The sequence below is a fragment of the Mus caroli genome, unplaced genomic scaffold (assembly GCF_978045245.1).
Source record: "Mus caroli unplaced genomic scaffold, Mus_caroli_1 scaffold_8, whole genome shotgun sequence".
NCBI classification, from domain to species: domain Eukaryota; kingdom Metazoa; phylum Chordata; class Mammalia; order Rodentia; family Muridae; genus Mus; species Mus caroli.
Window position 1 is genome coordinate 66,960,280 of NW_028227263.1, and position 140,097 is coordinate 67,100,376.

General features: G+C 47.2%; 6 protein-coding genes across 9 annotated transcripts in view; 4 read left to right on the forward strand and 2 right to left on the reverse strand.

Moving 5' to 3' along the window:
• The first annotated feature begins 6,963 nt into the window (after positions 1 to 6,963).
• On the forward strand, positions 6,964 to 8,262 carry Mesp1 (mesoderm posterior bHLH transcription factor 1). Its single transcript, XM_021168528.2, has 2 exons — positions 6,964 to 7,647; positions 7,921 to 8,262. Exons 1-2 carry the CDS (start codon positions 6,979 to 6,981, stop codon positions 7,984 to 7,986), a joined length of 735 nt encoding a protein of 244 aa, XP_021024187.1. The 5' UTR covers positions 6,964 to 6,978; the 3' UTR covers positions 7,987 to 8,262.
• A 3,118-nt stretch (positions 8,263 to 11,380) lies between these two features.
• Positions 11,381 to 56,158, reverse strand: Wdr93 (WD repeat domain 93). 3 transcript variants are annotated; one of them, XM_085841620.1, is made up of 19 exons: positions 56,092 to 56,158; positions 50,374 to 50,711; positions 49,645 to 49,837; positions 47,479 to 47,543; positions 43,289 to 43,367; positions 40,706 to 40,821; positions 37,712 to 37,750; positions 32,980 to 33,015; positions 30,963 to 31,047; positions 29,960 to 30,131; positions 28,282 to 28,352; positions 27,724 to 27,810; positions 26,833 to 26,952; positions 25,761 to 25,974; positions 23,799 to 23,862; positions 22,619 to 22,775; positions 22,099 to 22,291; positions 13,909 to 14,001; positions 11,381 to 11,718 (listed from the first exon to the last, which is right to left on the reverse strand). In XM_085841620.1, exons 2-19 carry the CDS (start codon positions 50,671 to 50,673, stop codon positions 11,616 to 11,618), a joined length of 2,187 nt encoding a protein of 728 aa, XP_085697746.1. In that variant the 5' UTR covers positions 50,674 to 50,711; positions 56,092 to 56,158; the 3' UTR covers positions 11,381 to 11,615. The 3 variants fall into 3 exon arrangements, 2 of the variants coding, with proteins under 2 accessions (XP_085697746.1, XP_021023740.1); XR_015047860.1 differs by having other exon boundaries at positions 11,585 to 11,718; positions 13,841 to 14,001; XM_021168081.2 differs by lacking the exon at positions 11,381 to 11,718 and having other exon boundaries at positions 13,776 to 14,001.
• Positions 56,159 to 56,232: 74 nt separating this feature from the next.
• On the forward strand, positions 56,233 to 63,167 carry Pex11a (peroxisomal biogenesis factor 11 alpha). Of its 2 annotated transcripts, XM_021168083.3 has the most exons (3): positions 56,233 to 56,417; positions 58,720 to 58,835; positions 61,172 to 63,167. In XM_021168083.3, exons 1-3 carry the CDS (start codon positions 56,362 to 56,364, stop codon positions 61,738 to 61,740), a joined length of 741 nt encoding a protein of 246 aa, XP_021023742.1. In that variant the 5' UTR covers positions 56,233 to 56,361; the 3' UTR covers positions 61,741 to 63,167. The 2 variants fall into 2 exon arrangements, with proteins under 2 accessions (XP_021023742.1, XP_021023743.1); XM_021168084.3 differs by lacking the exon at positions 58,720 to 58,835.
• Positions 63,168 to 66,162: 2,995 nt separating this feature from the next.
• Positions 66,163 to 78,919, forward strand: Plin1 (perilipin 1). Its single transcript, XM_021168300.3, has 9 exons — positions 66,163 to 66,241; positions 66,835 to 66,893; positions 69,639 to 69,843; positions 71,662 to 71,744; positions 73,032 to 73,296; positions 73,959 to 74,131; positions 76,386 to 76,586; positions 76,987 to 77,232; positions 78,043 to 78,919. Exons 2-9 carry the CDS (start codon positions 66,849 to 66,851, stop codon positions 78,379 to 78,381), a joined length of 1,557 nt encoding a protein of 518 aa, XP_021023959.1. The 5' UTR covers positions 66,163 to 66,241; positions 66,835 to 66,848; the 3' UTR covers positions 78,382 to 78,919.
• Positions 78,920 to 84,324: 5,405 nt separating this feature from the next.
• Positions 84,325 to 101,852, forward strand: Kif7 (kinesin family member 7). Its single transcript, XM_021167113.3, has 19 exons — positions 84,325 to 84,365; positions 85,741 to 86,092; positions 88,358 to 88,558; positions 88,886 to 89,279; positions 89,418 to 89,937; positions 90,703 to 90,819; positions 91,341 to 91,559; positions 92,304 to 92,464; positions 92,879 to 92,994; positions 93,095 to 93,247; positions 95,138 to 95,340; positions 97,057 to 97,254; positions 97,455 to 97,580; positions 97,750 to 97,926; positions 98,869 to 99,084; positions 99,641 to 99,847; positions 100,440 to 100,638; positions 100,729 to 100,875; positions 101,098 to 101,852. The coding sequence occupies exons 2-19, from the start codon at positions 85,765 to 85,767 to the stop codon at positions 101,463 to 101,465; spliced, it is 4,050 nt and encodes a 1,349-aa protein (XP_021022772.1). The 5' UTR covers positions 84,325 to 84,365; positions 85,741 to 85,764; the 3' UTR covers positions 101,466 to 101,852.
• Positions 101,853 to 103,104: 1,252 nt separating this feature from the next.
• Positions 103,105 to 140,097, reverse strand: part of Ticrr (TOPBP1 interacting checkpoint and replication regulator) — a 40,167-nt gene continuing 3,174 nt past the window's right edge. Inside the window, exons 2-22 of the mRNA XM_085840894.1 lie at positions 137,198 to 137,474; positions 135,077 to 135,315; positions 133,279 to 133,513; positions 129,757 to 129,886; positions 124,836 to 124,972; positions 122,791 to 123,009; positions 121,105 to 121,256; positions 119,322 to 119,422; positions 118,409 to 118,502; positions 118,243 to 118,322; positions 117,843 to 118,070; positions 117,270 to 117,366; positions 116,083 to 116,140; positions 114,410 to 114,571; positions 111,572 to 111,662; positions 109,931 to 109,989; positions 108,897 to 109,028; positions 107,940 to 108,097; positions 104,156 to 106,280; positions 103,918 to 104,043; positions 103,105 to 103,321 (exon numbers count right to left, since the gene is read on the reverse strand). Coding sequence (XP_085697020.1) covers positions 103,212 to 103,321; positions 103,918 to 104,043; positions 104,156 to 106,280; positions 107,940 to 108,097; positions 108,897 to 109,028; positions 109,931 to 109,989; positions 111,572 to 111,662; positions 114,410 to 114,571; positions 116,083 to 116,140; positions 117,270 to 117,366; positions 117,843 to 118,070; positions 118,243 to 118,322; positions 118,409 to 118,502; positions 119,322 to 119,422; positions 121,105 to 121,256; positions 122,791 to 123,009; positions 124,836 to 124,972; positions 129,757 to 129,886; positions 133,279 to 133,513; positions 135,077 to 135,315; positions 137,198 to 137,474 — 5,010 coding nt within the window. The 3' untranslated portion in view covers positions 103,105 to 103,211. The remainder of the gene's footprint in view (positions 103,322 to 103,917; positions 104,044 to 104,155; positions 106,281 to 107,939; positions 108,098 to 108,896; positions 109,029 to 109,930; positions 109,990 to 111,571; positions 111,663 to 114,409; positions 114,572 to 116,082; positions 116,141 to 117,269; positions 117,367 to 117,842; positions 118,071 to 118,242; positions 118,323 to 118,408; positions 118,503 to 119,321; positions 119,423 to 121,104; positions 121,257 to 122,790; positions 123,010 to 124,835; positions 124,973 to 129,756; positions 129,887 to 133,278; positions 133,514 to 135,076; positions 135,316 to 137,197; positions 137,475 to 140,097) is intronic.

Genomic DNA, 140,097 nt, shown 5'->3' on the forward strand with positions numbered 1-140,097 from the left:
GCCAGCCCAGTCAAGCTCCAGAGATGGGTGGCTGAGGAGAGTGGCCCAGCCCCTGGCCACCCTGTGTCCTGGCAGGGACTGAGGTAGGACAGAATCTCAGGGCTGGAAGAAGCTCCTGGGTCAGGCCCAGGGCTGGCTCTGGGCTTGCCTTGGAGAAGAGCCTTGGGAGCAGAGGGTCAGCTACACCAGATCCTTCTTTCTAAACACAAAGTGCTGACCCCTTGAGGCCCTTCCCTTGATCATGTGACTAGTCTACGCTGCAGCCCCTTCCCCTCTTTGTTCTCTCTCTAGCTCTTTCCTGGGGTTGTCAGGTGCCCGTGGCATTGAGACAAAGCCTTGGACCTAGCCAAGGGCCTCGGCCACTCCTGGAACGTGGTGTGGAATCCCCACTCCTGCTCCTGTCTGTAGAATACTTGCCTGGTGCTTCCCTGCGGGAGGGTGAGGTGTGGAGGAGGAGCCAGAGCTCCCCAAACCTTCCTCTTGTCTGTGTAATGCCCTGTCCCAACTTCCTTCAAACAGCGGATGGTGGGGATCCTGCGAGCCCCACAGTCTCACGCCTCACGTTGGTAGTTGAACTGGGTCTACACATCCTCCCAGATTGGCTGGCACAAAGAATCTTAAACAGCCTGTGAGTAGAATTTCAGCTTTGGGGCTGACCTTTCACTCTGTCTGTCTGTCTGTCTGTCTGTCTGTCTGTCTTGTTTGTCTGGAGACAGGAGGCCCAGGCTACTCTCAAACCAGCACAGTCGAGCATGACCTTGATCTCCCTGCCTCTTCCTCTCAAGTGTGGTACTACAGGAGTGCACCACCAAGACCAACTGGTTCTTTGCTTTATCTGGACCTAGGGCCGTGTGTGCTCCTGAGTTCCCTTCTCATTTCTCGGGACCCTGTCTTGCTCTGCTGTCTGCGTATAGAGAACCATTTCCCTGCTGGGCTGATGAGCAGACAGGTTCACCCGAGCCAACCCATAGACACTGGCATCTCCTCGTGATCCCAGCACCTTAAAGCATAACCTCAGATACATTTCCCTCCCTAGAGGGGAAAGCCTAGAGATTGGAGGAAGGTTGGCCTAGCTCAGCCTTAAAGCTTCCATGATGTTCCATGCCTGGAATCCCAGCACCCAGGAGGCTGAAACGGGGGGGGATTTCACCAGAATTTCAGGCCAGTCTGGGTTGTATAGTTTGAGGTCATTCTGGCCTCCTAGGGAGATGGAGACCTCAAAACCGCAAAAAAAATAATAGTTTTCAAGTGACTGTACATCGCCCTCTGCTGGCAGCATCTGGGAATGCATGAACACCAGAAATCCCAGAAGCCGGCAGAGGTCTCTCCACAGGCAGAGTAGAGTACTGAGCCATCGTTTCCCCGCATTCATATGTGTTTACATCTTTGCTTTGGGCTAGCTATCTCAAGCTTCTTAATCCTTTTATATCTCAATTTCTCCTGCTTTCACTCTAAGGATCTGAGGTTTCACTCACAGCCACCTTCCCCCAATTACCTAAATGAAGCCATGAGTCATAAATATGACACCCCTAAAGAGAGAGGTGATACCTACCCCCTCAGTATTATCAACCAGCATCAGACCCACGGGGCTTCTGGCATTTCCTCTGGAGCCTTTCCGGGGGTGGGGAGGAGTGATCTGCCAAATCTCTCTCCTCTTTTCCCACCCCCTCCCTCCTCATCACTGCTCTGCTGCCTGTGGCTGCCACTGGCTGAGCATCCAACTGGCCCAGGACCAGATAATCAGATTATCCTGAGTCCAGAATAATCTATTCCATATGGTGTGCCAGCTCGGTGGCTCCAAGAGCGAGAGGTGTGAGGAGGGCCAGTGGGGGTCTGGGTGGGAGGCTCCCCTGGGAGCCCCGGGAACCTCAGAGAGCCTCACTGGACAGACTTGTAGGGCGGTTGATGGGGAAGAGGAACAGGAAGGGAGAAACTGGGTCCTCTGTTGCTGGGCCTTTTAAGGTGATGTGCCTTGAATCATCTGTGATTTAAAGGGGTGAAGGACCAAGGGGAGGGGAGGGGGTGGCCTCTCTTCCGTGCCCTTTCTATCTCTGAATTGTGGGGAGGTACTTCAATAATTTTGAAGAAGATTTTAAAACATTTATCCTTATTGTATGTATAGGGTGTACATGCACACCCGCACACCCGCACACCCGCACACACAGGCTCACGCTTGCAGATAGGTGAAGGGCTGTCAAGGACATCTTATGGGCCCTTGGATTAAGGATCAAACTCTAGCTGCCCGTCTTGGAAGCAACTGGCTTTATCCAGAGAGCTATCTCATGAGCCCAGAGTGTCATATATCGGAATTCTCTGGCTCCATCTTGCAGAACTTCTGGCCACTGTGGTCCTGGCTAGGGGCCAAGAAACTTCTTTCTTTCCCTGTCTTTTTCAAGGCTCTGATATGTGAAGTAAGGCCTGCCCAGGCTGTGCCCCAAGACAGAGACTAAGAGACACCTTCTCTGGACTCTTCTAGCTCAGATATGGGACAACCTCTCAAGGCTCCATGTTTTCACCTGTGTCCCCTCATCCCAGGGTGCTGTGAGCAGGAGCAGGAGCAGGAGCAGGAGCAGGAGCAGGAGACCTGCCAAGGCCTGCACAATGAGACTGAAAGAACATGTGTGCGACCAGATGAGCCCCTCTCCCCTCCATGGTGGAGGGGGGTGCCTATCTTCCTGGCACCCACAGTGTGGAGCAAGACGAGGACATTAACCCACATTGGCCACACTCTACCTGGGAGGCTTAGGCTTGCCCAGGAGTGATGGTGCTGAGATAGCCCACGAGTCTGACACTGTAATTAACTAGTGGGATCTGCTGATGCTAAGCAGGCTAGTGGTGGAGTCAGAGTAGCTTTCTTCTTCTGGGGCCTCTGGGGCTCAGGGATTAAGGACTGTGCGCATGCGTGTGGTACCTTTGCATAGCACCTTTGATTATCAAGGCTCTGTCAGAAGGGCTGGCGGGGTGGAAATGAAGGCACTGAGGCTGCAGAGTGGGTGGGAGTGTGGTGCCCAGCTCCAGCACGAAGGCTGAGGTTGGACCCTGAGCCTGAAAGGGGGCCTCCCTGTCCTGTCTGCCCCCTGCCCGGCTGAGGCTTGACCTCTCACCTCTGTTCTGATGGGGTGGCCGCAAGGCTTTACTTCCCAGCCTTACACATTGGCAACCAGGGGAGGCTCAGGCCAGGGGAGCAGAAGCCACCAGCTCTGGCACTTGTCAAAACACAGGCCCCAAAAGTGTGAAGGCCTTGGCCCAGCGGGGAGGCTGTGTGGGCCTCGCAGCCTGGAGAACTCATTAACTCCAAGCAGCTCCCAAACGAACCCACTGAAGACACTGGCCAGATAAGGAGATCAAAGGGGCAGAGGAAGCAGAGGCTCCCCCTGCCCTTGCACCAGCTGAGCCGCTGAGGTAGTTTCCCAGAGATCACGGGGCAACAGTGGTAACAGAGGAGGGAGGGACTCCACGTGGCACTCCAGTGTGTTAGTCTAAGCCCTCAAGACTTCTAGGAGGGAGTTGGTGGCAGGACGTGCCATCTGCCTGTCTCTCATGCAGTCCCTCACCAACTCACCAACTCTGTGCCTTTTCAACTTTCCCTCATGTCTGACACCACCATCTTCCCCTGCTTTGCTCACAGCATCCCTCTCCTGTTCCAGATCCTTCTGTGTTTCTGACACTCACTGCTAATCATTAGGCCTCAGATCTGAGGCTTCATAAGTGTGCCTTCAACGAAGTGTGGCGTCCCCCACCCCTCCCTAGTCCAAACATGTCTGCCTAACTTTGTAGTTAATAAAATACAACTTCAAAGTGCTATTAACAAAACGCAAACAATAAGCAATGCCAGTTCGGTCTGGAGTAAGTAGGTAGAAGCTGCAGAAGCAGGCTTGTCAGGGCATTTGCTGTGCCCTCTGAACCCAGACACTTTTTAATTTTAAACCATGTATATCCACTGTGTTTTCAATTTGTGAAAGATCACAAGATCTTTCAGTGAAATTTCTCAATTTTTTTGATATGATGTGAAATCCTGGCCACATGGGAGTGGAGGGTATTTGAGACACTCGGGTGTCCTCAGAGCTGCCTTGCCCCTCCTGCCTATGGGGGCTACCGTGTACACTCCCACTCTGTCTAAGCACACAACAGGTCTCCAGCTGTTTGTTCAAGCGTCAACTAAGAGGCACAATCCCTGAGCTTGAACTCCAGGTTCTTGTGCAGATAATGAGCCCCAAGAAGGCATCCATTTGCCTCCGTTCAGACCGGATAGACCCCATGGACAGCTGCAGCCTGAGAAGGGACCTCCTGGGCCGGGCACACAAGTTCACGGCATGGGCTCCATTTCTCCACTCCACCATGGAGGCGAGTACTGCCTCTCTGGGTGTCATTGTGGGCATGGTCCTTCTGACAGAGAGGCAAGGATGGAGAAGTGTTTGAGGAGGTCACAGGCAGTAGAGAACAAAGGACAAAGGGATGGTAGTGGGCAGAGATGCCCAGAGAATCAGGTACCAATCCATGGGGTCTCCACCACCAGAAACCATCACCCATCTGGAAGACATAAGGGGTGCAAACATTCAGGGCACTGGGAGATCTGAGTGTCAAGGGCATGAAGCAATGCCCAAGGAGTTCTCCCATCCTTTGTCTGCTGTGCGCCCAGCGAGTGCTCCATCAGCCCTATTATTATTTTGAGATGGGGAGTCACTAAGTTATCCATGCTGGCCTTGAACTTACTCGGTAGCTCAGAACTTTGTGGCTCTCCTGCCTCAGCTCCTCAAACAGCTGATCCCAGATCTGTTCTGTCAGGCTCAAGGGTTTGTTTCTGAGATGTGCCTGAAATTCACTCTGCAGCTGAGAATATTTTTCAATTTTCTGTGTGTACTAGGGCTTTGCCTCCATGTATGTTTGTGCTCTGTATGCTTGTGTAGTGCATAGAGGCCAGAGGAGTACAATCCCCAAAAATGTCGTTACAGACAGCTATGAGCCACCGTGTGGATGCTGGGAATCGGTCAAACCTGGGTCTCGAGGAAGAGCGGCCAGTACTTTCTTCCTTCGTTTGTTTGTTTGTTTTGTTATTGTTGTTTGTTTGTTTTCAAGACAGGGTTTCTCTGTGTAGCCCTGGCTGTCCTGAAACTCACCTGTAGACCAGGCTGGCCTCAAACTCATAGATCTGCCTGCCTCTGCCTCCCCAGTGCTGGGATCAAAGGTGTGCTCCAACATATCTAGCTGAGTAGCCAGTGTTCTTAACTACTGAGCCATAACTCTAGGCCAGAGGTGATCTGGAACTTGAACTTCTGGTCCTCCTATCTTCATCTCTCCAGTGCTGGGGTTACAAGCCAGTGCTACACGTGGTTAGGCAGTATTAGAATAAGACCTAGGGCTTCCGGCAGGCTAGGCAAGCACTCTACTGACTGAACCACACCACCAGCCCTCTAATAGGTGAGACAGTCCGGTAGCATAGGATGGCTTCAAATTCACTTTGCCTCCAAGGCTGGCCCAAACTCCTCTTGCCTTCATTTTCCAAGTGTTGGAATTACAGGCATGTGCGTGTATGCCCAACTTCTGGAGACTTTATTAATAAGCATGTCACATATAAGTGGGGACAGGTTTGCTTTACCTCTCAATTTGTATCTATTTCTCTTTATTTTTCCAACCTAGTCCCTTCATCCAGTACAGCACTGAACAGGTATGGTAAAAGCAGACATCCTCAACCGCCAGGCTCACAACTGCAGTAAGCCGAGGCAGGAGGATCAGGAGCTAAAGGCCAGCTGGGTTATAGTAAGTTTGAGGCTAGCCTGGGCTACATAAGACCATGTTTCAAGATGTGCGAGGAAGAACACTGGAGAGACAGCTCAGCAGTTAAGAAGAGCACATGTTGCTCTTAAAGAACCCAAGGTTCTGTTCCCAGAAGCCACCTCAGGCAGCTTACAATTGCCTGTAAGTCCAGATCCTAAGGAATGTGACACCTCTGGCCTGTGTGGGGGCACCAACACACACACACACACACACACACACACACACACACACACACACACACACACAGATCTTTAAAAAAAAAAAGGCATCCTATGAACCTAACAGGTAGCATCCTATGAAATAGATTATAAAACTGCCATTGGGACAGATGAAGATTTCTGCTTTTCAGGGTTTTTTGGGGGTTTTGTTTTGTTTTGTTTTGTTTTTCCAACACAGGATCTTATGTAGCCCATGTTAACCTGGGCCATATACAGCTAGGCCTGGCCTTGAACTCCTGACCCTCCTGCCTTCACCTCCCAAGTGTGCCACCAGCTCAAGGAGTTGAGTTTTGTCAAAGGACTTTCTACTCACTGTAGCTGACCAAAGCAGCAGAGCTCCAGTCATGGGAGGGTTGGGAAGGAGACCAAACTCCCCATCTTGCCAAGACTAGAAGTGACTTGTAGTGTGGGGAGGCAGGCTCACCTCTCCCCCTGCCCGGACACCCCAGCAACCTCACAGGTCGGTCTGGATGGTTTCTTCAATGTTCCTCCCATAGCCTGGACATCAGGGAGGACTACAGGCCACATCCAAGCCTCTGGGAAGGACTGAACTAGAGTTCTCTCCCTGTCTAGAGGTCCCTAGTCCACAGTTGGCGAATGCAATCCGGAAGTCTCTTGTTATACAATTTGTAAATTAAAGTGATGGAAAAAATGGCATAGGGTCCCTAATAAATGAAGGTGTACCCTAAGCCTAGGAGCTAGACTTCAGTTCTCTGAGCATGGTTCTTTCAACTTGCAGGGCTGGCTTACCATTCTGGCCATAGGTGCCTGTCTTACTGAGGCCCCAAATATGGTCCAGGTGGAGCAGACTGGACTAAGGGGTCCTGCACCTCAGAGCCCCTGCTATGGTTCAAAGGGTTCAGGCCCTGCCCCCCTCCTGGCTCGAGCCGGCTTTGATGTGCTGATGAATTCTGGAAGGGGCCCGCTTCACACCTAGGGCTCAGGATAAAGCTACAGCGGACCCAACGGTCAGGCCTCCGCTGCCATGGCCCAGCCCCTATGCGAGCCGCGCTCCGAGTCCTGGATCCTGAGTCCCGCTGGTCGGCAGCCACCGATGCCTTCCGATGGGAACAGCGTCTGCTCCCCAGTCTGGTCCTCGGACTCCTGGGACGGTGCCCAAGCCAGCAGCCCCGCACCACCCTGCGCCCGCCCGGCCCGGCGTGCTGGGACCCCGGGTAGGCGCGGGACGCACGGTAGCCGCCTGGGTAGCGGACAGCGGCAGAGCGCCAGCGAGCGGGAGAAGCTACGTATGCGCACACTCGCCCGCGCGCTGCACGAGCTGCGCCGCTTCTTGCCGCCATCTGTGGCACCAACCGGCCAGAACCTGACCAAGATCGAGACGCTGCGCTTGGCCATCCGATACATCGGCCACCTGTCGGCTGTGCTGGGACTCAGCGAGGACAACCTCCGGCGACAGCAGCACGCCGTGTCACCTCGAGGTTGCCCGCTGTGCCCCGACAGCGACCTGGCGCAGTCGCAGTCGCAGTCGCTCGGTCCCCGTTTAAGCCCGGCCGTCTGCAGCGGGGTGTCGTGGGGGTCCCCGCCTGCCTACCCTAGACCCCGAGTCGCCGCAGAATCGTGGGACCCATCGTTCCTGTACACAGAAACAGCATCCCAGGAAAGGCAGGAGATGGAGCCCAGTCCCTCGTCTCCGGTTAGTAACCCCTTCCCCCACGCTGTCGAGGTGGCGCCCCCTACTGTTGGTGCGCGACGCACAGCCCCACGTTGCGGACCAGCCTCTCTGCTGCACTCAGGATCTCCCTTGCGAGCATCCCCGCGTGCCCTGGGTGTCCGAACAGGGTGGGAGTTGGACAGGCAGGGATTAAGGGCGCTTTGCTTGCTCGCTTAACCTTGAGCGTGGAGCGGATGAGCGCGGACCTGACCCTGGGGCAGGTGTTGATTGTGGCGCTGTTCACTCTTCCTGCAGCTCTTTAGCAGCGACATGCTGGCTCTTCTAGAAACCTGGACACCGCAGGAGTGGCCGCCTGCCTGAAGAGTGGAGGGGACAATGCAACGGATGACTGTCACCCTGTCTGAGCACAGACACTTTTCCTTTGGTCTTGGCACCTTCGGAGGGAGTAGATCCTGGAAGAGGCAGCAGTGATACCAACATGGGTATCCCGGGCTGGGAGCTGGCCCTCATCCAGACTGTACCATTCCAACCCTCCTTGGAAGGAGGCACCCAATAGGGTACACGCTCTAAAGATGAAGCAGGCACAAGCTCTGCCTGGTGTGTATTTATTTATTTGTGAATAAACCGATTGTGCTAGTGTCATTTGGAGGGTTTATTTTTCTTTCTTCCTTATTTGGGGGTTGTGGGAGGGGGAACCTCACACTGTACGGCCCAGGCTGGCCCAAACTCATGGTGGCACGAGCCCCCATGGCCCCATGCTCCCATACCCTGCTGGAAGTTCTGGTATGTGGCAGGGAAAGCTGACATGGGATGGTCGAGAAGGAGTCTTGTAATCTCCAGCCTGGAAACACAAAGGCCTTCTACCCTCCTTCCTGGTCAACATCTATGCTGCATGGGTCAGTCTGAAAGGGTGGGGTGGGGTGAAATGGAGTGGGGAGCTTCCTGAGAGAAGGTGACAGGAATTAGTTCCTCTTTTTTAAATGTAGGGAGGGACTGGATAAAACCAGAAAACACAACTCCTTTAGTGGTTTTGTACCTTGGTTACCTTTGCATATATTTCACAGACACATAAAGGACAAGACTCTCAGCCATGTAAGGCTTGGGCATTGCCATGCTCAGCGGTGGGAGGGAGCAGAACAGCCTGTCTGCTCTTCTGGGCAGCTGAGCCACACCTGGGGCACCGCCCCCACACCAGGGCACCATCTCCCTGGCTAGAGCTTCCCATCTTCATGTGGCTTGGAGATATAAATAACGTCGGTGGCAGAGTTCGGTGGAGGACGGGCTCATAGTTCCTTGGAGGCCTGGCTAGGATTCGATGAGGGACCTGGTGATCGCTGACCTGTGCTGCTGTAGTTCAGGTCAGGAATGTGCAGCCGAGAAGAGAGGCTCCTGGAGCCCAGAAAGAGGCTGGCATCAGCCAAGCAGGAGGTGCAGAGACCGTCCAGTAAGGGCCCTGACTCATGGCAGTCTCTGCCAAGGGTGCAGGGGCAACTCTCTCTTCCCCTCAACTCTCAGAAGCTCAGGCCTTGGTATTCGTTTATTTCTTTTAATATGCATTTTATTGATGTTGTTTTGAGATAGAGTCTCATCCCACCAAGGGTCGTCTCAGGGGATGCCGGGGTGATACACGTGTGCCACCATGTTTTCATGCTTCTCTAGAAAGCACACCTCAATGACTTTGGCATATCCATAAAGCTTTACAATTATCACCACTAATTTTAGAGTAATTTTTATCACCTCCAAAAAGAAGCTACTGGCCAGATGTAGTGGCACACTTAGGATCTCAGCACTTGGAAGGAAGGCAGAAGCAGGCAAATCTCTTGAATTCAAGACTCTCCAGGGTTACATGGTGAGCCCTATCTCAAGACAAAAAGACTAAGGAAGAAGGGGCAGCTCCATTTACCCCACTTCTCATTAGCCTCGGTGCCCAGGTGCCCATGTGCCCACCAGCCAGCCCCTGCAGTGGCACTTTATCTTTAATGAAATTTACCTGTTGTAAACATTTCCTATAAAAAGGAATATTCAAGCTGGCATACACTGCTAGTCTCAGTACTTAGAAAGCAGGGGCAAGCAGATCTTTGAATTTATGGCAAGCCCGGTCTACATAGTGAGCTCCAGATCACCCAAGTCTACACAGGAGACCCTGTCTCCTGCACCCTTCACGGCTCCTTCACAATTATCTCTTCTTCTGTGGGATTTGTTTGAAATCCCCTGGGGGATCTTTTCCAGCCTTCTGGCTAGTGGGGGGGGGGTCATGTGGTATGGGGTCATGGTCCTGTTCTACAGCTCAGGGGTCCAGGCTTGAGCAGTCCATACAATAGCTGGTGTTTGGCTGCAGAGAGAGTGACCCGTAAGGGATCACCAGGGGTGGGGGACCTCACACCTTCACTGGTCACACCCTTTCCCACCACTTCTGTCTCCATCTGACACTCTCCTCCCAGTACCTTAACTGGCTCTGAACAGGAAATCTTCCTGGCCCGGGAGCCCAACCCAGTATAGAAAATCTATTTGCAAAGTAAAGGCCCAGTGTTTTCGGATGGGGAATTAAAGTGATTAGCAAGTCTTTTCACAGATAAGTGGAACTCCTTGGCCAGCCCCTTTCCCCGAGGAGGGCCTCTCCTCCCAGGGGCCTGGGAGCAGCCCACTGTTTATTAGCACCTGGGTGTGAATTTTCATTAACAGGCCCCTGCTAATAGTGGCTGCGACAGAGGATTGTCAAGAGTCACCTCCCACTGAGCCCAGGCCCCATCCCCCCTTCCTGACCCAATCAGCACCTGGAGGAAACCCCAAGTGCCCATCCCCAGGAGGAAGGACAACAGTAGTCCTGCACCCAGGAAGGCACTCCAAACCTCGGTGGGGGAGCCTATCACCCTAGTACTCGCCAATCTAAGAGGCATCCCAATGCCGGGACATTGTAACGATGGGAAGTTATAAGGAAAGATGAGGTTCGCAGGCTCCAGCAGATGCCCAGTGTCTGCATTAGGACTGACCGCAGAACCTGTGTGCTAGACAGCAGCACTTCAACTCCTTTGCGTCCTTTGCAGGATCTGAAGAGGTCAAGGCTCAGGCCAGGAAGTTGGGTCTTCCAACTAGCACAGTTCATGGGCACCTGGGCCCTGGGCAGCCCACTCTCAACCCTGCTGCCCTTCTTACAGGAAGGGAGCTGCTCTCTCCATCTGAGCTGGTCAGAACCTGGGTGAAGGGCCAGCAGCTACAGAGCAGCTGCCAATGGCCAGGCCGAGTGTCCACGGGTTGGAACTATGTGGTGTCGAGTCCCTGTAGCTGCAGAGCCCCTGTGAGGAGGGTGGTGCCTGCTGCTGCCTGACAGGTGCAGATCAGGAAGCAGAAACACAAAGAATCAAGAGATTCCTCCTGTGAGAATTCTGGGACTGGGGACAACCACAGTCAACAGTCCGAGTCATGCCAGCATGTGCACCAACGGGGCACGCAGCATAAGTTCTAGGGTATCCTGGCCAGCAGTGTGGGCAGCAGTGGGGCCAGTCCAGCAAGCACCAAGACAGCAGTACTCCGTGGATGCTGATAAGCCAGTGCTTTAAGGAGCAGCAGCCAAACTGGTGGTTTACCAGTCAAGCCAGAGAGATGGTTCCACCGTTAAGAGCACTTGCTGCTCTTCCAGAAAACCTTGGTTGATTCCCAGTATCCACATGGTGTTTCACATCTGTCTGTAACCTCAGTCACAGCCTGTAACAAGAGTCTAGCACCCTCTTCTGGCCTCTGCTGGTACCAGGCATGCTCATAAAATAAGAATGCAGGTAAAACGGGCTGGAGTGATGGCTCAGTGGTTAAGAGCACTGACTGCTCTTCCGGAGGTCCTGAGTTCAAATCCCAGCAACCACATGGTGACTCACAACCATCTGTAACAAGACCTGATTCCTTCTTCTGGTGTCTGAAGACAGCTACTTACATGTAATAATAAATCTTTTAAAAAAATGCAGGTAAAATACCCATACACCTAAGAATAAAAATATCTAAGCCGTTGTTGTGGAGGAAGGCGGGCCAGAGGAAGAGTGTCGGTCAACAGTGTCCCAGATGACAGGCAGTCCCTGAGCAGGCTGTAGAGTCAGGTTCAACCTCAGATAGAAGAGAAATGGGGTTGATGCGGTCCTCAGAGAGAATGACAAAGAGGCTGTGCTCAGACTAGATGCACATGGGTTTTCTGATCACATGTGGCAAACAAAGCCATCTGAGTGGGCAAGCGGGCAGCAAGCTTCTGCAACTGGAGAGTGGGAGAGCAGAGGAAAGGCTGCCTCCTCTAACGACAAAGCTGCAGTTTGTCCCAGGGCCAGGCCAGCCCAGATCACTCTAGTCACACCTTCCCTCTGGTGCCACCACAGTGAGAGTGAAGGCTGTGTTAGCTTTCCTACCTGGGCTCTGCGTGCATCACCCCAGCGCTGCTCTCTTGATTCAGGGAAATACCCTCTTAGAACCACCAGCCCCCTCCTCAGGGGATGGTGACACTGACATGGCCAGTGTGTCTTGAGCCCTCATAGCTAGGTCTGGCTCTTTCTCGCTGGACCTCATTATGGATGCCACCCCTAGGACACCTTGGAATTGCAGGCTCTTTCTCTTTGCTTCTACACACTCATAGGAAGCAGAGAGGGCCTGTGTCATTGGTGGACATGACAGAGTAGTCGTAGCTGGCAGGACATGTACTTGGGACCCCTTCAACTTACCTTTTCAAACATAGCTTTCCCCTGGGTAGCTTGAAGTTTGAAGGGACAGACATCTACTGTCCCTCTAGGGATAGACATGGGCCACAAGCCTGTGCGGCTGACATTGCCATATGACCACAGTCAGGCCAGGGAGAGGCAGGCTTGGGACTCTGCTAGAGCCACAGGAAAGGGACATGAGCTGTATGTGCGGTGTGAATCCTTCCCTGGTCATTTCTCTGTCCTAGGTGCCGAGAGTACATGGGTGTCATGCTGTCATGGATGCTATTTGTGCCTGAGTACTTTGTGTGTGATGGATGCTCACCCCAGCTGAGAGCCTAACTGAAAGGGAGTAGGGCTGAGGGAATCGTGGGAAACTCACAAGCTACCCCCACACTGTTCCTGGGGCACCACAAGTGTTATTCTTGGCTGGTGGCTATTCCAGCCAGCTGGGCTCCTTCAACTGTGGCAGTGGAGCTAGGTTTCTGGCTTGTAGGAAAGTTGACCAGACCGTTTGAAGTTGCTCCAAGCTGTATAACTTTGTAAGACAAAGATGAGGCCTGTCACTGAGCACTGGGGTCCTGTGTTAAGTCAAAACTGAAGTCCCAAGGCTTCTGGCTCATCCCAGGGAAGCACTGTCAGGAAGAAGAAGGGAGAGGGAAAGGAGAAAAGAAGGATGGAGGGAGGAGGAAGGGGAAGGGAGAGAGGGAAGGGAAGAAGGAAAGGAAGGAGGAAATGGGGCTTTGTGCTGAGTTCTTATTCCTATGAGGAAGGGGACAGAGCAGTGTTATCCGGGGATGTTAGGCCAGTCTGTACCAGTGCTAGCCAGGGCAAGGCATGTGGCCCAGAAGAAAAGTTGGCCAGAGTGGCAGGACTGACCTGCAAGGGCGGTTACAACCCAGGAGGTTCCCTGGGCCACCAAGGGCCAGATGGGAGGTAGTTTCCTGCAATTCTCAACATGGCCACATGATGTCCTCAGAGAAACAGACATTCCCCTGAGCGTCTAGGAGTGTGGCGCATTTTCATGGAAGGAGCAGTTTCTAGAATAGAACCAAGTGCCTCTCTATTCTCTCAGTTCCCCAGGATCCCAAGCCTCTTCTAGTGGTCCATCTCCCGCCAGGCCCTACCTCTCTGACCCATCTCTCAAAGCTGGGTGGCCCAAGGCTCCATCACTCACCTCCACTCTTCTGGTCCTTTTCTCTGGGGCCTCTAACCTAGGACCTTGGTCATACATACTTTCCCACCAGGCTACATTCCAGCCATTCAGAGATTCTGTGAGGAAATGCTTGGAGTCGGAGAAGTGTGTGGAAAGAGAAGGGGCCACACAGCAGCTGGGAGGCAGCCGCCTGTCTTCAGGGAAGCAGCTCCCCTGGGCCCATGTAGCGAATGGTCCTCACTGGACCTGGGAGAGCCAAGAGCTGGGCCCTGCTGGAGTCAGGGCTGGAAAGCAAGGATGAGCCGCACCCACAGCAGCTGCCAGTCTGTTTATTTAAATGACACATCTAAGCTTCAAGAGACACTCAGTATTTGAAGGTCCTCAATACCTCGGCCCTGCTGGCTCCATGGAGTCTTGGTGTCCTGGGTAGGAGCTGTGGTGTCCCAGGGCGCTCACCTCTTTAAGAGTTCTTTCTGGAGCATGATGGAATACCTCCGCAGCCTGGACCACTGCTCCGGCCCTTTCATCTGGGTCTTTGACATCTGGATGCTGAGAGCCACACAACCAGACATAATCAGTGTCACCATAGCCTCCCGGCCCAGTGATCCCCTGGATGTCCCTGAGCATTCAGGTGGGAAACTCTGGAAGATGACACACTGGCTTCATCTCTGTCCCCTGGCTTCAACCTGACATGTGACAGGTATCCAGAGGAAGGCTTAAGCAATAAGGGCAGGCCTGGTGTTGTATGGCACAGGCACCGTGAAGATGGGATGGGGACTGAGGACCTAAAAGCCCATGTACAAGCAAACTACCCAAGGCAATCATGTGACAGCAGGAGTAAACACTGGAGACCCTCATCCAAGGGACTAAAGCACAGAGACTGTGACTCACATCTGTGGAGATCAGAGGTCAGCCTTTTAAAAATGAGAACTCAGGGGCTGGAGTGAGGGCTCAGTGGTTATGAGTGCTTACTGCTCTCACTGAGGACCCAGGGTTCGTTCCCAGCACCCATGTGAGACAGCTCCCAGTAACTCACAGTGCCAGCTCCAGAGACCCGATGCCCTCTTCTGGCCCTGACAGACACTTGAATGAATGTGCTACTCGGACAGACAAGGACACACACACACACACACACACACACACACATAATTTTTAAACACTTCTTTTTAGGCCTGGTGAGATGGCTCAGCAGGAAGAACAGCACTGACTGTTCTTCCGAAGGTCCTGAGTTCAAATCCCAGCAACCACATGGTGGCTCATAACCACCTGTAATGAGATCTGATGCCGTGTTCTGGTGCGTCTGAAGACAGCTACAGTGTACTTAGATTTAACAATAAATAAATCTTTTTAAAAATCAAAAACATTTAGGCCGGGCATGGTGGTGCACGCCTTTAATCCCAGCACTTGGGAGGCAGAGGCAGGCAGATTCCTGAGTTCGAAGCCAGCCTGGTATACAAAGTGAGTTCCAGGACAGCCAGGGCTATAGAGAGAAACCCTGCCTCAAAACAAACAAACAAACAAACAAACAAACAAACAAAAAATCAAAAATGTTTAGAGAGCTGTAAGGAAATGCCAAGGGCTGGGAACCCAGCCCAGCGGCAGAGCATCTGCCTAGCATTCCAAAGTCCTGGGGTTCCACACCAATCAAAACAAGCAAGCAAGCAAAATTTAAAAACCATATATACACTTGGCTGACCTGGAACTCAGTATATAGACCAGGCTGTCTCTGAACTCATGGACATCCACCTGCCTCTGCTTCCATTGTGCTGGGATTAAAGGCTTGTGCTACCGTGCCCTGGCTCTAAGAAGTTTTGCGAAAGATTTACAAATTTAGGCTGGCCTCAAACTCAGAGAACCACCTGCCTCTGCCTCCCAAGTGCTGGTATCTAAGGCGTGCACCACCAATGCTTTCTGTATAAAGCCCAGACACAGTTTCAAAGGTCTCTGGGGTTTCCCATAGTCACCACGAGTGGGCACCAGACCCAGACTCTGGCTTGCAGGCCCACAGCCATGTTTCAGAAGGAGCCCCGATGTGGAACCCTCAGATTCTCCAGGTTCACCTCGCCCTCAGCCCCAGCCTTTGAAATAATGCTTTTTCACATAAGAGATGTTAATCCCTCAGAGTCTGATAAACCAACAGTGACTTTCACTGAAGAAAATGCCAGACAAGACAATACTGATGTTCGTCAAGGCCCGCCAATAGTTTCTTCTAGACCTGCAACCAGACTCAAGGCCAAGCAGGCCCTGGAGGGGAGGTAGAAAGTGTAGTCCATGAGGAAATGCGCTACACTACTACTGAGCTTAGTGAGTTTGCTAATTCATTCAAGCAGAAGTCTGGGGAGTGTGTGTGGGAATGGACTTTAAGGGTGTGGGATAATGGTGGAAGGAACATAAAATGGGATCAGACTGAGTTCATTGACCTGGGCCGCCTGTAGTTGAGATTCTAGATTTAATATGGAAGCTCCCGCAATTAAAAAGGTGTCAAGAGTTTAATTGGTTGGCTGAAGCATTTATTAAAAGATGGCCTACCGAAAAGGAGTTGGAGATGCCTGATATCCCTTGGCTGAGTGTTGACAAAGGGCTTTTAAGGCTCAGGGAAATTTCAATGCAGAGTGGATACATTGTGTAAAACCTCATGTCCACAATGGGAAGGCCCAGAAGATGTGCCCTTCACTAACCCTGTGAGACACAAACTGGTGAGAGGGGTACCAGCACATCTGAAGAGCTTTGTTGTTGCCCCTTTCCCTGTGCCAGACCTTAGTGTTGGAGCTGCTGCTGCTCTACTGGATGAATTAAATGCATTTAGATGGGCCCCGGAGTAGCAAGGGCCAGGTGGCAGCAGGTGGCAGCATCGAATCGCAGAAACAAGGTGATGGAAGTCATTATGATGGGCAGCACCGACAAGACAGCATTCATAATGACCCAGCTGGTAATGGTGACAGGAGAGGTGAATTTTATAATGGCATGACACGTAGGAACCTTTGGTATTGGCTAATCAATCATGGTGTTTCCAGGCATGGCATGGACAGGAAGCCCCCTGTATAAGCCCTTTCTTCCTACTCTTTTTGCCTAAAATGTCTGTCATGCAGGGCTGTCTTATCCTGTCCCGTGCTCCCCATTGTAATGCCCAATGACCATGAACTACAGTCTACAAAGCTAGGAGCCAAAGAAACCTTTCCTACTCACAAGTTAATCATCTGAGGTATTTTGTTACAGTGCCAGGAAGTTGACCGACACAATAACAATATCTCTCAAAACTAAAATCCAGGGGCTAAGGGGACAGCTCCATCTATAAAGTGACAGTGCACAAATGTGATCAGTGCTGGGAAGGTAAGGGACAAAGGACCCCTGGGGCCTCAGAGGACAGCTAGCCTGCCTGACCTGGCAAGCCCCAGGCCAGTGAAAGACTCTGTCTCAAAAACAAACAAACAAATAGGGTTGAAGATGTCTCCATGGCTAAGAGCACGCACTGCTCTTGGCAGAGGACCTGCATTTCATTTCCAGCACCCAAGTCGGGTGGCTCACAACTGCCTGTAACTCCAGCTTCAAGGGATCAATTCCACTTTCCCAGGGCACTGAACTCACATGTAGATGCACCCCCACACACCAGTACAACAAACCAACCAAACAAATCAAATGGAAAAGCCAAAATAACCTGACCGGAAGTCCCCAAGGTGAGCAGTACCTAAGAGTAGAAAGGGATAGCCTCGGAGGTGCTGGCCTCTATAGATGCCACACACATGTCTCCTCATATGACCCTGCACATGTATGCACACAGCTACAGAAAGTCATATGCTGAAGCAATATAAAGTCAGATACAAGCACGTGCATGAAACTGCACCTTAACTTGGTAAAACGCCAGGCTGAGTGACCAGGAAGGAATGTCAATGGTGGTGCTGATGACTTGGGGGTGGGGTGGTGGTGGGAGTATGGGTTATTTAAATTTACTTTTTTGCATATTCATGTTTTCCAAAGTTTTATAAATATGTATACACACAAACTAAAAATATGATTCTCTTTCTGTTTTTGGAACAATGCTTTGCTACATAGCCTAGGCTGGTCTCAAATCCCCACCTTTCCGCCTCAGCACCCCAAGTGCTAAGGTAGCACCGTGTCACCATGCCTGGCTTCTAAGTCCCTCTTTTTTTTTAAATTTTTTTATTAACAGTGAGAAGGAATTTACTCTGTTAAGCTCATCAGGTATCTATGACAAGGTCACTTGGTTAAGTGAAAGTGTCAGCCTGTGGCCAGAGGGCAGTGAGTTACCCAGTCTGCAGTGGTCTGGTCACTCCCACAGGCAGGCGTCATGTTACTGCCCTCTGGGTAAAGTGGGAAATGTCACCCTATAAGGAGTAAGGCTGGCTGAGCATAGAAAGATGGGGAAGGAAGCAAGATTAAACTGGGAGGCCACAGAGCCCCTGCCCACTCCAGGAGCACAAGCAAGCTCAGACCATGGCCTTGGGAAGCCCTCCACTACCGTTTGCAGTCTGTTTGCCAAAACAATGGCGGTGTTCTGTGGGAAAGCTACAGAGAAAACACAAGGAAAACCACCACACATGCTCACCACCCCACTGTACCCATGCTCTCACAAATACACACCCCCATCTTCTTCCTGACTCAAAACCAGGATGGGACTATCGTCATGGCTTATCAGTTCTCCCTGTCTTTTCCTTTTGAAAACTTCCACGCCTGTTAAAAGGGTGCAGAGTCCAATGGCCCTTCACCCACATTCGCCGACCTCAGCTCTAGTTCCCTCGGCTCTCTATAAACATTTCCCTGGATTTCACCATCTCTTACCATTTTTACTTTCTGTCTCTATAAATAGGCTCCTGAGTCATTTGGAAGTACAGTGTAGAAATCGTGACACTTTCCCCTACATTTATCTGAAGAGCAGGTCCCCAGGGTCCAGAATGCTCCTGAGCATTGCTGCCAAACCACTGACCCGGGCAGTGTCAGCCGAACAGCCCCTCCTCCAGAGTCCTTTCCTCTCCCAAGATCCATGAGACCGCGTTCCTTTCTTGATCAAGCAACACATGTCCCCAAGTGAGATACGCAGAGCCCCTTAAGTTGCTCAGCAAAGAAGGGCAAAGCAGGCTGGGGGCTGGAGTGCAGCTCAGGGGTGGTGGCTAGCTTAGCAGGCAAAGAGGAAAGTGCAGGCTGGCCCTGCTAGACAGAAAGCAGAGGGGAGCTGTGCTGCCACCTAGTGGTCATATTTAGGATTTCCCCAGGCTCCCTCATGTTGTCTGTCTCTGTTTCTCTGTCTCTCTCTGCCTCTGTGTCTCTGTGTCTGTCTCTCTCTCTGTGTCTCTCTCTCTCTCTCTCTCTCTCTCTCTGTGTGTCAATTGTTTTAGATTTATTTCACTTTATGTGAATGGGGGTTTTGCCTGCATATATATGTGTGTTCACTGCATTCATGCAGTGCCCCAGAGGCCAGAAGATGATGTCACTTCCTCTGGAAGTGGGTTACAGGCAGTTGTAAGTCACCCTGTGAGTGCTGAGAATCAAACCCCAGTCTTTTGCAAGAGCAGCAAGAGCTCTTAACCTCTGACTCATCTCTCCAGCCCTCAGACATTCTAATTTTAACAGAAGGGAACATCATACGTATGATGGGATAAACATCATGTGGATTTGGGGTTGAACAGTCCATTGACCTCCGTATTTTGCTAAATGGACATAGTATTAAACTGACTTCTAAATACATGAATATGGACTGTTCAGCCCCAAATCCACATGTCTGTCCATGTTTGAATAAGGATGGCCTCCACAGGCTCAGAGATTTGAATGCTTAGTCACCAGGGAGTGACACTATTTGAAAAGGTTAGAAAAATTTGGAGGTGTGGTCTTGTTGGAGGAAGTGTGTCACTATGAGTGGACTCTGAGGCTTCAGAACCCCACACCAGACCCTCACTCCTCTCTGACTGTCTGTCTCTCTCTCTGTGTCTCGTCTCTTTTTCTCCTTGGCGATCAAGATGTAGCTCTTGTCTATTTATCCAACTACACTTGCCTGTCTCCATGTTCTCTGCCATGATGATAATGGACTGAGCCTCTGGAACTGTGAGCCAGCCTCCAGTTAAATGCTTCCCTTTATAAGACTTGCCTTGGTCATGGTCTCTTACAGCAGTAGAACACTAACACAGACACTATGTCTGACACTTTGTATTTCTTATCTACCTAAAACCTACAAGCCCTGGAAGTTAGGCCTACTCAGAATGCCCACAACACGGCTCAGCAGTGGTGGATGCTCTGTGTCCATCTCTGTAGCTTAGGGACAGGCGCTGAAAGGGTGACCCAGCCTATGGCTCGTAGCTAGTAAATGGGAGAGTCAAAATTCACACCTAGGCCTGTCTGGTCTTGAACCTCTACACCTTGGCCATTGTGCTTCCTGAGGGAGAGGTCTAAATGAAGAAAGGAGAGAGACTCTGATGGACCTGATGGCTGTACCCCTGACTGAAGAGACCACAGAAACTCAGAGGTGACTTTTTATGAGATAAGTATTGGAAGGGGAAGAACCTACCATCTGGGACGCTCTGGAGAGTCAGTCCAGGGTTGAGACTAGCAACCCACAGTTGACCTCATCCCACCCAAAATAAGCGGCCAGACCACTGTAGGAACCGTCAAGCATCCTGGGTTGCCCTGTGAAGTGAGACTCCTGTTCCTTCAGGGAGCCTGCGTCTGTTCATTGGGCTTTGTGAACAGAAAGGAAAGCAAGCAAAGGGTTGGGGAGAGGTGAGGTGAATAAGGGATAAGACATTCGCCCACAATAGCCATCTGCGATGGAGAAGAGAATGAAATCAGTGGCAGATGGGCATTTCCTATAAATGGCCAGAGAGTAAACAACTCATACCTGAAGAGTCATGGGTTCTCTGTTATGACCACTTACCTCTGCCATGGAGACACACTAGCAGCCACCGATTATCTATGAAGCTGTGTTCCAGGAAGACTTTATTTAAAATCACTGGGCTCTAGACAGATAGACAGTGCTCGGGCCAAGAGCCCAGTGCTAGATACCTCCTTTTGAAATGTTTGTCAAGAAGGAGTACCAGATACTCCCCGCACCCCGCGCCCCAACAACACTCCGTATTTTGCTCAATGATCATAGTATTAAACTGACTTCTAAATACATGAATATGGACTGTTCAGCCCCAAATCCACATGTTTGTCACTCCCTTCCCACCACGGCACAGGAAACATCAAGGCAGAAGTGTGCAAAGTTCACAAGCACCAGAGACCAGTGTAACGTACCGTCTTCTGGACATGACAGGGACACTGTCCCCAGGAACTCACCCCGGCTGTGGCTCCATACACAGAGACAGCACAGAGCAAGCCAATCAGCACTGCAGTGTGGGTGAGGAAGGGTGCAGAGGCCACCCCCATCTGAGAAGATACTGGTAGTTGACGGTTACCGTGGGAGGGAACGTCCGTTCTTTTTCTCCTGTGATGTAGCCTCTGTCAGGTTCCCTATGCTCTAAAAAAATGGCTCCACAGCAATGTGCACATGAGCAGCACTAACTGGACCCAGTAGGTTTAAAAAACCAACAACAAAGTACACAAAGTTGGATGGGGATGTGGGGGAGGGCGCGTCTGAGGATGTGGAGCAAGGCAGTGGAAGATGGGTATGATTAAAATATACTGTGTATACCCATGACATTCTCTAAGAATAAAAAAAAAAACAATTATTATAATACAAAAGGAGGCACTAGAGCACAGCCCTGGCACAAGAAAACAGTTTAATTTTCTAAGTGAGAAACTGCAGGTATGGCCACAGTCACGCGGGAGATCGAGTGAAGCCCTCCCTCCTCTCTGTCCCCCTTCCCTTCCCTTTCTTTTCTGTATGTGGTGTATGCATATGTGTCTGTGTTCATACAGGTGCGTGGGCATGAATGCATGCTCTTTGAGAGCCATCTACCTTGTTTATTATAAAGATAATTTTTATTATTTTATTTTATGTGTATAGAGCAACAGGTGAAATATTTCTCTGTCTTGTCTCAGCAGGAGCCATCATCGGTTTAACCTGAAACAGAACCCACCCTTTCTGCCCCCTTGCTGTGAAAAGCACCATGGGAAAGTACCCAACTCTGTTTCAGAAACTTGGGGATGAGTTGAAAGGCCCCGCTAACTGCATTTTTGGGCCTTCTGTTAAACTGCTCGCTCGCTCGCTTTACATCCCTCTATAAAAGCTCCCTGTAAAATGTGTTCAAGACTGCTTTGTGAGAAGTGTTTTTCTCTAGGCTTAATACAGATTCTCAATTTGGTCTTTCGGTCTGTACCCACAACATGTAGGGGTTTTACCTGGGTATACATCTGTGCACCGTGTGCATGCCTGAGACCAGGGAAGACCAGAGGAAGGGGTCAAATCTCCTGAAACTCTAGTTCCAGGATGGCTGTGAGCTACCATGTAAGTGATGGGAATCAAACCTAGGTCCTCTAAAAGAACAGCCCCTTCTCTTAGCTGCTGAACCACCTCTACAGTCTCCACATTGGTTTTTGGGGGTTTCTCCTCGGCCTGGAGCTCACAGAGTAGGATAAGTCGACTCACGTGGTAAAGTCCTTCAGTTAGCAGCAATTAGGTATAGAAAGGCTCTTAGCCAGAAACCACACTCAGTGATGGCTCACCCAAACACAACCATGCAATGGGAGGGCTCTTACCTCTTCTGAAAGACCTGCTCACATCTTTTCTCCACTGGCAACATCTGGGAGAAGTTCGCAGCCATTTGAGAAGTGGTGTAGTTTTTGGAGATATCTTTCAAGAGCAGGTAGTCCTCAAAATTAAAATAGAAAACAGAATCTGTGCTATTCTTGGGATCTTCAGTAGACGTGTTCTGACCAAGTGGATGGGCTCCTGTGAGGAAAGGAGATCGCTGTGTTCAGTGCCCTGCTTTCTCCATGGGGCTAGGGTCCTCGGGGTGTGGGCCTGCTCTCTGTGTATGGAGGCCACCTCATCTGGCTTGAGCTGAGAGGGAATTACTTAATTACCCAGAACAAAGACCTTGCCAGCACTTTTCTCAAACGTGGTGGGCACCAGACTGCAGCCTCCTTTGGCCTGGGACAGAGGAGACTGAGGAAGCAACCAAGGAGTGTCACCATGCTTTGTGAGTGTTGAGGAAAGTCAGGGAAGAGTGTAGTGGACCCTATGGCTGAGTAGCTGCCCTCATATCCCCTTACATACCGTGAAGCAGAAAATATGGATGGTGTGGAGATACAGCAAACAGTGGCTTCCAGGGCAGCGCCTGCGGGTGGCATGTCGGGGCAGAAAAGGCACAGAGGACCTCAGCCTTGGCCACGTCCATGAGGGTTACAGAATGGTTCCTGGAAAAGATTAGCACCTGGGAAGGAAAACCATCTTCTCTCAGACTCGGCTCTCGCAGGTCCTACTCCAGGACTCCTCTTCTCATCTCCTAGCATCTGTCCCTCTTCTTACTTGTTACCACAAGAACAGTCTTGTTATCACTGCAGTATGCTGTTGTGATATTGGCCCTGAGATTGTGGGGCCCCTCCTGTCTGCCTCTGGGGTCCCTCCTGTCACTTTCTGAGCTCATTCTCCTGGTGTTGTCTCTTGGGTGTACTCATCTCCTGGAGACTACAGAGACCCAACAGTACATTAGCTTTGAGTACTGCTCACTGGTGGGCACAGAATGGACATAGTAGACTCATGCACTCTAAAAGCCTCCCGGGGCAACTATGGGCCTCTTCCTTTGCCAAGTCCTATCAGGATCCACAGACTCTCTCTCTGGCCATCATAGGCCCTGAAAGGGAGTCGGCAGGATGTGACAAGATCAGCTGCATCCAGAGGCAGCCCAGCATGCGGGTTCTAGCTCCACTTGGAAGATGATGTTCCCTGTCCCCACCCATCCATGCTGCAGGTCACATCAATAGGAGGTTTGTCCACAGCCTTCTGCCACCATACAAAGGCTGGTCCCTCTGCCCCATACTCACCCTCGTCCCTCTCCATCCCTACAGACCTGAACTTTGGGGAGTTTCAACTCTTTTGATTCTGCTGTCCCCTCTTGCCACACTCCCTCCCTCTGCAACCTCTGCATCAGGTGATCACTACGCTGTTCTGGGCATCCATTACATTGCGTTCTGAGGCAGCTGTTTGGTGATCTGTCTCCTGATGAACAGTGGGCACCCTAAGGCTGGGAACTTCCTCTTTGATGCGTGGTTATTATTTGATGCTTGGGGTTGAATCCAGGGCCTGTTGTCATTTACTCTTCTGATGGAGTCTCTCTTCCATTTCTACATACCCCAAAGCAAAACTAATGCCTAGCACACAGTAGGCTGTCAACAAATATGTCTAGAAGGGATGATGAAAACACTCATAGAAGAGGAGTAAGACTCTGGGAACCTACCATGCCAGGCAAGGCTGGGACTGGGGCCACGGCACAAATAGCTTCTTCCATGTGCATCACAGGCCTGTGGGACACAAATAGGGGGCATTCTCCTTCTGTGACAGTTTCAAACTTTACTCTCTCCCCCTAGGCATTTATCCTAGAGAAATGCTTGATGTGTATCTATAGATATGTGAAGAGATCATTCATGGTAGCAATAAGTAAATACATACATACATAAATAAATACATTAAAAAATCTAAGCACAGTGGGGCACTCCCAGCAGGAGGCTGCTTAGACCGCAGACTACAGTGTATAGTGGAAGTAGAACTGGAGGCGCATGTGCCAACGTGAGTAGCTCTCATGGTCAGTGTTACAAAGCAAATTAGTGCCAAATAAATAGAAGCCAATTTGGAGAGTCATAGAATTCCAGTCACAAGCTTCCTAAACATACACAACTTAATATATGCATTGCTTAGAGGCAAAACCATAAATAGGTGGTTAATTTTGTTTTGTTTTGTTCTTTTGCTTTTCTTTGTTCCTCTGTGTAGCTACGGCTGTACTAGAACTTACTCTGTAGACCAAACTGGCCTTGAACTCAGAAATCAGCCAGACTGCCTCCTGAGCACTGAGATTAAAGGTGTGTGCCACCGCCACCCAGCTACAGGTGGTTAATTCATAAATCAAAGGAGTGACAATAATGAAGATCAGGTGGAAACTGAAAAAAAAAAAACCCAAATATGTAGCAGCACTCTCTAAAAAATTCGGGCTGTAGATGTGGGCCAGTGATTAAGAGCACTTGCTGCTCTTCCAGAGGACACAGGTTGGTTCTCAGTCCCCATGTGCTAGCTAACAGCACCATGACAGTCTGTCCCAGGCCATCTGATAGCCGTCTCTGTCCTCTGCGGCTGCTACATGCACCCGGTGCACAAACACACACGCAGTCAAACACACATACACATAAAATAAAATGAAATCTTTTTGAAACCTAAAATAGCAAAAATTCTTCCACTGTTTGGATGTGGTCGAGACAGGAGCACATGCTTCGCCAGTAAGACATTGTTAGCATAAACCCAGGAGCCTGAGAAACATCTGTACCTTGCTGTTGCCCTCTCTTAGTGCTGGGATCCTCAGACCAGCATGTGAAGAAGCCTCAGGCAGTCTGAGGAGAGACCAGGAGGAAGGGAAATGATGCTTCCTGCTCAATAGCCTGCTGCTTCTAGGAGTGGGAGGGAAGCTACCCTAGGCCTACCCACTGGCTGAGCCACCAGTGGCCTGCAATCCCTTGTACAAGCTAGGTAAGGCCAGTTGAGACCTGATGTGGCTATCTACGGGCATGGGGGCAATGTTAAAGAACTGCTTTCTGCAGGAACGAATGGGGAGGATAAGATCAGTTCCTTAGGGAATTGGGAGTTTATCCATCATCGTACACACACACATACACTGTATAGATTCATTTGCATGCATGTAATATTTAAAAGACATTTTCGAGACAAAGTCTCACTATGTAGTCCTGGCTGGCCTGGAACTGACTGCAGCCCAAGCTTCTCTGCTTCTTGGGTACTAACATTAAAGGTATAAGTCACCAGATAGTGGCGGGCACGCCTTTAATCCCAGCACTGGAGAGGCAGAAGCAAGCGGATCTCTGTGAGTTCAAGGCCAGTTTGGTCTTCAGAACAAGTTTCTAGACAGACCGGGCTACTCAGAGAAACCCTGTTTCAAAAAATGAAACAAACAAACAAACAAACAAACAAACCCAGGTCTCTGGGGAAACTGGTGAGAGTTATTTTGGGAGAACTGAGCCTCTGGTAATATGACATAGTAACAGAACACAGGACTGTGCCCTACCCACGTGCCACTGTGCTGTGGCCAGCAGAGTGGAGGCTATGGCAGCAGTTCTGTCAGAGGCTGTCAGTCTGACCTGTGGAACAGAGCCATCAGTCTGGCAGATTATCACCTTTGTCCTGTCCCTAAGTCACTGACCTGCCAACAAGCACCTTGCTGGTGGGTCCTTGGGTCCCGCTGGCTGTCACCAGGTGGAGGGAAGCATTAGTGCACAGCACCACACACATAACCTCAAACTTCACTGGGTAGTCAGGGTACACGTTCTGTCCTTCGTGCACCAGGAAGAACCGGAGGAAGTGGATGCTCTGGCAGAAACAGCCCTCAGGCAGAGCAACGACCCCAAAGAGGAATCCTGGGAGAAAATGACTCTAGCTGATTAGAACAGATGAGGTGGCAGCCATGGCTCTAGTTTTATGATCAGGGAGTCTATGAGGGACATGTGTGGGGCAAGGACCAAGTCAAGCATTGTGCTGCATCTCCAAGGGGGAAGCTCATGGCCTCCAAGAGCCTTGTGCCTAGAGAAGAGTTGGGGAATAAGAGACTAAGGGTAAGGAGGAATGGGGACAGAGACAGCAATGGCCTAGCTGACCTATGGCTGTCCATGGGATGCAGGGTACACAGACATGGCCTTAGAAAGTGCGCACTGCCAACAAGAATCTACTAATGTCCTCCTGCTGCAATGAAAATGAGCTTCCGGCCAAAGGGGCTGCAAGCTGGTGTTGATTCATGCATCCCTGCTGAGGTCTGGCAGTAGATGCCCTCAGATGTCTGCTTCCGCAAAGCTAGAGCAGGGCCCTAATCACAGTGCTGCCCACCCAGAACAGCCGCTGGCCTCGCGTTAGCCACCCTTTAGGTCTCTCAGTTCTAACACTAGCAGGGTTCCTGCCAACTGGCATGGGAGCAGAGAGGCCCTGGAAGATGACCTGCTCTCTTTGAGAGCATGGGCAGAGGCTGCAGGATCTCTCCAGCTGTGCTGGAAGACAGATCCTCCCTGCAGTGTAACAGGGAAGGGGACCTGGTGCACTGCTGGGCACAGAGCACACACCCAGAGCGTCCATGGGCCAGAGAAGCTCAGTAGTGTGTCCCAGGGATGAAGGAGGGGAAGCTGCCCCAGGACTGGGAACATGAAGCGAAGGAATTCCCAGGCTCCCGGAGGGTCTCTGAGGAGAGACATCAGGTGCACAGTTGAGGGGTGCGATGAGGAGCTCACCTTCAGTCAGGTCCCACAGAACGAGCACACCGTCCTCACAGACAAGGGCCAGGTCGGAGGAGAAGCTGCTCATCTGAGACATTACAATGGGCGCAGCACAGGGCCACACGTTCTCATACTCTAGAGGGAAGAGACCATTTCCAGGCTCCCCTCAGCCCCTGCCCCGCCCGCCCAGAGCCTCCCTCTGGGGAAGGCTGGTTGGCTTAGCCCTGGGTCCTAGGCACTGGGAGCCCCGTGTTTAGACTCTCCACCTCTTCAGTGCTGAGCTCCTCCCCCAGAGCTCATGTTTCCTGGCTATCTGCGGCACTCACAGGACACTGTTAGACTTGTTATAGGTAGCATTTCCTTTAATTCCCAGAAGAGTTCTATGCGGCAGGTCCTGTTAGAACCCTACTTCACAGATTAGACAGAAGCAAGTGGCTTGACCAAGGCTACAGCCAATCAGCAGACCCGTGGGGATTGGAAGCCAGGGAGCCTGGGAGAGGGTTAGAGCACTTCCTTGCATACACAACCTGACTTCTAAAGCCCTGCATGAAGCCACCCAAGGCCACGGTGGCAACAGTCACCGCCTGCATTTCAACCTCAAAGGGTTTCCCTGGGTTTTGTTATTTATAACCAATACACTCAGTGCACAGTGATGCATAGTGACTTGGAGGTGAAGCAACTAGCCTATATGCTGGGCTGGGCCTAGCACTGGCCTTCAGAAGGCAAGCCTGTTTTCCTTCATAATAGATTCTGTGGGGCCCTGTGTACTTGGTGACTCTGGGACAGACCATGACCGCCCACTGAGCACCCTGTTTCTGGCTGCACACTCTAACAGCTCAGCTGGAGAAGCCCGTACTCTCAGAGTCCTGAGCTTAGGCACTGTCTCAGTCTTGGAGGTCCAAGTACCAGTTTTATCCTTCTGAGTTTTGTTCAGAGAATAGAAGAAGAGGTTGTGACGTCCATTCCAGTGTATGCCAAGGACACATGCTATTCCTGGGGCGGGGAGAGAAGGAAGGACATGATTAGGTATCAGGAAGCCTTTGGTTTGTGTGGCAAGTGTGGAGTCTGCAGTGTCTTGTGCTAGCAGGTGCCACTCAGCAGAAAGGTGGATTTCTGGGGAAGAACAGTGGTCCCTCCATGGAAGATGCTCCTAGGGTAAGGACAGCTCCCTTGGGCTGTTTTCACATCTTCTGGAAAGGTCAGTATCCATACGGATACCAGAGTTTGGTCTGATTGTTGCTATAAGGGGAGTTCATAGCCAGAAGCAGCCAGGCCTAAGCGCACATGCCCCTGTAAGGGTATCCCCTCCCTGAAACTGTGTGCCTTCCATTTTAGGGAAACTGGGCTCAGGGACACAGATCAAACAGACACTGCCCAGCTACAGCTGGAAGCCTGACTTGCATCTTCACTCACCCCACCATGCAAGAGCCGCCCAAAGGACCGCTTCCCCGACCCCCCACTTACCTGAAGAGCTCTTGACATCCATTGGCATGGTTGTTAAGGAGTTAGTATAGAAGAAATGGAAGGTGGCCATACTGGAAAGACAGACAGGAGTCAGAGGCATGCAGACCCCTGGGCACGGCGAGATCTGGCACAATATGGAATTAAGACCAGACATGGAAAGTGGGCCTCCCTCCCAGGGCCCATGACAGTCACATTCTAGCTGCTGGGGCTGGGGGCCGAACAGACCTTGGACATAGAGGAAGACAGTGCTAGTGAAGGTGGGGCCCCAGTTAAAGGAGACCCCAGCTTTAGAAGGTCACGTCTATCCTCAGAGGAGATAGATCCCTTGAAGGCCAGACATTCTCACGGGGGGGGGGGGGGGCGTCACAAAACTCAAAGTGTACTGGTGAACTGGAGTGTTTGCAGATTCTCATGGTATTCCCATAGTGGATAATTAATATGGTCCCTAAATATCTTGCTGAGCAGTAGGAATGACTTGGGAACCACCAAGCCAGGCTAGGGTTTTTTTTTTTTTTTTTTTTTTTTTGGTTTTTTCGAGACAGGGTTTCTCTGTATAGCCCTGGATGTCCTGGAACTCACTTTGTAGAGCAGGCTGGCCTCGAACTCAGAAATCCGCCTGCCTCTGCCTCCCGAGTGCTGGGATTAAAGGCGTGGCCACCACGCCCGGCTCAGGCTAGGGTTTTAAGGCAGAGCCTTTAGACTCCTTGTCCTGTTAGGAGGATATTTAAGGTCCACTTGACGGCAGGATGGGTGCTCTTACTTTACATGTGAAAACAAAAATGTTCCAGAATTGCAAGGCAAGCTGGTTCTTAATACCATGGCTACTTCAGACACTGGGCTCAGTTCTTATCATCAGAACTCGGGCTGATGGGACCTACCTGCTGACCAATGTGTAAGCACATGTTACTTCTAACTTATTGTAGTAAATATAGATCTATATGACATCACATTTAGAAAGACGAGAGGGGTTGGGGTGGTGCTCAGCAGCCTGTCTGGCATGCACAGACCCTGGGTTAGATCCCAGTACTGCAAAACAGCAAGAAGGAAAAGGAGGAAAATGTCTGAAACAGTAGTAGCTTGTGTCCTATTTTGTTTTGTTATCTTTTGTTATAGCAGATGCCATACATGAGTCTGACGTGAACATGAGTCTACTGCTCCTCTCCACAGGTGTGCTCCTGCCTCTCTTCCCTGTCTGCAGTCCTGGGCTTTGAACCCAGGGATGTGGGCATACTAGACAGTGTTCAGCTGAGCTGGGCCACTACCCTGTTCCAACTGTAGCTGCCAGCCTTCCTGCTAGCTACATTTAAACTCTCTCCACAGAGCATTTTACAGGAATCTGCTGGGGCTGGAGCAGCTGTCCTGTGGTTAACAACACTGGCTGCTCTTCTAGAGCAGTTCAGGTCCCAGCACCCACAGGATGGCCTACAGCTGTCTAAAACTCAGTTCCAAAGGGTCTGAGCGAGGCCTTCCTCTGACCTCTGTGGTCATTACACGCACACGGTGCAAAATACCCATACACATTAAAAAAAAAAACAACTAAGTAAAATTAAAAACAACTTTTTTTAAAGTGTTGAAATTCTCCCAAGTCAGAAAGAGTTTTTAGAGGCAACTAATCTTGGGTGGGTCCAGGAAGTGCCAGGAAGCACTCACCTGAGTGGGCCTCCTCCCTCAAACTCACCTGAGTGGCTCCTCTTCCCATTCCCCTTCCAGGTGCTTCTTGTATGAGGCATAGAAGGTCTCCATGTGTTGCTCCCACTGCACATCCTTGATAAAGTGATTCTGCCCAGAGCCAAGCCCCACGTAGTCCTCTACCTTTGCAAAAACTTCCAAGGGGCTTTTAAATGTGGTCCCTGGATTGAAGAGACCCCAGAATTCAATGAAACCTTATTTCCTTTGTCCATTCCCCTGCCTCCTTCAGGGTCTCACATAGCTCAGGTTGTCCTCAAACTCATGATGTAACAGAGGATGACTTTGAACTCATGATCCTTTTGCCTCTGCCTCCCCAAATGCTAGGATTACATATTCATCTCTTCTTTTCTCCCCCACACCCCACCCTGTACCCCTGCCCCTGCCTTTCTTTTTCTTTTGACAGAGTTCTTCTGTGTAGCTCTGGCTGTCCTAGAACTCACTTTGTAGACAGGGTGACTTTGAACTCCTAGAGATCCACCTGCCTCGACTCCTAAGTACTGAGATTAAAGGCCTGTGCCACTAAGCCCAGCAGATTCATCTTTTTCTTAATAACTGTAGTTTGCAACAAACTAACTAATTTACGTCCAATTCCTGTACTTAAACTCTCCTACTGTATCTACTCTCCCTTGGCAGACCTTCAGCTTCTAGGATGAAGGAGACTCATCTCTCTAATCTCCAGGCTTGGCTGCAGGCACTAAGCAAAGAAGTGACAAATGGCTCACACAGAAGTATGGGAATGAGTTAATTCAGCCTAGCAATCAGAAATGTCGTCTCTCTTCAGTCTTCTAAGTCTGCTAACTAGATCCTTATAATATTTGCATTTTCTTTTGTTTTTTTTTCAGTCCTAGAGCCTCTGAGTTTAAAAAATTGTCTTCGGAATTATGCATTTAATTAGCTATTACTGCTAATAAGTAGAAAACTGCAGTGGAGTGAGGCTAACAGGGAACAATGGGGAGATCAACAGCAAAGGAAAAGGGCTGCCTCCTGCTTACCTGCTATGGGCTTAGGGGGTTTAATCTTCATTAAAAAAACTGGAAGACTCAACTTTAAGTCACTTTTAAAAGAAATATTTAAGTCCTAAAATAAGGGAAAGACACACCAATAAGCTAACAAAAGAGATCGTATGAAATCATTAAAAATAACCATTCTTATAGATGGCAGGGAAAAAAATGAATGAGAGAAATAAAAATGGAATAGAAAGATGGTAGACTTAAACCCAAACTTGCCAATAGCAACATTAAATGTAAATGGCCTAAATATTATACTTAAAGGCAGATACATCAGTTCTGATTGCAAGGTAGAATTTATTTATTCCTATATCCCTGTGTTATCACCAATATTTACTGAAAATACATAACGCAACAAGCACAAAAAAAAAAGAGAAAGACACATCTAATAAAAGATAAAAGTCAACCATATGCTGTCAAAAAGAAACTCTGTTTAAGCCAGCATTTGGAATACTGAGGCAACAGAATTGTGAGTTTGAGACCATGATGGGCTATAGGGCAAGTCTAAAACAGCTTTAGCTACAGAGAGATACTGTATCAAGTGCAGAGGAGAGAGAGAGAGAGAGAGAGAGAGAGAGAGAGAGAGAGAGAGAGATTCTACTTTATTCTCAGTTTAAATATAAATAAACACGTTGAGAATACAAGTATTAAAATGTATATGTTAACTAAAAATAACCAGAAGAAAGCTGGGTGGCTATTACGAATGTCTGCCTTAGATTCCAAGTAGAACAAAGACGACTACTACCAGGGGCCAAAGAGTATATGAGTAGTGTTTTAAAAAGTCAGTTTATCAGAAAGCATAGCTTCCCAAACTGGTATGCATCTACCAGCAGGGTTTCAAAGCGCACAAACAAGAATTCACAGACGCGAGAGAACAAACAGTTTAGAGACTCCTCTTCCAAAGGATGGCAGGTTCAAGTGTTGGCATCTGGGAGTCACCCCCCAAACCACTCAGACACCAGCTCAGACAAGTAGAGATAGTTATTAAATGCCATACCCCAAGACTGATTGATCAGGGCCACAAATCCAGACTCAGGAGCTGGTGGTGGCACTGAGTTAAGATCCCACAGGAATTTTAAGCTTAAAACATCTGTGCCAAGTTATTCCACCAATCAGGATTTAGGGACAGGAGGTTTCCTTAGGAACAAGCCTTTGTTGTACACTTATCCTGTCGTCATGGGTGGCAGCAGACTTGCCTTGTCTGATATTCGTGCCTTGTCTATCAGGATGGGACTTGCCTAACATTCAGGTCTTAACTCATCAACTAGGACATCATTTACCCAGGTACATGTCTCTCTTTGCCATGTGGGATGGCAGTTCCCAGGGAGGCCTTAGGAACTTAAACTTTACTCGACCACTACTCAAAATGGAAGTCTTATTCCAAATAATGTCTTACATTGGTGCAGGTGTCTCTCTTATGTTGGGTCCATCCCAGGGGCAGCTGATAGAAAAAAATACCACAGAAGCTCACACACAGGTGCACAAAGTGTTGCTGGGCAGTTGGTGTGGGTCCAAGCATATTGTGGGTAACTATACAAAGCAGTTCTACTGACTTCTATCGTGATTGGTTTCCAAGGGCACAGAACGTAACAGAGTATGCAATCAACTTGGGCATGAGAAAGTTTCCTAGCAATGGCAGAAACAACATAAGAGAAGGTTCCCTTATAATATTAGTACTAGAACAAAACAGCAGGCGAGCCAGGTAACAGTTACCTAAGTGTGAGTAAATGCAGGATAGATATAGGGAGAAAGGCAGTAAAGATGCAAAGGACTTAATAATTTGGCCAAAACAAGCAGAACCTACCATCTTTTCTAGTGCACTTAGCAATGTAAATCACATTTCAGGCATAAAACAAGACTCAATAAAGTCGGAAGGTGTTGCATTGCAAATAATTAAATAAACTGTTAGAAACTGTAACCAGCAGGCGAGATATGTGAAGACTCGTTTTTAAAACAGAGTGCCACAGGGGCTGGGGAGACAGCTCAGAGATAAGGTATTTACCTGGACTGAGTTAGGGCTGACACTTGGTCCCGAGCTCTAAAATTAAATAAATAAATATATAAATATATAAATAAATAAGTGTTATGATCAAGAAAGAGAAATAGACAAAAACAAAAACAAAAAAAAACCTACCCACAAAGGAAATATTCACACTCATATCTTTCTTTTTTTAAGATTTATTTTATGTATGTGTGCTGTGTTTGCATGTACGTGTTCTTACCAGAAGAGGGCATCATATCCCATTACAGATGGTTGTGAAACACCATGTTGTTGCTGAGAATTAAACTCAGGACCTCTGGAAGAAGAGGCAGTGTTCTTAAGCACTGAGCCATCTCTCCAGCCCTCACACCCATATTTTAATAAAGTAGAATGTCTAAATAAAAGGAACTATCACCACAATAGGCCCAAAACATTAAATAAAATAATGAATTGAATAGTGAAAAAGGTTAAAAACATAATAAAAATGTTTGCTGGTGAGACCTCAAGACTTACTCACACCTAAGAGGAGAAAAAAGGTATACAAGAAAGGCTAGCACATCCTGACACCAGACTGACCAGAAAACCATCCAGACAGAGCTATACAAGAACAGTAAGCCAGACTCACAGCTCATATTTAAATTTGAAAATACCTGTGAAACTAGGATTATTGTGTGTGTGAGTGTGTGAACGTGTCTATGTTTGTTTTGTCTGTGCAGATTATCACCCACACAGAACACTACCAAACAGCACAGCAGCACAACACTGGCTATGTTACAGGCCTGTGCTGGTTAGATGGTTTGGTTTTGCTTTGCTTTGTCAATTTGACACAGCTAGAAGTCAACTTGGCAGAGAGATCCTCAGTTGAGAAAATGCCTCTGTCCGGTGGGTCTGGATGCAAGTGTGTGGAGCATCTTCTTCACTAATGATTGACGTGAGAGGGTCGAGCCCACCATGGGCGGTGCCACCCCTGGGCGATCCATCCCTGGGCAGGTGGTCCAGGGTGGCATAAGAAAGGCAGCTTAGCCAGCCAGTGGGGAGTGAGCTGCTTCTCACCCCAGTCTCTGCCTCCATTACTGCAGCCAGGTCCCTGCCCTGTGCTTCTACCCTGGCTTCCCCTGATGATGGACTGTGACATGGAAGCATGAGAAGAAATTAACCCTTTCCTCCCCAAGTTGCTTTGATATTTATCATAGCAGTAAAGAACAAACGAATACAAGAACCAATCTCAAGCCGGGTGTGGTGGCGCACACCTTTAAGCCCAGCACTCAGGAGGCAGAGGCGGGTGGATTTCTGAGTTCGAGGCCAGCCTGGCCTACAGAGTGAGTTCCAGGACAGCCAGGGCTATACAGAGAAACCCTGTCTCGAAAAACCAAAAAGAAAAAGAAAAAGAAAGCAATCTCTCAGCTATGTCACCTCACAGCATGCATAGCAATGACAGGAGCACATGCAGACACAAGCCAAGTAATATCTTACTCGAGAGAGAAGGGCTGGGTTTCTCTCTCTTATGAGGACTTGAGATAGAACACAAGAATGATCACTAGGTACCACCCTGGCTCTAAAGTTCTACAGAACTTCTCAACACTACCACCCTAGAGACCGAGCCTCTAGTTATGGTAGACTCCTGGGGGACAAACTACAGCCTCACTGAATGGAGAACCTCAACAAAATATCAGACATACAGAGCTATAAACCAAACAGTGGTTGCCATGGCTCCGGGATGGAGAGGAAGGATAGTGGGGCCAGGGACACAGAGATGCAGGCTGACTCTCTAAAGACGGGTGCACCTGAGGCAGCCGGCACAGAACAGAGTTGTTCACGGGACTGTGCTGAATGAGTGAGTTTGCTTGCTCTTGTCACAAAGCAGCAACAAACAGGAGTGTGCAGAGGTATGTTATTGGCTTCACCATGGAAACCTCTCTTAAAAAATCTATATGTATCCCACAGCATTATGTTGTGTGCCCTAAATATACAGAGTTCATTTTTAATGAGAAAAATGTAGATAAAAGTCACTATCCATTCTTGGTTTACTTTTTAAAATAGTTATTTATTTACTTATTTTAGATATATGAGTGCTATCTACATGTTGGCTTGCTGAGTCATCTTATCAGCCCCCATCCTTGATTTAAATAAAACAAAACCCTTAGCAAGCTGAGGCTAGAGAGACTCGGGCTCAATTTGATAAAGGCTATTTACTGCTGCTCTTCAGTAAGAAGAGACCCTGGAAAATGTAACAGGCCAAGAACAATAAAGAGAAAAGGTTGTAAGGATTTAGAGATGTGGTTATCTGTTTAGAAGATACAAAGTTATTAAATAGCACAGCATGAAAACAGGCAGTAACCTTCAGTAAAGAGGAACAGTGCTAAGGTTGGAGGGGAGAGAAGAGGGGGCTCACAGGATGGGAGGGGAGGGAAGAGGGGGCTCACAGGATGGGAGGGGAGAGAAGAGGGGGCTCACAGGATGGGAGGGGAGAGAAGAGAGGGCTCACAGGATGGGAGGGAAGAGAAGAGAGGGCTCACAGGATTGGAGGGGAGAGAAGGGGCTCACAGGATTGAGGGGAGAGAAGAGGGGGCTCACAGGATGGGAGGGGAGAGAAGAGGGGGCTCACAGGATTGGAGGGGAGAGAAGGGGCTCACAGGATTGAAGGGGAGAGAAGAGGGGGCTCATAGGATGGGAGAGGAGAGAAGAGGGGGCTCACATAGAAGCGGGATGGAGAGGAGGAACTCAGGTTCTCATTCAGATGTGTCAGCTCTGCACCTGCACACATGACCCTAAGAATCTCTCTCTTTCATTAGAATAACTTTTGAAATTGTGCATTTGTGTTGGGGAGAGTGGGGGTATGCACATAAGTGTAGGTGTCTGGAGAGTCCAAGAGAGCATCAAATTCCCTGGAGCTGGAGTTATAGGCAATTGTGAATCTCCTGATGTTGGCGCTAAGAATCAAACTCAGGCTCTGCAGGAACTGCAAATGTTCTTACTCACTGAGCCATTTCTCCAGACCCTCTCCTTTTTTTTTTTTCTTAGAGTATCTCTTTAAATTCTGTACCTTCATCCTAAGCAACACACAAAAATCAGTACATTAAGTATGAACCAATGTGGTGGATACTTTTTTTTGTTTTTTGTTTGTTTGTTTTGGAGAGGATCTTGCTATATAGCCCAGGCAGTCCTGGAACTATGTAGACCAGAACTTGCAGAAACCCTCCTGCCTCTGCTTCCTGAGTGTTGGGATTAAGGTTGTGGGTCACCATGCCTGGCATCTTGTCATCTTTTTTGACTTCCCAGCCCTGAATGCTTCTATCTGGAGGAGACTCCCCCATTACTTAAGTCTTGAAGAACATTTCTTCTTCTTTGAGACAGAATTTCACGTTGCTCAGGCTGGCCTCATACTTGCTCCATATCCGAGACTGAACCTGACCCCTTGTTCTTCCTGGATGGAGCTCTTTTTTTTTTTTTTGTGATTAGTTGTGCCTGGAATCTTTCTTTTTTTTTTTTTTTCCCATTTTTTTATTAGGTATTTAGCTCATTTACATTTCCAATGCTATACCAAAAGTCCCCCATACCTACCCCCCCCACTCCCCTACCCACCCACTCCCCCCTTTTGGCCCTGGCGTTTCCCTGTGCTGGGGCATATAAAGTTTGCAAATCCAATGGGCCTCTCTTTCCAGTGATGGCCGACTAGGCCATCTTTTGATACATATGCAGCTAGAGTCAAGAGCTCCGGGGTACTGGTTAGTTCATATTGTCATTTCACCTATAGGGTTGCAGTTCCCTTTAGTTCCTTGGGTGCTTTCTCTAGCTCCTCCATTGGGGGCCCTGTGATCCATTCAATAGCTGACTGTGAGCATCCACTTCGGTGTTTGCTAGGCCCCGGCATAGTCTCACAAGAGACAGCTCTATCAGGGTCCTTTAGTGCTGTGTAAGCACAGGCCTCCATGCTGTCGGCTGAGTGAGTTAACTTCCCAGAGTGGTGCTGCCAAGGGTTACTTGTGCAGCTTCAAACAAAAGCTCTCTAGGAAGAGACCCCATTTGGGATGTTTGTGGCTCCTCTGGCAAGCCTTCGGGAAAGGGTGTGCCCAGGCCCCCAGGCCAGGAGGTCTGCCCTGTCCTGTCAAGCACTCCAAGATGAAAATGAACTGCACAGTTCACCTGTCTTGGTGGGATGCACTGCTACAGAGTGGGTGAGGTTCTCTTTAGGGAAATCAGGGCATGGAGTGAGTGTCTGGAATCCTAGCACAGAGAAAGCAGTGGAAGACGGCAAGTTCTAGGTCACTGTGGGCTACATGGATACCCTGCCTCAAAAAACAAATACCCATAAAGTTACGAACAAAATGCCAAGGTTGTTCTAATACTACTCAACATGAGGGAAATTACAGTAGAGGAAAAAAGAGTCTTAAGAGATGGTGACTAAACAATACTAATTTTTGCAAACTTTACAAAAATAAAAGATGCTGTAACTACATCACTAGGGCCCCTGCCATGGCTTTGGGAGGGGCTTTGTAAGTGATGGGGCTGGAATTTAAGCTCCCTGACTTGAGATAAATCTGCCTCAGGACACATGATTAGAGGTTGTCTCCAATGGCTGTAAGATACAAGATTAAGACACAGAGAAGCTGGGAGTGTGGGGGTGAGGGCTGGGGCGGGGTGGGCAGCAGGACATTTCCAGGGTACTTGATAGCTAATACACTTTTCACTTACAAACATGAAGCTTTTAAATGTAACTGAAGTCTCTCTGGAGACTGTCTTTAAAGTTTCTTACCGTTTCTATGCTTTCTGTAACAGCAGAGTCAGGAGTGCTCTGAGGAGGGAAAAGAAAAGAAAAATTAATTCACAGTAGGTTTGATACATGTTCCTGATTCCCTGATATCTTCAGAGAAATTCTGACTCTCCCTGACCCATTTTCCTCTTTTAAGAACTGAATTCATGGGGTAGATATGAAGGACCAGCATTTGGGCAATTCTTCAGCCTACAGGGTTTCAAGACATGGTGCCAACTCTTCAAAACCTTAAAGGAGCTGGAGAAAGATGAGCCATTTAATTATGGTGTAGGGTGAATGGGTCAGTTAGGAACCATACAGAAATCAACACTGAAGAAAGCCGAAATGAGTAGTTCTTTTCTTTTTTGTTATATTTTATTCTGATATATTAAAATTTAATATTTAAATAATATAATAATTAATTTACTTTTATTTATTTGTGAAAGGGAGCCTTGTGTGCACCATGGTTTGCTTGCTGAAATAGAGGACAACTTGTGGGGGCCAGTTCTCTCCTGTCATGTGGGTCTCAGGGGCCAAACTCAGGTTGTCCAATGTGGCAGCCTGTGTCTTAACCCACTGAGCAATCTCCAGGGTCTGCCTTTTCTTTGAAATTAGCACATATGCATAGCGCACCATGTGATGTGCCTGCATATAGATAGATACACTGTGTTGTGGTGGGGTTTTTTGTTTTGTTTTGTTTTTTGTTTTGTTTTATTTTCTGGACAGGATTCCTCTATATAGTTCTGGCTGTCCTGGAACTCAGTATGTAGACCAGGCTGGCACTGAACTGACAGAGATCTACCTGCCTCTGCCTCCTAAATGCTGGAATTAAAAGTGTAAGCCACTATGCCTGGCAGCCTGTGTTGCATTCCTAAAGTGAATATTTCTGATCGGGAAAACACAGTGATGACGCTAACAATTTACACTTAAGTAACTCTAAATAAAACTTACATGTTACATGCTGGCTGATCCTCAGTGTTTGAAAAACAACTGAACAGCTGGACAGTGGTGCAGATGACTTTAATCTCAGCACTCAGGAGGCAGAGGCAGAAGCAGAGAGATCTGAGTTCATGGCCAAGAAGAACTCTAGAGAGCAAGTTCTAGGCCAGCCAGGGCTACACAGAGAAACTCTGTCTCAAAACCCATAAACAAAGAAAGAAAGAAAGAAAGAAAGAAAGAAAGAGAGAGAGAGAGAGAGAGAGAGAGAGAGAGAGAGAGAGAGAGAGAAAGAACACATCCCAGCACTTGAGGAAGAAGGGCTTCAAATTCAAGTTTGTAGGCCATGTTACACAACTCTGCTTCAAAATTAAAAAGCAAACAACAACAACAACAAAAGTGTGTGCATGCATGAGCGCATACACATCAAAAGAATGCTTTCAACCCAATGTACTCTTCCTACTTCAATTATAAATCAATCAGTCCTTCAAAAATGTATTGTTTGGGCACTGACTATGACATCATGGGGCTGACTGACTAAAATCTAGAAAGCTTAACATTGTGACCTTAATCTGGAAATCTGCCATTCAGTTAGTACAAAAGAGCATTCACACATATCAGGGTGGAGCCCTAAGCAAGAAGAGCCAGAAAGGATGTGTGGGTGGCAAATTCTATCAGTGTAGAAGAGGAGGCTCTGCACTCTGAAGTCTCCTTCTGAGTAGACCCTATGGTGGGCTCAGCATAGGAGCATCTCAGCCTTTGCTCCCCATATTAATAAGACCATGAATTTCTTTTTGGCAGATTTGACATGGTGTGTTTGTCTGTGTGTGTGCTAGTTCAGACTAGGCTAATGTGTGCTGCCTAGATCAGGTTGGGCTAGTGTGTGTACTAGCTCAGGTTAGGCTAATGTGTGTGCTACCTTAGGCTAGGCTAGTGTGTGCTGCCTAGCTCAGGCGGCTCATGTTCCACCATAGAGTTACTTCCTTATTCACTAAACACTAAACACAATGTGATGTGTTTTGTTTTTCTTGTTTTATTTGGTTTCTTGAGACAAGGTTACTCTGTGTAGCCCTGGCTGCCCAGCAGTTTACTTTGCAGTCCAGACTGGCCTTAATCTCACTGGGCTCCTGCCTCTGCCTGAGTGTGTGCCACCACTACCCAGCTTAGCTCAGTAGGTTTTAAATGGAGTGCTCAATTAATAATAGTTGATTTCCCTGGGCAGTGGTGGCACACACCTTTAATCCCAGCACTTGAGAGGCAGAGGCAAGTGGATTTCTGAGTTTGAGGCCAGCCTGGTCTACAGAGTGAGTTTCAGGACAGCCAGGGCTACACAAAAAAAACCCTGCTTGAACCCCACCCCTCAAAAAAGTTGATTTCTAAAAAGAAAACTAACACATGCATATTTATATTATATTCTTAAGTAAAATAAGCTTTAATCTTTACTGAGAAATTATATCTCAAGCCAACTGAAATAGTTAAGTTGCTACCTACTAAGAAAAACAAAAGGGGCTGGAGAGATGGCTCAGTGGTTAAGAGCACTAGTGCTCTTCCAGAGGTTCTGAGTTCAATTCCCAGCAACCACATGGTGGCTTACAGACATCTGTAATGGGATCCAATGCCATCTTCTGGTGTGTCTGAAGACAGCTACAGTACATTCATAAACAAACAAACAAACAAAAAAATCTTAAAAAAAGAAAAACAAAGGCCACACTCTGGTAAACATAATAGAACCTGAAACATTCAAGGATTGCTTCCAACCAGGAGTAGGAAAAGGTATCTGTGTGACAGGACACAGGATAAAAGACACTCCCCTCCCACAAGAAAGGTCTGGGTGCAGTCTCAGGAACAGAAGTCCAAGTCAAGAGAGACACGGAACCTCTATTACTCAAGACATCTCTCCTTACTAATATTTCATCTAACGTAAACCAGTTCTGGAAGCTGTCCACTGTTCCTGTTGCCATTTGTCAAACCTCCAGTGGCCTTGATGGTTCCATGGAGAATTTAGGCTAGATTTCGGCTAAGTGTAGAGAGAAATATATTGATTAAAAAGGCTGTTCCTACCAGTTGCAGCTGTTTGGCTTTTTTCTTTTGATTTAGAGTCGACTGGGGGTGTTCCATTTCCTTTAGCCAAATCTCCTTGGGCAACTTATACACTTCCAGCCAGACATCCCCGGCTCCTGCATTGGGAAACCAGCAAACAAGCGTTGGGCAATGGAGTGGTGTGGCAAGTTTCAGCTGGAGACTATCTGTCTCCTCAGAAGTGCTGGCCTGAAGTCCCAGACCCTCTGCAGTCAGTGCCTGTGGAAGGGGCTTGTGTAAACTGAGCGATGCTTGCATGGAGAGTTGAGCTCTCAAGCCACTGCTATCTAATGCAGGCAGGGGCTTCGACATCACTGGCACAACTCGGTTTTTAATCAAACTGCCATCTTTGCCAAGTCCCATGTTTTCGGTGTTGCAAATAGTTCTACTGACATTCTGCCCTAGAGTTGACATTGCCACTTAGGGGAGGAAGCTGGCACACATAAGCATAGTAAGAGAGGCTTAGGGCAAAGGGAGAGTTGGAATGGGACAGACCCCAAAGAATTCTCTGACCAACATATGATTTATGGGGAGGCTACAGAACCTCCTCTCATCACAAGATCAGGCTGAGCTCCTGTTCTGAATATAGACCCATCTGGGAAAGGTTGCTCTCTCATGGAACAGGATCCTGCCTCAGTGTCCCATTACACACATAACCATCTGGGTACCTTAATTTCACACATCTTGTTCCACAACCACAAGGGAGTAAAAGCCATCATTTTAAGCTATCCACTCTGTGGTTCTTTGATATGACAGCAGAGGCCATGAATACATGTGCATTTTGCCTACACATATGTTTGTACATTATATATGTCCTTAGTGCCTGCAGGGGCCAAAAGAGGGTGTTAGACCCCTCGGAACTAGAGGTACGTACGGTTGTTCCTTCCATACTGATGCTGGGATTCACACCTGGATCCTCTGGAAGAGTGCTTTTAACTGCTGAGCCATCTCTCCAGCCCCTAACATGTCCTGTGATACAAAAAGCACTACAAAATCTCTATCTTCTGCAAACACTTAGCATTTGGGGATCCTCTGGGGTAAGAAGTATAGATCCAGGCTTATATAAAATATTTATATGGCTAAATGTGTAAAAGCTGAAAAATCAAACTATCAAACATTTGAATAAAGTGTGCTCTGTTGACATAGGCGTAACTGCAGCTGGCCAGATGAGGAAACAGGTGCTAAGACTGGCACATAAAACTTTAAGGAGGAGCCGGGCAATGGTGGGGCACACCTTTAATCCCAGCACTTGGGAGGCAGAGGCAAGAGGATTTCTGAGTTCGAGGCCAGCCTGGTCTACAAAGTGAGTTCCAGGACAGCCAGGGCTATACAGAGAAACCCTGTCTCGAAAAACCAAAACCAAAACAAACAAACAAAACAAAACAAAACAAAAAACCCAAAACTTTAAGGAGAACTAAGTTACTGTATCTTCTCAAAGTAGCTCCCCACCCCCCAAACATCTAACTACAGTAGTAGTTTTAACACATGTATAAATAGTCTTTGATTCTCCTACTTCTGGGAGACACCTAAATTGCCTCCCTTGTTGTCTGGACTTGGTGGCTTGCTCCTTACAAAGGATTAAAAGGGAAAAACCAAGTTAGGCATGGTAATGTAGACCTGGAGTGACAACTACTCTGGAGGCTGAGGTAGGAGGATTGCTTGAGCACAGGATTTTGGAGCCAGCCTGGAGGAAGCTGTGATCTAAGCTAAAGCCAGCAAAAATGAGTCAATCTGGGACCCTACAGTTCTTGAGACAGTGCCTGGTCCTGTGCTAGCTTCCCCCTAAATCCTCAGCCTTGGGTGAACCATGAGAAAGAAAGCAAACAAACTGAAGTGAGGACATTCCACAGGCTATCTGGTTGGTTCTCCTGGGGAAAAAAAGTCAAGGTAATGAAAACTTATGACCAGGAAATTGTCACAGGAGTAATTAGAGTGATGTGTGACTCAGTGTGGTACTGTGTCCTGGCCTAAAAAGGAGGGCAAAAAATAGCAAGGAAAAGAAGTGCTGGGAAATCTGGCCAGCAGGAGCAGTGTCACTATTCCTGTTTTTGCCTCTCTTCTGTTTGTTTGTCTGTTGTTGTTGTTGTTGTTGTTGTTATTCTAAAAGATGTTACTTATTTTCTGTGTATGGGCATTTGCCTCTCTGTATACCACCTGCATACAGTGCCCAGGAGAGGTTGTTAGATCCTCTGGAACTACAGTTACAGACAGTTGTGAGCTGTCATGTGGGTGCTGGGCTCAAAACCTGGCCCTCGGGAAAGGGCAGTCAGTGTTCTTAACTGGGAAAGGGCAGTCAGTGCTCTTAACTCATGAGCCATCTTTCCAGCCCTTGCTATTCTTTAAATAGAAAGTTATTTCTTTTGTTGGTTCTTGGTTTTTGAGACAGGGTCTCACTGTATCTTTACACTCGGGACCCTTCTGCCTGAGCCTCTCTGGAGCTAGGATCACAGGTGTGTAACACCACCCGTGTCTAAATCTAAAGTTATTTCCAAATAAAAGGTCTAGGGTGAAAGTCTGAAAGAGACACAAATCTGCACATCCGTCACAACTTTGGGGTGACCTTGCCTTGGAAGAGGAAAGCTGCATAGTCCCCGTTCTGAGAGATTTCCATCTTCACACAGGTGCTCTGCTTGCTGCTATCATCCTGGAAAGAAGAGATGCCAACAGAGTGAGTGCTGTCTGCTAACGGGAAGGAGCATCCGGCAGGGCTCCCATGGCTCACACCAGGAGCCACAGGAAGACACACAGGTCTTCCAGAAGCTTGTGATGGCAACATGTCTCCCATCAGTTCATATCTCCAACTTTGTACAGGAGTTGGACAAGTTATGGAGCTTGCTTTAGACTTAGTTCCTCGAAGGTCATGGAATGCCATCAGATCTGGTTTGCAAAGCCTAAAGTCGAGGCTGTACTCAATTATTCAGCTGAATCAAAGTAAGTTCTACATGACAGCAAGAACAGGTGCTTTCCTGGACTATAGCAGAGGCTGGGGCAGAACCCTGGAATAAAAGCTTTTCCAATAAGGGCCAGCTGAGAAAGGCTGCGGGATGGGTATGCTACACCTTGAAGGAGCTTGAGAACCACTAACAAAACACAGTGGTAGACTAGTCATATTGCTGAGTCCCTCTGATGGTTTGTACATGCTCAGCCCAAGGAGTGGCACCATTAGAAGGTGTGGCCCTGTTGGAGTAGGTGTGTTGCTGTGGGTGTGAGCTTTAAGACCCTCATCCTAACTTCCTGAAAGCCAGTATTCTTTTAGCAGCCTTCAGATGAAGATGTAGAATTCTCAGCTCCTCCTGCACCATGCCTGCCTGGATGCTGTCATGTTCCCGCCTTGATGATACTGGACTCACCCTCTGAACCTCTAAGCCAGCCCCAACTAAATACTGTCCTTATAAGAGTTGCCTTGATCATGGTGTCTGTTCACATCAGTAAAACCCTAGCTAAGATAGTCCCTAACTTATTTAAAGAGCAAACAATTTTTATTTATATATCTTAATAGCTATCAACTTACTACAGAGATTTTCAAACACAAAAAAACAAAGAAGCATAATGAGTCCCCGATGTGGCCATCACAATGCTCCACTGTGCCAGTACAAGGCTTCATTGTGCTACAGCATAGCTCCACTGTGACATTGAGATGCTCAGTTGTGGTATCACAGTGCTGCACTGTGATATCACAATTCTCCATTCTAAAAAAAAATCTTAGCCAGGCGTGGTGATGCACGCCTTTAATCCCAGCAATTGGGAGGCAGAGGCAGGCAGATTTCTGAGTTCAAGGCCAGCCTGGTTTACAAAGTGAGTTCCAAGACAGCCAGGCCTATACAGAGAAACCCTGCCTCAAAAAACCAAAACCAAAAACAAAAAAAAAATCTTGATGTTGCTCGTGATGTCACAAAGCACTGTGCCATCATAATACTGCACTGAGCCACCACAATGCTGTACTGTGACAAGACAGCGTTCTACTGTGTCATCAGAATGTTTCATTGTGACATTGCAGTGCTACACTGTGTCCTCAGAATGCTGGATTGTGGCATCATAATGCCTCACCATATGACAGCAACACTGCTGTGGGCTATGGCAATGGTCCACTGTGCCATCACAGTTTTGCATTTCAGCATCATAATCCTGCATTGTGCCATTACAATGTTCAATTTTGTTACCACAATGCTATATTATGACATTATAAACTCCAATGTGACAAATATTGCCTCAAAATGACATCACACTACTTAACTGTGCTGTCACAATGTTTTACTGGACAATTTGCAATTGTGCCAGTGCCATCCACTGCTTCTTTATGCCATCACAATGCATCATGGGACATCACTGTTACCGTGCTATAAGATCACAATGATGCATTCTGATATCACTAGGCTGCACTGTAACAATACTGCATGTGAATCAACAATCCTCCACTGTGCCACTGATGCTGCCCAGTGACATCACTGTGACATCCCAGCTCCTGTGTGACATCAAGCTCCCTGTGTCATCATGCTGTTGCATTGTGGCATCACAATTTTAGTTGTGTTTATTTCCTTTTCAACCCAATACATTGCTAATATTTAGTTAAGTCCAAGTTATTAATTCCTAAACAGTAGCTAATAACTTGTCTGCTTCTCAGTTTCCTCAATTGCCTCCTAGAGGATATTAATGTCTGCCACAATTGGTTCCGATTACAATCAAAACAAAGCCCATCAGACATGGTGGTACACACCTTTAATCCCAGCACTTTGAAGGCAGAGGCAGGTGGATCTCTACAAGTCCAAGGCTGGCCAGATTTACATAGTGAGTTCCAAACCAGGCAGGGCAGCAAAGAGAGACCCTGTGTCTTAGGGTAGGCAACCCTTAGAAAGGACAACGTTTACTGGGGCTGGCTTACAGGTTCAGAGGATCAGTCCAACACCATAATAGCAGGAAACATGGCAGCATGCAGGCAGGCATGGTGTTGGAGAAGCCAGGAGTTATACATCTTGATCCACAGGCATCAGAAGGAAACTGTGTAGCTTGAACATAGGAGACCTCAAAACTCACCCCACAGTGACACACTTCCTACAAAAGGGCCACACCTACTCCAATAAGGCCACATCTCCTAATTATGCCACTATGGGCCAAGCATTCACATACAAGTCTGTGAGGGCCATATACACTTTTGAGTAAACCACCATACCCTATCTCAAAAATCAAAAACAAACAAACAAAAAGCCCCAAGTCTAAGGGTCTGGAAAGATGGCTTAGTTGGCAAAGTGCTTGCCATGCAAGCCTAAGGACCTGAGCTTGGATCCCTAGCATTTATTTAAAAAGTTGGATAAATTGTGAGAGCATAAATTTAATGATGATGATGATGACAAGTGATGATGACAACACCACAAGGTGATGGTGGTAATGGTGGTGATGGTGGTGATGGTGGTGATGGTGATGATGGTGGTGGTGATGATGATGGTGGTGATGGTGGTGATGATGATGGTGGTGGTGATGGTGGTGATGATGATGATGATGGTGGTGGTGGTGATGGTGGTGATGATGATGATGGTGGTGATGGTGGTGGTGGTGATGGTGGTGGTGATGATGATGATGGTGGTGGTGGTGATGGTGGTGATGATGATGATGATGGTGGTGGTGGTGATGGTGGTGATGATGATGATTATGGTGGTGGTGGTGATGGTGGTGATGATGATGATGATGATTATGGTGGTGGTGGTGATGGTGGTGATGATGATGATTATGGTGGTGGTGGTGATGGTGGTGATGTTGGTGATGATGATGGTGATGGTGGTGGTGATGATGATTATGGTGGTGGTGGTGGTGATGATGATGGTGATGATGATGATGATGGTGGTGGTGGTGGTGGTGGTGATGATGGTGGTGGTGGTGGTGGTGGTGGTAATAGTTATGGTGATGGTGGTAGTAAGCTGAGTACAGCAGCATGTGCCTACAATCCTAGTGCCGGGGAGGTGGGGAAAGGAAGACCCTGAGCTGGCTTCCCCAGCCGTCTAGTCAAATCAGCGAGCCCCGTGCAGAGTGATCCTGTACCAACACACAAGGTGGGGAGTGATTGAGGAAGACACCAAAAGTCGTCCTCTGGCCTCCACACAGATGCACACCCATCTGCACATACATGTACACACACACATACATACACTCGAACACAGAGACATATGCACATACATACATAAACTCACATACACAGCATCCACTTATTTATTAAATATTAAATTAATTAACTAGTTCAGACAGGGTGTCTCTTCATAGTCTGGCCTTCTTGGAACTCACTATTGAAACCACGCTGGCCCCAAACTCACAGAGATCCACTTGCCTTTGCCTCCCAAGTCCTAGAATTAAAGGGTACACACTATGCCTGGCTAAGTCTCTTATACTTTTATACTAGCTCCCCACTTATTCCCCTGCCTAGCACTTATTTGTTGGAGAAACGGGAAATTTTGTTATTACATTCTGGCTTGTACTAACAGAGCTGCTCCTGCCTCTGCCTCTGCAGTGCTGGGGTTACAGTACAGACCATGATGCCCTGCTCCACTGAAAGTATTTTTTGTTTTGTTTTGTTTTGTTTTTTGAGACAGGGTTTCTCTGTGTAGCCCTGGCTGTCCCGAAACTCACTCTGTAGACCAGGCTGGCCTCTAACTCAGAAATCTGCCTGCCTCTGCCTCCCAAGTGCTGGGATTAAAGGCGTGTGCCACCACTGCCCGGCGCTTTGTACCTTCTTGATATTCTCCAGCTAACGGGAAAAGATAGGAACTCACCACTTCATTGATGGCCTTGATGTGATAAAGACTGTCCTTACACAAGTAAAACAATCTCACAATACCTGAAACAGAAAAATAAGAGACTGTGAGACTGCAGAGCCAGGAAGGGCTGGGGCGCAGCATCTGACTCTAAACTTCCCATCCTGCCTGTGCTCTGCAGCCCCATGTGGCCTATGCTGCCCTTGGTCTCCCAGCCTTCCTCTACCTTACTTTGAAATATTTAGTCTGTTCCTCTTCCCAGTCCCCTCATACTTAGCTAGTGTTGCTCTCCTGGAAGTCTCCTATAAGCACAGCATCTAAGTGGTCCGTCCTGCGCTCCCAGCCCCCAGCTCTGCCCATCATCCTACACTTTTTCACATGCACAGCTGTTTGATGTGGATATGTTGGGCTCACGGCTCCTTTGAGAGAAAGGCTCCTCCCTTACCTTTCTGTGTGTCAACCCCACTAGGCTCCTCATGCGGTTAATTCTGTTGAATTCAGGATGTGACTGTCACCTGCTGTGACTTCTTACATTTCTTGAGGAGCCTTCCAGTTACTCATAACCGGCCTTTGTGCCCATGATATAGATAGATCACACAAAGACATTTGGCTTACTGTGGGTATAATTCTAATCATTCTTAATAAAGATTCATGGGGCTGGCGAGATGGCCCAGTGGTTAAGAGCACTGACTGCTCTTCCAAAAGTCCTGAGTTCAATTCCCAGCAACCACATGGTGGCTCACAACCATCTGTAATGGGATCTGATGCCCTCTTCTGGTTCATCTGAAGACAAATACAGTGTACTCATATAAATAAAATAAATCTTTTAAAAAAAAGATAAAGATTCATGGGCTAGTTATTCCATGATATTGACTGTACAAGGGACACCAAGGTAGTCTACATTCAAATTCACCCAAAGAAGGTGACACAGACATGAAACTACTTACATAATGAATATGGCTTGATCTTTAGCCCAACGTCCCATCACGTCCTACATAGACATCCTCCAGATACCTCAGATCTGTGGGTGCTCAAATGAACTTCTTCACCTCGCATGCCCTGAGCACCTTCCTTGTCACTGTTATCGAGGGACAGCATGGCCATCCATGCAGGTGTGTAACACGGATAGCAATCAGCAATGCCCACACTGCCCAGCGTGCTTCCCTCATCACAAATACGAGCTATCCTTCAGTCTCCTATGTAGGAGTAAATGAGACAGGCTCTCACCAATTCGAGATGGCCTCAAAATCCCTACATAGCTGAAGATGACCTTGAAGTTATGATCTTCTTGCTTCTGCCTTGCAAGTGCTGGTCACATGTGAGCTGCTACTTGCTGTATCTATTGTATTCCCTTTTACATCAAATAAAATTGAAATGTTTTCTTACATCTTGTTTATCTTTAGAGGGGGCGAGTGTGCCACACATGCGTGTGGCAGCCAGCAGACAATCTGCAGGAGTTGCTTCCCTGCCTCCACCAAGCGAGTCCTGGGGGTGGAACTAAAGCATGGTAGCAAGCCTCTCTGCCCACTAGGCAATCCTGCCAGCTCTCTTAAAAGCCTTTTGTTTTGAACACTTAAGAGAGAAGGTGCATAAACAGAACCAAAAATTCCCTTGTATCTTTCGCCTCACTTCAGCTAAATTCCTATCTTGTGCCACAACAGTACACGCTTCTTTTTATTTTACCCTGTCCTGGCTCAGACCTTCACGTTTTCTCTCTTAATGAAAAGAGCAGTACCCCATCTTCCTTCTCTCCCCCTTACCCTCCTCTGGTTTTGACTTTTCAACATGCGTGGAGGTATTTCAATATGCTCAGGCAGGTGGTGACGTCAGCAGTTGCGGCAGGGCTCGGAGGGCTGGAAGGGTGTATGAGCCATCCTGCCTGGTTTGAGATGATCTTGTGCCACTATTTACCTCAGGGAAATTATTTATCCTCTATACCTCAAGATGTCTCTTCCAAACAGGACGAGAATCAGCAGTGCTTCCCTTGGACAGGTGAAGAGCCAACTGGATTAGCACATGCCAAGTGTTAGACTAGGCCTGGCACATCCTGCTTGCACACGTGTAGATCATATTTATGACTATATGAGCAGCGAACCTACCATGCCTGACTTCATGCAAAAGAGACTAAACCGAATGCCAGTCTAGGCTCCTACAGATTAATTAAAATCAAAGAAGAACAAATACCCATTTCGTCTATAGGAACAATAAGTACGTCATTTCCCAAATCTGTGGCCCAGATGGAAATAACATCAGACTTAAACTTCTCCAAAACATATATTCTTTTGCAATTGTGCAGATTATAGATTGAGAATCCTTTAGGGCCTCCAATAAACAGATAGTCATGTGAAACAGCCATACCACCAGGCATTTTGTCGAGCTGGGAAAACATGAACATAAAAAGACAAAAATTATTTTCATCTGTCAATGCCATCAATCAACCTGAGCTGGTTTTTCAGAGAGGAGTCAGGATCTTCTGAGACCTATCAGTGCCAAGCATGCGTCTGTCAAAAATGCTCAACCTAAGCACTTCACCCTGGGTGGAAGTAGTCAGAGAAACAGAAGTAAGACTAGGTATATATTCTGAACATGAGCACAAACGCACATCCTGTGCTTTATCTGACCTAGTGTCCTGGGGAAGAACAACAGCTGGATCACTGGCAGTTCTCATTGCCACATAAGGAGGTGGCCTAATACATTAATGAAGCTTTTCAGTGTCGGTAACATGACAAAGGTCCTTTGTGTAATCTTCAACTAACCATAACACTCTATTTCCCGCAGGCAACCGCAGCATGCCTACTGTCCTTCAAAAATTATTTCTGATGGAGAGGAGTTTCTTTCCTGAATCAGGCATTTTCATTAACATGTAAGTGAAACAAAACAAAACAAACAAACAAACAGGCACTCTGTTCATACCCGGATTTCTGCAACTGGATGGTAGATGGCGGGCACGATCCAGTTCTTCTCAACTTCCCTTAAGGAGTCTCTTTCTTCAATAATTTCCCATGACCGGTTAAACAGATGGTTCACCAGTTTGTTTATCATTCGATAGGGCTGAGGAAGGGAATCCAGCTCTTGATCCAAGTCCTTGAAGACAAAATCCTTTTCGTCATCCTTAGGCCAGTCTGCCTCAGTTGGAGATGGAATCTCCAGTGGTCCCTTGGGATACACAGACAACCTGTGTTTCTGAGCCTGATTTCCTTTAAAAGATGACATCGCAGCAGGTGGCACCGAGATCTTCTGGGAACTCAAAGCTGAGAAGCAAAGTGAGCAAAGAAACTTTGAGGAAAAGGTAAACAAGAAGCTAGAGTATCCTGTGGGGACCTTCTGCCTCAGGCTGGACTTCCTTACATAGCTTGATGGTCCTGGGATGGTCTTCATATTCATAAGGGGACCAGAAGGACAGGCATCTCCCAGGCTAACTTGAGAAGACGCGATTGGTGATGGAGAATTGACATTTGCTCTCTTTCTTACCTCCTGATAGACAAGTAACTGTCTTCTGTTCCAAATGGAATCCACTTACAGCTCATCTCTTTCCCTGGTTCTCTGCCTTGGCAAATGGCTCTGTTCAAGCCACTGAATCTCCAGGTTTCTCTTCTCTCAAGCCCAATCAGATGCAACTCAGCATGTCCAATTTTTGTGGGACAACCTGTTCCTTTGTCAGTCTCATTGGTGTCCTCTACGAGAGTCTACAGAAATGTCTGGGACATGGAAGGAGCACTAACTACAAGGCCTGCAACATCAGAACAATTAGATAGTTCCAAAGTGTTTATGCCTTAGCAGCTGTCCTCTACATATCTTTATAAAGCACAAGCCCTTAGGAAGGGGACAAATAACCTGCGTCTCGAAAGCTTCAAAGGTACAATCTGGGTGAAAGGGAAGCTGTGGGTTCCCTTGGTGCTGCTTGTATTTTGATGCTAAGCCTGACTGACAGGAGAGGAGTGGATCACTTACTCAGGTGACTCCGTGTGAACCTTCTCCCCACTTTAACTGATCAAATAAAGGCTAGAGCCTGTGACTGGGAAGAGGAAGGGAAAGGTGGGGCTGGAAGTTTTAGAGGAAGAAGAGACGGAGGGACAGAAAGAGAGGAGGATGGAGGAAGAGGTGGTGGAAGATGGAGCAGAACCACATGCCCTGGAGGAGCCACAAGTAGCAAGGGATCACATAGCTGGGGAATAGAGTAGTGCAGTGGTAAATCTGCCCAATCTAGGCGTGCAGCTTATAAATAGCTGAGTTGTGTGTTCTTTGCATGGACTTATTTGGGTTAGAGATTTACCAATACAAATCTGGATGGTATTAAATATTAAGGCTGTCTGGTATTTTCCATTGCAATAATTTATGTGGGCAAGAGAGAGGGCAAAACCACAGAGCAGTCATTGGTGGTTGTTGTAGCTGGGGCAGTCAAGCTGGAACGAGAGTGGTAGCACCAGGCGTTCTCTAGAAGGATGGGTTTGGGCTGCTTAGCAAGCCAGAGGAGGGAACCAGGGCCAAACGGCCATTTTTGGCATCGGGCAAGGAGGAACAGGAGACTACTGATTCTAGAGCCTCGCTGGAGCTAGCATGGATTTTTAAAATTACACAAAATGAGATTTCAAATGTTATTATTTTAATTACATTATTCTATTTATTTGTGTGTGCCATAGTGCATGTGTGGGGTTCAGAGGACACGCTTTGGGAGTTAGTTCTCGCCTCTACCATGTAATTCCTAGAGACTTAACTCAGGTCATGGGCATGATGGCAAGTGCCTTTACCCACTGAGCCATCTCACCAGCCACCGTTATAGTTTTAAAAACAAAAGCCGGGTGTGGTGGCGCACGCCTTTAATCCTAGCACTTGGGAGGCAGAGGCAGGCAGATTTCTGAGTTCGAGGCCAGCCTGGTCTACAGAGTGAGTTCCAGGACAGCCAGGGCTATACATAGAAACCCTGTCTCGAAAAACCAAAAAAAAAAAAAAAAGAAAAAACATTTAATGAGGAAATTAGGAGGCTTTTTAATATGCTGAACTCAGGGCAGTATGGTCTTATATGATAACATGGCTGTGGTCTATGCAAGACCTATAAGTACCTAGCTGTCATCCCTACATATGTAGGGAAAAGAAGTACATATGTGGGCTGGAGAGATGGCTTAGCGGTTAAGAGGACCGACTGCTCTCCCAAGGTCCTGAGTTCAAATCCCAGCAACCACATGGTGGCTCAGGACCACCCATAATGAGATCTAATACCCTCTTCTGGTCTGTCTGAAGACAGCAAAAGTGTACTTATCTATAATAATGTTTAAAAAATAGTGTGTATGTCAGACATTCTCCCAAAATATATATGTGTGTGTGTATATATACACATATATGAAGTACATATGTGATGTTTCTGGCACATGAGAGATGAGGGCAGTTGGTGTTGGGACAAGGAGCACTGGACTGGAGGGCACTAGTGAGGACCGTGAGCTAAGCCCACCTAAAACAAGGACTAATGTAGTTCCGTTAACTAGCCAGACTAGACAATCTCGGAAGTCTTGGCAGTGGGGAAAATAAGCCATGAAAGAGTGTCGTACAGTATCACTCTTGGAATGATGTGTTAGAATACAGAAGACCAAACTGCTTTTGTGTAACTTAACGTCAACTCAGATCACTTACAGAAACACAGAACAAAACCAAACAAATCCAATCCAGCATCACTTTGCAAACACCACTGTCCCCTGTAGCAGCATGCTGTCAGTCATGGTCAAAAGTCGCCATGTTCTTTAACATCCAGGTTGATGGCCAGGGGTAGGGGTAGGGCTGCTGGTGAGAATAGAAAATAGTATGCAACCCAGGAAAATGATCTGACAGTGCCTTATACAGTTGCATAGACACATACCATATCAACAGTCTAGAAGTATAAAAACCTAAACTTACACAAAAACCTGCACATAAATATTTATAACTCTATTTACAACCTCCAGATGTGAGCAATAGATGGAATGTTCTCCAGTGGATAAATGGGTACACAGAGTGAAGCACCATTTGCTAACAGTATGGGATGGTACTGTTGTCACATACGACATAAACTAGTATCCACATCTTATTCTGAGTAAAAGAAACCAGTCTCCACACTTAAATACAGAGGGAGTCCACTGATGGAGTATTTGCAAAAATACCAAAAAAGTAAGGAGACTAGCTCAGTAGCTACCAGGGTTATAGGTAAGGGAAGGACTGCATGAGGGGGTTGTGAGTCAGCCCGTGAGTCTCATGTGAAATTCTGTACTTAGATACAGCCATTGTAATTGCCCCAAACCAGAGACCACTCAAGTGCACCTCAGTGGGTCAATGGATAACTATAAAAATTACTCCAAGTTCTTGGGCTGGAGAAATGGCCCAGAGGTTGAGAGGACTGACTGCTCTTCCACAAGTCCTGAGTTCAATTCCCAGCAATCACATGGTGGCTTACAATCATCTATAATGAGATCTGGCGCCCTCTTCTGGGACATGGCAGCAGAATGCTGTATATATAATAAATAAATCTTAAAAAAAAATTACCAAGTACTGATATGTACAACATGAATGAAGCTCAAGTACATTAGGTGAAAGAAATCAGAAAAAAAAAGAAACCCACACGATATGATTACATTTTTATGATATTGTTCAAAATGCAGGAATGCACTGAAAACAAATGATGCAAGTCTTGCACGTCAGTAGAAAGAAAAGCACCCATGTTCATCTCTGTCATCGGACAGATCAACTGTACTCATTCATTTATTGTGGTTCCTCCTGCACAGCGGGCCAAGCAGAGCGATTTGTACTTAGCCAGTACTCAACAAATGCTTACTGCTACACAGCCATGCTCTCAGAAGTAGCTCTGGTCAAACCCAGTATGTCACAAAGCAACCCTCCACCCCAAATGATATAGAAGTAGGAGTGGAGAGGTGGTAGGAGGAGAGGGGGTGCAGGGTGGGAAAACGAGGCTGAGCCACTGGGCTCTTAGAGAGGATGTCCCATTCTCTCCATGGCTCTTTCCTTTGGAAAGGAGAATTACACAGTCATGGAGCCAAGAGGATATCCTTATTTAAAACCTTATTTCCCTCTTCTAGTCAAGTCTATGGAAACCACTGCCTAGATGATACCAGGATCTGCACAAGCCTTCCCTAGTTTCTCCTAGAGGGGAACCAGATGCTAACATGAGCACAGATAGACCTAACTGTTGCCTACAGCATAGCTGTCTACAGAGATATTCGACAGATTTTGTGGCTTGCAGTATCCACACATTCCCCCCTTACATCAATGTAGGGGGAGCAAGAAATCAGAAGAGAAGTGGGGAAGGTCTGGGAGTCATTTTTCTCTGTACTACTACATAGTCCAGCTGTGTTTGTGGGTGTTTCAAGGAGCCTTAGAATTCTAAAAGTCAGCCCGGCTTTCTGTTACTGTGAGAATGTGTGTCATTCAAGGAACTAGAACATATTTCACAGTTTGTTACTTGTTATACAATTTTCAAATAGCTAAACATAGAGTCTATAGGTCTGGTGTGTACTTTACTTTGGGCCTGCAAGTGTTAGGGGCAGGCCCGATGCAGGGAATAGAGAAAAGTAGGCGACCCGATTTCACAGTCACACTGAGCAAGCTTATAAATTTCCTTTTAAGGAGCGGCTTGCAGAGCTTCCACCAGGGACTCTGGGTTTTCTCACATGCTGTCCCCACGCCGCTCCCACCCTTTCACCAAGCTGCCGCTTGGGAACCTCCATTGTAAAAAGCACGGCTTTCTCTTTTCCTCCTCTTCTTCATCTCTCTATTCCTGGAAGCTACTGAGATTCACACTTTGCCCTGTTGGCTTTTTTTCTTTCAAGCTGGCAGTAAAATTGCTCTCCAGTTTCAATCTGCAACTATTTCTAATTTTTTTTTTACTAGCCCACAATAGGGAGCCTTGCTGTCCGCAGTAACACGTTAGAGCATTAGGAAAGCCTGCCAGCTGAGGGAGGACCATGTATTGTGCATTATTGTACAGTTAATGTGGCCCAGGTCCCTGCAGGGATCAGTGAGCGTAGCTCAGCTGGCTAGAGAGGCATCACTGAGGGGTCCTGGCCCACAGGCTTTCAGAGAAGCCTGGGAACTCACATGTTACCCCATCCTTAGAAAAGCCCCTCTGGGGCATCCCTAAGAAGGTAGGGTGACGCGACTGAGGCTGTGTTTCAGCAGGATATTCTCACCTAAGCCATCAGAGTCATTGCTGGAATAATATCATAAAGGGGTAAACAGAAAGACAGGGGAGAGGTAATGAGGGAGGAAGGAGGGAGAAGCGGTGAAAAGAAGAAAATTACTAAGTGGGGCTCCATCTTCAAACGCCACAGAACCAACGATTAGCGGTGCAATGTCACTGATCTCCCTTGCCTGTGCTTTGCTCGTGTAGAGCTTGTAGGATTTCCTCAGGAATCATTTGGTTTTTCAATAATCCTAATAGAAAATTCTCCCACTTTACTCCCACTCTCCTGCTAGAAACACACCCCAGGAACTGACTGACTTAGCTCTTTTGCCTGCATCATAAGGCCTGACACTGGGAAAGGATGCGGCCTGCAGCCTGAGAAGACCATTGAGCATTCCTGATGGGGTTCATGGGTACCTGGGGACACCTGGACGCCTGAGGCAGGGGGATGACCTACTCAGTGCCTCTACCTGGAAACCGAGACGGGTGAAGACCACGACCTTGTGAAACAGCTCTGCTCACAAGTCTTGTGGCTTGGCGTCGCCTTAGTAACTACCACTTCCGGTACCAACCGGAACTCCAAAAGCCGCGTTTCCGAAGGTGTGCCCACCCCCGTGTGGGCGGAGAAACGAAGTCCCACCCACCTGGCAACTAATCTGTTCCCGCTGTCCCCCGGGACCGGCGACGTCCCAGAGGACCCACGAGTGAGCGGGCGCAACGCGTGGCTGTGGGTGGGAGCCATGGACGCCTTCATCCGAGTCGCCAACCAAAGCCAGGGCCGGGACCGACTTTTCAGGTGAGTCAGGTGCTGTCGGCCTCCGCCCCCGTCCCTTCAGGACCCAGGGTTTCTTCTCGGAGAAAGAGGTCACAGCCGGGTAAATCGAGGCACGAGGCCGCGGCCAGCTCCCACTGAGGAGTTGCGAGCCGAGCCCCTCCTCCCTGTGAACCCGGAGGGACTGTGCGTGCCAGCCACCTCGGTGTCTCAGGAGGTGACAGCGGCCCATGAGTGCGATCTCCTAACTTTCTTCCCCAGGAGAGGGAAAGTTCCCCGCCCCTCGACATCTTCCCTAGAGATTTCTTTTCCAGAGAAACTTGGAGCTTCTTTTGTATCTAAGGAAACAGGACACCTGTAGTTTGGAGCGCCAGTAAAGTCATAACTCACGGAAAGAGATTTATCTTCTTTATCTTCATTTTGGTCCAGTCTGCGCCTTGGAGATATCAAGCTGTTAAAAAGCCGCTTTGTAAAACTGTAAACTGTACAGCGGACAAAGTGTTTGAACAATACCTCCCAAGTACATAGTGTACTTTCGAAATCACCATTGCGTGTTTAAAACTAATCCTACTTCATTTTTTTTTAAAAGAGAAATTTGAATGCCCCTCGGTGATCATTTAAAAGAAAAGGAAAAGGGGGTATGTGTGAAACATAGGAGTTTTATTTAACAACTCTTCTCTTCCAGGTGTTTAAGTGGTCAACCTCTAATATTAACTAAACATACAAGTAAGAAAAGTCCTAATGGTGAGACTTAGGAGCTGACTGTCCAGAGCCTCCATTGCAGCCCTGTGGAGGATTTAATATCCTAATTTCACATATAGGGAAACTGAACCAGGAGGGTAGGAAAAACTAATGTGGCCGAGCCAAAAGATGCAGGTCCACACTGTTGACTCCAGCGCCAGCCCACCCCTTAACTTAGCCATGCTGCCTTTCTGTTTAACTTGATAGAGTCTCAGAATGGTTGAGTATTATCCATGGTTCATTGGAGGTCAACACACATCATTTTAGTGGTCCCAGAATGTACCCTACACTGTCTTTAATTTAGGATATATGTATTCAGCAAAATTTTATTTCCCAATCTTTCTAAGGAACTATAAAACCATGAACAAACCAACCAACTAGCATTCCTAAAATAATGCCCTGTTTTCAGCCACTATTGAACCAAACCTGAGAGAGGAAGCTGTATAACATGAGCAGTGTGAGCCTCTGGCCAGAGAGTGAATTCTGTCTCCTGCTCTCCCTCTGGCCCTCCTTTTTACTTTTTTTCTTTTTTTAAATAACCAGCCCATCATTGTGAAAAACGTACCACTTTGGGGAGGATTTTGTTTATTTATTTTGAGAAAGTCTTACTGTGTAGCCCAGATTCCCCCCTTAATTCTCTTCTCTCCATCTTCTGGGTGCTGGAGTTGTAAACAGGAGCCGCCAGCTCTGTGCCACAGTTTTACTGAGAATAATATTTAAATTGTGCAAGGATGCCAATGCAGTTTTGCAGTTCTAAGACAGTAAGGGGCCAGCGCCTACTGATTTTTGTTTGTTTGAACAGGGTCTCACTATATAGCCCTGGTTGACCCCAAATTCTCTATGTAGACCAGGCTGGCCCTGTCCTCAACAGAGATTTGCCTTCCTCTGCCTCCTGAGTGCTGGGAACTAAGGTGTGAGCCACCACGCCCAACCCGGCACCTGCTTCTCTTAAGTTGGCTGCAGATGCGTTTGGATACCTGTGACTCTAGTTGCCTTATTATATTTATCACCATGTCATTGTCATCATAGCTGGTGTGATATTAACCAGTCGCTGAAAGCGTTACTATGCTGGAGTGTATTTGGTCCTTAAGTTTTAAAAACTAAATGTTGAGCCTGGACTCTTCACTTGGTTTTTGAGTTTGCTTCCTGTCGCATGTAGTTAGTTGAAACTAGATGGCAGATTTTTTGTTCGTTTAGGAAATCTGAAAATCATCCTATGTAGGGGCACATAGCAGACGTGAAGGTTTGTGGAGCTGAGAGCCCTCTCTGTGCATCCTCTCCCTCTGAGCCCATCTGGGCCAGCAGAGGGCCTTTGGGGAGAGCTGCACCCTGCGTGACTGTGGCATCCTCTTCCCTAGCCTTTGTGTCCCATTTCCACTGCATGCTCGCCCTTTGGCCCTCCTCTGTGAAGACTATTGCAGAATGCCACTTCTGTAAGAAATTCAGCATGAGAAACAACCCCACAAGTTCGGCCTCAGCACGACACTTGCCTTTGCTTTTTGATGTTTCTCCTTCCCTTCACGAATGGAACTTTATTTGGTTTGTAAACTACTTTCCTCGGTTTGTTTTTATTTTTCCATTTCAGAGCCACTCAGCACGCATGCATGTTGCTTAGATATTTGTTAGAGTCTAAAGCTGACAAAGAGGCCGTGGTACTGAAGCTCAAGAGGCTGGAGACCAGTGTGAGCACTGGCCGTAAATGTAAGTACCTGTCTCTCCAGGGACGGTGGCTTCTGCTTTCAAATCCTTAGCCTCAGACCCCGGAATATACAATGTCCTTACAAGGTCTTCATTTCCGCTCACCCAAGTCTCCAGTGAAGCTGAGAGCAGCCATGCCTGGAGACCCCAAGAAGGCCGAATGGTTTGCTGTAGAGTGTTCACAGCTGTCTCCCTCTGTTTGAATGTGGTGCTGTACTAGATCTTCCTGCATAGTCATAGCCCTTGGGGCACACAGTGTGCCAGTTCACATCACATATTGATAGCCAGTGGGCACACAGTATGCCAGCTCACATCGGTTCTCAGAATGTATTGGCAATTCCCAACATGCACTTTGGTCTAGCGTCAGCCCTTAAGTTCTATGGAACAGGATAGCCATATCCTAGACCACAAGCCTTTTCTTCCTCATCTCTTGAGGGTTAGTGGAGGATCTAAATGAAGACATTTTCCTAGACTGTGTGCCAGGTAGCTTCATGTGAAAGGCAAAGAGTGCGGGTGGGGGTTTTCACTGATATACACTGTCATCCTCATCTTCCTGGGAGACCCCATGCTTCTCAGAACGATTGCCTGCCTGCCTCCATTGTTTGATGGAGAGCAGACGTTTCAACTACATCAGCAGGCAGATCGGGGTGAGGTGTAGATCACCCCATAGTGATGCGTTGTGTTGAATACCTACTTCATAAAGATGCATTCCTCAACTTTATGGGGCAGGTAAAAATCACATGTTTTAAATTCAGTGATAAATATGATGGCTGGGGCAGAGGGAAAAATATTTTGAAAGGAGGTAGGATTGAAGTTATGGCTGGAGAAACAAGTATCTGAAAGGGAGGTTCCCCCCACGCCCCCGCAGAGGCTCAGGACTGTTGGAAGCAAAGCTTGCCCTTACAGGATGCTTTCATGGAGGACCAGTGTCAAACATAAAGCTAGTTTGGTAGAGAGAGGTTTAAATAGTCAGCACAAAGGTTGGGAAGGGTTGGGTAAGATTTCTGGATGGCTTTGAAGGCCAAGATTTGAAACTCTGTCACAAATGCTCTAGAATGTCATTGCTGATGTGTCCTTTAGAGTTTCACTGTCTTGAAAGTCCAGAAAGTACTTAGCCCATGTCATCCAGCTGGAGTGCAAGAGCTGGAATGAGAACCTGAAACTCCAGTTTTGAAACAGCCATTTCCACTGCTTTCACGCTTTCCCCTGAAAGAAAAAATTGAGAGAGAGAGAGAGAGAGAGAGAGAGAGAGAGAGAGAGAGAGAGAGAGAGAGGGCGCCATTCATATACTGCTCTGCATTAGTAGCTCGTGGTAAAGTAGTGTCAGGTACTCTTCTGGGATTGTACGTGTTTGGAGAGTAGCTGCTTCTGGGTGGTTATTAAGCCAGATGACCCATTTCTGGGTACCGCTGTAAACACCTATGCATGGATGACACTCACTAATTGGCTAATTGCATGCTTATGTAAGCACTCATTACAGTGGTAGATTAATTCAGAGCACCATGTGACTGTCGATCACCATAGCCACTCAATCCTGCCGATTCTCTTTGCTCTTCTTCCATAGGTGGGCTAGATGACAGACAGATGATAACGCTGCTTTGCCAAAGGCTCCCTTTTAATGACTCCTTAGTCACTGTTTAGTTGCTGTGAAGAAACATGATCAAGCCAACTTATATAGGAAAGCATTTAATTGGAGGTTTGCTCCTGGACTTAGCCTGTTATAACCATCATGGCTGGGAGCATGGTGACAGGGAACATGGTGGCAGGCAGGAGTGCTGCTGGAGAAGTCGCTGAGAGCTATATCTTGATGGGACATGGGGGGACAAGGAAGAAAGAAGAAGAAGGGGTGGTCTGGGGAATGGACAACTGAACCTGGGCTTTTTAAAGCTCACTGCCCCACTCCCTAGTGACACACTTTTTCCAGCCAGGCCACCCTTCCTAATCCTTCTATCCTATCAAAGAGTTCTACTCCCTGGTGACTAATTGCCTATTGGAACCACCACAAATGGGGAATCAAATGTCTAAGAGTGTTGAACCTGAAGGTCACGTTAACTGCTCTTTAACTTCGGCAGTATAGCGGTTCATACACATCCATGATGAACCTGGCCTGGAATATACTGGGAAATAAATGCTAAGACACTCGTTGGAATGTGCGTGATAAGTTGTCAAGGTCACTGTCTTTTGAGCTTTTTGCAGGATCACTGTAGGGCTCCTTTCCTCCACTAAGACTGAGCCTCACCTGACATCAGCTGCTGTGTTCTCAGTCCTTAGCTCGTCACAAGACTTGTGCCTCCCATTAAGTACTAATAATGTGTTGACTCTGTGGGTTCTCTTTACAGGGTTCAGACTGGGCAATGTGCTCCATGCCATCCAGGCAACAGAGCAGAGCATCCAAGCCGCTGACCTCGTGCCCCGCTTATGCCTGACGTTAGCCAACCTCAACCGCGTGGTTTATTACATCTGTGACACTGCCCTCTGGGCGAAGAGTGTGGGTCTCACCTCTGGAGTCAACAGAGAGAAATGGCAAAGGTGGGCGGCCCGCCACTACTACTACTTCCTCTTGCTGAGCCTGGTCCGGGATCTGTATGAGATCTTGCTGCAGATGGGACAAGTTGCACGTGACAGAGCAAAGAGAGAGAAATCCTCTCGGGACCCTCCTAAGTACAGCGTGGCTAATGAAGAGACTGAATGGCTCCAGTCCTTCCTCCTCCTCCTATTCCAGGCTCTAAAGCGACATCCTCCCTTGCTCCTGGACACCGTGAAGAACTTCTGTGACATCCTGATCCCTCTGAACCAGCTTGGGATCTACAAGTCCAATCTCGGCGTGGTAGGACTTGGAGGTCTCATATCCTCTTTGGCTGGTCTCCTCACGGTAGTGTATCCTCAGCTGAAACTGAAGGCCCGCTAGGGTGTTTGGAGGCTTTAAGGCTAGCAGTTCAGTAGAACAAACATTTGTTTTTGTCACGATGTTTACTGTGCTTGATTTTTTTTTTTTTAAAAAAATCATGTGGGCACCTTACCATCCTATGACGTGAGCAGAGGTAGGACCAGCAGTGTCGCATGCAGACTGATACGTACAGTAACTTCCTTTCCCTTCAGGTAACATTACTGAGCATCTTTTATGTACATAGTAAGAGCCTAGTGTTGCTGGCCAAATAAAGATAAAAAGGAAAGAAACCATAAAAGACCCAAAGGAACTAGAATTACAGATCAGGTTGCATGGGTCCCTGATTCCACACAAGCACACCAGGGCTGGAGCACAGCACTCCCAGCTCTGCTTAAGTTTTCCCTTTTCTCCCATCTGTTATTATTATCCCCCACTCCCACAGATGTCAGGAGTGGGATGGAGGGGAGCTGGGCTCAGCGCCTGTTAACCTGTTGGTCCCGGTCATTGCTGCAGTCGTGTCCTGACCATATCTAGTAGTCTCAGAAGAACATCAGTGCCTCTGGGGTGGAGGCTGTGTCCACAGGTAGAAGGCTCTTTCGGTAATTCTAGAAGCAAGCAAGAGTCACAGAAGGGACCAGAGGTGAAAGTAGGTGGGAGGTCACCACTGCCTGTTACATCATCCATCACAGATAAGGACGATGACAGTACAAAACAAAGCTGATAGCACAGATTCATTGAGGGACTTTCCGGGATGATCCGCGTGATCTCGTGACCTTCAGCGGTATTCTGGGGCTCAGAGCCCTTAGCCCCTTAACATGCCCCCCAGTCCTGGAGCTTCAATTGATGGTTTCTGTTCCAGTCTACGAAATGCAAAGCAATCTAGACTCACCCAGGTTGGTTTGATTTAGCTACCTAACAGTTTATGCAATTCCACAGTAATTTTTATCAAAATAAGAGAATTAAATTTTTTCTGTCTATAGATGTAGGAATATCAGTTTTCTGTGACAAATCCGGTTTTCTCAGGACAACTGAGAGGGACAGGAAAGAGCAATAGGACCAGTGGAGGGGTCATGGGGACACCGGGTCAGTGCATTTGCCCATGTTCACACTTCACAGTTCAGTCTTCCTGTCTTGAGTTTGGTTGGTTTAGGTGTGTGGTGTGGGAGACGCTGGCCAGCAGGCGGGCTGGTGTCAGCATCTATAAAGTCATGTCTACTACGTGGAAGTGAGAACTGTGCACTAAGCAATTGTTTCCCATAAATGTGAAGGAGATTCTTGAAAAGTGAACTCAGGCCCTTGGTACTCTCTACTTTTAAAATGATAATGTGCTTTGAGAAGACTTTGGGGGCGGGGGTTGAGATTAAAGTGGCAAAACAAGACAAATACCAGCAAATGCCTATTTACACTGTAACTTTAATTATGTCTAATAAATTTCTAGATAAAATTGACTCCTACGTCTCTGTTAGTGTGTCTGCACTGGAGTCCGTGGGAACTCAGGGATGACAAGATGCAGGCTGGGAGGAAGGCACAGGGACTATGTTGAGGCTCTGGGTTGAGAGGTTCCCTTACAGATCTGTCCAAATCATCCCTGCTAAGATGCTCTACAGTAGCCTGGCAGGGGCTGGCCAGCTTCCTGGAGAAGCCTGCCTTCAGTGCATGGCAGGGTTTCGTGGCTGTCGGTTCTGATGCTTGGGGTCTTGCACATTAGAGACAGTGTTGGGAGGGTGGAGAACCTGCCATCTTCTAGAATCTGGAACCTCAGTGGGCCCTGCTACCTCATCCTCTTATCTTTCTCCTCAGATAACCCTCTCTACCTGGGTCCACATTTGTGAGGGATTTCAAACACTGGGAAGCCCTGGGGGGGGGAGTAGCTGGGCTCGTGGCTACTTTGTGGGCTCTTTTTCTCTTCCACCCTTTTCCACCCCTCTTCCCTTTCAACCCTAACACTAGGTAGGACAGAAAGAAATTCCCGAATCAAGTCCAGGATAGGAAAAGGGACGACCGTGTTATTAGACTACTGCCTGCTGATTTGGGGCACTGAGTTCCTTGAGGCAAGTTTGATCTTCACCATGAGGATATCTAATTTCCTCTTTTTGTCTCTTTGCACGCGACTACTTGACAAACCGCAACCAACCACAACCAACAGCATCCAAGAATGAAGCAAATCATAGTCCCCGGCTGTTAAGCAGCCTCATCTCCTCCCAACCTGGGATTGAAACGAAAACATAGTCCCACACTATTTCTGTGTTCTTTAAAGAAACCAACATTGTCAGCTCCAGGGCAGCACAGAGCAGCACAGGGCAGCACACCAACAGTTGAGCATCACTGCCGAGCACTGACACAGCACACGTCTCGGTGCCCTGCTTGGCTTGGGGACCCACCTGTGCACAGAGTGGTCAAGACCCCTGCTCTCCTGGAGAGGAGTAGCATGAGATAGTTCCTCCGCCCATCCCCCTGTGGTGTTGGCGATCCGCCTCTCACCCTCGCCCTTAGGATCTGCCTGGCACTTTCCCTTGTCACCTTTCACCCACATCCTAGAATCTGTACAGAAGCAGCCAAAGGACCAGCTTTGTCAGCAGAGCTTTTAGGCACAGAGCCCTATATCCTCTCTGGCCCAAAGCCACTGCCCGGGAAGGCAGACTGCCCTTTAGCCTGGGCTGTGTCCAGATGCAAGTCTCCCAGATCACTCGTCCTGAACCTTGAAGCAAGGGCAGAGGCCACTTTACACACTCCCCTCCTTCCCCACTGCTGTCTTACAGCCCAAAAGCTCAGACCAAGATTAATAAGTATCAAATATGTCACATATTCATTACCTCTTCTGGAAGCTCCTTGTTCCACACCCCTCCCTTTCCTGGCATCTTGTTCCCTGTTTTATTTACTGAAGATAAAATTTACTACCAAGGATCTATTGGTAGCCTTTCTCACATCCTTATTGTTTACTGCATTTATGCATGTATTTGGTGTGTGTCCTGTGTCTGTGTGTGTGTGTGTGTATGTGTGTGTGTTCATGCGTACTTGGACACACCCACACTTATACACATGCTCAAAGGTCACAGCATGCATATGGAGGTCAAAGGACATCTTGCCAGTGTCAATTCTCTCCTTCAATTCTGTGGGACCCAGGGATTGAACTCAAGCAGTCAGGCTTGGCGGCAATCACCTTGACCTGTTGAACCATTTTAGTGACCCTACCCAGTGCCTCTCTATCCTGTTACCCATACTAACAACTTAGTAGACTCAACAACATCAACTCTGGTGGATAGGGACTAACCATTCTGCTGTCCTCTCGTTCACTGTGATTACAGGGCCCTTTCTAGTCCATCTAAAGACACAGCTTGGCACCACAGTGCTCCATCAACTTTAATCAGAAACTAAAGTTTGAGTTTGGGCTTGAGTTCCTGTTGAGGAAGGAATAGCAACGGATAATTCTTGGCTGTCTGGGTGCTATTGGTTGGCAAAACCAACCAACCAGCTAACCAGCCAACCAACCAACCAGCAACCAACCAAACAACCAATCAACCAAACAAACAAACAAACCAGCTGTCAACACCTTTACTTGTCCAGACATAAGTGAACAAAACCAAAGAGTTCTCCTTCCTCCCTCCCTCCCTCCCTCCCTCCCTCCCTCCCCCTCCCTCCTCCCTCCCTCTTTCCTTTCCTCAGTACTGAAGATCAAACCAGGGCTTTCCACATGCCAGGTCAGAAAGCACTCTGGCATGGAGCTCCACCCCCAGCCCCTAGCTTTTTGAGACACAAGCTTGCTATTTAGCTCAGGCTACCCTCAAACTGTCAATTCCATCTCAGCCTCCTGTTCTGGGATTACTGGCACGTGCCACAACAGCCACCTTCAAGATGTTTTCTTTAACCCTGGGGGTTTACAGAGGATGAGACATTTCCCTCGGAGCCCAGTTACTAAGAGCTCAACTCTCACTGCTCTATCTAGTCTTTTTTTTTTTTTTTTTTTTTTTGCAGGTAATCGATCTTGATAGCTGTAGACTAACACATGAAGGTGAACCCTATCCCTGTGTGGGTTTGAATCATGCTGCTCAATAGTCGCCCTTGCTAGCAAACAAGCAAGGATGGGGTAAAGTTTGAATATTGTTCCATAGAAACTTCTCAGGAAAGGGACCAGAGATTATAGGATGACATGTAACTTTGAGTTTAGGAGCTTAATGGCACACATTGCGGTGGGTTCTTTATGGAAAGCAATTTCTGTCCATTGAAAGCCAGAAATATTCTGGAACTATCATTTCTGGGATCTGACAAATGAGACCTTCAGCTCTGAGAACCACCTCTTTATTGCCTAAACATCCCCTATAGAACTTAGGGTGAGCCCCGGGGACACCCTGGGTCAGACAGCTATGGCAATGGGCCAGCCCAGCTTTCTCTTCCTTTTTGCCCTCCTCTAGCTGGGAGGGTCTGAGAGGCATTGCCCAAGACTCCCTGGAGTGGCTGCAAGTGTTTCTGAGAAGGAGACCTTCCACAGCTGGGCTGTCTGAGACTGAGGTGGTGGTCAGCTGCAGTGAGTGTGGGGTCCTTGGGCGTCTGCCTTACCTGGCTGCTTTCTCAGTGTTACAGGCAAGGAGCTGGGAGAAAGAGCACCTGGGGGAAATGACCAAGGGGTGCAGAGATCTGCAGGGGGACCCCTGAGGAAAAGAATGAGAGACAAGGGGCACAAAGGGACCGGTGGCTTACCCATAAGACAGCTCTCTGAGAGAAGGCTTAACCTTGCTGGCAAGGTGAAGAAAAGACTAAACTCTACCCAACACTCATTCTTTAGTCTCTTTCAGTCACAGATTTTTTTTTCCTAAACCATTTCTCTCGTCCCATTATCTTTATCTAATTGCCTACATTAATTTTTCTTGAGCCATTTAAAAAAAACATCAATTTTGAACAGATTATGCGGAGCTCATTTTGTGCAGACCAGGAGACTTGTTGTGTTGGGACCCCAAGGAACAATCTCTCCTATGTAACATTCGCCCTCCAACCTAGGCCAGCTGTGCTCCCAGATGGCTAGATGGTGGCCTTGAGACAGAGGGAGGGAGGGAGGGAGGGAGGGAGCCTGTGAAAGACAAGCCTGCGGGCTTCTGATAGATCTGGGATTCTGCTTTGCAGCGTGGAGAGTAAGGATGTCAATGAACAAGGGCCCAACCCTGCTGGATGGAGACCTCCCTGTAAGTAACATGGGCTCGTGTGAGGTGGGAAATGGGTGGGAAAGGGGGTGGGGGGGTGAGCAGAGAGGAAGAGTCAGGGGACTTCAAGCAAGATGTCTACCTTAGGTTCTGAACTCACTGTCTCTGTCCTTGCCACCTTTCACAGGGGTATGGGGGGGGGGATAGCTATAGAGGTCTAAGAACCGTGGAGAGAAGGATAGGAATGCCGGCTGGGGCCTCGGGAGAGACAGAGGGAAAGAAGCCACCTGGTCCTAAACCCAGAGGCACAAGCCCACCATCCAGGGGGATGCACGTGTCCTACAGAGCCCACGCATTCTGTGGCTTTGGCTTCAGCCCGTGACCCTCATCTGCCGCACACAGCCTGTCCTGCCATGCGTGGGAATGAATTAGGAGTTTAGTCTGTTCAGGGTTTAGCTCTGGCCCAGTTCTCGCCACGATTTTGAGTAATTCCGATACTTTTACGTGTCCTTGACATCTTTTGCCAGGGCCTCTCTGATTTGGACCCAGTTCAGAGAGTAAAATTCAGGCGTATGACCCTGGAGGAGAGGAAACTCATTCCAAAGTAGGCTTTAACTAAACTCTGCACTAAGGGCAACTGTCTTCCTTTGTACTAAGTCATGAGAAAGGGGTCAACGGAGCACAAAAAAATGCTAAACCTTCTAACCAACCATTAGTGGCTTCTTCCATTTCCAGCTCGTTTCTCCTTAAGCTTTGTCTGAAACGAAGCTCTGCCCTGACGGTTAAAGAGGGTGTTTCCTCTTGTAGTCAGAATCCCTTTCTCCCTCTGATATCTGACTCACTTGCAGGATGGAAAGCTAAAATCCGTGTGGCCTGCTTTGTCCTGGAGCCCAGGCAGGTCTACTTGATGGCTCTGTTAACTCAACCTCCCGCAAGCAGAGCCCGACTCAGGGAGCAGCTCCAGCAAGTTACAGTGCCGATTAAGAGAGCTCTAGGCATCTGACCAGTACCCTGGATCTTTACAGCTTCCTACCCCATGACGAGAATCACTCTCTCACTCACAGACTGGGCTTTTTCTACTTTCTGAAATTTAATTGTGCAAGTGCTGTACAAAGCAAAATGTTTTGATAAGAGTATGGAGGCATCTGAGTAAGAAGAGATGGCCCCACTGCACCCCACAGGCCAAGTCTCACCGGCCCACAACTTAAACATGGAGTGTTATATTTTAAGAAAGGCCATGCCTAGCCGGGTGTGGTGGCGAATGCCTTTAATCCCAGCACTCGGGAGGCAGAGGCAGGTGGATTTCTGAATTCGAGGCCAGCCTGGTCTACAAAGTGAGTTCCAGGACAGCCAGGGCTACACAGAGAAACCCTGTCTCGAAAAACCAAAAAAAACAAAAACAAAAACAAAAAAACAAAAAAGAAAGGCCATGCAAAATTTTAGAGTGTCTAGAGGAAAGGACCACAGGTCTATCATGTGACCCATTTATAAACCAGGTGGTGGTGGTCCAACGCCTTTAATTCCAGCACTTGGGAGGCAGAGGCAGAGGCAGACAGATCTCTGTGAGTTTGAGGCCAGCCTGATCTATACAGTGAATTCCAGGGCAGCCAGAGCTTCATAGTGAGACCCTGTATCAAAAAAAAAAGAAAAGGAGAGAGAAGGAGAGGGAGGGGAAGGGGGGAGAGGGAGAGAGGGAGAGAGGGAGAGAGGGAGAGAGAGAGAGGGAGAGAGAGAAAGGGAGAGAGGGAGAGGGAGAGGGAGGGAGCTTAACTTACACATTTTACAAGGTGCAGCCCCATGTGTGACTCAATTCTCCAGGGTGTGACAGGTACTAGGGACTAGAGGCCACTCTACTGGGAGAAAGGAGACATATACACATAACCCGAGCAGGGTGGCAGAAGGTAGACAGCCCAAGGACAGACACAGCCATGATGGAAGAGAGTCAAAAGTTGGTCCTAGTGACACATGGCATATGCTTGTAATCTCAGCACTGGGGGATGGAGTCAGTAGGGTTAGGAGTTCAAGGTCATCTTCAACTACATAGGGAGTTCCAGGCTATCCAGTGCTGCATGAGATGTGTCACCTGTCTCACAGAGGAGGTGATAGTGAGAGAATAATATTCTATCAAACCAAAAGGGATATGGGAGGGGAGGAGAGCCTGTTTGGCAGTCATCCAGCATCCATAGACACGGGTCCAGCATCTCAGAAAGACCATGAAAATGTTTAGATGAAGATACAGGTTGAAGGTGGACTAAAACTCCCAGGCATTTCCTTCTCTCTGTAGTCAGTCTAAGAGGGGTGAGCTGGAGCCAGGCAGTGGTGGCGCACGCCTTTAATCCCAGCACTTGGGAGGCAGAGGCAGGCTGATTTCTGAGTTCGAGGCCAGTCTGGTCTACAAAGTGAGTTCCAGGATAGCCAGGGCTATACAGAGAAACCCTGTCTCAAAAAACAAAACAACAACAACAACAACAACAAAAAGAGGGGTGAGCTGGGAGTAGGGGTGGGGTTTGGCTTGGTTCCCAAGAACACAGATGGCCTGTGTGTTCTCCTCCAGAGTCCTCCAGCATCTAGGTGGTGACCAGGAAGGCATGGCAGGCTGAGTCCCATTTTCCCTGTGGGCTTCCTCATGTTCTCATGACTGGGCCATTTGGAAACACCTTGCTTCCCTTAGACTTGGGCTGGCCTCGCAGACGGCACGCATGATCCTAGCAAGGCTCAGCTCGTGAGAAGGTTGACTGGGGGAGGTGGGGGTGGGGTGGAAGCACCTGATTCTTTCTTTGCTGACAGGAGCAGGAGAATGTGCTCCAGAGAGTCCTGCAGCTACCTGTGGTGAGCGGGACCTGTGAGTGCTTCCAGAAGACCTACAACAGTACCAAAGAAGCCCACCCCCTGGTGGCTTCTGTGTGCAATGCCTATGAGAAGGGTGTACAGGGTGCCAGCAACCTGGCTGCCTGGAGCATGGAGCCGGTGGTCCGCCGGCTGTCCACCCAGTGTGAGTCCTCATAGACTCTGTGGCATCCTGCCTGTCCACTGATACTCCCCGCATGTCGGCCTGTCTGCTTGTCGGTCTGTCTGATCGTCTCACAACTCGTTTGTCTGCCTCCCTGACTGCTTCCCTTGCTTACCTATATCCGACTTTCTGGTCTTCTCCTCTACAGACATATCTCTATACTTGCCCAGCCTGGGGTATCTTAGGCTAACAATGACAGCCAACGAATGTTGGGAGAGGTCCGGGTGTGGTGGGGACAACTCTGTGAGCAGCGGTGAGAGTAGGACTAGTGGCAGGTCGTTTAGCCACTCCAACTCCAAATGTAACAGAAGCTGCAGTATCACGAACCAGCAGAAACTCGAAAACTGGCCTAGCAGTGCTGAAGGCTTAAGAAGAGAGAAGGCTCATTCGCCCAGCTGCTGCTGATACTGGCTCCCGACAGGTGGGGGCAGCAGAGAGCTGCTGGTGGCAGAAAGAAGGGCAGAAAGAAAGAAGGGCTCGCCCCGCCTCTATTATTCTGCCTCCACCTGAAAGTCCGGTCTCTAAGACTCAGCTCTTGGCAGGGCTGAGGACACTCTCAGCATCACTGAGAAATCTTCTACCATCCTGATAGAGGCTTGTGGGTATGTGAGAATTCTACCCAGTAACCAGGCAAGGAAGACTTAAAGGCTCCACTTAAAATCCGTGGTCACATACAAAGCCCTGGTTGAACTCTGTGAGCGAAGGGGGCGGGGGGGGGGGGGGAGGGGCGGCGGCGAACAGAACAAAATGAGGAGAACATGAGAAACAAACATGGGGGTTAACAACAGTGGGAAGGGGATTGAGAAGATGCAGGGATAAGAGTGAGAAAATGCACCATATTCGTGAATAAAATTGTCCAAGAAAAATACACTCAGTTACTGATAACAGGATAATAAAAATGTCTCAGGCTCTAGGCTAGCCCTCCTGGAAGTCCTCATTCTGTTCAATCAGAAGATAGCCAAGTTCTCTGGGCTCTTTGTTACGTGAAAGAAATATGAAAGAGTATCTATCTATAAATACCTTTTGAATCTGTGCCTTCCATGATCTTGACCACGTAGCTTGCACCCTCAGCAGACCACGGGCAGTCTCCTCTGACACATCTGCATCTTCTGTGGCTTGTCCCACTCCCTAGGGGCAATGTCCTCTTTCTCCTCCCTGTGGCTCCCTTCAGCTTTCAGCCATCTTGACAGTTGGGGGTGAAAGCTGGTTCTAGGGTCCATTTGGAGTGGCTCTGTCTGTTGCTGTGAATTCATCATCTCCAGAACTAAGCAAGCCTGCTCTCACTGGGCCAGTGCAAAGGCCCAGGTGCCACCTCCCTCACTTCCACCTGGGTTCCAAAACCCTGAACAGTGAGGCAGGGAGGGAAGAGAAAAGCGCTTGGTGATTCACAGAGCGGCTGCCATCACTACAAGCTTGCCCATCCAGACATGGAACCACAGAGGCTGATCGTTTTGACTCCTGACAGGAGGGGGCAGCAGAGAGCTACTGCCCAGGACCCTAAAGATAAAGAACAGGGGTTATGTGAGTCTTACCAGACAGACAGGGACTTGCTAAAGTCACGCGCTCTACAGGTGGAGGTGCAAGGCCTTGAGTACAGGTCCCACCGACTCCAAAATGACCCTGCTCTCAAGGAATCATAAGTACATGAGCACTATATAGCAAAGACTTTCTGGTCCCCAAATGCCCTGGAAGCAGCAGTCTGGAATCTGTGGGCCCCAATGTGCTTTCTTTGAGACGGAGGCTACTCTTAGTGCCTCAAAGCATTCAGGGATCACCTCAACATGGCCCCTTCCCTTTCAGTCACAGCTGCCAATGAGTTGGCCTGCAGAGGCCTGGACCACCTGGAGGAAAAGATCCCGGCTCTTCAATACCCTCCAGAAAAGGTGAGTCCTCCCTCTTCCGTGGTGCTCCCTATACTCTATCGGGACCTCCTCCTTTCATGAACGAGGACATCTGACGGAACTTTCTGGCTGTGGAACTTTCTGTGTTCGTAGGGATGAGTACCTTGTAGGCAAGTAGAGACCCCTCTCCTTCCTGTGGGATCAGATAGAGTCGGGGTGTCTGGGATAACAGTTATATGCCTTGGACAAGCTCAGATAGACTCCTTTATGGTCCTCAAAGGGAGGGGGGGGCTAACCCCAACACGGCCCTCCCATAATTGCTCAGCTTTCTGATACCGTGGCCCTGGAATCCGGGTCTCTGTGGGCTTGCACAGGGCTGCTTGTTGACAACAGCTACCTAAGATCTTGGGTTCCACTCAGTGAGACCTCAGGATTACACACATGGCCTTGAGATCCAACCTTTTATGGACCATGAGGCTAAAGAAGTCACTTTCCCCCTAGCTATATCTTTATCTACCTTTATCCAGTGCTGGCTTCAGTCAGGCCTGTGACCTCATGTGTTTTACTGGGAAACCACCAATCTTTCTTACAAATCTCCCCAGCGCCCTGCCCTTGCCAACAGCCACAGTAAGGGCTTCCTGGAGCCCTCGTGGGTCATACTTGGTAACTGGCTTTGCTATCCACACTGTGCAGATGAGTACACAGCCTGAGTGAGGACCACTAGGGGGCAGGCCTGCTCTCTAGTGCTCCTGACAGTCAACTTGTCTTTGCCACAGAGGGGCTCCCAGGGTCTCGGGAGGAAGAAAGCTAACTACTCCACTGTAAAACTTGGAACAGTGTGTGAGGGAAAGACAGAGGAGCGAGGGTAGGGCTTTTCAAGAGGGTATGCCTTGTGTGAAGGTATCAGGACAGGCAAAGCTTTGGGGCTATCCTCTAAGGCCAGATCTTCAGGTAGTGTGGAGAAGCCAGGAGACCCAGGTAGTTGGCACAGCAAAGGTGAGTTCTTCCCCACCACACACACACACACACACACACACACACACACATCATTGCTGGTCTTGGGGTCCTTTTTAAAAATGATTATGTATTTATTTTGGCTTTTTTGAGACAGGATCTCATTATGTAGCCCTGGCTGGCCTGAAGCACACTATGTAGCCAAAGGTGGCACTGACTCTCCGTGACCCTTCTGTGCCAGCCTCCAGCCCTTGCATTATAGGTGGATGCTGCCCTGCATGGCCCTGGGCCTTTAAATGGGGCCCTCCAGGTAGCTGCTGGGCTCAGGGCCTAGGAGGGATTCCACATAGCTCACTACCTCCCAACACTCCTCAGATCGCCTCTGAACTGAAGGGCACCATCTCTACCCGCCTTCGAAGCGCCAGGAACAGCATCAGTGTGCCCATTGCAAGCACCTCTGACAAGGTTCTGGGGGCCACTCTGGCCGGCTGCGAGCTTGCCTTGGGGATGGCCAAAGAGACAGCGGAATATGCCGCCAACACCCGGGTTGGCCGACTGGCCTCTGGAGGGGCCGACCTGGCTCTGGGAAGCATCGAGAAGGTGGTAGAGTTCCTCCTGCCACCCGACAAGGAGGAGTCAGGTATCTGCCATCCAGACTGGTTGGCCACCCTGGGGGCCAGATGGCCACTCAGTACCCGAGGATCAGTGGGGGGGGGAAATATAGGTCTTATTGGTCCTGCTCTGGGATAGGGGATACCCCTCAGCATCTTCAGGGGATTCCCAGGCTTTAGTCCTCCCCCCCTCCAAATGTGAGCTTGGTGTTGGCTATCACCAGTGGGGACATGGTAGAAGTTAGGCAACTGGTTTCCAGCCTGAGGTGTCCATTTCCTTTTTTTCCCCCAAAATGTCACATGTATGAGTGTTTTGACTGCATGTATCTGTGCTCTCTCTCTCTCTCTCTCTCTCTCTCTCTCTCTCTCTGTGTGTGTGTGTGTGTGTGTGTCAGTGTCAGTGTGAGAGAGAGGGGGAGAGGGAGAGGGGGAGTAGGAGGGGGAGGGGAGGGGAGGAGAGAGAGAGAGAGAGAGAGAGAGAGAGAGAGAGAGAGAGAGAGAGAGAGAGAGAGAGACTGTTGCCTGAAAAAGCCAGAGGAGGGCCTTGGATCCCCTGGAACTGGAGTTACAGATGGTTGAGGGCCACCGTATTAGTGTTGAGAATTGAACTCAAGTCTTCCACAAGAGCAACAAGTGCTGTCCAGGCCCCTCAGTCCCTCTCTGATCTGTTTCCTCCCATATCTTTATCTAGCCCCTTCTTCCGGACGACAGAGGACCCAGAAGGCTCCCAAGGCCAAACCAAGCCTCGTGAGGAGGGTCAGCACTCTGGCCAACACTCTTTCTCGACACACCATGCAGACCACAGCATGGGCCCTGAAGCAGGGCCACTCTCTGGCCATGTGGATCCCGGGTGTGGCACCCCTGGTGAGTGTCTGCTCTGAGTTCCCCTTGGCCCTGCTCTGTGGGTTTTCCTGGTCCCTTCTGTCTTGGAAACATCCTTCAAGCTGGACTGGGACTTTAGACATAAAGCCAGGGGTCCTAAGAGGCTGGTGAGCTAGTTGTCCAGGCCATGGAAGAAGAAAGGGGACATGATGCAAACTGAGGGGTGGCCCTGCCCCACCACCTTCCCTCGGAGTCTCTCTGACTCCTAGCCTTCATGACCCCATGTGGGCCTCTTATGTGAGCCTTCCCAGCCCTATTTGCTATTAAAACAGTAGAAGTGTCACCTACAAACAAAACCATAAAACCTGTTCAGTAGACAAGAGTCCTATTAGCTGTCCTCCCCGACTATGCAGATTTCCAGTCTTCCCTGCTAGGGTTTTGGCTTCCCCAGGACACTCAGGTAAAGCTGCTGCTCTATTCTTCTTGATACAGTTAGGATGAGGGTTTTTTTTTTTTTTAATTATAAGCAACTTAGTAAGAAACTAAATTGAAATAAAAGGAAAGAAAAAGCAAGTCAGATGTGTTGGAGTATACTAATAATCTCCACATTTGGGAGGCAAAGGCAGGAGGATTTCTTCAAGTTTGAGACCAGTCTTGTCTATAGAGCAAGTTCTAGACCACACAGAGCTGTATCGTGAGACACCATGTCAAAAGGCAACAACAAAAGATCCACAAACAAACAAACAAACAGAAGTTTGAAACCAGTTATGTCTATAGAGCAAGTTCCAGACCACACAGAGCTGTATGGTGAGACACTATGTCAAAAGACAACAACAAAAGATCCACAAACAAACAAACAAACAAACAAACAGAAAACCAGAAACAAATAACAAAATTAGAACACGGAGGTGGATCTAGCCTGGGCATACATGAGACCACATCTCCACGGTGTGGAAGCCAGCAGGAAATGACTGCTTTTCAGTTGTGAGACAGGTCCTTTTACTTTCATTCTCTTTTAAGATCTCATTGATTGATTTGGTTTTTTGAGATAAGGTCTCATTCTGTAGCCCAGGTTAGCCTTGAATTCGTGGCAATCCTCTTGCCTCAACCTTCCAGTTATTGGGATTACAAGTGTCTCCCATCACATCCAGATGTGAGTGGTTCTCTTTTTCAAGTTTTGCTTTATTTATTATTACTCCGAGTGTCATCTCCTCCACCCTTTCTGAGATATGGATGGATGGATGTCATGGTGGCATTAGTGCCAAGGTCAAAAGACAACTCTCAGGAATTGGTTCTCTGAAGAAGCAACGAGGGGGGTAGGAGAGATGGCTCAGTGGTTAAGAGCACTGACTGCTCTTCTGAAGGTCCTGAGTTCAAATCCCAGCAACCACATGGTGGCTCACAACCATCCATAATGAGATCTGATGCCCTCTTCTGGGGTGTCTGAAGACAGCTACAGTGTGCTCACGTATAATAAATAAATAAATCTTTAACAACAAAAGAAGAAGAAGAAGAAGAAGAAGAAGAAGAAGAAGAAGAAGAAGAAGAAGAAGAAGAAGAAGAAGAAGAAGAAGAAGAAGAAGAAGAAGAAGAAGAAGCAAGGAGGATCACTGAAAATTTAGGGCCCAGCCTGGTCTACATAGTGAGTTCCAGCCAGCCAGGGTTTGATAGATAAAAATGAAGCCAAGTAAGTAAATAAATGGGCCCAGAGATTGGGGGTGTGGCTCCAGCTTTGCATCGAAGGGCCCTGGATTCCATCTAACAATAAAAAGGAACGAGAGGATCCAGAATGAATATGAGGCTGTAGAAGTCAGAAGGGGGCCACAGACCAGGGAATACAGACTGAAGACCTTCAGGCGAGTTGTGGTGTAGAAATAGTCTGTCTTGAGCTGCCATGGTTACATAGAGTGTGCTTGCAAAAACTCACAGAGCTCTACGGTAGAGTGATTGTGCCTTCTGCGATAAGCTTTTTCCAATTAAAATGCTGGGGGAGAGGGTAGCTAGATGCCTCAGTGATTAAGAATACTTGTTGCTCTTGCAGAGGACCCAGGTTCAGTTCCTAGCAGCTCACAATCACCCATAACTCCAGTTCAAGGGAATCTCATGCCCTCTTCTTGCCTCCATGGGCACGAGGCACACAGATGGTGCACATGTGTACACATAAAACGAATATATTAAAAAAAAAAAAAACCTTGTGGGGCCAGGCTCTGCCCACCACGCTACCCTGCCCCTGTGATTTGGGCTTTTCACCCTAGAGGGGTCTGCTGAGTAGCTGTCTGTTGCTGTCCCCCCTCAGAGCAGCCTGGCCCAGTGGGGCGCATCGGCAGCCATGCAGGTGGTGTCCCGGCGGCAGAGTGAGGTGCGGGTGCCCTGGCTGCACAACCTGGCAGCCTCTCAGGATGAGAACCATGACGACCAGACAGACACAGAGGGAGAGGAGACAGACGACGAGGAGGAGGAAGAAGAGTCCGAGGCTGAGGAGAACGTGCTCAGAGAGGTGACGAAGATGGAGAGCCCGAGGCCTCACAGACCACGGTTGGGGGTTGAAAAGGAGGGGAATGGAGTAGAGTAAAGGAATCTGTGCCCAGGTCACCCCCAAACCCACAACCGACAAAGTGTCACTATGTCACTCAGTGGGTGTCACAATGTCAATAAAAGTAGCTGGGGCAGAGATTGTTGCTCCATTTTGCAAAGGAAGAGATTGGGGTTCAGAGAGAGGAAGTGACATGACCAGGGCCGCTCCCTACAGCTAGGACAGACTCAGTCCTAGATTTTTGTCTTCCTTCTTCCCTCCCTTTCTTTCATGTCCACATTTCTTCTCTAGCTGGGGCTGGTGGTTGGGGAAAGGGTCTGAGGAGCTGATGTAGGACAGGGGCTAATGGTTCTCTGGCCCACAGGTTACAGCCCTGCCCAACCCGAGAGGCCTCCTGGGTGGTGTGGTACACACCATGCAGAAGACCCTCCGGAACACCATCTCCGCAGTGACCTGGGCACCTGCGGCTGTGCTGGGCACGGTGGGAAGGATCCTGCACCTCACACCAGCCCAAGCTGTCTCCTCCACCAAAGGGAGGGCCATGTCCCTATCCGATGCCCTGAAGGGTGTTACGGATAACGTGGTAGACACTGTGGTACACTATGTGCCGGTGAGTCCTGCCCCAGGGCCACCTTCTGACTCCCAAGGTAGATTTGACTGAAGGAGATATAAACCCTCCTTTTGTCCAGTACCTGAAGACCCTTCTCCAATCCTCAGCGTTCAGAACCTTCTTATACACTGATCCTTCCCAGCCCAAAATACCTCTGCCCCGCCCCAATCCCCATCCCCACCTTTGCCTCCCACTTGATGATAGAATCATTTGTGAGTCCCTAGTGGCTCAGCCCTCCCTCTTCGGATCACGAAGGAAGAGCCTGGTAGGTTTACATCATGTCACCGTCCTTTCAGGGCACCCTGAACAGCAGGCTGTGTGTCTGGGACAGCAGCTGGCTCTATGTCAATTCTATCACCAACACGGGGGAGGGGGGACGTGGGGGGAAGCCAAGGGACACTAATGCCTTCCTTTTGAGAGTCCCTGAGACCCTCTCCAGTGGAAGTTACAGGTTGAGCAGGCTGAAGAGCTTGGATAGAACAAGTGACCCTAGATCTGGCCAGGAGAAAGGTTACTCAGTCATTGGTACCAAGAGCTTGGCAGTCAAGCTTTGGTCCCAAACATATAGAAACTGGAAGAGGTGGTACACTTCAAAGGATAGGGACTCCTCCCTCCACCAGAGGTGATCAGAGCCCTTAAAACCCCAGGAGTCTCCCGGATGCGTCCCCCCACCCGCCCCCGCCATCCTAATGGCCTACACACTAGTCTGTGTCCTTATGATGTCAGCCCCCGGGAGAACTAGGCCAAAGGCCACAGAAAGGGCGGTGACTTCTAGGAGAGTGATCCCTAACAAGGGTGCCCGGCTGTCAGCTTCCCAGGCTGTCCCTGATGGAGCCCGAGAGCGAATTCCGAGACATCGATAACCCTCCAGCAGAGGCGGAACGCAAAGGGTCCGGGGCGCGGCCCGCCAGCCCGGAGTCAACGCCGCGCCCGGGCCAGCCCCGCGGCAGCTTGCGCAGCGTGCGGGGTCTCAGCGCACCCTCCTGTCCCGGCCTGGACGACAAAACCGAGGCGTCAGCGCGTCCGGGCTTCCTGGCTATGCCCAGAGAGAAGCCTGCGCGCAGAGTCAGCGACAGCTTCTTCCGGCCCAGCGTCATGGAGCCCATCCTGGGCCGCGCGCAGTACAGCCAGCTGCGCAAGAAGAGCTGAGCAGTCTGCGCCCCTGCTCGCCCCACGGGAAGGTCGCTTCTCTTCAAGGGCCTCTCCTTTAGGGTGGCCCGAGCCACGACACCAGGATGCTCTCGAGGCACACATCATGTCTAAAGCATCCTTTGGGGGCTTGACCATCAGAACCAATTTTTAAGGGGCACCAGAGCCGTGGTCGACTCTCCTTTCTCGTGGGCAGATTCTCTCATGGCTTCTTCTTCCTCTTTTTTTTTTTTTTAAACTATAAAAGCAGTTGCTTATTTGGATTTCTCACTTCTTTAACAAAACTTGTTGCCAAGTGACACCTGACTAGTTCTAAAATTCCCTCCTCTGTGGACATGAATTTATGCCATAAAGTAGTGGGTCTGTTGACAGTTTCTTTTCTTTTCTCTTGCCTTTCTCTCTTCTCCTTTCATTCCTCTGTCTTTCCTCCCCCTCTCCTCTCTCTCTCCCTCCTCTTCCTCCTCTCTGCCCCTCTTCCTCCTCCTCTTCTCTCTCCTCCTCCTCTCCTCCTCTTCCTCCTTTTTTTTTTTTTTTTTTTTTTTTTGGTTTTTCGAGACAGGGTTTCTCTGTATAGCTCCGACTGTCCCGGAACTCAGAAATCCACCTGCCTCTGCCTCCCAAGTGCCGGGATTAAAGGCGTGCGTCACCACTGCCCAGCTCCTTTTTCAATAATGTCTCCCTACATAGTCCAGGCTGGTTCCATTTCCAGTGCTAGGTGATCCCCTCTCTGGCCAGCTCCCTCTGAAGGTCAGGAATTCTCAGTGCATTTTTATCGCGGAGCTGTGAGACCCTCTGATTACCTAGCTCTCAGCACACCGCTTTGAAAATAACAGCTGAGGTGCTTAAGCCTTTGTGTGTTTATTTAGACGGCAGCTCCAGTTTCTGAGTGTCTCTCTCCCCTGCACGGTGGAGCCTCCGGCCTGTCCTCTCTAGCGCCAGCTTTTTTCACAGCCACTTTTCCATGTCATCACTCCTGCCTGTGTGGTCACCTTGAAATTGATTCCCCAGATGCTGGGAACCAGCAGTGGCCATCTTTTGCTTAATACGGTATATCATACATAGAGCACATATGTTCATTCTAAATCCCATTTCTGGAAATACCAATACTCGGTCAATCTAGCAAATCCATAATACATACTTGTAACGTTCAAACACTACAAAATGTGTGTGTGTTTTCCTTTATGGATTTTCTTTATTCTCTCCTATAAAAACAGCCACAGTTGAGTGTATTCTTCCAGCTATATACTATACGTGGATAAGCTCATGCGTATAAACCCCTCTCTCTGCTTACTCAAGCTCTGAATGGTGGCCTTCCTGACTTTTTCCACTCTGTTCAATACATCATTTAAAAAATTTTTTTTAAAAAAAAGATTTATTTTACTTTACATGCATGAAGGTTTTGCTCACATATATATGTCTGTGCACCACCTGTGTGCCTGATTCCACGGAGGTTAGAATATGGCATTAGATCCCTCAGAACTGCAGTTATATATGGTTGTGACCTGCCATGTGGGTGCTGGGAATCAAGCCCTGGTCCTCTGCAAGAGCAACAAGCACTCTTAACTCCCGAGCCATCTCTCCAGCTCCTCAACTACACAGTACGTCTTATCCATCTTTTTGTGCCAGTATCAGAAGTCCTACTTGCTCTTTTGAATGGTAATCCATAATATAAATTTAATATGGATAAGTTGGTGTAGCTAGCTTCCTAAGGGTGAGCTTTCAGGTTCTTTCCTCCCCCTCCCCCACTGTAAACAGTAAGGCTAGGAAGTAGCTCATTGGTAGAACATTTACTTAACATGTGCAAAGCCCTGGGTTTGATCCGCAGCAACACACACACACACACACAATCTCATGCATATATATGGATATGTGTGTGTACAAACTTTAACCTATGACATTCTTGATAAAATAATGTATAATTTGCAATACTGATGATCGCCATAGAAATGCACATAAGCTATCGGGACACACCTGTCATTTACATATCCACATATACACCAGACCCTATCAGAAGTCCTCAGACCCATGAGTACCTTCTTGAGTACACTATGAAGAGTACCTTCATGAGTACACCATGGTTGACCTCTGGGCTCTGGCAGGTCTTTGTTGTAATGAGTTTTATACCTAAATCCATGGTTTTGGAGTTCAAGGATACCACAAACAGGGCGAGGGAGTGGACGGGCATGTATGCATGTGAACATGACACATACCCCTCCTAAGAACACACCTCACTAACGAATGCTCTGGACTGTGGTGGGCGTGGACCTGGCAAGAGGGGTCCTTAGACGCTGTGGTGCAGAAGCAGCCCCTCTCTGGCAGGGCTCCATGGGCAGTGGCTGGACATGCAGACAGGAGAGCAGACTCACCCTGGACCTCCCCCATCCACCCTGGATGCCTCCTGCCCCAGTTGGACCTCTGTATCCACCCTGAGAGTCCATCTACAAGGCAACAAAGCAAAACAAACTGCAAAAGTCCTACTGTATTTATTGAACATCTGTATTTCCCCTTCTGTAAAGTGGCTGTCCAACGTTTAAGTACTTTTCGCTCGGTAACTTACTTCGGCATCCATGCAGTGGCCGCACATGCCGCCCTTAACTCACGCCTCATTGTTTCTTCATGATTTTTTTTTAATGAGTAGTTCTTTTCAAAAAGGTTTTATTTTGAATTATGTGCATAAGTTTGTGTGTCTCTGTGGGTTGGTACAGGAGTGCAGTGCCCCCAGGGAGCCAGAAGGTGGTATCTGATCCTGTGGAGCTGGTGTTACCGTTGACAGTGAGCTAGGTGATGTGGGTAGTAGGAACCAAATTAGGGTCCTCTGCAAGAGCAACATGCATGTAGGCACTGATCGAATTGACTTAAATTGATTGGCTAACAGGTTCAGCAGTTCAGTCCATTATCATCAAGGCAGGAGCATGACAGCATCAAAGCACTCATGATACAGGAGGAGAGGAGAGTGCCACCTCTTGTTCCGAAGACAAACTAGAGAAGACTGGCTTCCAGGCAGCTAGGATGAGGGTCTTAAGGCCCATGTCTGAGCTGGTGAGATGGCTCAGTGGGTAAGAGCACCCGACTGCTCTTCCGAAGGTCCAGAGTTCAAATCCCAGCAACTACATGGTGGCTCACAACCATCCGCAATGAGATCTGGCACCCTCTTCTGGAGTGTCTGAAGACAGCTACAGTGTACTTACATATGATAAATAATAAATAATAAATAAATCTTTAAAAAAAAAAAGGCCCATGTCCACAGTGACACTAACTCTGACAAAGCCATGCCTACTTCAACAAGGCCACACCTCCAAATAGTGCCATTCCCTGGGTCAAGTATATCCAAACTACCACAGTAATGAAACCGGCTCGCCGGACCCCTTTGAACTTTTAGATCTGCCACTTTCAAAGCATCTGGGCATTTCTTTCCTCCCCTAATCTCCTTCCATGCCATCTTCTTTACCCTCCCTCCCCTTCCCTTTCCCCTCAACACTCTTTTTCCCTCTTCCCCATCCCCTTCTTTCTTGACTCTCATATAGCCTAGGCTGGCCTCGAACTTGCTGTCCAGCAGGAGTTCATAGCCCTGACTCTTGTGCCTCCATCTTCTCACTTCTGGGATTACAGGCATGTTACCATACCTATCAACACCAAAGACACACAGACACACAGACACACACAGACACACACACACACACACACACACACACACACACACACACACACACAGCATTACCTGCCCACTGGAAAGGGTTAGGAAAAGGTTACTCTTTGTAAAGTCATGAATTCCTATGGGCAGTTCCAGTGACGTCTAAAGCCACAGAATTCCACAATTTTACCATAACATTCACAGCTTTGGTGTTACTTCCCCTGTAACTTAATTACTGTAATTGCTGTTATAATTACAGTCATAACTCCTCTGGAAAACGTGATGTTCCATCAATTACTGTGTGAGCTTTATGCAGCTCCGCGGCAGGCTTCTTGGCACTCACAGCCTAAATGAATCTCTTCTGTTGTCTCCGTGGCAGGCTGCTTTGCACTTTGCGTTACTCCTGCTCAGGGCTCCAACTGGTTGAGAGCGTTTGGGATCCACCGTGCAATTCCACAGCATGCTCGAGAACACTCTAGCTGAGCCTGCATTGCCCTATTGCTTTATCTCCTTCACGGAACTGTATTTTATAGGAAGTGCCACTGCTTCTGGTGGCTCCCACGCATCAGCTCTCATGCATCTAACAGAGAGCTGCCTGGTGTCCTCTTGGTGGCCCTTCCTTATACCGGAGTCAGCTGGCCACCACTCCTATTTGAAAAGTCTAGGATATGGTTGTGGATGGCTTCTCAGTCTGTCATCTCCTGAGGCCCTGTAGGACCATCACCCTGTCGGAGCTTAGCTCAGGGATGAGCAGACCACGTGACATACAGGAAGTGAAGGAAAGAACCTAGGGACAGATCACTTGATCCCAAGAGCATGCCACACCACGTGGTGATGCTCCCTCACTCCTCTGAGTACTTAGTGTCTGTAGATGACAGATCATACATGTGGGAGAGCAGGCACTGTTGTTGCCCCTGACTCAACCTGCTGGGGATTATTAGACTGGAACTCCTGCCCGTGCCCTGCACAAGTTGGGAAACCCATCTGCCCTCCTTTCCTCCAACCCTGCTCTCCCAGAGAAAATGTCCCGCTAACACATCATCACTTTATGACTCCTGGGATCCCCTTTCCCAGCAACCCACCCAAGAGTGTCCGCCCAGAGGCTCAGTTTTTGACCATGTGTGAACATCACCCCAGCTCCTTGCTGGCACTCCTCACCTAAACTCTATAAAAGCCCCTTGCTTTAGCGGATGTGTGACATCACTGACCTCTACCTGTGAGATCGATGAACCCACCAGAGATCTGCCTCCTAATAAACCTGCCTGTATTTACTTTTAATCTGGTCTAATCTGGCTTGTATCTGTGTCACCAAGGGAGAGAATATGCCTATCAGGGACCCCTGCTTATCTTACCAGTGAGACACCACATGGCCTCATCATTGGCCTCACTTCAGGCTGTGATTCTACTGTATGGGGCTGAGTGTTTTCTCATATAGATCTGGGAGAACTGGACATTTCTGCAGCCTTTAATTATGCTGCCTCTATAGCAGGCAGTCATCTGAATACATCTATCAAAGTTAGTTTTCCTTTAGTGGTGTTTTAAGTGATAAATATGTATTCTGGGATGGCGGTGGTGATTTGTGGTACTTGGGATAAAAACCAAGACTTCCCTCATGCTAGGCAAATGCCCCACTCTGTCTCTCCCAGTCTGCTTTCCAGATTTTTTATTTGTGTGTTTGTCCAGAGGCTACAACACCTCTGTAGCCAGTCTGGTGCCGATCTCCCCTGCTCAGGGATTCTGCAGAGTGCTGGGATTACAGGCATGGGCCACTCACCCTGGCTTGGATTCTAGATTTGAATTACAAATTCAACAAAGCATGGTGTTTCCAGTCAAAGAGATGGGCAGCCAGCTTTGCCTCTCTGGATGACAAGTGTCCCTTGACAGTCACTCTAAACTGCGATTGAATCTCATAAATCCTAAAATGCGATATAGTTTTAGGAACTAAAACTTCCTAGGGAAGGTGGTTTTGTTGCTGTTACGTTTTGTGTTTAATGAGGATTATGGCTTAACCCTGGGAGCAGAAAGAAAGAAGTGGGTCTATGAGAAGACAGATGTCTGGGGCCGATTTCCCAGTCTTCTAAGACCTGAAGAGAAGCCACTGGCTGCTTCTCCGGGCCCGCCCCCCGGCAGAGGCCCGCCCCTCCCCCATAGGAGGGCCCGCCCCGCCCAGTCTGCGGACGGACTTGGAGGCGCCCTGCCTGCGCCTCCGCCCCCGAGCGCCGGGGCAGGCGGGGTTGCGGGTGAAGGGAGGGATGTTTGGGGGGGCGGGGGTCCCGATGACGGCATCGGAGCGCGCCGCGTCGGGGCGCCGAGCTCGGCTGCGCGTCCCGGGACTGCGCTCGCACCCTGGCAGGTGGGTGTGGGTCCGGAGGGGATGGAGGGCGAGACGGGGCTCACCCGGGAGGCGTCTGAGCAGCCCCCCATCTGTGCCCCTCAGCTTACCGCGAGCTCCCTCACTGGGCGGGCCGGGCCAGGAGGAGCAGCCTGCGAGGGTCCACGTTTGTAATCACTTTTGCAAACTTTCCGGGAGGGCCTGTTCCCAGCGGCCGATCGCGCGGGTGGAGTTGTCAGGGCGCCTTTGAGGCTCGGAGCCTTGATTGTGGGGAAGGAGAAGCCGGGACCACACACAGCTCCAGAGTCTACCTGGGGATTGGAGTGCCGCCAGGCACTGTTACCTCTGTGTACCCAGGCTCCAGCACCTAACCAGAACCGAATGAATGAGCGGTTATACAAGCAGAGATGCTAAACAGTAAATACTAAAACAACGAAGTGTGGCGTGGGATACTGCGGTTGAAGAATGTGGTGAGGAAGGAGAAGGCGAGATTGGGGGCGGGAGGGGTCATCACGGACTGCTAGATAGTATTGTACCCTGTGCTGGGTGCTGGCTGATGATAGAGTTCGAAATAGACAAAGAGGGTTCTTGCTTTCCATCGGGAGAGAGACTCTGGCTCTGGCATCCGTGTGGTCAGTGTCTGATGTGGGCAGCACAAAGGGCTGTCTGTAGTGGTGATGGGACAGAGCAGAGCGGCTTCCCTGGCCCTGTGGGGAAGGTGGGCCCAGCCCAAGCGTGGGTGGATGAAGATGGTAACACAGAGGTTGATGCCCTGAGAGGAAAGGCATGGTGTTCAGGAGATGGGGAAGGTAGGAAGTGTGTTCTAAGCTTCCTTTATTGTTGTTGGGGTGTAAAAATGAGACTGTCACAACTGTGTTTTTGAAAGATGCCCTAGACTGAGGGGTTGGAGAGGTCAGGGAGACTGAGACTCAGAAAGGGAGCTGGTAGAAGTTATCCCTTCAGGGTGTCAGCAGCATGACTGGTTTTGGCAACAGGATGAGGAGTGTAGCTGATAATCTTGAGAGATATTTAGGAGATAGAACTGGCAGAGTTTATCGATAGGAATTTGGTCTTGAAGGATCTTTTGGCTTCTTTGAAGAAGATGGGCAGGTGTCAAGCAGTTTCAGGGAGGAGCAATGGTAGAGACTGAGAAGGGGGAGTGGGACAGCTGGGACACAAAAACCGGAGATATCAAGTGCTGGGGCTCTTTTTATTTTTTATTTTTTTGGCCAAGGGAAGATGTCAAAAAAAGTTACTGTGGCTTTATGGTTTTGTGGTTTGAGTCAGTTGGGTGCCCCTTTGGGCAGATGCTCTGAACTTTGACTACCCCTTCTTCAGTCTCCCCAAAGCTGTGTGGTCTGGCCCCTGTAGTACAGGCCTTTCCTTTTCTCTGCAGATCCCGGAGCTGCTGTCTTTCAAGATGGGGCTGGAGGCCCAGAGGCTGTCTGGGGCTGAGGAGGCCCCCGTGAGGGTGGCCCTTCGAGTTCGCCCATTGCTGCCCAAGGAGCTGCTGCATGGTCATCAGAGTTGCCTGCGTGTGGAGCCTGAGCGGGGTCGAATCACCCTGGGGCGTGACCGCCACTTTGGGTTCCATGTGGTCCTGGGAGAGGACACTGGGCAAGAGGCTGTGTACCAGGCTTGCGTGCAGCCCCTCCTCGAGGCTTTCTTTGAGGGCTTCAATGCCACCGTCTTTGCCTATGGTCAGACAGGCTCTGGGAAGACATATACCATGGGGGAGGCCAGTGTGGGTGAGTGATACTATGTTTCTGAATTTTCTGTACCCTGTACCCCCATCCCCACCCCCACTCCAAGGCAAGGATGCTGAGGAGGGAGTGGGCATCTCCTGGGCAAAAGTCAGCACTCCATGTCAGGTGGCTGGGAAGGGCAGGAAGTGGGGTTTGTGGGTGAATGGCTTTCTCAAGAATGGGTTTTGTCATCTTAACAGAAGAAAACCAAGTGTGTCTTAGGATGTCACCAAGGGCTCGGAATCTGTGTTCCCATCGGAGCAGTTGAGATTGGAGCCTCTGTATCTGGGGAAGACTCTTTTGGCCACTCCATGGCAGGAACTGTCCCCCTTTAAGGAACATGAGCCATTTTATTTTCTCCTAGCTCCTGTTTTTACTGCAGTGGGGTTGCTATAAAAATGCTATGCTGGTGCATTGTAAACAGAAATTGACTCTGGGGGCTCCAAAGACAAGGTCAAGTTGTCAATAAAATTAAGGGGAGTAGTTTCCATATCACCTTACAAGGGAGCCTGTTCGTCTTTTGTGGCAGGGGCTTGCCTGAGGCTGGCCTGATACTCACTGTGTAGTCTAGGTAGACCTCAAACTTTGTTTGTTTATTTGTTTGTTTGTTGAGACAGGGTTTCTCTGTGTAGCCCTGGCTGTCCTGGAACTCACTTTGTAGACCAGGCCAGCCTCGAACTCAGAAATCCGCCTGCCTCTGCCTCCCGAGTGCTGGGATTAAAGGCGTGTGCCACCACCGCCCGGCTGAACCTCCAAACTTTCAATTGTCTGTTTCAGTTTTCCCAAGTGCTAGGATTATAGACATGTACTACCATACCTGGCTCAAGCCTTTTTATTTAGCAGTAAGTGGCTCTAACCACTCGGCAACCTCCTCTCCAGCCCCACAGAGGGGTTTTGTTTTGTTTTGTTTTGTTGTTTTGTTTTGTCTCTCTTACATTCAATTCATTCATGAGGGCTCCAACTCATGAGTCAGTCACCCTGCTTCCTAATATTATCACAGTAGGGGTGAGGATTTTAATGCGTGAGTTTTGGGGAGACATACACAGACCATAGCAATGGCAGAGGCATAGTTGTTGTAGAAAGTTGAGAAAATGCAGGAGAGTGCATGCAGAGAATAGCCGGCCTGATGACCGCCTCCTGAGCATCCGGGTCCCTCTGTGGAGATGATTATGCTTTATACTTCAAGCATGGCTTTTTTTTTTGCCTTCATCTTTTGAGACAGAATTTCCCTGTGTCGCCCCGGATGACCTGGCACACGCTCTGTAGACCAGGCTGGTGTCAGAGATCCGCCTGCCTCTGCCTCTGTCCTCTGGGATCAAAGGCATGCACCACCATGCCTGGTAAAGCATGCATTGTTTGATATCCACTCTTTTCCATCCTGTTTTGTTTTCTCAGTAATATGCCCTGGGGCTGGGATTGTACGTAGCTCACTGGTACAGTTGCCATCTCACTTAAGGCCATGTGTTTGATTCTCAACATCCACACACCATACTCCCCCGCCATACACACACAGAGACACAAATGAACAATATTTAATTTTAAATGTTCATGGTTTATGCACCACAACACCTGTCGGCATCTGAAATTTTCTGGCTATAAAATATTACCTTAGTTTTTGACTTAATATGTGGAGCCGTCTACTTTGAATTGGGGATAGCGATAAAGACCATATATGTGATGATATGTACGATAAGGAACACTTATCATTAAGTATTCTTCAGTCATGTGTGTGTGTGTGTGTGTTGCTGTATATTGAACTTGGGTGCTCATATGTTAGGCAAGTGCTCTGCCGTGAAGCTACACCCCTAGTCTTCCAGTCTTCTTTTTATTTGATAACTTCCTGGCATTCTGTTGCAAGTATACTTAAGCAAACTTTACTATGGGATATTAGGATGAACACTCTACTTTTGAAGCAAATTAAGAGGCCCATCAGTTAGCTGTGCATGGGCCATGGTAGTGACTTACTTGTCCCAAGGAGTAATCAAGTCCAGGGTATCTGATAATCTGTTGGGAATGGGATAAGGAGGGTGCATCAGGAAAGCGGTTGATTAAACCATGAGAGGTTGCTTGAAGTCTCCAATTCTCCTTCCCTATCCTGGAGCACGGCCTAGCAGAGGCTGTCTCTCCTTGGCCTCTGCCATTGTCTTCTCCACCCTACAGCCCCATTCTCAAGCTGCTGCTGCTGTGGTGTGGTGCTGGTGGATACTTGGGCCAGGTTTAGCTGGGGAGGGGGGCATGGCGGCAGGAGACACTGTGGTATCTCCCCAGCCTCCCTGCATGAAGATGAACAAGGTATCATCCCAAGGGCCATGGCTGAGGCCTTCAAGCTCATTGATGAGAATGACCTGCTGGACTGCCTGGTGCATGTATCCTACCTGGAACTCTACAAGGAAGAGTTCCGAGATCTGCTAGAAGTGGGCACTGCCAGCCGGGACATCCAGCTTCGGGAAGATGATCGGGGAAATGTTGGTGAGAAAGCTTGGGAATCCTCTAATGACTGGGAGGGAGGCCTTTGGCAAGCAAGGCCTGCCTGTCTGCTCTGAGGGTGGGCTGGCTTAACCTGTCTGGGAGAGACACTTCCTCAAGGGAAATCCAGGCCCTGGATGGTGGGTTTGTTTGCTGTCTGCAGTGAGTTCAGTATGGGCTTCTGTTTCCAGAGTGGGAAACATTAAGGTAAGTGCAGAAAAGCAGGGACTCCGGGCACTCTGGGTGAGGAAGAGCAGGTAGGAGGCCTGGATGGTTTTGCTTGTCTTCTGGCTGTCTGCAGGGGAGATGCTTACAGTGTTGTTTCCACAGTGCTCTGTGGGGTGAAAGAAGTGGACGTAGAAGGCCTGGACGAGGTGCTGAGCCTCCTAGAGATGGGCAACGCTGCGCGCCACACAGGCGCCACACACTTCAACCGCCTCTCCAGCCGCTCACACACAGTCTTCACTGTGACCCTGGAGCAGCGGGGACGGACTCCTAGCCGTTTGCCTCGACCCGCCGCTGGCCACCTGCTGGTCTCCAAATTCCACTTCGTGGACCTGGCAGGCTCCGAGAGGGTTCTGAAGACTGGCAGCACCGGAGAACGGCTCAAAGAGAGCATCCAAATTAACAGCACCCTGCTGGCGCTGGGAAATGTCATTAGCGCTCTGGGGGACCCCCAGCGCCGAGGCAGCCACATCCCTTACCGTGACTCCAAGATCACCCGGTGAGATGGCCCATTTCTCTGGGTTCGGGTGGGATCATGGAACCCCCCAGGAAAGGTGGCTTTGAATCTAGGCCGATGGTGCCAGGTCAGTACTCACAAGAGCCAAGGCACTGACGCTTATCATCCTCGTGCTCACAGGATCCTCAAAGACTCTCTGGGAGGGAATGCCAAGACAGTGATGATCGCCTGCGTCAGCCCCTCCTCCTCCGACTTCGATGAGACCCTCAACACCCTAAACTACGCCAGCCGTGCTCAGAACATCCGCAATCGCGCCACAGTCAATTGGCGTCCAGAGGCCGAGCGCGTCCCTGAGGAACAGGCGGCGGGTGCGCGCGGGCCGCCGCGACACCGCTCGGAAACGCGCATCATCCATCGCGGCCGGCGCGTGCCCTGCCCTGCAGTGGGCTCCGCGGCAGTCGCTGCGGGCCTGGGGGCCGAATGCGCGCGCTGCCGGGCCCGCACCAGCGCCGCCTACAGCCTCCTGCGAGAGCTGCAGGCCGAGCCCGGGCTGCCTGGCGCTGCCGCCCGCAAAGTGCGGGACTGGCTGTGCGCGGTGGAGGGCGAGCGCAGCGCCTTGAGCTCTGCCTCCGGACCCGACAGCGGCATCGAAAGCGCTCCAGCCGAGGACCAGGCGGCACAGGGGACCAGTGGGAGAAAGGTGACCCTGGGGTGGGCTCGGGGTAAGGATCAAGGGAAGAGAGTTTTATTTTAAGCCAAGCAGTCATGCTTGGGCTTCATTGTTACTTCAGTGACTAAAGTCAGTTCCTTAACTTTGGGAAGGACTTAGCCTCTGGGTCTGTTAAATAAGGATTTTGTAAGATCAGAAGCACTAATAGATGTCAAGCACACTGGCAAAGACCAAGGTGTTCTTGATAATATTAACATTAATAAAAACATGTAGGGCATGGTAGGGCACACCTTTAATCCCAGCTCTAGGGAGGCAGAGGTAGGTGGATCTCTGAGTTTAATGCTAGTGTGGTCTACGGAGCGAGTTCCAGGATAGCCAGGACTACACAGAAACCCCGTCTTGAAGAACCTAAATAAGCAAGGAAACAAACAAACAAACAAAACCCTGTGATCTGTGGAAATAGTGGCCACATTCATAATTCTAACTCGGTGAAGGCCGAAACATGAGGATCATGAGTTCTAGGCTAGTCTAGGCTACATATCAATACCCTAACTCAAAACAGAGAAAATATTAGTGATAATCATTAAAACATTATTAGTAATGGTGGGAGATGTCTCATATGGCTTCCAGAAGGAACCTAAGGCTGGATAGGGCCAGGAGCACCAAGGTTGCAAAGCAGATCTTGGAGAAAAGTGGAGAGTAGGACTGGGTAAGCCAGCGTCAAGACCGAGAAAGTTAGGGTGTCATAGCACCTTGCCAGGCACCACCCCTAAAGCCTTTCTCCTTGCCCTGTAGGGAGATGAGGGGGCCCAGCAGCTGTTGACCCTGCAGAGCCAGGTGGCCCGGCTAGAGGAGGAGAATCGAGACTTCCTGGCGGCTTTGGAGGACGCCATGGAGCAGTACAAACTGCAGGTAGGATGCCCCTTTTGCAGATCAGGAAGGCTTTCTAGAGGAGGAAGGCTTTCCCAGAATGGAAGGAAGAGTTTGGAGACCTGGGCTAAGGGCCGCTGGTGGAGGACAATGTGGAGATGTGTGGTGTCTCACTGTGGCGAGGGACAGAACAGTGGAGGAAGTGCTCTGACAGCCATGCCTGGCACCTTTGGCTGGAGCTGGCATCTGGGGGCAGCAGGATGCCACGTGGGAGCCTGCTGACAAGATGGGCATTCTGCCTGGCTGGTGTCGGGTAAGGACTGGCATGCTGGCATGTGGGAATGTGATGAACATTGGGCAGGATAGGATAAGAGCTTAGGTGGGAACCAGTGTGTTGTGTGTTCAGACAGAAAGGGCTCAGTGGTGCTCAAACTTTTCAGTTTCACCCCTGAAGTTGGAAGGTCCTCAGCTTCCTTCTTCAGTTTCTTGTACTCACGCTGCTCAGCGGACATCCCCACCCTTGGCATCCATGACCCCATCAGCTCCTGGACTGTGTCTTACAGAGTGACCGTCTGCGGGAGCAGCAGGAAGAGATGGTGGAACTGCGGCTACGCCTAGAGCTGGCACAACCTGGCTGGGGCGCACCGGGGCTCCTGCAGGGCTTGCCACTGGGATCCTTTGTGCCCCGGCCTCACACAGCCCCCCTGGGGGGTGCCCACACTCACATGCTGGGCATGATGCCCCTGACATGTCTTCCTGGAGAAGAAGTTAGCTCTGAGCAGGTGAGGAGGTTGGTGAGGCTTGGTACATCAGGGCAACACTGGGGCACGTGTCCCATGTTTGTGTCTCCGTGGCACCAGCTGTGAGATAGAAGATTCCTATTTCAGGTGTCCCTAGAGAAAGGGGCCAGATATGAGAGACTGTGGGGACTCTCAGAAGTGACCAGGGCCAGTGAGCATCTTGAGGCAGCTGGAAATTGCCTGGAGTGAGGATATCAGCGATGATGAGGTGGCACCTTTGCACACCCAAGGATGGACTCTTAACACACGGTCTGGGGGTGGTTCTCTGCTGACTCACTCTTCCAGGACCTCTGCTTGGCCTCTCCAAGGCTCACTTCCTTTGCCTGTAGGTTCTTCAGCTTGGAGTCTTTTTGGCAAAGTTGAGTCCTGTGCCGCTTCAGAACTCTAGGACATCTCAGCTGTGCAGTTGCCGGTTTGGGTTAGGTGGGAGTGTATCAAGTACCCATCATTTTGTCAGGGTGTCAATGGTGAGAAAGGGCTTGGGTGTACACAAGCTGCCCTACTAGAAAGGGCAGGTTGTCACCCGAGGAGAACCAGATGTCAGGAGATCGCACCCTTCCCTGATGGCTGAGGGCGAGAGCACTTCCCATGTGTCCCGTGACAGCTGGAGGGTGAAGATGTGGTGGAGGAAGTTGAGGAGAGGACGGTGTGCAGGACAGGGCACACTTCAGGGCTCAGAGGATGCCCTGCAAGCATTCTCATCGTGAGCCTTAATGCCCCCTTTAGCAGGTGGTGAATGGCAAGGAAGTCAAAGCAGAGGTGTTGGCCCAGGCGGACAAACTGGGGAATGCCTCTTCCACTACATCAGAGGAGGAAGGGGAGGAGGAGGAGGAGGAAGAAGAGGAAGAAGAAGAGGAGCCACCTAGGCGGACCTTATACTTGCGCAGGTGAGGGAGAACCAGTGTGTTGGCCTCACGGGGTCAGCTCTGGGTTGCTCTCGGCTGGAGGAGATTCCTGGTCATCCTCTCAGCAGTCGTATGGAGGCCTCTCAGCTCAAGATACTCTTGCCTGTCTCTCTCACCATCCCTGGGAGGTCCGTGAGCTCCGTCCGGATGGGAAGGTTTCAGTGGGGTGGGTGTGATAGGAAGTGCCCAGACTTCCTGATGCTCAGTTTCCAAGACAACCTGTGGTACCTGCAGCTTCTTATCATCTTCTAAGCTCTGCCCCATCTCTGTCTTGGGTAACATTGATCTTGGGGGTTGGAGGGCCCCATGGCCTCTATTCTTCTCTCCAGGCCTAAGAGGAGGCTAGGCTAGGTGAGGGGCTGGGAAGTGGTACTGACTCCTGCTTCTCCCTTCTAGAAATGGGATCAGCAACTGGAGTCAGAGGGCAGGGGTGCGTCCAGGGAGCCCACCTGACAGGAAGGGCCCAGAGGTCTGCTCAGAAGAGCCAGCTGCTGCCATCCCAGCACCACAAGGTAGGCTCGGTGGGGAGCACCCAGGGAGCCCCTCTACCCCACGCCTCTGCCTCCTCCACACTCAGTCGGGGTACTGATCCTGACAATCTGCATGTTGTAGCAGTTGGTAGTGGCAAGGTCCCAGTTCAGACCCGCCAGGCCCCAGCTGCCATGGCCTCTGAGTGGCGACTGGCCCAGGCCCAACAGAAAATCCGGGAACTGGCCATCAACATCCGCATGAAGGAGGAGCTCATTGGTGAGCTGGTCCGGACAGGTCAGTGGAGGCATTGGGGTGGGTTCCTCCTCGGGAGGGTCTCCCATTCAGCCTTCTTCCTGGGCTGCTTTGGAGAAGGCTCACAGTGTACTGCTTAGCAGCACAGGACTCGGGGCGTAGCTCTAACACCTAGCTTGGGCCTCTTCCAGCTGTCAGCTTTCTCTTGTCTAAAGGGAAACAGTACTGTACTTACTCCATAGGATGGCTGTGAAGGTGAAATGGGCTAATTCTGGGGACCTGCTTTGAATATTCCTCAGTAGATAGAGCTTCTCATCTACTGACTCTGTTCTATGGGATGCACTGTGGGGCCTGGTAACAGTCAGTCCTAGTCACAGTGTAAATGAGAAAGCAGTTACCCCAGACTGTGCCACTTCTGATACTGGTGAGTAGCAGGGGACCTGGGGACAATGTAAGTGGTGGCCATTTGATAGTTTTTCAAAAACATTTTAAAAAATACATTCTCCCTCTGTTTTGCTCTCTGTCTGTCTCTGTCTCTCTCTCTCTGTGTGTGTGTGTGTGTTGCACACGCCACAGTGCACGTGTAGAGATCAGAGGGTAACTTAGAGGAGTCAGTTTTCTCTACCATGGGACCTGGGGATTGAACTTATGTCATTAGGTTTGGCCGCAAGTGCCTTTATCCACTGAGTCATCTTTCCTGTTTGCTTGCATGTCTTTAACAGTTGTGGGTTTATTACTAACTCATTTTTCAGACTTTGAAGTAGATGGTTAAAGGGAAAGACTAGTACAGAGGTCATTAGCCAGGCTTTGCAGTCACTGAGAGTGCCCACCCTCATCTCTGCCCACCCTCATCTCTGCTCATATTTCTTCGCTGCTATATCTTGAAGCAGATCCCAGCCACCGTGTCCTTTCCCTTGTGAAGACTTCTCAAAAGCAAACAAACAACGTGGATCTTTTCCTGCTACCCACCATGGCTTGCTCTTGGTGTCTTCTTGTCTTTTCTTGATTTGTTTATTTGAGATGGTTTCATGTAGCCCAGGCTGGCCTTTAAAGGTGCTGTGTAGCTAACACTGGCTACGAACTTCTGGTCCTCCTTCCTCCACTTCCCAAGTACTGGGATTGCAGGCACACGCACTGGCTTGTTCTGTTTTGATCAGCACTGGGGGTGAAACTGCAGACTCTCCTCCTGTCCTCTTAGGACCCAGAGCCTAGTCACTGACTCTTGATGACCCTTCCTCCCTTGGTCAGCAGCCAGGCAGCCACCTCTCTCTGTCCCTGTGGTGTTAAAAGCTAAGCTGATTCCAGTATATCTATGACACCAGCCTCGATGGAGGTTAGGAGTCACTGCCACCTGTGATCCTGTTTAGGCTTTTTGACTTGAGTCAGCCTTCCATGCCTGGGCCCTGTGCACACTCGGTTGGTTTCACAGGCCTCTGAGAGGTCTCCCATCTCTCAGCTCTTGAGTCCTTCTGGCAGGATTTGTCTGTGTGTCTGGCTTCTCCTTCTGCCCTTAGTATATTCTTGCAGATTGAAGCTAGTAAGATGTGCAGGCTCAGTGGACATACTGATTTTTGTCATGGGCAAGGTAGAGATAAAATTTGATAATTCGGGTCATTCCTGTGGGCAAAACTCATTTAAAAAGAGGAGGAGGGGGCTGGAAGTTGTGGTGCACATATTTAATCCCAGCACTCAGGAGGCAGAGACAGGGGGATCTCTTGAGTTCAAAGCCAGCCTGGTCTACCATGAGTTCTGTCCAGCCAAGACCAGAAGCAGGATGGGCGGTGATTGAGTGGATTTAAGAAGATGATGGTGTGACGAACCTCGTGCAGTGCTCCAGACTGACAGGGCCTGGGAAACAGACTCCCAGGGGAGGGACAGTGATCGTCATCTGGGAGGGGTCTGCCTGTACCACTGTGGCTCCATTTCTTCCAGGGAAGGCGGCCCAGGCCCTGAACCGTCAGCACAGCCAGCGCATCCGGGAGCTGGAGCAGGAGGCTGAGCGTGTGCGGGCGGAGCTGTGTGAAGGGCAGAGGCAGCTTCGAGAGCTAGAGGGCAGGGAGCCCCAAGATGCCAGCGAGAGGTCCAGGCTCCAGGAATTCCGTAAGAGAGTGGCTGCAGCCCAAAGCCAGGTGCAGGTCAGTGTTGGGGTCCCCAGCTGGGGTCCCTGGGAACAGGATTGTGGGTCCAGAATCACTGATGGCAGTCACTTCTTCTAACCTCTATTCACTCCTTCTATCTAACCTCTATTTAGGCCGGCTTCATGGGGTGCTAGAGTCACCTGAGCTTTTAACACAGCAGGAATAGAGGTGGCTGCTCCCACTGACCGAGGGAGGGCAGACATCTAAAGGAAATCTCCTTCAGCCCACAGCATCTCCACTCCACGCACACATGCACAGTCCCAGCCGCTCTTCACTCACCTTCCATCTCATCCTCTATTTGACAGTGTAGCTGTCCACCTGACCCTCGGCTTGCTTGCTTTTTGGTTCTGGGAGAAACACTGAGCACGGTCCCCAAGGCCTGGCTTAGCCATCTGACAGCTGAGTGTCCATGTGCCTGTGTGTGCCCACCTTCCATCCCCTTGAGCAGTTCATATAAGTCCGTTAGTGCTGCCAGAGCAGGAGTGCCCAGGTGGGAGGGGGCGCCGCACAGCAGCACACAGGAGGCTGGATAGGCAAGCTCATGCTGGCCACAGGTCTGGCTTTTCCTGAGGCCTCCTGAGGCTGTGGGTGGCTGCCTTCCCTCTGGCTGTGTGGCTGCCTTTGCTGTGCACCTGAGTGCTTGGTGTTCGCAGGATGCCTGTATACTAGGTCAGGGTCACCACCAAGGGCCTCACAGCAGCTTAAAGGCAACTTTAAAGGCAGCCCCATTTCTAAATGAAGTCACATTGGGGTGCAGGGAGGGGGAAGAAAGTTCTGCGCATAGCCCTATCCATCCCGGCTTTTGCTTCAGAGGACCCCAGCCACCTCTGCACCTGCCATCTGCCTTTCTGGCCACGTTCCTCTTTCCTTCCTTCCTCAGTTCTAGTTTGAGAGATGACCTGGTAGAATGGTTTTCCTGACTGGAAAACCCATTTTTTAAAGACATTTATTTTTATGTGTATGAGGTTTTTTTTTTTTTTGCCTGAATAGATATGTGCTTATACCCGTGGAAGCCCGAAGAGGGTATTGGATCCTCTGGAACTGGAGTTTTTGACAGTTGTGAGCCCAAGTAGGTACTAGGAACTCTACCCAGGTCCTCTGCAAAGAGCAGCAAGTGCTCTTAACTACTGAGCCAGCTCTCCAGCCACTGGCTGTGCTGTGGGTTCTTAACCAACCTGCCTAGCCTCTCTGTGCCTGTTTCCTAATCTATAAAGCGAGAATAGTAGTCATTTTAATTTTTTCATTAGACTTTTCCTTATTTTGTGTGTCTATGTGTAAGGGTGCCACAGTGTGTGTGTGTGTGTGTGTGTGTGTGTGTGTGTGTGTGTGTGCAGACCAGAGGATACCTTTTGGAGTTGGTTCTCCCCACCATGTGGGTCCCAGGGATCAAACTCAAGTCAGTCATTGGACTTGAGAGCAAGCACTTTTACACACTGAACCATTTTGTCAGCCCAGTAGGCAAACTGGTTCATGGGTTTGTTAGATCATTTACGATAGAGCATGTAGCATAACTCCTCCATGAATAGTCAGTGTTGTGTAGCTACTGGTGTTGGGGTTCTGTTGTTATTAGCCTCTATCCACCTATGCTTTCCCTTTTCCTTGTGCCCCTCTGTTCACCCACCTGGGCCTCACCCACCCTCGAGAAGTGCCAAGCGCTCTGCCAGACTCCTATAACCCCTGTGCATAGCTCGGTGGCTGCTGTGTGGGTTCCAGGTGCTGAAGGAGAAGAAGCAGGCAACAGAGCGACTGGTGTCACTGTCGGCTCAAAGTGAAACTCGGCTACAGGAGCTGGAGAGGAATGTGCAGCTCATGCGGCGACAGCAGGGGCAGCTGCAGAGGCGGCTCCGTGAGGAGACAGAGCAGAAGCGGCGCCTTGAGACGGAGATGAACAAGCGGCAGCATCGCGTCAAGGTCAGGCTCGGGCTGGCCTGCTGAGGGCTCTGTCTCGTTCCCACCACTCATAGCTACATGATCTTGGAGATAGGTTACTGTAGGTTCTTCTCACTATCAAGAACCTAGAGGAACCTTAGGCTGTGGGCACATGCCATGCCCTTGTCCCCCAGGTTTTTCTCCCCACCCTGCTTGCTCCCCTCACTGAGCCTCCTCCCCAGGAGCTGGAGCTGAAGCACGAGCAACAGCAAAAGATCCTGAAAATCAAGACAGAAGAGATCGCAGCCTTCCAGAGGAAGAGGCGCAGTGGCAGCAATGGCTCTGTGGTGAGCCTGGAGCAGCAGCAGGTGCGGCTGGGCTGAGCCTGTGTCCCAGTGAGCTTGGCAGTTGGGTGACCGTTTCATTGCCAAGGTCCCCTGAGGACTTGCTGGGGATCCGCTGCTCTCCTTGGGACCTTGGGTAATGGCTGCAGCTAGAGACAGGTACTGAGGTCCCTGCTGCTCCACTGTCCCTCAGAAGATCGAGGAGCAAAAGAAGTGGCTGGACCAGGAGATGGAAAAGGTGTTGCAGCAGCGGCGGGCGCTGGAGGAGTTGGGAGAGGAGCTCCGAAAGCGGGAGGTCATCCTGGCCAAGAAGGAGGCCCTGATGCAGGAGAAGACGGGGCTCGAGAGCAAGCGCCTGAGGTCCAGCCAGGTGAGTGCCCATCACAAGGTTCCTGGCCAGGTGAGGCCCTGCAGGGCGTGTAGATAGATGAGGTTCTTTGAAGTGATGTTCTTGCCAGGCAAGACAGGAAGCTTTGCCCTTTGGGCTGTATCCTCTGGATTTCCAAGAACTCCAAGACTTTAGGCTGTTTATGACACAAGAACTAATGTATGGGGCATGGGCACTCATCCCATAGGCCATTTCACATTTTGCCAACACTACATTGGGTCTCACATAAGCAAAATGAGGAGCACGTGTAGTAAGTGGTATGGCCAATGAGATTGCGTTTGGAGGAGGTAGGCTGGGGGTCCATCGGCACCTGGCATGGTACCTCGTCTTTCATCAAAAGGCCAACTTCTGAGCCACTTCATTCTTCTTTCAGATGGGATTAGAATGTGCCCAAAACACTTAGTGGGACTATGTCACACCCAAACCTAGGACTCTTCTAATCCAGGTGTTTAAGCCAGATTCCTGAAGGGTTGTGGACACTCAGACCAGGATCCCTGTCACTGCCATCATGGAGCACAAGATCCGAGTCACTAGGTCACCTATAATATCCCTTGGACACAGGAACCCTTGCTTCCTTCCACATTGGCCTTTAGGCAGGGCCAGACTTTCTCATAATCCAATTACTCTCCAGCCAAGTCTCCGTACTGATAGCGTAGCACACACCAGCTGTCTTGTTCCCATCATCCCTTCTTAACATTAGAACCTTCCTCTCTGCTTGCATGGATTCTCCTCCTCTGAGCTATCTCCTCCATAGATGTTTTGGTCCTTTAAAGGGCCCTGATCCCTGAAAAAACATCTGAGCTAAATGTAGGCAAGGGAAAGACCCACATCCTCCTTAGCATCCAATGTGCAGTCTAGGCACTTTCTGTGTCCTCTCTGAGGACAGTACCTGCTCCTTCTGACACACTGGCTGTGCTGCCTCAGGCCCTAAATGAAGACATTGTGCGTGTGTCCAGCCGCCTAGAACACCTGGAGAAGGAGCTATCTGAGAAGAGTGGGCAGCTGCGGCAAGGCAGCGCCCAGAACCAGCAGCAGATCAGAGGGGAGATAGACACCCTTCGCCAGGAGAAGGACTCACTGTTGAAGCAGCGCCTGGAGATTGATAGCAAGCTGAGGCAGGGAAGCCTGCTGTCACCTGAGGTAGGCCCACGGGGGGGCCACCAGCTCTGTCCCTATGCTTCAGCTCTCTGATCCACCTGTCCTTCTGCTCCCCTCTGTCCCTTGCCCTGGCTCTCTATAAGTGGTGCCCCAATGGTTATTAAGCTTTACAAGATGAGTGAGATTGCCCCTTTGGCCCAGTTGATGCATGTGGGACTGTGGACTTCTCAGCTCCCTTCCAGTGGAACTAGACACCCATCTGTATGTGAACAGAAAGCCTGCATTGCAGAAACTTACCCCTAGTTGTCTGGCATCTTAGGCAGGCTCAGTTCAGCTTTCAGGGGCTCAAGCTTACCCTGATGTGGAAAAGCACCCGAGACCCCAGCCTCGCAGCACTGTCGTTAATCCTGCATCAGGGTGTGACAGAGTATCCCTGTTTCTGCTGCAGTAAGGGGCACTTTTGATATGTCAAGACATTCTCAGGCTGAGGGGACACTAAAGGCTCAGTTGTGTATGTGTGTTGGCTGTAGTGTATCTGCCCAGGACTCTGTGGTTCAGAAGTCTGATACCCCTCCTCCATGAGAGCCTGTTCTTGCAGGAGGAGAGGACACTGTTCCAGCTGGATGAAGCCATCGAGGCCCTGGACGCTGCCATCGAGTACAAGAATGAGGCTATCACATGCCGCCAGCGGGTGCTGCGGGCTTCGGCCTCCTTGCTGTCCCAGTGTGAGATGAATCTCATGGCAAAGCTCAGCTACCTTTCCTCCTCAGAGACCAGAGCCCTGCTGTGCAAGTATTTTGACAAGGTGGATAACCAGCACACACTCCTGGCCTTCACTTCCCTTAGCTCGTTAGAAGGTCTGCTGTGTGTCCCTTTCTCCCAGACGAGGGGACAGGGACAGGGTCAGCTCTACTCTCCAATTTTTGAAGCCATCTAGGGGATGGCTTAATTTTCCCCAACTTACGGTCTGAAGGCCCTCACCTACAGTGATGGGGTTTCAAGAGGGATAGTCTTGGCACCTTGGGACAGGTCTGGAGGTATTTTTGTTTGCCATGGTGGTGGGGTAGTAGCCAGGGATGTTGTCAAATGTTGCATAATAGACAGGTTCCACAACCAGGTATCACTCCGTGTCGAGTGCCAAATGCCTTATCCTTTGGTTGAGAAATCCTGGTCTGGGTGCAGTTTCACTGTCAAGCAGCTCAGTACTATTTGGTGGGGAAGGGTTTGTGCTAAGTTCCCCCTGGAGGACTGGCTGGTTGGGACCTCATTGTCTAGAGCAGTGTCAGAGACAGGAAAGACCTGGTGTGATTTCCTTGCAGCCATGTTTACCAATTGGCTAAGGATTATTTTGGGAAAGGCACTGACATGGTAGCTGAGCCTGGCTGATCTTGGGATAGGTGGTGACACTCCGAGAGGAGCAACACCAGCAACAGATTGCCTTCTCGGAGCTGGAGATGCAGCTGGAGGAGCAGCAGCGGCTGGTGTACTGGCTGGAGGTGGCCCTGGAGCGGCAGCGCCTGGAGATGGACCGGCAGCTGACCCTGCAGCAGAAGGAGCACGAGCAGAATGTACAGCTGCTCCTCCAGCAGGGCCGAGGTGAGGGCCAGGGTGCCGGCTGCCCCAAGCCCAAGGTGCCATCTCTCTGCCCTGTCCACAGCCCCTCACTAACCTGTCTTTCCACACCAGACCACCTTGGTGAGGGGTTAGCAGACAGCAAGAGGCAATATGAGGCCCGGATTCATGCTCTGGAGAAGGAACTAGGTCGACACATGTGGATAAACCAGGAGCTGAAGCAGAAGCTCAGTGCAGGAAGCACCGCAGGCCAGAGCCGGGGTGAGCACTGGTGTCCAGCCTGGGCCTACACTACTGGGAAGTTGGAGGAACACAGATAGCTGCAAAGTTCTACTTAGCCAAAGACGATCCCGAGTTCCTGTTCTGGGCTGTCACACCCAGATGCCTCATTTCAAGTTGCCTATTGTTCAGGGGCTTTGGGAAGCTGGGTTTGGGGACGCCTCCATGTACCTCTATGTCTGACAAAGATACTGTTTGTGACAGGTTGTGAGAGGAGAAGCCTCTGCCTGGAAAACAGACAAGGCCTTGGAAATGAAGATGGGCTCCATCCTGCAGCTCCTGAACCTCTCTGGCAGTCCTCCCTTCTGGAGGGGGTGTCCCGTGTGTGGGATGAGTCCCGGGACTTGGTCCATGCCCCACTACCCCTGACATGGAAACGCTCAAGCTTGTGCAGCGAGCAGGGCTCCTCTGAGGAGTCTAGGGTCCGGGAGACAACTGAACCCCCAGTAGGGCGGGTACTACCTATGGGTGAAGTGGGCCTCTCCTGGAACTTTGGACCCTTGTCCAAGCCCCGGTGGGAACCCCGAAGAACCAGCCCAGGGATGATCGACGTCAGGAAAAACCCCTTGTAGGCCTTGGTCAGACCCTGCTTCAGATTCCAGTCCTGCTGAGAGGAGAGACTGCCTGTTTTGCTTCTATGAAGGACAGTCCTTACCTCACACTGTAAATCCAGAGTCTCATCTTTACACCAATTGGAGTCCGAAAATTTGGGCCACACCCAAAAGAACTGGATTTTCCCCACTATGGTGCTTAGCAGTCTTTTTTTTTTTTTTTTTGTATCCTATGCAAATTCCTTCAGCTATAGTACTTGACTGCTCTTTTTTCATTTGTGGGACAGTTCTGACTTTAAGCCTGTGTGCCCAGAGTTCTGGAGGCAATCCAAGGCTTGTCACAAAACCGTCAGTGGCAAGGGGGGGTCACAGCTTCAATGGTCTTATAAAGATGGGAGAACTGGGAAAGTAATAAGCATTTTTAGAATTTTTAAAAAATATCATTTAATAATAAACAGGAGTAATCTCATTATGGCTTACATCTTAAATGTGTCCCCCAAGAATTCCTGAAGGCTGGTCCTCAGCTGAGAGGCAGTGGAGCCTATCAGAGTTGGGGTGTGGTGGAGGTGAGGTTATTGGAGAGCATCCTTGAAGGGCATATTGGAGTCCTGCCTCTCCCCTCCCACCGCCTGTGCACAGGCTCCCAATTCAGGACACATAACTATGAACTTAGAGCCAGCTTGAAACCCTTCCTTCTCTACTCATCAGTATTACTGGCAATTGAACCCATGCAAGCATTCCAGGGCTGCCTTTTCTTTCTCTGAAAGGAGACATGGGAGTTTTCACCTGCATCTGACAACAGAAAGAGCCCTGGGACCACAACAGGGCTGGTTCCAAATCAGCCCTCACTGCAAGTGAGGCTCCTGCCAACACTCCATAGCAAGTTGGTTAGGTTGATTACAGGGCAACACAGGTGTCAAGCACATACCTGGCTAAGACGGTCATGAGGTGACTGCCTTTCAGGGTAGACCCTGCAGTATGATTGCTCTGGACCATAGCCAGTTACTTCCAGGCAGAAATGCCAAATGCTAAGTTGCCAGGATGACCTTATTGTTAGCTTGCTTCTTGCTGACGACTTTCACTTATGGGTCTTACTTTATGAAGTACCGCTTGTGTCAAAGAACTCAAGGCTTGGCAAACACCTCAAGAGACTATGTAAATGTTTCCTTTTTTTCCATTTCACAGTGTGGCAGTAGTCCTCTGAATTACCAAGACCTGGAATGGGATCTCTGGGCTGTCTGAGTTATATATAGTACAAGCTGCCCACCAGATTTCCAACCTTCCCCCTAAAGGGTCAGGGCCTGGCCTCATATGAAGACCTCGAGAGAAATTTTCAGACCATGAGGCATTCCAGTGGTAATCTTCAGATGACTGTGGGGAAAAGGCTTAAGGCCTTTAATGTCTTTTGTTGTTTTGAGACAGGCTCTCATACAGCCCAGGTTGCCCTGTACATGCTATGTAGTCAGAATCTCCTGATGCTTCTGTCTCTGTCTCCCAAGTGCTAGGACTATAAGCTTACTACCATACCTGCAGAATCTTCACTCCACAGGGACTCTGCTGCTGTCATCTTTACTTGTGAACTTTCTCAGTCCCATGAAGTCCTGGCCACTCTTGTTCTGGGCACATTGCTAGATTGCTGGCATGAGTCTGGCATTGTTACTGTACCTAGAGAAAGCTGCTCTAGAGTACATCTCCTGAGTGCAAGGGGTCGGGCCAGGCTCACAGTGTTCCTCATTTTGAGTCCTCCAGCGAAATGCTCAAGCAGGGCTAGCTAATAAGCTTCTTTCTCGTGTAGGTTCTGAAAGGCCGTTTCCGGGAGAGGGTGTGGCTGAACGGAGACTCTTCGGCAGTGGAGGGGAACACATCCATTTCCTCATCTAGGAAAAAGCAGACTCAGTGAGGCCTAAGGAAAGACAGCATGGCCACAGAGGGTCACCTCCACTCTTAAGGGTTACACGCTGGCAGTGACAAGCAACTGAAAATTGCTTGTGTGTCCGCACAGAAGGCTTTCTTTTGGGTCTCAGGGTTTGTTACTCTGTGTGGCTGAAATAATTTTGTGATAAGAGAGCCACCCAAGTCCCTCGCCTAAAATATTCCTAACCCAGTGTCATGAGCAGCCAGATCTTGTGGTTTATGGAAGGGCCAGAGATGGGGAAGCCTAGAGGCTGATGGCAGAACCTTTGTGATGAAGGTGGATGTAAGCCTGCTGTGAGAAGTGCCTGGCTCTGATTATCCACTTGCTGCCTGAGACCACAGCCCAGCAGTGTCATGGCATGCACACCACTTCCATCACCCGAAATAGTTAGGTGAAATTTTGCAGGTTTCTCTTCAGATTCCCTAAGTTCTACCATGAAGCCTCTTTAGGAAGAGCACACGACACTGCAAGGTCAAAAACATTTCCCCATATTCTGTACTCAAGAGAATTCTGCAAGTCACCCACTGGAGAGCTCAGCCCTGGTAGCGGGCAGATTACCTCTGGTGTCCTTGCTATGAGAGGAGGGCGTTCTTCCTTGGAACAGCAGTGGAGACTGGGTCAGGGCCTGCAGACCACTGGCAGAGAGGCAGCTTCGAACCATGCAACCAGAGGGTGGGGTGGAGCCTAAGGAGATGCTACGAGGTAAGTGTAGTCCCACAAGACTCCAGGCCACCCAGAGCTCCAAACACCTCACCCAATAAAAATGATACCATGTTGGTTTGAAAAATAAACTCACCAGAAACAAACACCTCGTCGTCCCCTACTGAGGGGAGTGGTAGTGCACTCCAGCGTGGAGAGCACTCATTCTGTTTGCTAGCTTGGGGATCCTCACTCAGGGAATCACAGACCCTTTTGACTTTGTATTCAGATTCTTCCTTGGCAGACAGGAATCTCTTTCTGCCTAATCCAAACTGTCCCCAGGAGGTTTCCTCTGTCACAGAGACACTGTCTTTGGGAGGTGACTGGTCTGGCAACTGGCACACCCCCTCTAGTTCAAACTCCTCTGAGATGAGAACCTTAGAGAGGTCTTGTTCAAGGCTTCGCTCCTTTCCCTCAGGCTCAGGCTCAAGCAGTGACAAGGACCCAGGAAGGTCCATACTGGCCTCGCCTCTCCCAGCAGAGGGTCCAGCACTGCAGTCCACTGCCCTCTTCCTGCGGGGCCAGTCTTTGATAATTTCAGGAGTGGTCTTCCCACTTTGCTTAGGGGATGGTGTCCAAGAAACCCCAGCATCTGCTTGAAATGGAGAGGGGGTGCTGGGAGGGCATCGAGAGGGAGTACAAGATTGGCAGATGAAGGTTTGACCTCCATTCTTGCCAGGTGTGCTGTGTGAGGGGCGGAGACAAGGGGGTGACAAGTAAGCGTGCTCAGTTCTACCGGAGGACTTACTGGCCTTGGGCATACAGAGAGCAGGGAGGGCAGCCTCCTCTCCCAGGGGGGCTTCCTTTTCTAGGGCCTCAGCTTCCAAAAGAACTCCAGGGTCTATTTTTTTAATCCGGAGCTTGGGAAGGCCAGAAGCTTGCATCTCCAGCTCAACTTCGTAGGTCTGAGGGCTGCCGGTGGCCTCGGAAGCTCGTGGACTCCCCTGCTGAGCAGCATCTTGCCTCTGCTTTCCGTCTGCTGTATAGCACAGGGGGTAGGACAACAGCTCAGAGGAGCTAGACACAGAGGAAGGAGCAGGTACAAGAATCCCAGAGTCAGACACAGAGGGAAGCTCGTCGGCAATGGTGCTCTCTGGTTCCTCACCTTCTTCCCCTGGCAAGATGCTACTTTTTACCTCTTGGTTTTTAAGCCTATGGAGTTGGGCTTCATCAATCAGAGGCAGGCACTTTGTGTCACTTGCAGTGAGCACAGGAGAGGAAACATGACAGTCACTTCTGAAACCAGTGCCCAGGTAACTCTGTCCTTCAGAAAACTGAGACTGCTCCTCTCTAGAGCCTGTGACAGCTCCTGTGCTGGTGGCTGAGCTAAGCACGAGAGCAGCAGAGGGTCCAGGATGGCACTCCGGGAAGTCCTGAGGAGGACAGGACTTCTTTCTACATGATCTCCGAAGCTTGGATGGGGGAGAAGGTGGTATGGGGCAGGTCATTCTCGGTGGGGTTCTAGGAGGAGTTGAAGGAACAGGACAAGAGATAGATGTAGTTACACTGGGTGATGTGTGGTGTTCTTTCCAATTCAGTTCTCCAGGAGGAGGGGAGGCTGACAAAGAGTTCCTAGGTTGATGTGGGGAGACATCACATCCAGAAGTAAAATGTTCCTTTGGAGAAAGAGGTGAAGTACTTGTGTGTGCTGGTTTCTTTGTGATTTTGAGAGCTTTCTTCTCCAGTCTCTGTGGAGGTTCTTGTGTCTGAGAGGCCCTGGGGAGAGGGAGCTCTTGGTGCTCCTGATGCTTAGGTGTGCCAGCAAGGGCTGTACGTGGAGGGGTTCTGAAGGAGTATCTTATAGGGGTTAGACACTGACTCCTGGCCTGGCGAGCCATAGGAGGTGGGGATGCTGGATAATAAGGACCTTCTGGACTGGAATTCACTGAGTGTGGCCATGTGCAGTCTGACGAAAATTGAGGTGGCTGGACATCAGACTCTCTGGGTGTGCTGGGTAGCTTTGTGAGGGGAGGAGAGGGCTCTTCTTTTGCTGGGGAGACTCTCTTTTGAGAAGTGACTTTTGATGCAAATGGCGAGTTGTAACCATGTGAGGAGGGGGATTTTATGGTTGCTTCAGAAATGGTCCCTTCAGCTGATGTCATTTCAGTAGGGGAGTTCTGTAGTCTTTCTGGAGTGTACAGTAAGGTCTGTGCTGTACGAGGGAATCTGCTTGGTGTGGTTTTAGAAAAGCTTGGAGATTTTTGGTTGCTCTTTTTGGGAGTCTGAAAAAAAAAGCTCATTTCAGAATTTGAATATTATAATCCATATTCTCTAAAGATTGTCTTAGTAAAGTCTAAGACCATTAGAAAACTAAACAGAAGATTTAAAGTCAGCTAAAAGAATGATCTTAAGTTAGAAACTAGAATAGTGACCTGTCCCTCTCCCAAACATAATTAGATTTTACTGGCATACTTTTCCTAGATTCAAAAAAGGAGAGGGTGGGAGGATGGAGAGGGAAGAGCAGAATATACATAGACATAATAATAATAATTAATAATAATAACAACTCAGAAAGGCCACTCTCAAACCCAAAATTCCCTTCCTTTTTATTAACAATGTAGCTAAAAACTCTATAAAATGGAGAAGTCAAATATCTATCTTTCTATAACACTACTAGACTGTCTCAAGGGAAGCCCAATCTAACAGGTTTTTGTGTTCAGTGAGGTATAGCACATAGGAGCACAAAGGAGGCTGTGAACCCAACTGAGGGACAAGGAAAACTGTCTTATGAATCAGGTAGTAAAGAATGGATGCCTTGGGCCAGCAGGACAGCTCAGTAGGCAAAGGGGCTTCCCATGTAAGACTGGCAACCTAAGTTTGATCCCTGGATCCCTTGTAGAGAGGTAGGAACAAAAGACTAACTCCACAGAGCTCCCCTATGGCCTTCACACATGTGCTGTGACATATGCATATCACTACACACACACACACACACACACTGAATAAGTACTAATAGAAAAAAAGAATGGCATCTGCAAGGGAAATAAGAGACTAGGAAAGTGGGGCAGAGGGTATGTATCAAGTGGGGAAGGCTCAGGCCAGCATATGGGCATGGTGGAGCCCTGAGAACATGGCAGACTATCTGCCCTACGGAGAATGGCCTTGTCATGTAGCTCTGTGGCATCCTCTAACAATGAAGCAGTTTCAATGCTTTTCAAACCAAGATGATCATTTCTGACACAAGGGTTCTGCTTTAGGAAAACTTAGAGAACTTTGCTTTAGCAAGGCCAGATGGCAGATGGACCTTTCAGAAAGACCAGTTTGATCCAAATTAAGGATGGCTGATACAATATTCCAGGCAGAACTGAGGAGGCCAGGGACTATGGGGATAGAGGAGAGTTTGGTGAGCACAAAAGTCTGTAAATGAGGCAGGAATTAACTCAGTGGCTTTGTCCTCAAAGAGACAAAAAGAGCAACCACCAGGTTTTGAACAGTGATGGACAGTCAAATGGGACTGAATGGAAAGAAGGTACAAACTAGAAGAGCCTCTATAGTGATCACACACATGGTAGAGCAGCCAAAGAAATCAATAACACCCCTATCTCCTCCTTTCTGCCCTGACCTCAGCTAAGCCTGTTGCGTTAGGCTCCCATGCTCCCAATAACCACTCACCCGGCTCAAACCAGCCACCCAGATTCTTTTGCTTTCTTGTTAGACAGGGTTTCTCTGTGGAGCTGGCTGACCAGGCTGGGCTCGTACTCAGAGCTCTGCCTGCCTCTGCCTCAAGTGCTAGGATTAAAGGTGTGCCCCACGCTACTGTACCCCTGACCTTTTATTCTCTACAGATCCCCGGCTTTCATTTCTATTCAACAGTTGCTTCCTCAGTCATGTTTCTATGTTCCCCAAGACTGCACCATTTTAAACATTAAAGATTTTTTTACCTCGTAAGATGTAGGTATCTCAGAATCCAACACGCTTCTTAAGGATCTCTTAATTTGGGCTGAACCCTTCTTGGAGGAACTGGGAATCTCAGACAATGCCCCAAAAAGAAGTGTTTTAGGAGACTGAATACTTTGAACTGGAAAATTTTCTCTTTGGTCTGAAAGTCAAAAATAACATTTAATTCTTCCTTAAGACTTGCCCTCCCAATATATTCTTTGGGGGGGGGTATGGTGGGGGACAGGGGATGGGACAGGGTCTCTTTTTAAAGATTTTTTTTTTATGTATGAGTACACCATTGCTCTCTTCAGACACACCAAAAGAGGGCATCAGATCCCATTACAGATGGCTGTGAGCCACCATGTGGTTGCTGGGAATTGAACTCAGGACCTCTGGAAGAGCAGTCGGTGCTCTTAGCCGCTGAGCCATCTCTCCAGTCCAGGGTCTCTTTATATAGTCCTGGCTTTCCTAGAATTCACTCTGGTCTACAGAGGGTGGTTAGGTGCTGAGGATTTAATCTCAGTTCTTTGTAAGAGCAGCCAGGGTTCTTAATTACTAAGCCATCTTTCTAGGCCCTGTCTTCTTGGATTTTACTCTTATTTTAGGAAATGGGGGCAACTGAAGTAACTGATTTTAGGATAAATATACTGTATTTTTAAATATAAATGTAAAAACTTACATATTAGTCAATCTAATCACAAATAAAAGAATGAAGAATAAATATACAAACTGCTCTACCCACTCACTTGGGACACTGTGTGGGAGCGAATGAGCTATCTAGAAAGCAATGTGGCCGACCAGCTGTAAGAGTCCCGGGGAGGAATGGTTATAGGCCGAGGACTGTTACCTAGTATCACCTTGATTATTGACTGTTAATGGGGAAATAACAAATTGTATGCTTCTTTTTCCTAAAATATTCCAAGTCAACAGACCCATACTTGACACCCAGGCCTCATTACCTGACTTCTGCTGGAACGAGTGGATTCTTTGCACACTTCGAGATTTTGGCTGAGATACAGAATAGAAGGAGCCAGAGTTTGTTCTGCTAAATGACAGCTGCTTGATTCGAGGACTTCTTCTCAAAATCATTTCTGCAAAACCAGAAGCAGAACTGGTAAATGGGAGGACCTTCAGACTTAGCATCTTGGTATCTAAGCAGGCACCATTCTGTGACACCAGAGTCAGCAGTGGCTTTAAGAGGCATCTGAAGTGTTTCTGAACAATCTACAAGAGACTGATACACAGTTCCACAAAGATAATAGAAACCAAAACCCATGAGCTCGGTTGTTTTACAAGTTTCATAAATTGCCACCTCTAAGCATGACAGAAAGAACAAAAAAGTACAGTGTAATTTTCATACAACACAAATCAAAAAACTAGGTTTGTTTGTTTGCTATTTTGAGAGAGGTTCTCTCTCCTCTCTACCTATGCTTGCTCTGGAACTCTCTATGTAGACCAGGCTTGCCTTGGACGCACAGAGCTGCATCTGCCTTCCACGTGCTGGAGTTGGGATTAAGGGCAAGTGCCACCATGCTCAGCTCTTCTAGGTTTTCTATACAAAATATACATTACATATATATTGTCTAGGAAGAACACATGGTAAAATGTGAAAAGTGTTTTTGACTAATGAGATTATCAAGCCATTAAAAAATGTTTTTCTAGATTCTAATTTTTCTGTCAAAAGCATGAGATACTCAAACAATTTAAGAAAGTTTAAAAAAAAAAACTGTCCTTAATGAGACACATTTTAAAATAAGTCATAGCACTTTGTATAACATGGAAGTTGAATCTTGATACGAAGCCCTATTTCCATTATATAAAAGTATTTCTTCTACAGAAATTCAGTACATTTTCTGTACAGCAACATTTATGTATGTGTATGCTTGATCCAGAGCCACCCCAATTTCTATAAAACATTTGAGAATATGCTGAGGGATAAACACAGAAACGCTTTTGGAGAAACTAGATAGACTACATCAAAGGATGCACTCACCATCCTCTTTTTCAGGAGACTCTTCAACTACATGAATATCAGGACCAGGATCAGAAGACCTTGAAGAGCAACCAACACAGCGTCAATGCACTCGTGGCTCACACATTAAAGACGTGGCTGGGCAGGCTGCTCAGGGAGTAAGGTTCTTGTGCCAAGACCAGCAACCTGAATTCTATCTCTAGGACACACACAATGGAAGGACAGTACCAACTCCAAAACTATCCTCAACCTCCACATGCACTGCTATGCAAGTGCGTGTGCGCACACGCACGCATGCACACACACATGCACACACAATTAAAATATAAAAAACAACACCAAAACACATTAAAGATGGAAAATATCTTAACTAACAGATTACGAGAGTCTCTGTGTTTGGCAGTATCGCCACTCTGGTATGTGAAAGATGGAGACTGAACCACGAATCTTCACAAGCTCAGAGTCTACACCATCACCAAGCTTTGCTCATGGAAAATGAGATGGTTAGAACTTTTTAAGATTAAAAAAAAAAAAGTGCTTGCATGTGTGCATGTGTGTGTACACATGTGTGCAGGTGCCCACAGAGACCAGAGATACTGGATCCCCTGGAGCTAGAATTACAGGCTGGTGTGAATTACTCTACATGGGTGCTGGGTGTGAAGAACTGAGCTCAGATTCTCTGTAACAGACTATGCTCTTAATCATCCTAGAATTTTTTTTTAATCTTTATTTATTATTATATGTTAGTACACTGTAGCTGTCTTCAGACACGAGAAGAGGGCATCAGATCTCATTAAGGATGGTTGTGAGCCACCATGTGGTTGCTGGGATTTGAACTTGGGCTTCAGAAGAGTAGTCAGTGCTCTTAACCACTGAGCCATCTCTCCAGCCCCTTAGAATGTTTTTTACTGTAGGAAGTATATTGACAATAGCAAAATTAGCTTAAAAATAGAAGGTTCTTTTTTTGTCCATTATTGCATTAAAAAAAAAAAAAAGGTACAGCTAAGCATTGCACAGTCCCAGCTGTAATGTTTACATTTCTGCCAAACAGGTGCAATGTCTCTCAGCTTGTCAAGGACTTCCAACTCATCACAATCACTTCTCACAATTACCCTGTGTGTAAAATCTGTACATGTCCAGGTGGATGGGTGACAGTATATACTATGTGTGGGTTTTTTCCCCTATTTGTACTGAGATGTTGAAAGAAAGGCAATCCAACTGGGAACCTGAGGAAGAAAGGTCAGTGAGCAACCTGGGTTTTATCTTTTGCTGCTTATATCTTAGATTGGGTGCTAGAGAAGCTGACACCACAGACACCAAACCATAGTTGTACCTCTATCAAAGGTAGGCTGGGTCTCCAGCCTTGCCTGGCATAAAAAAGGACTCACCTTTTCTGTCAACAGGAGAATGCAGACGATCTATTTAAAAAAATACTGACTAATAATAAAAAGAAGTGGATTGATACAGGCAACATGCATAAGTCTTAAAATAATTATGCCTAATGAAAGAATGGAATAGTGTATATTGTTTGACTGTCAATAAAATAAAAGCAACAGGGTTAAGAATTAGCCAAGAAATTCAAGAGAAAGCACAGAGATGCCTGTGAGATGGTGCGGCAGGAAGCCTGGGAGTCTGAGGGATCCGGATAGGGCTGTCACTCACCTGCCCTTGATTTGTCTATGGAGCAGCCTCCTGGAGATTTGCTTGTGGACTGGGGTCTCAGCCACACTCTTAGTCAGCAGTTTGCAATAACCTAAGATGCAAAACCAGTGTTGACTATAAATCTCACTTAACCTTCTGAGGCAGCAGCAAGGACAAGGCTGCAATCTGAACTTCTAACCTAGCGAGAGGATGCTAAACTCTCAGCTAGATTCTAAGCCTTCAGGGCTCAACAAAACACACAGTTCATCAGCCTGATTAAAAATGACACAAGCCTGCCTGTTGAATGTCTTAGAGGTGGATCTCTGAGTTTAAGGAGAGCCTGGTCTGCATAGCAAGCTCCAGGCCAGGCTGACCAAGTCTATGCACTGAGACCCTATCTCAAAAGACATAAGCCAATGTAAAATATTTTAAAAATTCCTGTGGGATGGCTCCTGACATTGGATCGGTTTCAGGACTCTCAAACGACAATGGCTTTGTTCCACAGCATCTATCAGTAGATTGATTGTTAATTTTTAAGTGCTTGTGTGCATGTGAGTACTGTTGCTAGTGGTGTCCAGAGACCTCAGATCTCCCAGGAGCTGGGGTAAAAGATGGTAGTAAGCCACCCAACATGGGTACAGTTCCTTTGCAAAAGCAGGAAGTGCTCTAAATCACTGAGCTATCTCTCTAGCCCTCTATCAGTAGATTTAAAGGGTCAGGTGCAGCCTTTTCTAATCCTTTTTGAACCCAGACATCTATGAATTGCTGGTACACAATGATAAAAGACAGAAATGTCAATGTTACACGTAACAGGGAATGTTTTACAAAAAAGTAGGTTGGAAAAAACTACAAGCAGATAGCTACATATCTCAATCAGCAAATGTCAGTAATCTCTGAGGGACTGAAGAATCCAGTCATCACAGCAACTACATTATTATTTGTCAATAGCTAGTTCATAACAAAAGCCAAAAGGGTGCAAACAATAAAGGATGTTGATTTCCTGTTAATTTCCCATTAACAGGGGGAAAAAAAAAGAACTTGGCAGAAACCATCCCTAAAGTAGCTTAGACCCTGAAATTACAGAAATGTTTTAAAAACTTGTCTAAATATGTTCAATGAGCTTATAAACCCCTAGGTTAAAATAAATTAAAGGGCCAAAGCATGAGCTTACTTAAGACCAGCCTGGCTTACAAGCAAGATTGCTTAAAAAAAAAAAAAGAGAGAGAGAGAGAAAGGAAGGAAGGGAGGGAGGGAGGGAGGAAGGGAGGAACAAGGCCATATGGATGCCTAAAAATAACCTGAATAATGGTAACATCAACAGACATGCTAACATAGAAGAGGAAGTCTCACAGCCCTAGACAAGGCCTACACAAAGAACTACTGGCAGCTAGTGACTGATGAAAGAGAATTAAGTCTCCGCTAGGGAGTTGTCCCTGACTTGGTTAGCTAATACAAGGTGTTCAGCCCCTAAACTCATGCTCATACAAGCAAGACTAAACAGACTGACTCATCAAATTGTATTTATATATTTTATGTGCATATATATCTACACACATGTAACAATAATAACTAAAGAAAAGGAGATCATGAATCTAAGAGGGAGTGTGGGGAGAACATGGGAGGGACTGGAGAGAAGAAAGGGAGGAGAAAATGATATAATTTGGATACGAAGGAAGGAAGGAAGGAAGGAAGGAAGGAAGGAAGGAAAGAGAGAGAGGGAGAGAGGAAGGAAGGAAGGAAGGAAGGAAGGAAGGAAGAAAGGAAGGAAGGAAAGGAAGGAAGGAAGGAAGGAAAGAAGGAAGGAAGAAAGAAAGAAAGAAAGAAAGAAAGAAAGAAAGAAAGAAAGAAAGAAAGAAAGAAAGTCATACATATAGCAAGCTTAAGGTTAGCCTAGGTTAAATAAACAACAACAAAAAATACAGATGGAATAAGAAATATTAAGAATTTAATCACGGGCCTGAGCAGGCAGAATAATCAATGAATGTCAAAAAAATAAAAATAAAAAATAAACCCCTAACCAGAAAAAAGAAAAATGAAGAAAGATGGAGGCATGCTTGTACACTATAGCAGCATGCATGCCACCACATGCCTCAAGGGAATTCTAGAAGGTGAAAAGACAAAGAGGCAGAAAACACTGCTGAAGGGCTGGCGAGATGGCTCAGCAGGTAGGCTCACAACCATCTGTAACGAGATCTGGCGCCCTCTTCTGGAGTGTCTGAAGACAGCTACAGTGTACTTACATATAATAAATAAATAAATCTTAAAAAAAAAAAACCAAAAAACACTGCTGAAGAAGAATGGTTGAAAACTTCCTTAATCAGAGGAAATACATAAACCTAACCACTCAAGTTTAATAGACTTCAAGAAAGATGACCCCAAAGAGATCCACAATGAGACACCTTATTGTCCACAGCCTGCCCCCAAACAAAACCAATAACAAAAACTTAAAAGAAAGGAAAAAAGAAAACCCAACAAGCTAAAACCCAAAGTAAGTAGAGGGAAGGAAAGTGAGGTCAGAAAGTCAACGGAGAGCCGGGCGTGGTGGCGCACGCCTTTAATCCCAGCACTCGGGAGGCAGAGGCAGGCGGATTTCTGAGTTCGAGGCCAGCCTGGTCTACAAAGTGAGTGCCAGGACAGCCAGGGCTACACAGAGAAACCCTGTCTCGAAAAACCAAAAAAAAAAAAAAAAGAAAGTCAACGGAGAAAAGGCCAACTTTCTTCAAATGATCAATAAAATTGGCAAACCTTTAGCTAAACCAGTCAAGAAAACCCAGAAAGACTCAATTACTAATGTGGGAATAGAAGTGCGAACAATGTCACCAGCAGATTTGTTGTTACAAACTCTTGTTTTGTAGTTACCCTGCAATGTGCTGCTTTTGGTCTTCTTGAACTTGTCCTGTTTATGGTGGAGACATTCCAAAGCAGATACAGAATGGCTGCGAGGCAGCCCCTTCTTTAGCCCCCTCTTTGAAGGAGAAAGCATTTCCTGGTTGAAGAGGTTTCTTCGAACTTTTGTTACTTCTAAAAGCAGAGAGAGAGAGAAAAAAGAGATACGAGATTAAAAAACCTTATGCTGGTGTCAACTAACTGAGCATGCCAGACCCAAACACAGAGCTGCTTAGGAAAGCCACGCTGTAGCCATGTTTTAAAATGATTCCTTTGGCTAGCACACTCCTGGGGGACTACTAACCTTACAGGTTTCAAAAGTTTTTAAATTGACTTTAGAATAAGTTAGAGGCCCAGCATCATTCTTGTAAAGATTTGAGTACAATATAGCTGTCTTCAGACACACCAGAAGAGGGCATCAAATCACATTATGGATGGTTGTGAGACACCATGTGTATGCAGGGAATTGGACACAGGACCTCTGGAAGAGCAGTCAGTGCTCTTAACCGCCCAGCCATCTCTCCAGCCCCCACTATCATTCTTTTGCTTTTGGATAAACAGTTATTTCAGCATCATTGTACATCCTCAATGAACTGTCCAGAATTATCAACTGCAATAATCCAAGCTAATGTGTTTCTTTCTTTTCCCGAGACAGGGTTTCTCTGTATAGCCCTGGCTGTCCTGGAACTCACTCTGTAGACCAGGCTGGCCTTGAACTCAGAAATCCACCTGCCTCTGCCTCCCAAGTGCTGGGATTAAAGGCGTGCACCACCACCGCCAGGCTGATGTGTTTATTCTTAAATGCCAGGTAGATTTCAGAAGTGAAGCTATCATCTAATCTTCAACATTTCTTTGTAGGAAGAATTTTTTTAATAATGAATTCAATATTTTCTCTTAGAAATGCATTAAATGTTTCTATTTGTTAATCCTAGAACAGAGCAGAAGTAGACAGACAGATTTCTGTGACTCCAGGGCCAGCCTGGTTTACATAATGAGTTCCAGGCAGCAGGAACTGAAGTAAGAGCTTGTCTTAAAACAAAACACAACACAAACAGAAACTAAATTATGAACTCGAGAGGAATAGTCTTCCACAGGTGTCAGCCCCTGACTGGTTATGTGATAATGTCAGGCGGTCAGTCCTGGAGTCATACAAGCAACACTAGACACGCAATGTATTTGTATGTTTAGGTTTGTGCTGCACACACACAAATGTAACAGTAACAAAGAAAAAGAGAGCATGATTTCCAAAGGGATGGATGGCTCATGAGCAGGATAAGAGAGTGGAAAAAGAAGGAGAAAAATGATGAAATTATATTTTAATTGTAAAAAGGAAAGGAAAAAGTTAAGAAATGTACTTTGGCCAACATGTTTAAGCTCCTTCTGTCTAAAATAGCTCCATTGTCTCTTTTTTCTTATCTTCTTTTTCTAATTTTAGATTCCATGATAATGACACTTTAAAATATTCTAGGTCAGTAATTTACTAGATGCAGTATTTTGAGGCTATACAAACTATCTTGTTCCCTAAAACATGGAATTCGTATCTTTTTTAACCAACGATGATATAGAGCCGTAACTTATATTAAATACAATCCAATCATAATAAATTTGTCAATCTAGTGACTAGGTGTTGAAAAATGAAACCATACCCTGTATTGTGTCTTTCCTCGGGACTGGCAGCTGTACGGAAGTAGGGTGGGAGTTCTCCTGGAGATGAGAAATGAGGACGATCAACAGGCATTCATTCAAGATAAAAAGCTAACAGTTCTACCTGAAACCCTCTGCATAGCGAGGCAATTCAGAGAGATGCACAGCTCTGCCAGTGAAATGCACCCAAGGCCAGGTTCCAAAGACTTCCCTCTACAGAGTCGTAATCCAGAAAAGAAGCGCTGGGAACACAGACAAACCACCCAACCAAAGGGGGTGTGAGAGCACAGGGGAGACAGTGTGGATTACAGAGAGATGGACATGTGCGGCGGCGAGCACGTGCACGTGTGTGTGTGTGTGTGTGTGTGTGTGTGTGTGTGTGTGTGTGTGTGTGTAAAATTTAGAAAACTAAGCACAGTAACTTAGATCTTTGTTTTCTTTCTTATTTTTTAGTTTCATTAAAAACAAGACTCTCTATGTAGTCCAGGCTGGCTACACACATAGATGAGGATACATTATAAATAAACAAACTGTTGATGTGTATTTTAGGAATATTTTATGAAGAAAGTCTAGGATCATACACAACAGAGTATAATTGGTATTACACATTTTGAAGAATGGATAGAGAAGAGATACTGTTCAAGTTACATGGATTCAAATTTCTGGTGGTGATAACACATACATTCTATACCTAAACAGGGGAAAGACTGATTAAGACACTGGGTTTTGCCGGGCAGTGGTGGTGCATGCCTTTGATCCCAGCACTCGGGAGGCAGAGGCAGGCAGATTTCTGAGTTCAAGGCCAGCCTGGTCTACAGAGTGAGTTCCAGGATAGCCAGGGCCACACAGAGAAACCCTGTCTTGAAAAACCAAAAAAAAAAAAAAAAAAAAAAAAAAAAGACAGTGGGCTTTTAGTGCTGCTTCTGCCTCAAACCACTTTTGGCTCATAAGCCTAGTAAAGGGGTCAAGTGCCTATATTCCAGTGCAGCCAGTGCTCTTAACCACCGAGCTATGTCTCCAACCACCAGTTTTTTGTTTTAAATTGTCATTACTCTGTAGAAATACTGCAAAATCCAAAAACTTTGAAATGCCATTTCAGATAAGGTGACTTCCTAACAGGAGAAACACCTCTGTACTGTCAGTCCAAGCTAACAGGAGTAACAGCCCCAATCTATTGGTGACTACTTACATTTCTTGTAGCTCTCTTGGACACTTTGGGAACTTCAATTTGTCGAAGAGTCTGGGAAATCTCTGCAATACTTTTATGTCTTATTAGTGCATTTTTCCTTTTAAAAATAGAAAATAGAGAACACACCAAACAGAGTAAATATGTAGTTAGGTTTGAGCGAAACCAGCATCTAAACTATGTTGTTTAAATAAATGCTAGTTATCTTGAGCTTGTCCTATATTACAAAAATTGGCTAGTACAGATTCAGCTAGTTAATAGCAATAAAAGGCAGCAAGGGAAATGTTCTAAGTAACTGAAACCATAATCTTATCTCAGAAGTTCCTAGTTCTTAGACAGCCCTTGTAGACAGTAAAGAGTTTTATAAACCAAAGTAAATACCACATATTCCGGGAGGAAAAACTATACAGTGAATGATGCAACTTGGAGGGAACTCCAAGAGAGTTTTGCTTGATTCTGATCTAAGGGCAACTGCCAACTTAGTACATGAGATGGGCAAAGGCAAGCCTGTCTTCACACTTGCCACCCTGAACTTAATCACAGTGCAAGTGATTGCTCCGAAGCCTTGCCCCTTACCTTCTCTTCTTGGCTGATCTGGTCCGAAGCTCCTCCAGCTGCTCAGACTCAGTAATGGCCGACACTGACCTGTGAGTACTTGATGAGGGAGGTGGTGACATGCTCTCTTGAGACATAGAATCATCACTGAAAAACCCTGAAGGAAGGACTCCAGCCAGCTTCTGAGGAATTTTTAACCCCAGGCTGTGGTAGAGTTGTCCAATTGTCCCGGGGATGGAGCCAATATACCTGTGGGATATATTGATTAAACATAGAACTGAAATTACCAGCATGGAAAATACCCTTTTAACCTTAGAATTCTAAGATAACACCATGTGCAGTCGTTGTTAAAAAAACAAAAACAAACAACAGCAACAACAACAAAATTTTTTTAAACTAAGCCAGTACTCATTGAACTTACAATCTCAAGATCTCCTCCAGAAACTCTGACAGGTACGCGGAGTCCTTAGTGAGACACACCTGACGCAGCAAATCTGTCACCTGGAAGAGATTGCAAAAAGTTGCCACAGGCTCTGCTGGGAAGCTGAGAGAATGAGAGCATGCTCGGGGCAGCAGCCTTGGCTTACCTCCTCCACTATGCGCTCCACCTCATCTGGGCGGTCCAGGACTGAGGGGCACTGCTCACACATCTCCAGACGAAGAAATACCTGAAGCTGGCACCTGGAGGAAACAAAGTACCAGGTCCCATCTCCTTTGCATGCTATTTAATGAAACTCTTTCTTAGAGCTATTCATTAATGTAGAAACAATGACCAAGAACTGGAAATGTAACTCAGTGCTAAAGCATATGCCTCACATATAGAAAGCCCTGGATTCAATCTCCAGTACTGAAAAAGAGAGGGAAAAAATAAAAAATAAGCCGGGCAGTGGTGGTGCATGCCTTTAATCCCAGCACTTGGGAGGCAGAGGCAGAGGCAGGTGGATCTCTGAGTTCGAGGCCAGCCTGGTCTACTTAGTGAGTTCCAGGACAGCCAGGACTACACAGAGAAACCCTGTGTGGAAAAACCAATAAATAAATAAATAAATAAATAAAGAAAGAAAGAAAGAAAGAAAGAAAGAAAGAAAGAAAGAAAGAAAGAAAGAAAGCAGCGCACAGGTAGGGGGAACGGGGATGCAGCTCAGTTGGTAAAGTGCTTGCCTAGAATGCTTGAGGCCCGCCCGCCCTGCATTTAATTCCCAGAACTAGATAAACTGGGAACGGTGATAACACATCTAAATCTCAATATTTATGAGGTGGAAGTAGAAGAATTCAAGGCCAGACTCAGTTAGAGAGCAAGTTTGAGGCCAGCTGGGTCCCATAATATAGTCTTTCTTTTATTTAAAAAAAAAAAAGGGAAGGAATCCAGTGTTTTCTCTAAAGACTGGTGTGAGTCTTAAGTAATCAGACGACTCCAGCTGCCCCTCAGAACATCATAAAGATCATGACAAGATAACCTGAGAACCGTTTTAGCGTATTGGTGAAAATAAAGTGGTTTCTTACTCTCTGACTTTGTCCTCTTTATCCATCTTTCCCTCTAGGTTCTGTCTAAGGGTCTTGCTGGTTTTTAAGAGGTTACAGTTCACATGATTCAAGCAGGTCACCTGCAAATACAAAGTAATTATGTAGGAGAAAACTGTTGCTTACGTTTTCCTTTGATATCTTAAAGAGAATGTGGTCTTTTTTTTTTTTTTTTAAATAGATACAGCAAGCTTTTAGATTTGAACTGTTAAAGGAAAGTTCCTTGGGCTGTACAGATGGCTCAATGGCTAGGGTTAAGAGCAGATCTTGCTCTTGCAGAGGATTGCTAGTGGGCACCAATGTTAGACGGCTTACAACCACTTGTAATTCTAGCTCTTGAGGATCAGACACCCTCTCTGCAGTCTGCAAGTACTTCGAGCGCACACACACCACAAAGAAAGATCTTTTTTTCTTGAGACAGTATCTCTCTCTCTCTCTCTCTCTCTCTCTCTCCCTCTCCCTCCCCCTCTCCCACATCTTAACATGTAGACCAGGATGGCCTTGAACTCATAAAGGTACGCCCCTCCCCCACCTCTGCCTCCCAAGTGCAGGTATTAAAGGAGTATGCCAACACACCCAGCTACATACACTCACTTTTAAAATAGAAGGTCCACAAAGCTGTGGTAACTGTAAACAGCTCTCGTCCACTAGAGAAAGAGCCCTGCTTTTGCCATTAAATATGAATAAAGGCAATAAGGTATTCTAAAACAGTGGTTTGCGATAAGTTAGAGTTATGCAGGATGTTTTTAAAACAAATATATGCCCAACTTCCAAAACAGAGAGACCTAGAGTTAGTCTGTCAGTATGGAAGGACCAGACACTAGCATTCGAAACAAAACAGGGGCTGGAAAGATGGTTCAGTAGTTAAAAACCCAGCAAAAACATGGTGGCTTACAACCATCTGTAATGGTATCCGATGCCCTCTTCCCGTGTGTCTGAAGACAGCTATAGTGTACTCTTATTAAAATAAATAAATAAATAAATAAATAAATCTTTTAAAAAACAAAACAGCAACAAGAAAAACCAAGAGGGCTGGTGAGATGGCTCGGCAATTAAGATCACTGTCTGCTCTTCCAGAGGACCCAGGTTTGATTCCCAGCACCCACATGGTAGTTAAATGTCTGTAACTCCAGTTCCAGGGAATTCAGTGCATATGATATGCAGACATAAATGCAGACAAAATACTCATATACACAAAAAATAAACAAACAGATAAATAATAAACAAAATCAACAACAACAAAGTCATTCTGAAGAGCAGCTAGGGTTAAAACCGCTAGTTTAACCCTAGCTAGTTGTGTGTTTCATATAAACACACAACACCAATTAGAGCAGTCTCATTGGACAGAAGTCCACTTGAATTTCTGGCTTCCGGTTTATCAGATTCACATCCCAGAACCTGGAATTGTACCAATCCTCTACTCGGCACTTTTCTTTTTTTAACTATTCACATATCTTTATTTTATTTTACAAATATAGGTGTTTTGACTGCATGTACATCTGTGTACCTTTTGCATGCAGTGCCCAAAGAGGGCAGAAGAGGGCATCAGATTGCTTGAAACTGGTTACTAAAGATTTTGAGCCACCATGTAGCTGGGAGTTGATCCTGGGTCCTCTGGAAAGCAGTGCTTTTACAATGAGCCATCTCTCCATAGTCATCATTTTTCAATCATGTGCAGTGTAATGGAAATTCTTTAAGGTATGTGCACTAAACCCACCAACCATCAAATACTACATTTATGGCAGTATTATCTAGACTTTCTTACTTCTAATTCCTTGATGTCCTTTGATTTTAGGAACATTTTAATGGTTGAGACCGTATTTTGAGCACATGAATACAATGTGGTTTCTTCCGTAGCCACAGCCTTTTGGTAGTTGTCATGTATGTAAGCCAGAAGCTCCTCCTCGGTTTTAAATTCTGTGGGGGTGAAAAAGAACACGTGGTTATCATATTCAGATCAACTCCATGTATCATGTTAAGGGGACAGACTTTTGTCTTCCAGGAGAAATCTATGTCTGGATGGCCGTGACTAACCCTAGAGCTTTCTAGCATGTAGTGTGTACATGTCAGGGATGACGGGAAATGCTCCACAGGGCCTAGCAGCTGACTGACTTTTAACAAAGAACAAAGGTGGATGATACAATGAATAAAAGATCAAAAAACCAAACCAGATCATGTGCTAGAACGACTGACACCCAGATGGGAAAGTTAGGTTCAGACACAGCCTGTGTGCTCCAGAGGAGTCCAAGTGAGTCAGTCACAGTATGGGAAGAAAAGGTCTCGGACTGCTACAAGATAACAAAGATACCTGGGGGATCTGGAGAAAGGAGGGATAGGTGGGCAAGGCAGAACTCAGCCACGTAGTAGGCTTGAGATTAGCCTGGGCTACACATGATTTTTTTATAAAACCCAAACACCCAACCAACTAAAAATAAAATAAATACTAATGTTCTACCAATATACTGACAAGAGTGTAAAAGGTAAACCATAGATTTATAGAAAATATTTACAAAGGACATCAGATAAATGCCCATTATCCAAAATATACAGAGTCCCTTTAAACTTAGTAACAGGCTAGTAAGGGGTCCACAGCTAAGGATGCCTGTGCCAAGCCTAATGACCTGAGATTGATCTCTAGGACCCACAAGGTGGACAGAGAGGATGAACTCCCATGAGCTGTCCTCTGACCTCCATGTGACCTTCCATAACATGCACATGCATATATGAGCATATAAATTAAAATATTGTAAAAAAATATTTAAAACTCAGCAGTATGGCTCTGTTAAGCTATGGGGTCCTGAGCTTCCAGCACCAGCATTTTAAAAAGCCAGATGTGGTGGACCACACTTATACTCCCAATCCTGGGGGAATGTAGACAGGTGGACCCCTAGGGCTTCCTAGCTAGCCAGCCTACTCTCTCAGTAAGCTCCAGGTCAATGTAAGATTCTACTGGGCTGGTAGCACATGCCTGTAATCCTAGTACTGGGGAGGTGGAGGCAGGAGGATCAGGAATTCAAGGCCAGTTACAGAGAGCTTGAAGATAGCCTGGACTATATGAGATCTTAGTTTAATAAAATTAATTAAGAATTTTTAAAAGGTGGGTGGCTCCTAAAGAATAACAACTCAGGTTGTACTCTAGTATTCAATTCCCCAAACAATCTCAATCTATTTCTCCTCTCCTAGTTCATTTGATTTATTTGTATATTTATTTACATGAGGTTTCTGCAAATTTATTACATAGATGCAATGTCACCAAAATTCCGATCCTCCTGCTTCTATCTCCTAGTACTGAGATTATACGGATATCATGCTAAGTTTTATGTGGTTCTGGGGAATCAACCCAAGGATTTCATGAATGCTAGGCAAGCACTCTATCAACTGGGCTAGATTCCCTAGCCTCCAGACCTCTTATGTAATAACAGACACCAGACGCTCTAGGATGAATCAATACCTTTAAGTTTAGAACTTCTTAATATCCTTCCTCTATCTTCCAATTTGTCTGCTGTTCTGCCAATGACAGCTTTTTGGAGCCCTTTCTCTACAGCCATGTCTGGACTACCATCTGGATGTAATTTCTGAGCCTTTACATTTAGCCTCGCCACATTCAACATCTTCAAGGAGCGGGACATGGTATTCATCTTCTGTCTCACTGGAGTTCTAGGGATACCACCTGCCAAAACATCAGCATGGAAAGAAAAGTCAAGTTTCACTTCCATCAAGAACTAAGCCTCCAAATGCTGTGAAAGAATACTAGAAAGAAATAGCTTCCTTCAGAAATTATCTAAACCAAGCAGTTCTTTTATCTGTTTCTACCTACAATACAGAGTAAACATCTTACTTTACTGAAGTTTAGAACTAAATATCTCAACAACCTTTTTTTTGTTTAAAAGATACCCAAGGAGATGAGAGCCTCTTCACTGGATCCCCTGAACTAGTTACAGATGGCCGTGCGCTGCCATGTGGGTGCTGGGAACTAATCCTGGATCCTCTGCAAAGGCAACCAGTGTTCTTAACTGCTGAGTGGTCTCTCCAGTGCCATCTCCACATTTTACACAAAGCCAGCACCACACACACTTCTGCTGAGTGTCGCCCAACAGTCAAGAGTGGCTTCTTCTTTGCAGTGCCAGGGATAGAGCTCATAGCTCATGCATACTAGAAAAGCACATGCCTTTTCTGAAACAACCTAGCACTCTACGTCAAAAGCCAGTTTTCATACTCTTTAGCACAGCAACTCATTCTTGGAAACGTCTAAGGAAATCTCTCAGAGTTTACTCATTGCAATATTATTTATAATGACTGAATTTGAGAACCGTCTACATGTTCAACAACAGGAGTGACGCAGAACAATCACAGACAGGCTGGGGATGTTGCTCACAGTAAAGCACTGCCTAATGCCTGATGCCCGGGGTTCAGTTCCCAGCATGGGAGTTGGGATGAGCACATATTTGTAAATAGTTTTTTTTTTTTTTTTTTTTTGGTTTTTCGAGACAGGGTTTCTCTGTGTAGCCCTGGCTGTCCTGGAACTCACTTTGTAGACCAGGCTGGCCTCGAACTCAGAAATCCGCCTGCCTCTGCCTCCCGAGTGCTGGGATTAAAGGCGTGCGCAACCACGCCCGGCCTGTAAATAGTTTTTTAAAAAGCTGTATTGATATTTGTATTATAATCAAAATGAGGATGCTCAATTCATTAGGAAGGAAGAACATCAGAGATTAAGGCAATGTCTGCCTCTACGTCTTATGCCACATCCTCACAAGGATGAACTGTCACTTTTTTGTTAATCTTAGTCATTGTGACAGGTATAAGATAAAATCCCAAAGTAGTTTTTATTTGTATTTCCTTCATGGCTAAGGATATCAAATGTTTCCTCAAGTGCTTCTCAATCCCTTGAGTCTCCTCTATTGGGATTTCTTTGTACGCCATTTTTAAATTGGGTTGTTTTCTTAATATCTGGTTTCTTGAGTTCTTTATATATTTTGGCTATTTTCTTTGTGTTAGCTGTATAGTTGGTAAAGCATATTTTTCAGTTTTGTAAGCTGCAGTTTTGTCTGAATGATGGTGTCCTTTGCTATGCAGAAGCTTCTCAATCAGTGAGGTCCCATTTATCAATTATTGATTTCAGTGCCTATTGTATTGAACTAATACAATTATTTTAAAATATAAAATATGAAAATTTGCCTTTAGTTTCCATTTCAATCTTAATCAAGCTTTTATTTCTTTTTTAGAAAAATAACAGTCTTTTAAAATGTACATTCTTGGCCAGGTGTGGTGGCGCATGACTTTAATCCTGGTACTCAGGAGGCGAGGCAAGTGAGGCAGGTGGATCTCTCTGTGAGTCCAAGGCCAGCCTGGTCTACAAAGTGAGTCCAAGACAGCCAGGGCTCTGCACAGAGAAACCCTGTCTTGAAAAACAAAAACAAAATAAAATAAATTAATAAAACGTACAGTCTCAAAAGGAAAACAAGACTGCCTTAAGAAACAGGCTTTCTATGTGCATACGTTTCTTCCTGCTGCGTTCTTGATTGACTACAGCAGATTCTTCATGAGATCTCTGGTAGAGCTCGGAGAGGCAGCGTGTTAGTTCACTTTCGGTTTTGGAGGATTCATCATTATCAGGTGAGGCAGCGTGTAACAACCTGTAAGACAAGATGCATAGTATAAGGCCAAATTCTAACTGTGCAAACCATGAAAATCAGAACACGTGCAAAGCTATCAGTGTCATCATATGTACAGTCTAGACTTCAGGAGACACACTGTCCCATGGGAGTTGGATGGTAGAGAAGGTTTGTCCAACTCCCTTTTTTTTCTTAAATTTTGCTATTAATTTGAAAATATGAACTTTTCAACTAGAAAAGTATCAAGATTAAGTTCTTTTTTTTGTTGTTTTTTTTGTTTTTCGAGACAGGGTTTCTCTGTATAGCCCTGGCTGTCCTGGAACTCATTCTGTAGACCAGGCTGGCCTCGAACTCAGAAATCCGCCTGCCTCTGCCTCCCGAGTGCTGGGATTAAAGGCGTGCGCCACCACGCCCAGCAAGATTAAGTTCTTGTTAATAGTTATAGTGCTTCTATATTTAAAAGAAATCAGACATTGTAGACACAGTCAAAGCCCTACTCCATTTTTCCCATCCCCCCTTTTTAGATTTATTTGCATTTTATGTATAAACACAAACATGATTTCTATTTCCCACACTGTAAATTTTATATAAATGATATCACAATTTTACCTTTTACAGTTGCTCATACTCAGCATATTTTTCATTTGTATATAAATAGCTTTACTTTATTCATCTTTACTAGTTTTTTTTTTTGTTTTGTTTGTTTTTTCGAGACAGGGTTTCTCTGTGTAGTCCTGGCTGTCCTGGAGCTCACTCTGTAGACCAGGGTGGCCTCAAACTCAGAAATTTACCTGCCTCTACCTCCCAAGTGCTGGGATTAAAGGCATGCGTCACCACGCCTGGCTCATCTTTACTAGTTTTAACAGAAGTACATAAGGGTTAGGGAGATGGCTCAGTGGTTAAGAGCACTTAATGCTCTTTCAGAGGACTCAGGTTTGATTCTCACAAGGTGGCTCAAACCACCACTATCTTCAGTTTCAGGGGACAACTTTCACCCCTAGGGCATTTGTATTTATGTGACATAGCCATATGCAAGCACACACACCTACACATTAAGTTGTCCTGAGTTGTATCTTTCTAATAATTTTAAAGTGCTTTTCTTATTTTTTTTAAATCTACTAGAAACTTCTTATTGTGTTTTCTGAAAGATTAAAATTTTTATCTTTTGGATAGTCAACTGTCACATGATTAATAATTGAATCTGCCTTTCCTGGGGGCTCATGTTGCCACCCTTGTCCATTATATATCACATCCCCCATAAATGCAGGAGTCACTTTGTAGGCTGTCTACATTCTCCCACTGGTTTGGCTTACCTGTGCGCTAATGCCACGCTGCCTTATGTATTGTAGCTTTACAGAAAATCTGCATGTCATGAGAGGAGGCACTTTTGTTTTGATCTTAGACTTATTTCTATTCATCCTCTCTTACATTCATTCCTAAGCACTTTAGTGTTTTCCAGGGCTGGGTGTCAAACCTGAGGCAGGGCAAGCACTCTACCTGTGACCTATACCCTAAGTCTTCTTAGTGACTTGTTAATATGTTTCTTTTCTTGGATAGTATAGGTTTTTTTTTTTTTAAGATTTATTTTATTTATTATATGTAAGTACACTGTAGCTGTCTTCAGACACTCCAGAAGAGGGAGTCAGATCTCGTTACGGATGGTTGTGAGCCACCATGTGGTTGCTGGGATTTGAACTCCGGACCTTCGGAAGAGCAGTCGGGTGCTCTTACCCACTGAGCCATCTCACCAGCCCGATATTATAGTTTTTAAGACCACAGTCTCAAGGGATTAAATCTATAGACTTAATAAATAAATAAATATCATAAATGATAGATTCTGTTTATGATGGGCATACTATTAACTTTATACATTGATTCTGTATGCAACAACATGGCTGTATTCTCTTAAGTTTCATCATTTACCTGTAAAATCTTTTAGATTGTCTATGATAATACCTGTACAATTAATATTTAGAGATACTTTTCAGGAATAATGCAGAGTAAATTTGTACACTGAAAAATATAAAATACCATGGAAAACTAAAGATCTAAACAGATGTACCAAGTTTATAGATCAAAAACTAAACATGCCAGTGCTTCTCCAAATTTAGCTATGTGTCTATACATACATACTCCACCAAAATTCCAATACACATTTTTTGAGAAAAATTAATAAGCAGATTATTTGCCTATTAGTATTTTGAGAGTTTGTGTGATGAAATGTAAACATGTATGTGCATGCATGCAGAGACCAGTGGAGAATGCTAGGTGTCTTCATCTAGTGCTCACACTTTATTGTATTTAAGACAGTGTTATGTGTGGCCAGCCTGGCTTTTATGTGGTGCTGGGGATTTGAACCCGAGTCTTCTTACTCTCATAGCAAGTGCTCTTATCTACTGAGCCGTTTATTTCCCCAGCCCCAATAGGCAGATTCTAAACTTCATATGGACATCAATAATCTGGAATCAAAGTAGAAAATAAACAAAATAAAGTTGACACTACTTAACCTACCTGATTTAGACCTAAGCTATAAAGCTACAATATATGGTATCTTGGCACAATGCTTTAGACAACATGGTATAAACAGAGTTTCTGGGCTCTTCAGTCTAGAACGGTATCTGAACAATAGTGGTCAATTGAAAGAAATTCACCTGGAAGAGAATTCTTCTAGCAAATGACTTTGGAACAAATGGATAACTATATGGAAGAGCAAAAATACCTCAACTTTAATCATTTGAATTTCTACTACATCTTCTACATTTCTAAAGCTGTGTATTGGGGTAAAACCTTTGTCTTTTTCAGTTGTCCATTGGTAAGGCTTACTTTGACTTTTCTTTTTTTGTTTACATTTGAGTGTGCAGACATAGGTGCGTGATTTGTGTGGTGGTCAGATGACAACTTTGTGAAGTCAGTTCCATCTTTCCATCCTTCCACAGGTCCCAAGGAGTGACCTTAAATACAAAGTCTGTGCGGCAAGAACCTCCACCTGCTGAGCCATCTTGCTGGCCCTTACGTTTAAAAACCACCTTTAAGCCGGGTGTGGTGGTGCACGCCTTTAATCCCAGCACTCGGGAGGCAGAGGCAGGCGGATTTCTGAGTTCGAGGCCAGCCTGGTCTACAAAGTGAGTGCCAGGACAGCCAGGGCTACACAGAGAAACCCTGTCTCGAAAAAACCAAAAACAAAAACAAAAAAAAAACCAAAAAAAAAAAAAAACCACCTTTATCTGTTGATCACCATCTTTTATTTTCTATGTAATTCATGCCTGTTCTTATCCCGATTACCTCCTCCCTACATTTGAGGTGGGAGGTAGTTGTGATTTTTGTCTTTGCTTCTGGACAAGTCCTGCTAGGAAGCCCCGACTGGTCTCTAACTCTCATCTCACCAAGTGCTGAGATTACAGAAAGCAACACCATTCGCGGTTCTTTGCCCTGACTGTACTTGATTCTTATTAATTGGTTCTTTGTTTTCTCTTTAGAGAAATAACCAGTGAATTTATAAATATTTCTTTCAGCATAAATTAATCTATTCCCTTAATCAGTGTTCTCTTGCTGTGGAGAGACAACTATGAGCATGGCAACTCTTATAAAAGACAACATTTAATCCAGGCTTGCTTACAGTTAAGATGTTTTCATTATGGTAAGGTGCATGACTGCACCCAGGCAGACATGGCAGCTGAGGGTTCCAGATCCAGATCCACAGGCCACAGGAAGAGAAAGACACTGGGACTGGCTTGGGCTTTTGAAATCTCAAAGCCCACCTCCAGTGACATACTTCCTCCAACAAGGCCAACCTCCTCGTTCCTCTCAAGTAGCACCACCCCCTAATGACCAAAGCATTCTAATATATGAACCTATGGGGGCCATTCTTAGTCAAATCACCACACCTATATTACAGTTTAAAATTTTCTTTGCATATGTGTGTGTGTGTACACATGTGCCAAAGCACACATCTGAAAGTCAGGATAACTTGCAGAAGTTATCCATTTCCTCAACCATGTAGAAACAAGAGATCAAATTCAAGTCATCAGGCTTGGCAGCTGATAACTTTACCCATTGAGCAATCTCACCAACCCAAGTTTGCTTAATTTCTGCTGTAATTGATACTTAGTTCTAAATGTTTCCTGATTCTCATATATTTTATATAGATAGATAGTGTGGTGGTTTCAATGAGAATGGCCCCCATAGGTGTTTATATCTGAATGCTTGGTACTCAGTTGGTGGACTTTTAAGGAAGGATTAGGAGGTGTGGCTTTGTTGGAGAAGATTATGTCATTAAAAAAAAAAAAAGCCTAGACCAGGGTCTCATCTCTCTCTTGATCTGCCTCTAAGTTGTGATCAGATGTAAGCTCTCAGCTACCACTCCCGAACTATGCTTGCCTGACTGACTGCCGCCATACTCCCAAACTATGGTGGTCGTGAAACTAAAAACAAGTAAACACTTTATTTTATAAGTTGGCTTGGTCATGGTATCTCTTCAAAGCAACAGAATAGTAACTGAGACGTGTGTTTATATACGATGTGATTGTTTATTTACATTTGACTGAAAAAAAATCCTCTAAATGCATTTAAAGTAGTTTATTCTCAGAAATCCACTTCATTTTAAAAGTGCCTTTTAGTAGAATAACACAGTAATGTTAATGCAGACTAAAGATGCAGAATCCCATCATACTGCACCAAGTTGGTAAATCTGCAGTGTCAGACGTGACACCGAGTTATAGGATATGCTTGTTCCTTTAGAACAAGCCTGTTCACATCTGACTATTGACTTTAAAGACCAATATACAAAGACATGTATAAAGCATTACCAAAATGATTCCATCAAGTCTGAAGTAGCACCGCTGGCGTTAGAGAAAGGAAACCACTTTTCGACAAGAGCTGGACTCCAGGAGCTGGTATGACTAAGCTCCTGCTGGACCCACTCTGGAACACAGGGGGCTAAAGGAACAGAAAACAGAAGACATCAGAGCCAAGGGGAGAATCCAAGCTTATGCGTTTCCCCTGGACTGACTCCCTCTCTCCAAATGCTCATTGTTACAATATCTGCCATTCTGCATTTCCAGCTCCTCCAGGTCTACCTTGTCTGGGGCAGGGATGGAGGGTGGGAATGTGAACATAATTTGAAGCTCTTTGCTCCTATTACTAACATAGTCCTTTGTCTTATTTCTGAAATATTCCCCTACATGTATTTAACACTATGCTATTTCTCTTTTTCTCTTCTTTCTTTCCTCCTTTCTTTTTTTTTTTTTTTTTCAAGACAGGGTTTTTCTGTGTAGCCCTGGGTATCCTGCAAGTTGCTTTGGAACGCAGAAAGATCTACCTACCTCTGCCTTCTGAATGGTGAGATTAAACATTCCCCACCACCACCTGGTTAAATCTATGCTATTTTTCCTCTTCTCAAAAAGTTACTACAAGAATAAACAATGTGGGCCGGGCGAGGTGGCGCACGCCTTTAATCCCAGCATTGGGGGGCCAGGCAGAGGCAGGTGGATTTCTGAGTTCGAGGCCAGCCTGGTCTACAAAGTGAGTTCCAGGACAGCCAGGGCTATACAGAGAAACCCTGTCTCATAAACAAAAAACAAAACAAAACAAAAGAATAAACAATGTGCTAACATAAAAGCAGCCTAAAATAGAGTAGACCCACCACCCTGCATCAAGTTAGTAAATCTGAGCCAATAAGATGCAACTTTGAGTTACGGACACGTAGGCTGTTAGAACAGGTCTGTTAGTATGTTTGTAGCACCAGAATAAGCTGCAGTAGAACTTCATCTGGATGAAGTCATCAACTGATTTACATATTCCAAGAAACCAAGTCATGCTAGAGCAAGCATGGACCACTGGCAAAATACTCACAGTGCTGTTTTACAGTACTCCAAAACAGCTTTCTGACCTATTTCTAGAACTTTATAAATAGCCTGTACACAATTGACAAATAAGACAATACATTAATGTGATTGTTTTAAATATGTTAATACTTTATCCTACCCAAAAAGCAACAGCAGCATTTGAAGCAAATTAATGCAAATACAAGAGCACACAGCATTATCCACTACACTCTTCCTACCCACACTCCTTCCTGTTTTGACTACATTCTTTACGTAGTCATTCACCTGTATTCCAGTAACAATCTCAACCTTTGCTTTCATTTCCTTCCATTACAGCTTCTTCACCTCTTGTTTAAGAAATATATACATATATTAAGCAGTTTACTTATGAATTGAGTGTACCTTTCTAAAAAGCTAAGTATTATTACTACTGTGTGTATACACGCCCATGTCAATGCGCATATGCGGTCAAGTCAGTTCTCTCTAACTGTACATGGTCCAGAGATCAAGCTCAGACTCTCAGGGTTGGTGGAAAGCATCCTGACCCCTCTGAGCCATCTCCACAGCCCTGATGTTCCTTTCTTTACCTGGTAATTTGATGTGTATGGGTGTTTTGCCTGCATGTGCTTGTGTACCCCTTCCATGTAGTATCTTAAAAGCCAGAAGAAGGGGACGTTGCATCCCCTGGAACTGGAGTCACAGCTATGAGCAACCATATGGGCACTGGGAATTAAACTCAGGCCTTCTAAAGCAGCAGGCAGTGCTCTTAAGCAGGCACTGAGACATCATTCCAGTCCTCATGCACTCCTCTCCACCCCAAGCTTTAAAGTGAAAAATTTCAAGCCCAGCAGTGGTGGTGTACACCTTTAGTCCCAGCACTCAAGAGGCAGAGACAAGTGGATCTCTACAAGTTTGAGGCCATCCTGGTCTACTGAGTGAGCTCCAGGACAGCCAGGAATACAAAAAGAAACCCTATCTCAAATAAATAAATAAATAAATTTTCAGTGTATAAAACGTTGTTTTATACACTGAAAATTTCAGTGTACAGTTTCATTGTATTTTCATTCAGTTTTTAAATTTTTTATTATGACACTTATATGTATGTATCATTGAGCCTTGTTCATATTTATCGCTCCCTTCTTTTTTTTTTTGTTTTTTTTTTGTTTTTCGAGACAGGGTTTCTCTGTATAGCCCTGGCTGTCCTGGAACTCAGAAATCCACCTGCCCCTGCCTCCCGAGTGCTAGGATTAAAGGCGTGCACCACCACGCCCAGCTTATCGCTCCCTTCTTTTTTTTTCTTTTTTTTTTTTTTTTTTACTTCATGTCCTATCTTTAATTTTCTTCTTTTTTTTTTTTTTGATTTTTAATATTTTTATTACATATTTTCCTCAATTACATTTCCAATGCTATCCCAAAAGTCCTCCATAGCGCCCCCCACTTCCCTACCCACCCATTCCCATTCTTTTGGCCCTGGCATTCCCCTATATTGGGGCATATAAAGTTTGCAAGTCCAATGGGCCTCTCTTTCCATTGATGGCCGACTAGGCCATCTTTCGATACATATGCAGCTAGAGACAAGAGCTCCGGGGTTCTGGTTAGTACATCATGTTGTTCCAACTATAGGGTTGCAGATCCCTTTAGCTCCTTGGGTACTTTCTCTAGCTTCTCCATTGGGAGCCCTGTGATACATCCAATAGCTGACTGTGAACATCCACTCCTGCGTTTGCTAGGCCCCGGCATCGTCTCACAAGAGACAGCTATATTTGGGTCCTTTCAGCAAAATCTTGCTAGTGTATGCAATGGTGTATCGCTCCCTTCTTAAACTGTCCCAATTTTGCTGCTTCCCTTTCCCCTTCAAACAGTTCTGCTTTCATGTCACATGTGCATACATATATATGTAAGTATGTATACAGAAAGATTGCACATGAGAGAAATATGGAATATTTTGAATATTTTGATTCTTTTCCTAGTACCATTATTACCCATGTCCCTTTTCTTTTTTTTTTTTTAAGATTTATTTATTTATTATATGTAAGTACACTGTAGCTGTCTTCAGACACTCCAGAAGAGGGCACCAGGTCTCGTTGCGGATGGTTGTGAGCCACCATGTGGTTGCTGGGATTTGAACTCTGGACCTTTAGAGGAGCAGTCGGGTGCTCTTACCCACTGAGCCATCTCACCAGCCCCCCATGTCCCTTTTCTTTAAGCCTCTTTCCCTGGATTGTTTTGAACTCTCCCTTCTACTTTTATGTCCTAGCCATCTACATTTACAGTCATGAGCTACATTAGGAGCCAGGCTTTATCTTACCACTTTTCAAAGTGTTCCACAGCGCCTTTAGCCGAAGACCTTCAGGATTTCTAAAACTAGCATCTAAACTGCCGATAGCTTCTATAGAGCTCAGTTTTATTTGACTTACAACATCCTGGGATTCCACTAAACACGTGATGAAAAAGGCTAGACTGCAAACCACCCTGTGCTATGTTAATTACTGGTGGGAAACTTACCAGAAGACGCAGGGTCTTCAAATAAATTATGACTCTGATTCAGTACACTATCTACAACATCTGAGAAGAGGGAAGCTGTGTCCTGGGAACCTTCAGTCGCAGCTGTCTGGAGAAAATGGCTTTGAAATTCAGCTTCTTTGGCTCGGAACACTGTGAGAATCATGGCATTGGCAGAGAATGGGGAAATAATTCCCGTGATGGGGGGCCAGCCTTCACCAGGATCCACACTGGCAACCTACAAAGAAATGCTAATTAGTTGAGAATATTATTGTCAAAATGCCTAAAAGAATGTGGCCTACTAGAAGACTGAATAATAGCTGTCTATCAGAGGCAGAAGAGAATTTACTAATCATAGATATAATCCCTAAGTTTCAACCTGTAAAAATAAAAGCTTACACTGCTGGTGATGTTTACTAGGTGTTTTCTGTCTCTGCATCTTTCCAACTATATTTGTTTTTAAAAAGAAAAGAAGGAAAACAAGAGTTATTCAAGAGGGAAAAATAATAAAGAGACCCACATCCACCTTTTCCAAGTCTAGTACATGGCAACTGAAGCAAGCACAGCTATATAGCCATTACACATTTGTTGACTCTTACAACCACGTCAGAGGGTGGACTGAGACAAGGAAAAAGCTCCTTATTCAAGATCACCTGTTGGTGCAGGAAGAGGTTACCAGATACACATGACTTAGGAACAACTGTACTTAACTGTGAGGCAACAAAGCCACTGAAGGGATTTAGCCGGCTCACATCTGGGCACCAGAGCTAAGACCTAATTTAGATGGCCTGAGTCCCCAACCTTGCCTACATAGTATAAGCAAGGTTTGTATCATATTAGGAATAATGCATTGTGGCGTTCTTTTCACTGGAGCATGTAAGACAGTTTCCAGACAGCACAAGAATCTTCCTCTGGAATCTTTTGCTACAGGATCCAGAATAAGTATCTACTTTCTGAGATTACAAAGGCAAAGAAAGGTAAAGAGTTTAAAAACAGCCATCACAACTGGGGGTGGTGCCTATCCAGCATTTATCCTAGCACTGGAAGGGCAGAGGAGGGCAGGGCCTATGAATTCAGGGCCAGCTTTGTCTACAAAGCAAGTTCCAGGCCAGCTAGGGCTGAAACCCCATCTCAAACAAACAAGCCATCATTTTAAAGTCAAAGCTGGGTGTATTTGTGTTCCTTTTCAGAAGACAGTTCCAAGTTTGAGTAACTAATCTTATGCTATTATGCCGTTTTTACACTGCAACAGCTTTTTCTTAAATACATTAAAATCAGAGTATATTATCACATATTTATTAAATAGTGAAAAACCACTCATCTTTTCAGTCTCATACAACCATCCTATTTGGCCAACTACTTTTCTCCTATGTAAATTCAGAGTCTTTAACTTAATTGGATACATGGTCTATGCAATTTTACAAATCGTTTCTTTACTAATAATCATCTTCTTTTTTTTTTAAAGATTTATTTATTTATTATATGTAAGTACACTGTAGCTGTCTTCAGACACTCCAGAAGAGGGCATCAGATTTCGTTATGGATGGTTGTAAGCCACCATCTGGTTGCTGGGATTTAAACTCGGGACCTTTGGAAGAGCAGTCGGCACTCTTAACCACTGAGCCATCTCGCCAGCCCAATAATCATTTTCATATGCTTCAATGAAAACAGTATTATCTGAAAACTACCACTAGTTTTAGTGAGATTGTATTAGGAAGGTGATCCTTAGCATTTTGTGAACAAGTATATCCCATCTCACCAGTGTGCTATTAGAGATCCCCAACATGTGGAGGACACCTACCAGATGGAATTCTTCAGCAGTCAGCCTGCTTACCAGCTCCTGAAACAACAGCCTTTGAGTTGACTTGTGTTCCTCTGGACTTTGTAGCATCCAGCTGTCAGTTCCTAAAGCACTACTCACTGGGAGAGACCACTGTGCCACTGAGCCTCTTAGGACAATTCTGACTGGCTTTTGAAAATGTCTCTGATGCATGGCTAAAGGCTCTAGGGAGATTGCCCATGTTTCTTCAATTTCTTTGCCTGTTAGAAATAGAGAGTATTAAAATTCTAGAATATGAAAGTTTCTAGAAGAGATGTCAGAGTAAGAACGAAAGAAACAAGGTTTCCAGTACAGACAGTGGGTACTGTCTACCACTCAATTCATATCAACCCTTAGTCTGCAAGCTATCAGAGAAGATTCATTAGGCATTATATACATGGGTACAGTATAAGAACTTCTCAATCATGATTTGGAAATATGTACTCAAGTAGTACTAACAAAAAGTAAGTCTCTGATTGGTGTGGTGGTAAATGTCCATAGTCATAGCACCCGGGTGCCTAGGTGGGAAGATGAGTGTGGCCCAGGCCAATCTAGGCTACATACAGAGATCCTGTCTCAGAAAAGACTCAAAAGCAAAACTGAAATAATACCTACTTTGGCAAGATTAGGGATGGTTCAGTAGTAGGTAACTGTGTAGTATGTAGGCTCATAGCTAAATACCAAGGTACCCATGAGAAAAATAATCCTGTAGAAGCCAGTGTATTATATATTATGAAAAGGATATATTCTAAAGATGAATGGAAAATTACTCAAATAAAAGCACTCTTTAAAATTTTTTCCTTTTATGTGTATGAGTGTTAATATATGTTGTGTATATGTATATGTGCCACATGAGTGCCTAGTGCCCTTGAAGGACAGAAGAGGACATGGGATCTCCTGGAGTTAGAGGGGTTTTTGTTTTTAATGTATGAGTACTCTGTCTGCATCCCAGAAGAGGGCATCAGATCCCTTTACAGATGATTGTGAGCCACCATGTGGTCACTGGGAATTGAACTCAGGACCTCTGGAAGAGTTAAGACCAGGCCCCAAACTACTCTTAAACTGGCCAACTCTTGAATCATACACCTGTAAGCCCACCACTTGAGAGGTGGAGGCAAAATGACCAGAAGTTCAAAGCTAGTGAATCTAAAGCCAGCTTGAGACCTTATAAAACAGAACAACACAGAAAACATCAAACCTAAAAATCCTTAAGAGGCTCATAATTACAACATAGTTTAAAGTATACATCTCTATACAGTATTTCCATGTGAACATATGATTTACTCAGAAATGAGCTTCACATGTAGCAATCATGGCAAACAAATTTGTGAAGATGTTGGCTTTTCCTGGTAGCAACTATCATTTGGGGGTTTTAATTTCTTTCTTCTGAAATCATTCTCTTTCTATATGATCTCTAACTTATCAATTTCTTCTACAAGGCAATGATATCCTAATACCCATGTCCTTGGGTATTTGACCAATATTACTCCTCTTTTGGTAGGACTGAAAAATCCTCTGTAATCATTGTCGTCATGCCCCCCCCCCGCCCCCTTTTAACACATGCACTGGCAGTTGCACCACAGTTCAGGCTTGGTGTCTGATTTTGCTTACAGATCTTTTAATCTTTTCAATTATAACCAATCAGGCTATAGGAAATGCTAAAGAAATTGGAAGTATGCCTTAAAGAAAAAAAGTAAGATTTAAAAAAAAAAATACGGGGCTGGTGAGATGGTTCAGTGGGTAAGAGCACCGATTGCTCTTCCAAAGGTACTGAGTTCAAATCCCAGCAACCACATGGTGGCTCACAACCACCCATAATGAGATCTGATACCCTCTTCTGGTGCGTTTGAAGACAGCTACAGTGAACTTATACTAATAAATAAATCTTTAAAAAAAAAAAAAAAATACGGGCTGGAGAGATGGCTCAGTGGTTAAGAGCACACTGTCTGCTCTTCCAGAGGTCCTGAGTTCAATTCCCAGCAACCACATTGGTGGCTTATAACCATCTGTAATTGAATCTGATGCCCTCTTTCTGGTGTGTCAGCAACAGGATGCTCATACAACATTAAATACATATTTTTTAAAAAATACTTATTTGCTTACCTTGAACAGGGAGAAATAGTGTTCCTTCAATTCGTGGAAATGAGGCTTCATACTCAGAATTATACAGCAAACAGTTTACAGTGGCATCTATTGGCAGAGCTGAGATCCACGGGGAGGGGCGAGGTTTGTGTGACAGCTCGCCACCACATGGCAGCACTGTTTCTCTGGCTTTAGTAAAACCCAGGCTCCAAGTTTCAGCTGGCAAGATGGTGCCTCCTCCATGGTGGAGCAGCTCACACACTGTCCAGTATCCAACATGGTCTGGGGAAGCCCACAACTAAATAAACACGACAAAGAAACACATTAGTTATAAATGCGTTTATGAATACACTAGAGGAAATAAGACAAAAATTATTAAAGGGTCAAGTTATATAATTAATGTACCTGTTGACCTAAGTACAAATAACTCCCAGTATCTATTACTACATAGCTTAAGAACATAATTACCAAATACTATGCCTTCAAGAAAATGGAATACTAGGGAGATGACTATCAATCAAGTGCTTACTTATAAGCACAGGGCCTGAATTCAAACCCTAGAACCCACGTAAAAAAGCCAAGCACAGGGACACATGTTTATAATCCTAGCACTGAGAAACAGACAGATGTATCCTTCATATGCTCTGGCTGGCTAACCTTCTTGGTGAGTTCCACTTGAGGAACGACACCCTGTTGTCTTCTGCCCTCCTACACATGATACACAAATGAGTATAGGACTTGGCTTTTTAAAAATTAGTCCACTTTCTACTACTTTTCATGTTCTAAAAGACTTCATTTTTATTTATATGTAATACCTATATGCAGTGTATGTGGGTGTCCTCAGAGGCCAGCTACTATTATATACAGTTATTAGCTGCCTTACGTGGGTGCTGGAACCTGAACTCAGGGAAGGATAGCAATCATCCTTATCCTCGAGCCATCTCTGCAGCCCAGCTACTTTTCATTTTAAACAAGGCCTCATCAAGTTACCCAGGCTAGACTTGAACTCACTAACTATATAAAGCAGGAAGGATCTGAACTTTCCATCCATCTGCCTCGAAAACAGGAAAGACTACAGGCCTACACCATTAGGTTCAACTAAACTTTTAAATTAATCAATATTAATTTATTTAGGCTAATTCAAGTCAGGGTCTCTCTATATAGTCCAAAGGGGCCTAAACTCAAGGTCCTCCTGCCTGAGCTTCCAAAGTGTTGGGATTAAGAGCACACACCTGGCCTTGACGAACTCTTACACAGATAACCAAGGCTGTGTCCTGCGTCTAACTCCCGCCTCTATGACTCAAGTGTGCTCATCCAGATCTCATCAAGCTGGCCTTTATGCTTCCTGCTCCTGGGATGAAGTAACTCTAGCATTGCCATAAAGCCCTTTAAAACCAAACTCAGCAACTTCTCCATCAGCCATCCCACCTTATGGGAACTGTAAAGCTTGTCTTACACGTGTCGCATTTTACCTTATGGGAACGTATAACATGGACAGCCTTTCCCGTTGCACCTCCTGTGCCTCTTTACCAGCTGGGTGCTTATTATACTTCTCTATCAATGGCAAATCCTGCTCTGTTAAAGCATTGCCTCTTTGCTTCACTCAGAGAATGCTGATATTCAAGCAGCATTTTTCAACAAACTTGTTGTGCCACCTCTGAGTGACAAAGAATGGTTGAGACACAGTGTCTTCTAGTTCCCTTAAGACTGATGAACTCGCCGGGCGTGGTGGCGCACGCCTTTAATCCCAGCACTTGGAAGTCGGGGGCAGGTGGATTTATGAGTTCGAGGCCAGCCTGGTCTACAGAGTGAGTTCCAGGACAGCCAGGGCTACACAGAGAAACCCTGTCTCGAAAAAAAACCAAAAAAAAAAAAAAAAAAAAGACTGATGAACTCAGCGAGTCCTGACTGCTCTTCCAAAGATCCTAAGTTCAAATCCCAACAACCACATGAAGGCTCACAACCACCTGTACAGCTACAGTGTACTCACATACATAAAATAAATAAATAAATAAATAAATCTTAAAAAAAAAAAAAAAAAAAAAGGACTGGTGAACTTGGGGGTGGAGAGATGGCTCAATGCTTAAGAGCACAGTTTGCTCTTCCAGAGGACCCAGGTTCCCAGCACCCACCTGGCAGCTTACGGCTGTCTGTAACTTCAGTTCCACCTTTTTCTGACCTCCCAGGGCACCAAGCACACAGTAATAATGCACATAACTTTAAACTATAAACTGCCATATAAATATGAGGGATAAGAACTGAAAGGGGGCTGGAGAGATGGCTCAGTGGCTAAGAGCACTGACTGCTCTTCTAGAAGTCCTGAGTTCAATTTCCAGCAACCACATGGTAGCTCACAACCATCTGTAATGGGATCTGATGCTCTCTTCTGGTGTGTCTGAAGACAGCTACAGTGTACTCACATACATAAAATAAAAAAAAAATAAATCTTTGAAAAAAAAAAACAATAAAAAACAAGTAACTGGAAGGGTCTTCAAGGTTATCCAGGTCAGCCCCCAACTATACATTATATTCAAGTTCAAAGAGGTGCAAGGATTTGGGCCACAAATACAGCAAGGCGATGATAGAGACATCAGTCCAAGAATGAAACTATCTTGATGTTTTTAAAAATGACACTTTCATGATGGATCAATTAAATGCCACGGCCCTAGGGAGGCTAAAGTAGTAGGGCTGAATTCCAAGCTATATACCACAACCTGAGCCTTGTCTTTTAAAACAAAACAAAACAGAAAACCAGGATGTATTATTCTGAAAGTTTTCCTTCAGTCAGGCACAGCAGCAATCTTGGAAGGTTTGAGGTGCTGTAACAGTAAATTAATTAATCGATTAATCTGTTATCATACATGTAGTTCACTGTTATGCGGAAGAACAGCAAACTGGCTCAAATGTCACAAGAAACAAAT

What these genes read in the sequence shown, in the direction of transcription:
- Pex11a (XM_021168083.3), top strand. Translation starts at nt 56,362, where the DNA reads ATGGACGCCTTCATCCGAGTCGCCAACCAAAGCCAGGGCCGGGACCGA. An exon ending in GGCCGGGACCGACTTTTCAG is followed by an intron (nt 56,418 to 58,719) that starts GTGAGTCAGGTG and finishes TTTCCATTTCAG; the next exon opens with AGCCACTCAGCACGCATGCA. An exon ending in TGTGAGCACTGGCCGTAAAT is followed by an intron (nt 58,836 to 61,171) that starts GTAAGTACCTGT and finishes TTCTCTTTACAG; the next exon opens with GGTTCAGACTGGGCAATGTG.
- Kif7 (XM_021167113.3), top strand. Translation starts at nt 85,765, where the DNA reads ATGGGGCTGGAGGCCCAGAGGCTGTCTGGGGCTGAGGAGGCCCCCGTG. An exon ending in AGATGATCGGGGAAATGTTG is followed by an intron (nt 88,559 to 88,885) that starts GTGAGAAAGCTT and finishes TTGTTTCCACAG; the next exon opens with TGCTCTGTGGGGTGAAAGAA. An exon ending in TGGTGAGCTGGTCCGGACAG is followed by an intron (nt 93,248 to 95,137) that starts GTCAGTGGAGGC and finishes CATTTCTTCCAG; the next exon opens with GGAAGGCGGCCCAGGCCCTG.
- Mesp1 (XM_021168528.2), top strand. Translation starts at nt 6,979, where the DNA reads ATGGCCCAGCCCCTATGCGAGCCGCGCTCCGAGTCCTGGATCCTGAGT. An exon ending in AGCCCAGTCCCTCGTCTCCG is followed by an intron (nt 7,648 to 7,920) that starts GTTAGTAACCCC and finishes CTCTTCCTGCAG; the next exon opens with CTCTTTAGCAGCGACATGCT.
- Plin1 (XM_021168300.3), top strand. Translation starts at nt 66,849, where the DNA reads ATGTCAATGAACAAGGGCCCAACCCTGCTGGATGGAGACCTCCCT. An exon ending in TGCTGGATGGAGACCTCCCT is followed by an intron (nt 66,894 to 69,638) that starts GTAAGTAACATG and finishes CTTTGCTGACAG; the next exon opens with GAGCAGGAGAATGTGCTCCA. An exon ending in ACCCGACAAGGAGGAGTCAG is followed by an intron (nt 73,297 to 73,958) that starts GTATCTGCCATC and finishes ATCTTTATCTAG; the next exon opens with CCCCTTCTTCCGGACGACAG.
- Wdr93 (XM_085841620.1), bottom strand. Translation starts at nt 50,673, where the DNA reads ATGTCATCTTTTAAAGGAAATCAGGCTCAGAAACACAGGTTGTCTGTG. An exon ending in TCTGTGGGACCTGACTGAAG is followed by an intron (nt 25,975 to 26,832) that starts GTGAGCTCCTCA and finishes ATTTTCTCCCAG; the next exon opens with GATTCCTCTTTGGGGTCGTT. An exon ending in CAGAAAGAACTCTTAAAGAG is followed by an intron (nt 11,719 to 13,908) that starts GTGAGCGCCCTG and finishes CTTCTATCTGAG; the next exon opens with GTTGAACCTGACTCTACAGC.